General features: G+C 36.7%; 1 protein-coding gene across 3 annotated transcripts; it reads right to left on the bottom strand.

Moving 5' to 3' along the window:
* Positions 1–61,493: 61,493 nt before the first annotated feature.
* On the bottom strand, positions 61,494–140,987 carry CCDC15 (coiled-coil domain containing 15). 3 transcript variants are annotated; one of them, XM_056794560.1, is made up of 25 exons: positions 140,638–140,966; positions 140,227–140,409; positions 137,210–137,359; positions 131,199–131,399; positions 125,373–125,486; positions 110,162–110,314; positions 109,478–109,585; positions 108,939–109,046; positions 108,358–108,465; positions 107,936–108,040; positions 106,655–106,765; positions 106,038–106,145; positions 105,587–105,694; positions 104,993–105,100; positions 104,569–104,676; positions 103,975–104,064; positions 103,345–103,452; positions 102,141–102,248; positions 101,838–101,945; positions 100,989–101,096; positions 98,888–98,980; positions 97,590–97,693; positions 75,483–75,656; positions 64,421–64,569; positions 61,494–62,745 (listed from the first exon to the last, which is right to left on the bottom strand). In XM_056794560.1, the coding sequence occupies exons 1-25, from the start codon at positions 140,785–140,787 to the stop codon at positions 62,624–62,626; spliced, it is 3,087 nt and encodes a 1,028-aa protein (XP_056650538.1). In that variant the 5' UTR covers positions 140,788–140,966; the 3' UTR covers positions 61,494–62,623. The 3 variants fall into 3 exon arrangements, with proteins under 3 accessions (XP_056650538.1, XP_056650539.1, XP_056650540.1); XM_056794561.1 differs by lacking the exon at positions 106,038–106,145 and having other exon boundaries at positions 140,638–140,987; XM_056794562.1 differs by lacking the exons at positions 101,838–101,945; positions 102,141–102,248; positions 103,345–103,452; positions 103,975–104,064 and having other exon boundaries at positions 140,638–140,930.
* Positions 140,988–141,222: the final 235 nt, after the last annotated feature.

Below are 141,222 nucleotides of genomic sequence, written 5' to 3'. Positions count from 1 at the left end.
TGAAAAAATTGAGTTACGCCACTAATTAAAGTGCGATCAGAATGCCCAGCTTTGCTCTAGTCAGATCATATAACTAGAGCTGGAAGGGACCACAGAGACCGTCTGGCACAACTTCATCATTTTACAGATGAGAAAACTGAGGCCCAGACAAATTAGTTTATGCCTCCTCTGGGCTGGTTGATGGATCTTTCCCCAACTATTATTCTCCAATTGAAGGGGTTCAGGAACAGAAGAGGAACCTCTAAGAACCTCATGGATTCCTGGGCAGAAATGAATCTGTAAAATAGATTCTGATGTTGGGGGAAATGTTTATAGCATTTAGACCAGAAGCTGAGTCCCCACACAGGGGAAGTAATGATAGAACAGACTGTCCACACAAATATAGGATGAAGAAGAGAGAAAAAATGTATTACTTTGCCCTTCTATCCCCCATTGCCCTCCCCCTTTCAGGAAATGCTGGAGGAAAGTACATTGAGGTAAAAGAAGTATACCCATTTGCAAGAACTCCACCCTCTCAAGCCCTAAATGATGGGTTTGGCTGATACTAGCCCCATAGAGCCAAGCAGAAAAAAAAATATCCTAAGAATTATAAAACCCAGTGGGTAAACACCAGAAAGGTAGGAACTTGGGCCCAGGGGTAAGAACAAAGGAGATAGTCCAGGAACAGAAGCTAGTAGGTAGATAAGGAAGGAAAGAGTAGATAGAACTGGGACAGGGAGCATTAAGGGAGGGAGGGATCAGCAGGAAAGTAGGAATCGGGACAAAAAAAGAGAGAAAAAGAAAGCAAAAAAGAATTTTCTTTTGAGAGAGGGAAGATTACTACTTTGGGTCAGTAGTACTCAATGCAGCAAAAAAGGTCAAGAGGAAAGTTCATAAAGAAGGGAGGATAAGGAAGATTTGGGAAGGAGGCAGGACACAAATCATTGAATAGAGTAATGGGCACAGACTTTGCATGAAGCAGTTCAGTGTCAACAAAACCAAAGGAAGACTGAAGATGAAATACAAATGGTGGTTCAAGGAGGTTGGAAGCTAAAGCTTTGGAGAACTTGGCCCTTGGGAAAGGAGTATGGAAAGATAACAGCTGGAACAGTAGAATATAGAAATATAACTCAGAAGAACCACCCAGACATAAGGTGAATTTCAGAATATTTTCAACCTGAAAAAGTTTCCATTCCTCCTTTTTTTTTTATGCTTAGGAACCCTCTAAACTCCCCCTGGGACTTGTTTCCCATATGTAAAATGAAGGAATTGGGCTTCCTCTCTCTGCTTCTTTTTTTTTTTTTACTAAAGAATGGCACAACAATATTTCTATCCCCAAAATACAAAGACCCAGATTATCAGCATGTATGAATAAAAACAGAAGTTACATAATCCTTTTAATAATTATTTTATATCTTTAAACTAATTTCTTTAACTGCCACTCCAAGTGGATAGACATTCAGTTCTATTTTTATCTTCAGGACAGTAAAAGGTTCATTGATGGTAGATTGAGAAGGGGAAAGAGAGCATTCATTAATATGCCAGGAACAGTGCTAAGCACTTTACAAATATTATTTCATTTGATCCTGACAACAACCCTGGGAGGTAGGTGCAATAATGATCTCCATTTTACTGTTGAGGAAGCTAAGAAAGACTGAAACTAATAAACAATTGAGGCTAGATTGAACTCAGGTCATCCTGACTCTATGCCCAGCACTCTATCCACCCAGCAGCCTCAAAATATGTTTTAAGTCCCATCCCTGGCCTTACTAGCTGTGTGACCTTGGGCAAATCACTTAATCTCTGAATCAGGCAACTTTCTAAGGCTAAAACTTGCAAAGAAGTTTCTAACCTACTTAGAGTAGAGGGAATTTTCTCACCAACCAGTTCTAGTGAGGACAAGACCAGTCCTCAATTCTATAATGACCGAAATAAAAATAGTCCAGTGGCCAGTGCTAATGGATCTAAAATGATAGCGTAGATAGGGATAAGAGATCGAAAAAGAGTCATGGGGTGGATTTGCTTTTTAGAATTAACTGAATCCATTTCTGGGAGGCAGGAATTTTGTTTCCTTTCACCTTGCTATCTCCAGTGCTTTGCAAGATGCATTGTACTTAATAAGCATCTTAGTCCCATGTCCTGCCCTGGCATTGGAGCGACGCTAGATTCTCAAAGACAGCACCAAATGGCACACACTCTAACACCTATATATTAGTAAATCTGTCATCTGAATTCTGGCCTAAGTTTGGAGAAGAGCTTCTGAATAAAAAGAAGATCTTTTCCTTGACCAGCTACATTACATCTGGGGTTTTCCTTATAAAGTCTTTTGGCCCTGTTTGGTCACCAGGCAATGAAGGGTTTTTTTGTTTATGTTTTGGTTTTGGGCTACAACAACTCATTAAACTGTCTACTAAGGCATGGAGGGGGCTGTTGTCTGCATTGGTAGGAGTATCCACATGGATAAAATTACAGATCCTTGAAGTCATGATGTGAAAGTATGTTCATTCAGATGCTATCAGCATCAAATGATCTCATCTCTTTCTTGCCTCTGAATTCCATCCACCCAGGAAGGTTGACAGCTGAATAGACAAGACAGTCAAGCATCCAAAAGTGGGTTTGATTCAAGTGAGTTCTAAACCTAGGAGAGAAAGGCTTTATGAAGAAAACCTTAGATTATGTGGCTGGTCAAAAGGAGTTTTCTTTTCATTTGGAACTAGAGTGGTGGGTTCTGCAGAATGAACCAGAAGGTTGGGGGTAGGGCAGAACTAGTTATGGGGCAAGCAGTCAACATGATGGGTGTGTATGTGTAGAGAGAGAAAGAGATAGAGACAGAAAGATAAGGACATAGAAAGAAAGAGGGAGGAGAGAGAGAAAGAGGGAGGAGAGAGAGAGAGAGAGAGAGAGAGAGAGAAATAGAGAGAGAGAGAGAGAGAGAGAGAGAGAGAGAGAGAGAGAGAGAGAGAGAGAGCACATTATGTGGCATAGTGTATAGAGTGCCACCTGAGTTCAGATCCAGCTTCAGAAACTTAAAAGCTGTGAAGCCCTGGGCAAGTCACTTAACCTCATTTGCCTCAGTTTCCTCAACTGGAAAATGAGCTGGAGAAGGAAATGGCAAATCACTCCAGTATTTTTCCCAAGAAAATTCCAAATGAATTCAACAAAGAATGGGACAGGGGACTAATTGACTAAACAGTGTGTGTGTGTGTGTGTGTGTGTGTGTGTGTGTGTGTGTGTATTCTCTCGGGGACATCATTGGTAGTCTATGGAAGCACACTAAAATGAATCAATCCTCTTGGAAAGGAGTAGAATAAGGCAATTTATTTCAGCTCACTGAAGGCAGGTTCTGTTTACCCATCTATAAAACAAGAGGACTGGACTAGAGTATCCCTAGAGGCTCTTTCAGCTATAGTTTCTCTTTCTCCTAAATTCTACCATTACATGGCCAAATACTTGTAAGACAGTACTATCTCCATTAGTATCCCAAATGTAGCATACGCAGAAAAGAACATCTACCTACTATCTTCTTCAAATGCAGCCATCCTTTGACTCTTGTCATTCTTTCATCTCCCCTTCCCTCATATTCTTAGATGGAATTATGAGGGGAAAGAATAAAATTTAGTAGTGAAAGAAATAGAGGACTTTGGTCGGGTTGAGGGTAACTTTTGATTTCTCTAGGTAGAATTGAAAGGGGAAATTGTTATTTAGAATCTCTCTGAAGGGTAGAATCAGGGCATCTCAAATCACTTATTCATCAAGTTTGGATTACTGGTTTTGAAAAAGGGAAAACCCTACAGATTATCCATTCCAGCTCCTTGATTTTACTGACTCCAAGAGAGATTGTGACCTGCCCAAAGTTAGTTAAAATAGCTAGGAAGAATCCTGGTCTCTTGAAGCTTAGTACAGTATTCTTCATGATTATGCCACCACCCCCCATCCCACCCCCATTCAGTCAACTCCAATGGTTCCCTATTACCTACAAGATCAAATGTAAAATCCTCTGTATAGATTTTGTAAGTTTTTTAAAACCTGGCCTTTCCCTAAATTTCCAGTCAACTCATACCTTACTTTCTTCCCATTCCCTTCCACTCCCATACCTTGAAATCCTGACATTGACTTCCTAGCTGTTCATTGAACATGACACATTACCCAGCTCTAAGTATTTTCAATAGCTATCTCTCATAACTAGAATTCTCTCCCTCCTCATTTCCACTTCCTAGCTTCCCTGTTTTCCTTCAAGTCTCAACTGAAGTCCCATCTTCTAGGAGAAACCTTTCCCAATACTCCTTAATCTTAGTGCTTTCTCTCTGAGATTGTCTCCAATTTATCCTGTACATATCTTGTTTATACATAGTGGCTTGAATGTTATCTTCTATATTAACCTGTGATCTCCTTGTTTTTTTGTCTTTCTTGGTCTCCTTAGCACTTAGCCCAGTGCCTGGATCATAGAAGGTCCTTAAATTCTTGTTGACTTCACTCCTTCCACTGAGGACCTCTAAAAGTTCTTAGTTTGGTAGTTGTAGAAACACAGGGAAAAAATGGAAATCCTGAAATATGAATGAATATCTTCTTTTGAGAAAGTCTTCTCCATTAGTAATATCTATATTGGTGTTCATAATAATAAGGTTATTAAGTATATACTTCATGAGTTTCTTTCTATCCTTACTTTCCTCTCTTTTAAAAAAAATAACCCTTACCTTCTCTCTTAGAATCATTACTAAGTATCTATATTCCAAGACAGAAGAGCAGTAAGAGCTAGGCAACTGGGTTTAAGTGACTTGTCCAGTGACACACAGGTAAGAAGTATCTGAGGTCATATTTGAACCCACAACCTCCCATCTCTTGGCCAGCTCTCTATCCACAGAGCTACCAAGCTGTCCCTATAAATTTCTTTTTCAGTATCCTCAGTTGAAATATCTTCCCTTCTCTAGAAAGTTATGAGAAAATGGGTCTCTCCATTGCTTAGACAAGGAAAATGAGGTATTGAGAATATTAAACTCAAATCAGAACTTGTTAATCCCTTGCAAACCTACCTTTTCTTGGAATTTCCCTAGTTCCTATCTGGGGCACCACTATACTTCCAATCACCTGGGCTCAAAACTTCAGTGCCATCCTTAATTTCTTATTCTCATTCATCTCATGTATCTAATCTCATTCCTTTCTCCACTTCATCTCTTGGATTATCTCCCTTCTTTCTACTCATGAAGTCACTACTCAGGTTAGGCTTTCATTATTTTCAACTGGAGTAAAGCAACACTCTCCTAATTGGTCTTCTGCCTCAAGGTTTCCCCTACTCTAATGCATATTCCACAAAACTGTCTAAATAATTTTTCTAAAGAACATTATTATGTCTGGCTATATCACTACCCCCTCCTATTTCATAAACTGGTAGCTTTCCTAGGATTAAGTAGAAAACTCTTCGGTTTGGCATTTAAAGTTCTTCTCAACCTTCCCCCTTCCTATATTTATAATATTCTAATACCGTATTTACCTCGTGCACTCTTTAGTACAGACACACTACCCTACTTGCATTTTTCAAACATGACACTCCATCTCTGATCTCTTTTGCCATTGCACAATCTCCCTCCTCACTTCTACCTGGCTTTCTTTAAGACACATGCCAAATCCCATCTTTTGTGGGAGATCCTCCAAATTACAGCTGGCTTCCCAGCTTACGTTATCTTCCATCTAATCTATGCCTTGTATCTATTGTATCTGTTTATGTACCTACTACAATATGCCCTCCTAGAGGACAGTGATTAGTTTATGCACAGTGCCTAGCACCAAGTAAGCACATAATCAATGCTTCTTCATTTATTGATTAAGCAGGGCAGTGGCCTCTCCAGAAACAGATAAAGTTAGCGATAGTATAAGGCTTGGCTCTCTGCTGTCCTGCCAACTTCCTTCCCAATGGCTTCCCCATTCACAAAATGAAATTTCTTCTCAGCACCTTGGCTCATGTGGAAACTCTCTCCTGAGGGCCTCTAGTATTTTGCATCAGCCTTTGAACATCTAAAGGATGCTGGGAGGAACCTCTCTTTCTTATTCAGTCCCTGCCCTAGGTTGACAACTGTGAGGAAAGGAAAAATTATTGGTGTAGCAATCATGGAATCAGAGAGGCAGGACAAGGAAAACTTGTTGGGTGGCCAAAGTCAGAAATGAGGAATTCAGAAATCAAGAGATCTCTATCTTCCAGAGAATCATGAGGCTTCTCACATAAAGCAAGCAAGGTTGACTAGATAAGGGAAGTCAAATTATGGCATGTAAGTATAATGGAATACTGTTGGAGAATAAAAGCAATGAAAAAGCCATTTCAAAGAAACCTTGGGAAGGTGCATAAGAACTGGTGCAGGCTGAAGTGAGCAGAACAGCTGAATAATTTATATAACAACATCAATATTTATAAAATAAATAATTCTGAAAGACTTAAGAACTTCCTGATCAATCACTAGTCCAGAGATAAAGGGATGAAGAATACAATGGACAACAATGAAGAATGAAACATATTTTAGGACATAGACTGTTTGGGAACTTGTTTTCATTGATTATGTTCCCCCCACCACCACCACCATAAAGGTTTTATTTGTCTTCTCCCCTACACACTAACCTATGGGGGATGGAGGGTCAAAAAAATTAAATGCTTGACAATTGAAACAAAAAGCCTTTTTAAAACAAACAAAAAAAAGAAAATGGAAGTCTGAACAAAATCCAGAGGAACTTCTAGATACATAGTTTAATAAGCACTAAAGGAATTCCTGCTGCCCATATATGTGTAAAACCCCAAATGCTGATGATAATAATAGTGGTGGAGACAAGTGAAAAGAATCTCCCAAGGTGGATAAGCATTTTTATCCTTGAATTCCTCTCCCAAATTTCTCACTAATAATGTCTTTAATGTATTTGTTGTTCAGTCATTTAATTGTCTGACTCTTTGTGATCCAAAGACCAATACTGTCCATAGGGTTTATTTTGTTGTTTTGTTTTTTTTTAAAATCCTTACCTTCCACCTTAGAATAAATACTACCTATTGGTTCTAAGGCAGAACAATAAGGGCTAAGCAATGGGGGTTAAGTGACTTGCCTAGAGCCACATAGCTAGGAAGTGTCTGAGATATATTTGAACCTGGCATCTCCTGTCTCTAGGCCTAGCTATCAATCCACTGAGCTACCCAGCTGCCCCCTTCCATAGTGTTTTTGTAGCAAAGATACTAGAGTGGTTTGCCATTTCCTTCTCTAATGGATTAAGGCAGATAGAAGCTAAATGACTTGCCCAGGGTCACACAGCTTGTGTTTGAGGTCAGATTTGAACTCAAGATGAGTTCACTACACCACCTAGCAGCCCTGGACTGTTTACCATTCTTTTAACACATTGTCCATTTCCTACCTTTGTGCTCTGCCCACACCACTCCCTATTTATTGTTGGGAGGAGATGTGGCATCACATCATGAATCCAAGACCAAGTTCAAGTCCTAGCTCTGCCATTTACAAGCTATGGGATCCGGTTTCCTCATTCATTAACAGGGACAATAATGACTGTTGGGGCAGCAAGATGGCTCAATGGATGGCGCACTGGGCCTGGAGTCAGAAAGACAAGTTTAAACCCAACTTCAGACATTTCCTAACTATGGCTCTGGGCAAGTTGCTTAACCTCAGTTTGCCTTAATCTACCAGAGAAGGAAATGGCCAACCAGGCCAGGATCTCTGCCAAGAAAACTCCACAGATAGTCTTGGCGTGCTGTGACCCACACAGTCATGAGGAGTCAGGCATGACCGAACAACAACAAATAGCTGCACTGGCAGCACTGCTGCAATACAGTGTTAGAAGTCTTATGCTGGTGTGTAAATTTGAGTATATTCAAAGGCTAAAGGAAGAGGGGCTGAGTCTGTGATGTCAGTGATACTCAAACCTTCTAGGGGAGGAAACTGCCTCTATCAATGCAAGTTAGCCCCTTCTCTACAATTAAAAAAAATCCTTACTTTCTGTCTTAGTAACAATTCTAAGACAGAAGGGCAAAGGCTAGGCAATTGAGGTGACTTGTACAGGGTCTTATAGCGAGGAAGTATCTGAGGTCAGATTTGAACCCAGGTCCTCCCAACTCCACACCTGGTGCTCTATCCATTGAGCCACCTAGTTCTCCCTAATTTAGAAATTTAGAGAGTTACTTAGATCACTTGCTCAGGCCCATATATATCAGAGATGGGACTTGAACCCAGGTCCTTTTGGTACCAAGGTCAGCTCTCTATCCACTAGGCAAGGCTGTCTCTCTCAAATTTAAGGTTTTTGTTTTTGTTTTTAATCCATCTTCATCCCTAAGCTGTGAAATCCTACCCATCTTTCAAAGCTCAAGTAAAATATCACCAGCTCTATGACCCCTATTTTATCTCCCCAATCCAGGAGTAATCTTAGCTTTTAAACTCCTAGAGGACTTTCTGCTTCCCTCATGCTCTCACCACATTTTATCCTGTAGTTAATAATAATCACTCACACTTTTATAGCACTTTGTGGTTAATATAGCAAATTATTTCATAAGCTCCTTGAGAGCAGGGATCAGACTTTATTCATTTTGGTATTCTTGACAGTGCTTGAACCAGAAGTCACTTGGTGCTTGTTAAAACAAAGAATGAAATAACTTTCCCTAGTTTCTGAAAGGTACTAAATTTCCTCCATAGGAAGGAAAATCGATGCATTCAGGAAACTTTCAAGGAGTGCCAGAACAGAGCTCCAGGTTCTTTCTTCATTAGAAAAGCCGAGGCAGCTGCTCCAGATCCCCCATAGAAACTTTCTAAAATGGCTTCATTGCTCTGGAAATGTCTTGGCACACCTCAAGTTGTAGACCTGAACTATAGTAACAGAAGAGTGGAAAGAATGGAATTCAAAGTAGCACTAATAGGACAGGGAAAAGGAAAAAGATGATTCTGAGTCTGTGAACCTGAGGTACTAGAAAGAAGTTGAAAAGTCTGGGGAAGAGGCAAATGGGTAGTAGTGAGGAAATAAGTTCCATTTTGGATAATATTGGTTAAGTTGAGGTTGAGATTCTAACAAGACATTTGGCAGGCCATCAAGGTCTAGAATTTAGGAGACATATTAAATTTGTGATTTAGGAGTAATCTGTGTAGAGATGATAATGAAACAAATGGGGACACAGGAAATAAATGAGAACACAGATGAAAAGAGCCCAAGATGAATCCTTTTCCTCCCATATAATTCATTAATTTCTCCATAAATCCTCCATAGGATAGAAAGAATCACAAAATGTAAAATAAATAGTTTTGACTACATCAAACTAAAAAGCTTTTGTACAAACAAAACCAATGTAACTAAAATCAGAAGGGAAACAACAAATTGGGGAAAAAATCTGCATACAAACCTCTGACAAAGGTTTAATTACTAAAATTTATAAAGAGCTAAATCAATTGTACAAAAAATCAAGCCATTCTCCAATTGATAAATGGGCAAGGGATATAGATAGGCAGTTTTCAGATAAAGAAATCAAAACTATTAATAAGCACATGAAGAAGTGTTCTAAATCTCTTATAATCAGAGAGATGCAAATCACCTCACACCTAGCAGATTGGCTAACATGATAGCAAAGGAAAGTAATGAATGCTGGAGGGGATGTGGCAAAGTAGGGACATTAATTCATTGCTGGTGGAGTTGTGAATTAATCCAACCATTCTGGAGGGCAATCTGGAACTATGCCCAAAGGGCAATAAAAGACTGTCTACCCTTTGATCCAGCCGTAGCACTGCTGGGTTGTACCCCAAAGAGATAATAAGGAAAAAGACTTGTACAAGAATATTCATAGTTGCGCTCTTTGTGGTGGCCAAAAATTGGAAAACGAGGGGATGCCCTTCAGTTGGGGAATGGCTGAACAAATTGTGGTATATGTTGGTGATGGAATATTATTGTGCTAAAAGGAATAATAAAGTGGAGGAATTCCATGTAGACTGGAACGACCTCCAGGAAGTGATGCAGAGCGAGAGGAGCAGAACTAGGAGAACATTGTACACAGAGACTAATACACTGTGGTATAATCAAACGTAATGGACTTCTCCATTAGTGGTGGTGTAATGTCCCTGAACAATCTGCAGGGATCTAGGAGAAAAAAACACTATTCATAAGCAGAGGATAAACTGTGGGAGTAGAAACACCAATGGAAAGCAACTGCTTGACTACAGGGGTGGAGGGGCCATGACAGAGGAAAGACTCTAAACGAACACTCTAATGCAAATACTAACAACATGGCAATGGGTTCGAATCAAGAACACATGTGATACCCAGTGGAATCACATGTCGGCTATGGGGGAGTTGGGGGAGGAAAAGAAAATGATCTTTGTCTTTAATGAATAATGCTTGGAAATGATCAAATAAATATTATTTTTTTAAAAAAGAATTAATTCTACCACAAATGGAACCTAAAATCCCCCCAAAAAAAATCCTCCATAGGAGAACCATTGAATGTTTTAGAAAGTCTTTCTCTAAGTTTTAGGTTTTTAATCTGGTATTCACATATAGATTTCTTGGGTCTGAGAACATGATTGGGAAAATTACATCTTTATTTCAATAAGTTGGCTTACTTTATATCCTGTGTTTTATTTTATGGATGTAAAAATATTCTAAGAAGTAGTCCATGGCCTTCACCAGCTTGTCAAAGGAGTCCAGGACCAAAAAAAAAAAAGGTTAAAAATTACTGTTCTAGAAAAACTCTGTTATTTTCACATTACATGGATAGTGCAGCACTTGAGCTGTTAAACCTTTCCCTTGTTGCATGACCAACCCATATCCTTTTGAAAACTCTTATACTAGGGGCAGCTAAGTGGCTCAGGTGGAATGAGAGGTAGGCCTAGAGGTAGAAAGTCCTGTGTGGAAGCCTGGCCTCAGATACTACCTAGGTGGGTGACCCTGGGCAAGTCACAACTCCAATTTCCTAGCTCTTATCACCCTTCTGCCTTGGAAACAATACACAATATTATTGTAAGGATGGAAGGTAAAGGGTTAAAAAATGAAAACTCTGATGTCACTATTTCCTATATCTACTGTGTTCAAAATTTTGATTCTTCAGAGAGTGTGGCCTTCTGTGATGAACAGGAATCTTGTACTATTTAAAGAACAATTGTATTAGAAATACGGCTTTTTGTTTCTGGGAAGGAATTTGGGGTTTTTGGAAGCAATACTCAGTTTCTGAAATGAAATCCAGCTTGATCTCTTCCTCCTATATAATTCTGGCCATAAGTTACTGTTCTTAAATAATATCTATCCAAGATTTACATACTGATAATAGTTAATGGTTTGCCCATCATAGCTTGAATAACAGGCATTCTTTTATCTACTTGGTTTTCTTATGTGCTTTGTTAGACAGAAGAGTAATCTCTAATACTCTGGGACTTCATACAATCAGCAAAATGTCATCAACAAAGCATCTAAATGGTGTCACCATCTATAGGAAATGTCTTTTCCATTTGGTCTCTGTATTAGAAATGCATCATAGCAGTGATGAATATCATTTTCACACCCAGTCCTTGTTTATACCTTGATTCAACATTGACAGTCATTGATAAATCATTGAATAGTTATTATCTTTGTTTCTTCTGTCCATGAATCTTAATTAATCTTAAAGTACCTATGGGAGGCACCTTTAAGATACATTTTGCTCTATGCATGTTTTTTTTTTTTAAACCCTTACCTTCTGTCTTGGAGTCAATACTGTGTATTGGCTCCAAGGCAGAAGAGTGGTAAGGGCTGGGCAATGAGGGTCAAGTGACTTTCCCAGGGTCACATAGCTGGGAAGTGTCTGAGGCCAGATTTTGAACCTAGGACCTCCCATCTCTAAACCTGGCTCTCAATCCACGGAGCTACCTAGCTGTACCCTCACATTTTTTTTAAACAAACATCATGGGATTTTATATTTTCTGGACCAAGCACAATCATGAAGATTCCATTAAATTTACCTCAGTCATTCAATCAAAAATCAATAAACATTTATTAAGTACCCACTATGTGCCAAGAGCTACAAAAAGAGGCAAAAGACAGTCACTGCCCTCAAGGAACTCACCATATAATGAGGGAGAGAGCAAGCAAACAAATATGTATAAATAAACCATATATAAGAAGAATAAGAAATAATTGAGAGAAAAGGAGCTAGAATTTAAAAGTGTTTGGATTTCAGTAGGGACTCAAAAGAAATCCTGGGAAGATAGTAGAAAGAGATGATGAGGGAGAGTGTTCTAATATAGAAGAGCCAGAGAAAATGTCTGGAACCAAGAGATAAAGTATCTAACTTGTGAAACAGCCAGAATGCCGGTGTCGCTAGATTTAAGAATACATGTTGGGAGTAGGTGTAAGGCGACTGAAAAGGTAGGAAGAGGCATTTTGTATTTGAGCCTGAAGGTGTCAGGGAACCACTGGAGTTATTGAGTAGGGATGTGACAAAGGACAGCAAAAAATGGAGGGACAGTGAATGAAAATGCCCAGGCACAGGAGATGGGAAATCTAATGCAAAGAATAGCAAGGAGGCCCATGTCATTTGTTTGAAAAAATGCAGGGTGCATGTTAGGGAGAGGGAGCAAAAAAGGATAATAGTTATTATACTACTTCCCTGAAAGTGTTGTTTTAAGGGTCAAACAAGATAATGTACATAAAAGCACTTTGCAATTATAAATTGTTATTTATATTATATATATATATAACTACATAAAATAAAAATATAAAATATTTATCATAATTACCTAAATATCTTTTTCCTATCTCATTTATAGAAATAAGAATGCCCAATTCCATTCACTTTCCCAGGATTATAAAAATTAATCAGTTAAATGTGGCTACCAGTTCTCTTGGGTAGAGACTTTTTAAAAAAAATATTTTTCCATGTTTACATGATTCATTTTCTTTCTTTCCCCTCTTCCCTTCCCCTTTCCCAGAATTGACAAGCAATTCCACTTGGTCGTAGGAATGTTATCATTTGATACCTATTTCCATATTATTCATTTTTGCTATAGAGCAATTTTTAAAAGCCTACCCCAAGTCACACACCCGTATATACATGTGATAAGTGATGTCATATGTTTTTCTTTTGCATTTCTACTCTCATAGTTCCTTCTCTCAATGTGGATAGCATTCTTTCCCGTAAGTCCTGTAGGAGTATCCTGGCTTGTTGCATTGCTACTAATAGCAGAGTCCATTCCACAATGTTTTACTTTCAGTGCACAATGTTCTTCTGGTTCTGCTCATTTCACTCTGCATGGGTTCACTGAGGTTCTCCCAGTTCATATGAAAATCCTCTAGTTCATCAATTCTTAATAGTAGTCCATAACCAACATATACCACAATTTGCCATTACCCCATCAAGGAAAATCCCCTCATTTTCCAATTTTTTACCACCACAAAAGTGCAACTATGAATATTGTTTGTATAAGTATTTTTCCTTATCTCTTTGATGTACAAACCCAGCAGTGGTATGGCTGGATCAAAGGGCATGCATTCTTTTAAAACCCTTTGTACATAATTCCAGATTGTCTTCCAGAATGTCTGGATTAATTCACAATTCCACTAGCAATGCATGTGTCCTGATTTTGCTACAACCCTCCCCCAACATTATTATTTTCTTTCACTAACTGGCCAATCTGCTAGGTGTGAGGTGGTCCCTCAGCATTGAGTACATATTTTTTCATGTAATTCATGATCAAATTTCAATACAATCTGTGATTTTAAAAAATCCCCACCAGCTGTGAATTTTTTAAAATAAATTTACACATTTAAATAAAATCAAAATTTTAAAAACCATAGATGTTTTAAATATCTATATTTTTAGATGTTAAAATCTGAGACACCTCTACCTAAACTCTGCTGTCTTTTTTGGCCTTATTTCTCTCCATGTGTTCTGGCTCCTTTTTGTGGGATATGTGTTTTGGCCCTTTGATAAAGGACAGGCATCACCCAGCAACTCCTATTTCTCTCTTGGTCCTGGGACAAGGACTAAGTTGATTGGTGAATGGACCAGCAAGAAATAGTTACTCAAAAGGGAATAAGGGAATAAGAGAAACTGAGGATAAAGGAGGCCGTGTTTCTCTTTCTTGGACCCTCTTTTTAGTTCATTTGTCTTAGAATTCAGCCACTGCCCCCCCATACCTTGGACTTCTAGATATGAGGGAGAAGGGGTTTCTTTTTCATCTTCCTCCAGTACCAATGGTGGTTCCATGGTATCAGGAAGATATGTGCTTATGTAGGTGAACCTAAAAGTGAACCTCCAATTCCTTGCTGCCTGAACACAGGTAGGTGACCAACAACCCGTAATACAGAGAGTTCCTGGATTTCTGAATAAGCATTAGCTGCCTACTAGTAGTTGTTTTCTGGCAGCACATTAGTAATCAGAGGAGAACAGGAGAGCTCTCAACTTGAAAGGACTACTAAAGAATTTTGCCTGGCTAGCCAGAAGATTTGGACCCTTTGAGTTGCTCAGATGGTACAGATTCAAGGTAAATGTGAAATATTTATTCACCAGGACCACAAAGTTATCTTTACCTTCTGGAAGAGAATAGATTTTATATCTGCATAATCACATATATGTAATAGGTATGATGGATTGTTTTATGTCTTCAGCCTTTGTTAATATGTTTTTGAGTCTTTTTTTAAGCATTTCTTTTGTGGGGATGAAATAAATAACTCTACCCTATACCCAATATCTATTTTATATAATGCTTCCCTTTTCTAGAAGAGACTTACTATTTTTTAAAAAATAAATTGTGTTGGGGGCAGCTGAGTACCTAAGTGGATTAAGAGCCAGACCTAGAGATGGGAAGTCCTAGGTTCAAATGTGACCTCAGACATTTCCTAGCCATGTGACTGTGGACATGCCACTTAAAGCCCATTGCCTAGCCCTTACTGCTCTTCTGCCTTGGACTAATACACAGTATTGATTCTAAAGTAGAAGCTAAGGTTTTTTTTTTTTTTAAAAAGAAAGACATTGTGTTACCTTTTGTTTTTACATCACTTTTTCTCATTGCACATTTCCCACGAGAGTGACCCCTTATTGAGGTTTTTTTTTAAAGGGGAAAAGAAAAAATCAGCAAAATTCATCAATATATTGAAAAACCTAACAATACTTGCAATCTCCATATCTCTGGAATTCTTATCTCTGCAAAAGAATGGGGAACAGTGTCTTTTTATATTTCTTTTGGGGCTAAACTTATTCTTTAATTTTCCAACATTCTTTTTTTGTAGTTCTTTCAACTTACATTCCTGTAGTCATTGTGCATATTGTTTTCTTGGCACTGTATACTTCACTTTGCATCAGTTCATGTAGTCTTTCCATTCTTTTCTGTATCCATTAAATTGTTTCTTACAACATAGTACTATTCCATTACATTCATAAACCATCAATTGTTTAGCCATCCCATAGTTTATGTTTTGAGCTTTTTACTACCATAAAAGTGCTACTATACCTATTTTGGTGGATATGGAGCCTTTTCTTTTTTTAAATCAGTGACCTCTTTGGAGCATATACCTATATTACAATCTCTGGTTCAGAGAATAGACATTTTTGTCACTTTATCTGAATGATTCCAGAGTGGTTGTAATAATCCACAGCTCCACAATGTATAAATATACAACACCTCAAATGTTGATTATTCCCATTTTTGCCAAGTTTCTAAGAGCAAAATGATATTTCATGATTGAATTCTAAACTGTCAAAAAACAATGTCAAAAATGTTTTCTATATATAACTAAAATTGTTTTTAAATGAAAGAAAAAGAAATTTCAATCATTTTGATTTGTTGATCTAATTGTTGATCTGAATATTCATTCAAATGGTTAATAGTTTGAAACTCTTCTTTTGAGAATTATTTGTTTATAATGCTCTGATAACTCATCTATTAGGAAGTTACCTTAGGCCTTGTCTTTTTATTAGTTGTCTATCTTGCAATTTTATACTAAGACTTTTTCCGTCCAGTGCACTGACTCCCTTTTTTTAGATGTATGAATTTTCTTTATGTTGAAGCTTTTCAGATTCATGTGACCAAAATTACTGATTTTGCTTTTTGTAATTGCCTCTTTCCCTTGTTTGGATAAGAAAATACCTTTTATCCATAACTATGAGAAATATTGTTAAACTATTTAAGTCCAGCTATATATGATTAAAGGTTGTCCACACCCAGAATGCTAAATCTGAACTTCTTTTTTTGGGAAAGCTCCTCTCTCACCTGCATCTTGTTCCTTCTGGGGCTACAAGTCATACACATAGCTCATTTTTCCCCTCCAAAATGGACTTTTGGGGGTTTTGTTTTTGTTTTCCCATTACTACATTTCCTACTGTACTAATGTCCATCCCTTTCCCAGAGAGTCATCCCTTAAAATAAAGAATAAAAGAAAAACAAAAAAGTTTTGAAAAACTAATCAATACATCAAAAAGGTCTAAAATTATCTGAAATGTTCCACATCTATAGTCCCTTATCTCTACAAAGAAGTAGAAAGGAAGGTGAAGTCAACGTGCATTTATTAAACACTAAGGGCTAGACACAGTGCTATGTAAACAGGGAGGGAAAATATTTTTAAAAAAACAGAATGGGACAACTGTCATAATCCCTCAAACATTATTCTCAATATTTTGTCATTTTTGCCACTTTTCTGAATATAAAGTAAAAGCTCACAGTTGTTATGGTTTGTATTTTTCTTATTATTAAAGATTTGGCACATTCCTTCACATGACTGCTAATTATTTTCAGTTCTTATTTTGAGAAATGTTTGTTCACAAACTCAGAAGGAATGACTTTAAAAAGAGCATTTTTAACCTGAAATTGAGGTTGGCTCTAGGGCCAGGAAAATACCTTGCTTTCCTAGTGTCCAAGAGAGCAAGAGAAATGAGAGCAAAGAGTAAAGGAAAAGCATGAAGGAATGGTGGCCCAAAGGATAGAATTATAAGAAAAGCCACTTATAGGTCATATAAAGTAAAGGTTTTAGAAGATACTAAATAATACTTTACAAAACTATGATCTAGTAATTTCCCTGAAGATAGCTTGTGTTCTCTGATTCTTTCCTACTCTAATGAAATTGGGTTCTTTAAAATAGCTATTTATTGCCATAGACAGTTAATCTCTCCTGATTATCTCCAATTTATCCTGTATTTATCTTGTTTGTTTTCATGTTGTTTTACCCATTTTACTGTGACCTCTTTAAGAAGTAGGACTGTCTTTTGTTAAGCCTTTATTCAATAAACTCCAATGGCTCCCTATGACTTCTAGGATTAAATACAAAATGCCTGTTTGGAATTCAAAGACCACATAACTTAACCTCCTCCTACCTTTCCAGTCTTCTTACATCTTACTCCCCAACATGTACTCTTAAATTAGTGACACCGATCTTCTTGCTATTCTATAAACAAGACACTCCATCTTTAGGCCCTGGGCGTTTTCTCTGGCTATCTCCCATAAATGGAATGCTCTTCCTCCTCACTTCCACCTACTGGTTTCCCTGGCTTTCTTTCAGTCCCATCTAAAATTTCATCTTCTATAGGAAGCCCTTCCAAATTCTCAAAATTCTAATACCTTCTCTGTCTCTTACTTCTGTCCCCATTTTTCCTGTATATAACTAGTTTGTACATATTTGTTTTACTCGTTGTTTCCTTCATTAGACTGTGAGCTCCTTTTAGGGCAGGCATAGTCTTTTGTTTCTTTTTGTTTCCCTTCTTTTAGTGCAATTCCTGGCACGTAGTTTGTTCAGTCTCAGTCTTGCTAACTCTTTATGACCCTGTGAACCATGATGCCCATAGTGTTTTTTGGCAACGATACTGAAGTAGTTTCCATTTCTTTCTCCAGTGGATTAAGGCAAACAGAGATAAAGTGATTTACCCAAGGTCACACAGGCAGTGAATGTCTAAGCCCCATTTGAACTTGGGTTTTTCCTGATTCCAGACCCTGCACATTATCTACTGAGCTACTGGCTGCCTTGTTCACACATGATAAACACTCATAAATGTTGAGCAACCATGCCCTGCACTTAGTACAGTACCTGGCATATCATAAATGCCTGTGGACCAAACAAGCTCCATTGATGAAGTCTTCAGTTTTGAGACTGTCCTCAGGACCATCACACGAGATACATGCATGACCTGGTGGAGAAATGCCTCATCTTTAGTACTTTTAGGGTGACTCTAAGGTCTATTTTTGACCTGGGTTTATATCCTCAAAAAAAGAATTCCTATACTGAAATTGAGCAGCTTCAGTTTCAGCTTCAGTCACATGTCTTGGTCAGGCCCTATGCGCAGAATGGTGTTTTGTTCCAGATACAGCATGTTCCGTAGGACACTGAGAAGATGGAGAAGACCAGAGGAAAGTGACTGGGGTGTTGATGAGATTGGATATCAGGCCATATGAGGGTCAACTAAAACAGCTAGGTGTAAGAATTAAAATTAATATACAATAACTCAAGTATTATATTTATAAGATTTATTAAAATAAAAAAAACTAGAGTAAAACCTGCCTAACTCAACCACAAGGAAGAAGAGAGAGAGGAAGGAGTCACAGCAGACTTAAATATAATCACGAAACCATGTAACATGGTGGAGAGAGGAGAGGAATTCTGGTAAATACTGAAGGACTTCTGGGGGATAAAGTTCAAGGGTTCAAGATTCTAATTAATACATGGGGATGTAGAGAATAGAAGACTTTTTCAAGGCTGATAGAGAGAGAGAAACTTGGTGAATATGTTCTAGTATTTGAAGAACTGTAATTTGGGAGAGAGATCAGACTTGTTCTTCCTGCCCTGAGGGCAAAATGAGAAGGAAGATGGAAAGTGCAGAAAGGCAGTTTTACTTTTGGTGTAAAGAAAAACCTCCCAGTAATTAGAGCTACCTAAAAATTAATGGTTTGGCACAGTGGATAGATGTCCTGAGTTCAAATGTGGCCCCAGACCCTTCCTAGCTGTGTGATCTTGGGCAAATCACTTAACCCCAATTGACTAGCCCTTACCTCTCATCTGCCTTGGAACTAATATTTAGTATTGATTCTAAAGCAGAAGATAAGGGTTTAAAAAAAATGAATGGGTTGTCTCAACAAGCAGTGGGTTCCATTCATTAGAAGTCCAAAGCTGAAGACTGGACGACCATTTGCTAAGAATGCTTTAGAGGTCATTTCTGTTTGGATGGTGGCTAGACTAGGTGATTTCTAGAATACCTTCCAATTCAGTTTCTTGGATTCTGTAACAATTTCAGGTCTTTTGCCTTAGATAGAAAGTTCAAAACAAGCACTGTGGGATTCATGTAGGAGCAACACCCAGCTAGAGCATCATTCCAGTGAATCACCCAGCTACCTCACCCTGGCCAGGTGCCATCATCCCATGAGCACTGGCCTACCAGCAGGTACAACAGGCTGGAGAACAGAGTCATGAGAGGGGGAGGAGGGAACTGGGATAATTAGCTCATCAATTCAGTGCATCTTGTTTCCAAAAAAGCATGAGTGCCCCACTTCCTGTTCATCAGTTCCAAAGAGCCCATGAATGAGAGACAAAATGCCGGAGTAAAAGGGTGGCCCCAAGCTTGCCCTGCTGCTTCTGCTGGCCAGGACTCAGACATGTGTAAAGTACACCTTTCTCTAATCAAACCAAGTTTTGCCAATTCTGATGAACAACAGATTCAACTATATAGGTCAGTGGCATAGGGCTAGGGAGGTGAGTAAAAGGATGGGATAATAAAATAGATGGAAAAAAATTATTAGCACTATAAATGTTAATGAAGTTTCATAGTAGTTGTATAGAACTATTAACTACTGAGGTCATTTGTTAGATGACACATGGAATTCCCAGCCCAGAAAACTATGTAGTAGTATATATTTAAGGGTAAAACCCCAAAACAAGTGATACCTTTCCCCCTTCCCCACTCTGGTCTCCATGGCCTACTTCTCATCCCTTTCTTGAGCCACATTTTATGGTACTGTCTCTAGGTTTTACTACTGGCCCTGTTATCTCCCTGAGCCCTCTTCTTTTGATCTTTTCTTACTTCAAGTCCCAGACCTACTCTTTCTGTCAATGTTCTTTATTGTACTGAGGGGAGCCCAAATGGAGTGAGAGGTAAGAGCCTGAAATTGGATCATTATATGGGAATGAACATCCTTGATCTGGCCAAGCTTCAATAGATGTGGCACGATACTGCTTACGGACCACAATCCTCAGAGTGCCTCAGAATAACATATAGATTGGTAAAAGGTATAGAAATGCTTCAAACTCACAAGAGAAATAAAGAAAAATGTAGCACTTTACTTGTCTGGAACAACAGGGTAGGGCAATACCTCACGAATCTGTTTGGGCAATGTAGTCAGTGTCATTCTTAAGAATAGATTCCAAAATTTGAAATAATTTTAGATAGTTTTAGAAAGAAATGTTTTAGGTCATTTGAGAGGGGAGAATAAAATGGAAAGGATATGTGGCTCCCTTTTGTGCAGGTTCTGGAAAGTTTATATTAAATGAGATTTTGACAAAGGATTCTCACATGGGAAAGTTAAACAATGGCAAAACTGTTTGGATATCATTTTTCAATTTAAGGGCATGTCTTATAAAAAGGATTCCCCAAAATTATAACTACCTGCTTGCTGTGCTAATACAATATTTTTTGCCTTTTCCCCATTTTTGATTTTGTTTCCATGACCAGGATGAGATAGGAACCAAGATTTTTCTTAAAAACAAAATATTGACAAAAGTTTTCCACACATTTAAGCAATTTTGCTGAAGGCAGCTTGAAAGCAAGGTAGATTGAGATACATATGAGTAACTGAAATTCAAAACAGAAGGATGGGGTAGACTGCTAAGGAATTTGGGCCTGGAGGAATTAGAAATACTTGTAGCCAGCTCTGGCATTACTAGAGAGTTATTGGGGTCTGGCCATTCTGGGTGCAGGCAGGTTTTAATCACACATGTTTGGATTTAAACACTATGATAACTTCCCTTAAAATATAATAAATCATTTTTCCTACAATTTCCTGCTTTGTGGCTTTTTCAAGCCCACCATTCTCATACTGGCGAAGGCACAATTATAGAAGCAGAAAAGAAAAAGAGGGTGTCAAAGGGAGTTCATCAAACTAACATGAATCCATGTAAATATCTTCCTTATTATCCAGCTTGTCTAAAGCTGGATATAATTCATTCAAGGAGGGATAGGGGCCAGATCATAGTCAAAAGGATCAATTTGAGTAAGCATTAATGACAGTAAATTAGGGAATTAAACTTACAACAAGAAACAAGTGTACTGTGGCCAAGAATATCACAGAAATCATTATCCCGTGTGTCCTTCAGTGTAATAGACTTGGTTCCAAAGAGTCATATAGTCTTACACATCCCTTAAGGAGACAAATCTTATGAGAGAGATGCTATAGGTAAACTAAATGAGGTTATAGATTAAACTACTTAGAAGGCTCGACTAATTGGAGAGGAGCAGTTTACACATTACCAAGATAACCAAGAAAACAGTATCAGTCAGGGAAATCTTCTCTCATACAGTTAACTAGAGTAATAACAAAATTATTTTGGGGAGCTTCAAAATTCCCTTTGGGTTCTATCTGAGAAACGTCAAACAGTTGATATTATTACACCATTAGACAAGGTTTGATCAGAAAAGGTTAATACAAAACAGAAAATAGGCTTTCAGTTGACCAAAAATTGAAGGAAGAATGACCCTGACAGCTCAAACAATAAAAAAAAAGAATGTAGGCATATTTCTTTTACACAAATATCATGAGACAAAAAAGACAAAGTAATACAATAATAATCACCAACATTAAATAATACCAAGTCTCTTTGTAATGTACTCCTAAAGTCCATTTAATCAACACATTTTGAGTCCTAGATTTACCATACAATCATCTGGTCCCTGGCAATATCTTTTCTTGAATATTCTGAACAGATTTTGTTCTGCCGTCAGATCTGAAGGAAGCTTATTCTAGAAGATTTGTTTTTCTGGCTCCAGAACATTTGCACATTCCATAGGTAATTTTGTTTAAATCTGCCAGGAACAGGGCTCTATACAATTTAGTACAACCTCTTAAATTTGGTTTTCATGTGTTAAAAACCAGCTCAGACCTTATGGGCAGAATTATATGACAGAATTACAAGAAGAACATCAAATTAGGAACCTACAATTCACTTGGAATTTCAAAGAATTTCCATTTTTTTATATCACTTGCTCTTTCTATCTTTAATTGAACCTTGTACCTGATTTGGACAATGTCATTGATAGGCTGAAAGAAGAAATCTTAAAGAAGGATCTATGAGGGTCTGACATGTTTTCTGTCTATAAATATTATCAGAGAGAGGCTTCAAAATATGGAAAAATAATTTTTAATATTTATAATTATTAATTCAATTTTATATGTAAAATCCTTCATCTAATTTTGACAATTTATTATGAAAACATACTCAAAGCTTGTATTTCTCAATAAAAATATTTGGAAGTGTAAACCTCAAAATTTCTCAGACTTATGAACGTTGGAAATGTCCCCCATTGGGGAATCTTCTACTTAAAAAAAATTCCCTAGCAGATAGTGAGAATTCTACTTGAATGTGAGGGCTCCTTGCCTTGGGAATATCCCTACTCCACCCTACTTAGGACTGCTTTTAGGACAGAGAGCTCCTTGAGAATAATGAAAGTGCTTTGATCCATGCTTATGGAAGGGACAGGAAGTTCTTTGAGTCATGACTATTTTAGAATTGATACAATGGGATACTAAGTACCTATAAAGGTGGGGCAACTTGTAAACTACTTAAACCTAAAAGGGTGATAACTTATTCAGAGGTTTTTTCTTAATGAAATTTGTCGACACAGCAGCATTTTTTTCTGACTTACTAAAGAGATGAAAACTACTCAGCTGTGAATTCAAAATGGGTGGTCCTTTAGAAACATCTACAGTGATTGGTAGATGTGAGGACTTAGGAGAGGTGACATAGGAGATTTTGCCCTTAAAAATAAGAGCTCAGAGAAGAGCTGGATTCGGATTCTGAGGGAGCTCATTTTGAGAAGACTCATTCTGAAGGGATCTCGATTTCTGACTCTCATTCTGAAGGAGAGTTCCTTGAGGAGCTCCTCTGAGGGGCTCTGTCCCTCTGGGGTAGGAGCTCTGGAGGCTCTTGAGAGAGGCCCTTTGAAACAATCTCTGGCTGGAAGACTCTTTGAGGAAGGACGCTGGCCTGGTGTTACTGGAATCCTTGTTTAGTCAGACCTTGTGGTGAGTGTTTAAAAACTGACTGATTTCTCTCTTAAGGCTCAGGTCTAGGCCATATTGGCTTGAGGCCCTTCATACTTATTCTTTTCTTACTCTCTCTCTCTTTCTTTGATTACTCATTGTATTGCTAATTAAAATCTCTATAAAACCCAATTGACTTGGGTATTTGAATAATTGGGAATATTTCCCTGGTGACCACCTTATATTTGATTTTAAACCCAAGACACTGTAGTGAAACCTATTTCTGTGGTCAAACTTACTCACCCTCTCTTATATCTTATCACAATTTATATCTTCCACTATTTTAACCACTACAGTTTAAGACCTCAACCATTTTAAATCTCACAGAAGACAACTGTGTGTGTGTTTATATACATACACATGTGATTGTGTATTTATATATATTATATATATCCTAGTTCTTAGGGAAAAACGTCTAATCTTACTGCTTTCTCAAAATTTACTACTTTATTAAAATTTAAAAACTTTCATATCTTTATCCAATTCTCCTCTTTTGCAGTTTTATATTATCCTCATATCATCCTGAAACAATGAGATACTTTAAGGACTTCATCTTATACATAAACATGCAATTATTAACAAGGGATGGCAAGTCAAAGAAGAAATCACTTCACCTAATTGCTTAGGATAGGAAGTTGACTACAAGTTCAGATTAAAATTAGTAAGATCTTCCATACTTGTGACCTATTCTAGTAACAGATGTTTTAGTATTAATCTAGTAATAGAGTTAGTATTGTGATGACAAAAACTTCTAAAGCTCAACAATCCTTATTATAAAACTTTAATACGAAAGGAGAAATGAGGGACACTTGCTATGAAAGGTCAAAGGAGGATAATAGTGAGTCTGTTCCTTTAAGGACACAGACTAACCTAACATAATCATGAGAAGGGGATAAAAAACTCCCTTATCTCTATTCAGTTCCAGGTAAGAGTCATAGTTAACAGTCAACCATACAGCAAAGTTCCACATTATTTGCAGCACATCATAGCCAGATTCACAATTAACCAGGTGGGGAAATTTCCTGTTCATAAAGGAAATAGCCCAATAGGGAAACTGAGTCAAGAGGCTCATAGCTTCACCTATGGAAAAGCATACCCCCAATTTTCCCAGGCACAGACATCCACCTGTAGCAGTTCTCAAATCACTCTCCCTTTGAGCAGTACATGGCATTCCCTTGAATGACTGTTGGCTTATTGACAATTCAGGCAATCCTACTTCAATTTAAAATTCAGAATAATAATAAACTAGAATCTCAAAGACATTATCCCAAAGAGCAAAATTTTACTAATCCTAGTTTAAGGCTTGGCTATTTTTATTTTTCTCATGTTGCAATAATCATTAACAGTGGACACATAGAAAAATATCTTATTCGTCCTTTGCTTATAAATTTAAATAATCTCCTTCTACAGTTTCACACATACAGTGAATTCATGATAGTTAACTTAAATCCCCAGAAAAATGTGGGCTACTATAGGTTGCCAGTCTAACAAATATCCATATTGCCTATTTACCCCTAAAGCAAAAATGAAAGTTGTGCATCTAAAGTCTATTGTTACTAAGAAGGCTCAAAGATGTAACTCCAATAAATAATATTCACTAATAGGTACAATTTCATAATTTTCAAAAGTGATGGCCAAATTATCTGATAAAACTCATTATTATAGGCAAAGTTGTAAGTTGCCCCAGTTTGATTGGGAATGGTCCTAGTTTCTCAAATACCAATACTTTAGAATTTTACAACATGCTGTCAGGGGCTTCTCTCAGATTTGATAAGACATTGTGAATGACCCTGACCAAATAGAAAGTCTAAAAAATTGATCTATTTTAAAGCATATGTAATTAAATCCATGTTTCCTAGAATTGTGACCATATCCTTTAAAAGTTCAATTTATACAATTTCCATTAAAAAGTTCATTTATTTATTACATATAGTTCCAATTAAGTATAGAAACATTTTTAACAATTGCTTAAAAATATTTTGAGTAGCAAATTCTTTCCCTTCCTCCTGTCCCTCCCATCCTTGAGAAAGCAAGTAAAAAAAAAATTATACATATGAAGTCACACAAACTTATTTCCATATTAGCCTTGAAGGAAAAAAATAGAACCTAAACAAAATAAAATAAAATAAATTTAAAAGTAAAAAAAGAATGTTTCTGTCTTCATTCAGAGTTCATCTGTTCTCTCTCTGGAGGTTGTTAAAAGTATATGTAATTTGGATGGGGAAGGAAAGTAATACAGAGGGGAAAATATATAAATATTGAATTTATTTAACATTAGAAGGGATGAAGGGAAATGGGAAAGGGTGAAATCTGAATTATTTTATTCACTAAATAAACAATATAGCCTTACATTAGACTAAAACCTGTTATCAAGTCCAACAGGGGATCAGTATCTCACAAAGAGTCCTTGGTGAGCCAGAAACAGGAATCCCAGGTGTAATGTCCACAGATGATCTCTTCCAAGTAGATATTCCACTCTTCAATCACTGTCCAGCAGAAGACTAAAGAATGACTCCCCAGCACAGCCAGTAGATATTAAAAAGGCTAGTATCTTGATGGATGGCTTTCAAGATGATTCACACATACACCTGTCTCCTTCCTCTCTCAGGTCCAGAGTGACAGTTAATCAACTGTCCCTAGGAATTCTGACCCAACCAGGCTCAGGAAGATTCTCAAGCCCCTGTCCATCATTCCTTGCAACCTTTATTTTCCATTGCTACAAGGTGGACATTATTTTTAGTCAAGGGCTGTTTGGAATTGTCTTGGATCATTGTCTTGATCGGACTCAGTCTTTCACAGATGATCATCCTCACAATAATATTATTACTGCATACAATTTTTCTGGTTTGGGCCACTTCACTTTGCATGAGTTCATGTAAGTCTTGTCAGATTTTCTAAAACATCTTATTTATCATTTCTTATGGCACACTAATAATCCATCACGATTATGTAACACAAATTGTATAATCATGCCAAAGTTAATAGGTATCCCCTCACTTTCTTATTCTATGGTTATACAAAAGAAGCTACTATAAATATTCTTTTTAATTAATTTATTTAGAATATTTTTCCACAGTTACAAGATTCATGATTTTTTCTACCCCTCTTCCCTTCTCCCTCCCTGAGCTGACACGCAATCCCATTGGGGTATACATGTATCATTGTTCAAAACCTATTTCCATGTTATTCATATGTGCAATAGTACTATAAATATTTTTGTACAAATAGGCCATTTTACATCTTCTGTTATATCTTTAGGATACCGAATAGTAGTGATATTGCTGGGTCAAAGGTATACACAGTTTTATAGTCCTGTGAGCAGTTTCAAATTGTTTTCCAAAATCATATTAATTTACAACTCAACCAACAGTGAATTAGTGTCCCAATTTTTTGAAATGTCCTCCAGCATTTGTCATATCCTTGTTATGTTAATAAATCTAGTAGGTATGACCTGGTATCTCGAGTTCTTTTAATTTGCATTTCTTTAATCAATAGTGATTTAGATAATTTTTTCTTATGACTATAGTTAGCTTTGATTTCTTGTCCTGAGAACTACCTGTTCATATGCTTTGACCATTTATCAACTGGAGAATGGCTCCTATTTTTATAAATTCATTTATTTTTAGAAATTTATTTACAAATTCATTTTGTTTGTGCAAAAGCTTTATAATTTCCAGTAATCAAAATGACCTATTTTTCTTATAATCCTGTCTCTTATTGGGTCATAAACTCTTCCCTTATCTATAGGCCTTATGAATTTTTTCCATGCTTCCCTAAATTCCCTAAATTTACTTAGGATATCACCTTCATGTCTAAATCATTTAACCATTCTGACCTTATTTTGGGGATATAGTGTGAAATGTTGGTCTATGCCTATTTCTGCCAGACTGCTTTCCAGTTTTCCTAGCAATTATTTTGTCCTTTGTTGAGTTCTTTCCCCAAAGTCTTGGATTTGGGGGTTTATCAAACACTAGGTTACTATAACCATTTACTGCTGTATTTGGCATATCTAATCTCTTCACTGATCCACCGCTTTATGTCCAATACCAGATGGTTTTGATGACTACTGCTTAGTAATACAGTGTATAATCTGGTCCTGGTAAGCCACCTTCCTTAATTTTTAAAAAATCCATTTCCTTGATAATCTTGACTTTTTGTTCTTCCAGTTGAATTGTTACTATTTTTGCTACCTCTATAATTCCTTGATAGTTTCATTATTATGGGACTAAATAAGTAAGTTAATCTGGGTAGAATTATCATTTTTATTATATTGGCTTGGCCTACCCATAAGCAATTATTTCTCCAATTTAATATATTGTAGTCTTCATTTGTGTGAAAAATGTTTTATGATTATCTTTGTAGACTTATCTTTGCAGGTAGACTCCAAGTTTTTAATATTATCTGCAGTTATTTTAAATGGAATTTCTTTTTTCCTTGCTGATGGGTTTTGTTAGTAATAATAGTCTCTCGGTAACCGAGAATGACGATTGTCTTTGTGCATTTGCACAAAGACACTTGTGCGTGAAGGAGATTTAAGTGGAAGTGGAAAAGTCAATGCACAGAGACAGTCCCACTCTCTTGGCGTTGGAAGCCTGGGTCCAGTGGCACGAAAAGTCATTACACCTGGAGACTTCCTCAGCTGCATTGGATGGCCGTGTTGTCTTTTGTGCTCCAACACGCCCTAAGAACTCCACAGTGCTTTGCTGCATCGCCATCTCAGCCGTTGAACCTTCTTGTTGGTTTCTTCCGGCTGTTTGGCCGAAGCAGTCTTCACATGCTGGGTGAGCAAAGCCCTAGTTCACCAGGGGTCAACGTCGACCCAATGGCTACCCTCACAAGGTTTAGCCGGCCTGTCGAAGCCATTGCCTGAGGTGTGGCCACTGCCGCATGCTAGTAGCTACTGGGAGCCACAAGTGAGAGCTGGGTGTCAGGTAGGGTTCAGGCTGGAGAGCTGCCCTAGGAGGACATGACAAGCCCTCCATACCAGAGATACTACTCCTCCCTGAGCACCCCATACACCCTGGGTTTTGTTAGTAGTAATACAGAAAAGGTCCTGATTTATGTGGATTTATTTTATATCCTGCAATTTTGCTAAAGTTGCTAATTGTTTCAAATAGTTTTTTAGTTAGTTCTCTAGAGGTCTCTAAGTACATCATCATAACATCTCCAAAGAATGATAGTTTTGTTGCTTCATTGCCTATTTTTATTCTTGATAACTTGTTTTCTTATCTTATTGGTATTAGTATTTCTAATACAATATTAAATAATAATGATGACAATGGACATTTTTGCTTCATTCATGATCTTATTGGGAAGGCTTCAAGTTTATCCTCATTACAGATACATGCTTGCTTGAGGTTTTAGAGGGATACTAATCATTTTAAACAAGGCTCCATTGATTCCTAAACTTTCTGGTATTTTTTATAGGAATGAATGCTGTATTTCATCAAAGGCCTTTTCTGCATCTATTAATATGATTTTTGTTGCTATTGATTGAGTCAATTATTCTTATAGTTTACCTAACATTGAACCAGTTATGCTATTCCTGGTATAAAGGTTATAGGATATGATCTCTGTGAGATATTGCTGTAATCTCATTTCTAGTATTTTATTTATAGTTTTTAGATCGTATTTATTTAGGAAATTGATCTATAGTTTTCTCTATTTTTGCTCTCTTTAGTTAAAGTGTCAAAACCCTATCTGTGTTATAAAAGGAATTGGTAGGATCGCTTCTTCACTGATGTTTTCAGAAAGCTTTTACACACACACACACACACACACACACACACACACACACACATACATATATATGTATGTATTTTTAAACCCTTATCATTTATCAGTTCTGACTTTAGAAGAATTGGCAAGGGCTAGGCAATTGGTATTAAGTGATGTGGCCAGGATCACACAGCTAGGAAGTGTCTCAGGCCAGATTTGAAACCAGGTTCTACTGACTCCTGGCCTGACTTTATCCACTGTGATATCTTTGTCTCCCTCAGTATTAGGATTAACTGTTTCTTAAATGTTTAGTAAAATTCATTTATGAATCTGTATGTACCAGGAGTTTTTTTTAGAGAGTTCTTTGATAACTCACTCTATCCTATTTCCTCTTCTGTTAATCTGCTTAATTTATATTTCATAAATATTCATTCATTTCACTTAGATTGTCCATTTTACTGGTATCTAATTGTGAAAAATAACTCCTAATAATTACTTTGATTTCATCTTCATTGGTGGTATATTCACCCTTTCTAGTTTTAGAAATAGTAATTTGGGTTTCCTCTCTTTTAAAAAAAATCAAATTGGGGGGCAGCTGGATAGTTCAGTGGGTTGAGAGCAAGGTCTAGAGATGGTTGGTTCTGGGTTCAAATTTGATAACAGACACTTCCCAGCTGTGTGACCCTGGGTAAATCACTTATTACTAATTGCCTACTCTTTACCATTCTTCTGTCTTAGAACCTAATACCCAGTATTGATTCTAGGACAGAAGGTTAGGGTTTTTAAAAAATCAAATTAACCAATGATTTATCTATTTTATTGTTTTGTTTTTGTCCTTACTCCTAATTTTATTATTTCAATAGTTTTGCTTTCAATTTTATTAATGTCTCCTTTGACTTTCAGAATTTCTATTTTGATGTTTAATCAGTGATTTAAAATATTTTTCTAGTTTTTTACTTGAATGCTCAATTCATTGCTCTGCTTTTTCTCTTTTATTGATGTATTTATAAAATATGTAATTTCCCCTAGATCCTATTTTGGTTCCAAAACACAAATTTTAGAATTTTGTCTCATTGTTGTAATCCTTATTAATGAAATTATTTCTTTTATTTGTTCTTTTACCCTCTCATTCTTTAGAATTATGTGGTTTCCAGTTAATTTTAATTTATGCTTCCACAGACCTTTATTAAATTTAAATTTTATTGCATTATGGTCTGCACTGAGTGCATTTAAAATGTCTACTTTTCTGCATTTGGTTGTGGTTTTTTTAGCCCTTGATACATGGTCAGTTTTTGTAACAGTGCAATATACAACTGAGAAAAAAATATATACTGTTTTCTATTCCAATTCAGTGGGAGTCTATTATCTCTAATTTTTCTAAGATTCTCTTCACCACTCTGACTTCTTCCTTATTTATTTTATGTTTAGATTAGTCTGTCTCTGAGAATGGAAATTTGAAGTTCTGCACTCATAAAATTTTGCTATTTCCTCCTGTAATTCATTTAACTTTTCCTTTAAGAATTTGGATGCCACTTCATTTGGAGCATATATTTAATATTGTTATTATTTCATTGCCTGTGGCTCTTTTTAGTAATATGTAGCTTTCCTCCAGATTCTTCTCTAAACTGTTATTTTTGTTGTATGTGTTTCTTATAAACAACATATTATTGGATCATGATTTCTATTTTTTTGCAGCTTAATTTTTTGTTTTTAATTTTTCTGGGTTATGTATATTATCATGCAAAGCATATTTCTGTATTGTTCATTTTTATAAGTGAATGATCTTTTGAAAGCAAAACTTCAAAACATATACCCAAATAAACAGGTGAACAATCATATGCTTTCATTTGTGTTCCTACTTCCACTAGTTCTTTCTTTGTCATAAGTTCTTTAGAATTATCTTGGATGATTTTATTGCTGAGAATAGGTAAGGCTATCACAGTTGATCATTCCACTATATTGCTGTTATGGTATACATTATTCTTCTGGTTCTGCTTATTTCACTCTGCATCAATTAAAGTAGATCTTTCTAAAATCATCCTGTTCATCATTCCTTATAACACAATAGTATTTCATCACCATTTCCTACTACAATTTGTTCAGCCATTCCTCTATTGATAGATACCCCTTTAGTATCCAATTCTGTGCCACCACAAAAAGAGCAGTTATATTTTTGTACAAGTAAGTCCTTTCTCATTTTTAAAAATTTCTTTGGGATACAGACCTAGTAGTGGCATTACTGGTTCAAAGGGTATGCATTGTTTTATAGTCCTTATAGCAATTCCAAATTGCCCTTCAGAATGGTTGGATCAGTACATAACTCCACAACAATGCGTTAGTGTCCCAATCTTGCCACATCCACCCCAACATTTATCATTTTCCTTTACTGTCACACTGGAGAATTAGATAGGTGTGAGATTATGCCTCATAGTTGTTTTAATTTTCATTTCTCTAATCAAGAGGGATTTAGTACATTTATTCATATGATTATTGATATCTTTGATTTCTTCATCTGAAAACTGCTTATTCCTATCCTTTGACCATTTGTCAATTGGGAAATGACTTGTATTCCTATAAATTTGACTTATTTCTTTATGTATTTGAGAAATGAAATGTTTATCAGAGAATTTTGTTATAAAAATTTCCCCGTTTGTTGTTTCTAATCTTGGTTGCATTGGTTTTATTTGTACAAAACCTTTTTAATTTAACATAATCAAATTTATTCATTTTACATCTTGTAATGTTCTCTATATTTTGTTTAGTCATGAATTCTTTCCTTATTAATTTACATAGAATATCATCGCCCTTTATGTCTAAATCATTTGGACTTGTTCCTGATTTCTAAAACATTTGGCTCTATGCTTCTGTTTTATACATGAGTTGATCCCATTCACATTCACAGTTATGATTACTAACAGTGCATTTCCCATCATCCTATTTTCTTCTGTTTATCCTTCTCTCTTTTGATCCTGTATCTCCTCTAAAGTCTGTTTTGCTGCTGATCCCTGCCTTCTTTTATCTGTCCTCCTCCTCAGGGCTTCTACTCCCTCTTGATTGAAAATGCTTCTCTCTGCCCTTGAAGTATGATCCTAGAATGGGCATAGGCAATGGAGTTGCCAAAAATCTTCTGGTCCTACATTCAGTGTTAGCACAAGAGTACCTTGTAATCTCTTTGTGACTATGCCAGGTCATTTTATTGTCTGATTTGAGAGTTCCTGAAGCTGTTGCTGCTTCTGTCACTACCATCTAGTCTTACATTTAATATTTTACCCATGTAGACTGCAGGCCAATTTCCCCCCAATGTCACAGATCTCTCTTTCTGACATCCTATTTTGTCACAGGCTAGAAGAATGTCTCATTTTGACCTTTTGATGGCTTTGTCCATCAAGAACTCAATTTGAAGTATTATTTGGAAGTTCTTTGAAGGGGAATATTGGAAGACCTTACAGGTACTTGTTCTATTTGGCCCTCCTGCCTCCACCCCCAGAAGTGCCAGAAGTTATGTTTCAAATGATAACAATTGCCACACTCTCTGAGTCTCATTTCTCAGGTTAACAGCAGGTTTCATGCAAAGAATTTTCCAAATCACAATATAACTGTTTATTGTCTTGATGTGCTAATAAAATACATTTGCCTTTTTTTTGCCCTTCAGTTTGTCTCCTTGACCAGAAGAAGGCCTGAACCAAGGTTTCTTTTAGAATAGGCTTTTGAAAAACCTTTCCTGTATATTAATCACACTTATACCATTCAGTAATTTTGTTGAAAGGACAGCTTGAAAGCAAGGTAGATTGAGATACAGATGAATAATTATAATTCAAAACAGAAGGATAAGGTAGACTGCTAAGGAATTTGGGCCTGGAGGAATTAGAAATACTTGTAGCCAGCTCTGGCATTACTAGAGAGTTATTGGGGTCTGGCCATTCTGGGTGCAGGCAGGTTTTAATCACACATGTTTGGATTTAAACACTATGATAATTTCCCCTAAAATATAATAAATCATTTTTCCTACAATTTCCTGCTTTGTGGCTTTTTCAAGCCCACCATTCTCATACTGGCGAAGGCACAATTACAGAAGCAGAAAAGAAAAAGAGGGTGTCAAAGGGAGTTCATCAAACTAACATGAATCCATGTAAATATCTTCCTTATTATCCAGCTTGTCTAAAGCTGGATATAATTCATTCAAGGAGGGATAGGGGCCAGATCATAGTCAAAAGGATCAATTTGAGTAAGCATTAATGACAGTAAATTAGGGAATTAAACTTACAACAAGAAACAAGTGTACTGTGGCCAAGAATATCACAGAAATCATTATCCCGTGTGTCCTTCAGTGTACTAGAAGTTGAGCAAACTTGGTTCCAAAGAGTCATATAGTCTTACACATCCCTTAAGGAGACAAATCTTATGAAAGAGATGCTATAGGTAAACTAAATGAGGTTATAGATTTAAAACTACTTAGAAGGCTCACAGTGGACTAATTGGAGAGGAGCAGTTTACACATTATCAAGATAACCAAAAAAACCTCAGTGTCAGGTGTTATGGGAGGGTTAAAAGGGTTAAACAAGTCATATATATATATGTGTGTGTGTGTGTGTGTGTGTGTGTGTGTGTGTGTGTGTGTGTGTGTGTGTATAATAAAAGTTTATTTAACTAAAAGGAAGAGGGAAGGGAAAGGAATCAGGGACTGCCTTACTTCTAACCGCACCATAGATATTAAAACTCTAAACTTTCTAAATTATACTAAACTAACTAATTAAAAGAGTAATTAAAATTAGAGAGGGATTTGTAGGGGCAAAGACAACAGGGGCCCAAAGAAATCTCACAACCAAGAGTCCTTCTTTGATCCAGACAGCAGTCTCAGAGAGATGTCACTAGGGCCAGTATAAATCCACTTTCTCTGTAACATCAACAGTAGGAACAGGAAGAAATATCAAGACAGCCAAAGAGAGGGAACCAATGGCTTTTCTGGGTCCACTCCAGAAATACCAAACAGCTACCCTCTGGGTATTTTGATAGCTAGAGCCAAAGCAGCTTCTCTTTCTCATCCAGAGTCCACCAACTGCTAGCCTCTGTGTTCTGTTCCTCCCCTCCTGGGAGCTTTGGAATGTTGGCCCTGTCATTGCCCTGTGGGATCTTTTGCGTCTTACTTTTTGCAACTTGCTTCTTGCTTTTTGCAAAGCTAATCTTTTACAATAGTTACCCCCTTTGCACAAAGCTGAAATCATGCTGAAAATACTATTTTGGCATTTGTGCACTTAACATATTTAAATTTTCTATAAACTAACATTTCTACCCAAAATAATAAACAATCTACACTCAACTATCTTATCCTATATAATACTATCCTATTCTAGGGATTTAATCAAGGAAAGAAAAAAGGTTATTATACAATGAACAGTTACAAAGTTCAAAATACAGATCAAACATATACAAAAGCAAAACAAGCAAATAACATCAAAATCAAAATATAAACACAAATTCATGCAAAACATTAAAATCATAAAATACTACTCTTATCAACTAATACAGAAAATTATACTACTATTGCAATGCATAAGCAGTAAACTTAGACAAATAAATTTTGAAAAATTACAATAAACACAACATTGCATAAGTTTTACAAAAAAAATTAAACCAAACCATCAAACTTACTTATGCAAAATACATTTAACAATAAATAAAATTAAACCTAAGTGATCTATTTATATGTTTTACATGTACTTACATATATACACATATATAACACACACATGTATGCCATATATACCTATATACCTCATATTTATGTTACATATATACATACACTATAATACAATTAATTTTATAATCCTAACTATAATACACACTATTTACATATGTATTTACATTTTTGTGTGACATGTGATGTTATATGTCATATGTGCTATGTAACATATGTTGCTTTGCGTGTTGCAATTTATTTTGTACTGTAAATCAGTATCTTACCTTATCTTATCAATCTTAAACTCTAACTAAAGCCCTATTTTAATAAAATCTCCTATCTACCTATATTCCTATACTAGACTAAGTAGCTAACTACTTTTTTAGTAACTAACTACTTTAAAAATAACTGTAACATTATTATTACCTAGCTATACATTGCTTCACTAATTCAACTAGTGATTCAATGTACCCTAACCATGTTTATGTTTTTGTATATATGTTTTGTTATGCTGTTATTCATGCTGTTACGTTGTTTTGTTAGTGTTATGTTCTTGTTACTGTTGTGTTATTGTTGTGTTACTGTTGCATGCAATATACTTACCAAAACTTCAGATTATTCTTTTTCCTTTCAACTTGTTTGAAGAATTCTTTCTCCCCAAAATTCATGGTAGTAAAATGTATTTATGAATGCTTATGTGAATACATATGTGTTATATTACCCAAATTCCTTAGAAACATTATTTCATCAATCACTTGATTTTCTTCATTAAAAACTCCCTTCAAAGTCTTTATCTGCTTAATAATTATGTCTTTCAGTCTTTTTACAATGTCTTCTGAATCCTCCTCTTTATCTACAATGTCCTCTTCCATCTAATTGTCTGCTTCCACTGGAATGGTCCCCTCCTTAATGATCTCTTTGACTGCAGACTATTTGACTGATGAATCTCAACTTTCCATGAATTATTCTTCTTCATTTTCTTCTTCAACAATTTGTACATTGTCATTATCAATTCCATGAGCTAATTTAATATGTGAGCAATGATACTATGAATCTCTTAATTATACTTCCACTGAAGAAGGTGAAATTAACACAATTGTATAAGGACCTACCCAACTCTCTTGAATTGCTGATGTTTTTGCAAAATTTTTCACATATACCGTATCATCTGATTGAAAATTATGAAGAGAATAATCCAATGGGCCAGATTGGATCCATACTACCATATCATGTAGTTCTCTAAGCCATTGTTGTAATGCATTTAAATATGAAGCAATCTGACAGTCTCCTCCTAAGAGAGATGTATAAAGAGCCTTACAAGTTTTTGCCTGTAATGGAGCATGTCCAAAGAGCATTTCATAAGATGATATATGTAAGTCTGCTCTTGGTCTTGTGCATAGGTAAAGCAAAGCTATGGGAAAAATATCTGGCCATTTTAGATGAGTTTCAGCACAAATTTTCCCCACCATAGTCTTGAGATCCCTATTCACACGCTCCACTTGACCTAAACTTTGTGGATGATAAGGAACATGATATTTAGGTGTTATTCCTAGATTCTCATAGACTCTTTTCAGTATATCTTCTGTGAAATGAGATCCTTTATCAGAATCTATGGTAAGGGGTACACCAAAACTAGGAACAAATACCTTAAGTAACACTTTCACCACAAAGCTAGCTGTATTAATATTAAATGGAAAAGGTGCAGGCCATTTTGTTCATCCATCAACAATTGCAAGACAAAACTTGTATCTTCCAGCTTTTGGCATGCTGATGTAATCAATTTACAAACTCTTGAATGGACAATATGCCAAAGGTCTACCACCCAAACCTTTCTACATCTTGATTGGATTTTTGGCAAACAGAATAACTTGTACAGATCTTATTTGCAACAGTACTTATTCCCAGTGCTACCCATTGCCTTTTTACAGAATCTACTATAGTTTGAGTACCAAAATGACCTTTTGTGTGAATGGCTTGACATAAATAGATATAAATGTTTTGGTAACAGTGGTTTTACAGTGTCTGCAACCCATATTCCATGTTCTTTCCTTGCCCCAAATTTCTCCTTCTACTTCTGAATTTCTGTGTTTACATAAGCTCTTTCCAAATCATCAGACTCAATAGTTGACAAATTCATTACATATACTGGAACATTCCAGGCTGCAAATTTAGCAGTTATATCAGTTCTATGATTTCCTTTAGAGACTGAATCTCTCCCACAAGTATGTCTTCTACAATGGCTAACCACTAGCTGTTTAGGTTTTTGGATAGCATTCAACAACTCAGTTATTATTTCTGCATGTGCAATTGGTTTTCCTGATTCAGTAATAAAAACCTTGTTTCCATATCTTCCCTGGTGCAAGATATACAGAAAATGCATAATGCAAGTCAGTAAAAATATTAGCACTTTTACCATTCGCTAGAAGACATGCTTGCTTCAATGTCACTAACTCTGCTCCTTGAGCACTAAGGTTACTAGGTAATTTATAATTGAAAATCTGTTACCCTAAAAAAGAATTAAATTTCCCAGGAGCCCATTGACTTACTGTAGTTACTTACTTCCTGTAGACAGGGGATATTAGGAGGAGACATGGAAGGTCTTGCCCTCTTTGGCGTCTTGGCTCAATGGTGGTGAGTGGGTTTTTCAACAGGCTGATCAGCCATGGGCACGTGATCTGTATTTTGTATTCTCTTTTTTCCTTGATTTCAAATGATCATTAACAAACCTCCTAAAATATAATATTTTATTATTTGAGATTTAATTTTAATTTTCACATTGATAGCATCCACTTCGAAGTCGAAGAACTTCTCAATTTTTTTTTAAGATAGCCTATATAAATTTTTAAGATACATTTCTCCTGCCAAGGCAAATTTTCATCCACCCCATCCACCACCCACCCTTGCAAACTCCGAGAAAACTCCAAACTCTCTTTGGAACTGCTGTCATTTTCTTTACCTACTTTTTTCCCGAGTGCTCTCCCTACTGGCCAGGATATTTTTACCCAGGGGGATTCTTGGAGAAGAGGAGATAAGCCCCTTTTCTCGCCCATCTGTTTGAGCCCATGTTCCTCAGTTCCTCGATGCTGCCTCTGGTGCTGCTGCTGCAGATACTGCTTGTTCCTGTTCCTGCTCCTCCTCCTGATCTATGGCCCCAACCCCAACTGCTGTTGTTGGTCCTGCTAGGCTGCTGATGTATCTTTGGAACTCACAAACTTGGAGCAGATCTCTGGGCAACTGGTAAAAACTGGGGTGAATTTTCCTTAGGCAATGATTAGCCTCCTAACTCCCTCTCCATGTGGCTGGGGAAACTAGAGTTTTACCTCAGGGGGGAAAGGAAGAAAGAAGTTACTCTTCCAAACAGGGAGTATATTGCAAGCATGGCATACTCTATGAAAGAGCAATACCTTGCCTATTTCAAACAGCTTCTACCATTCATGAGTGCACTATTCCTTTTAATTATCACATCTGAGATTCAGGGGAGAAATTCCTCTCCCTACAAGTCTTTGCCATTTGGGCCTGCCCAGTCTCTAAGATTCATCCAGTTTGGGATTGCTCAAACCTATGTTCTCCCTCACTATGGGAGATCCCAGGAAAGGAACTTTATAGAGATTGGAGGTGAAATTTTTAAGCCTTTTCAGACTCCATTGTTTTATGAAAGTCTCTATATTTTATTGTAGTTTGCTGATTATTTTTGTTTACAATTTTTGTTTTAAGTTCACATATTATCTGATCAAAACTATTCTGTTACACTGAATCATTTTAATCTACTGTGTTTTAACTATTAGATATATTATATTACTTTTCCCCTATAACTATACTGAACAATATATGTGTGTGTGTGTGTGTGTGTGTGTGTGTGTGTGTATACACATATTTGTAAAAGCCCATAAACAGCTTTTTTCCATTTTGCATTTGTTAATTGTCACATAGATGATGGATGGACTCAACCTGGCTAACAACCTTTGAAAAATTTAATGAGCTAAATAACTCAAATTTATTTTAAGGAGTCTTCAAACATGAATTTTAGATTTTTTTTCAACAACTCTGACTGATCATTTTGCCTGCCTCTGAGTTATTTGTAACAAGAGGTAAAGGGTCCATTTTAGTAGCTGAAGTGAAGCACTACTATAATCCCCACCTCCCACATTTTAAAAAATGTGGATGGATGGGACATAATAGTCTCATACCAAAGGAGCTGAGAAGTAGATCCCAGGGCATGGTACCTCTGGATGGCTCCAAAGAGGGAGCATCTCTCATTTGTAACTCTTTGGCTCACTGTAGCATCCCACCAGAATGATCTAGATTCTTGGTGAAATTTTTAGAACCAACATCAACAGTACAGAGGTTTGGTTTTTTCTAGAATCTTCTGCCACATTTTTTTAATGATGGCAGTAATAGATATTTTTAAAAGAATATCTCAGCAAAGGTTGAAAGATTTGCTACATCTGTAAGAAACTGTGACAAATATCCACCAATTCATAGGTTTTTTTAAATTCCATACAGCAGACTCATGTGAATCCTAATGATAGTGGGTTTATTTGCTATTGCCATTAAATGGGTTCTTATAATTTTGGGTTTTTTTTGATACTTCTTGAAAGTGCATTACATGTTGTACAATTGTTCTTTATAAAAGCAGTTACTTTGTAAACAGTGGATCATGGCCAAGTTTGAAAATGAAATGGATTACATTTTTTGGGTGAGAAACCCTTGTATTCTACCTTTTCTTTGGTTTTCTTTTCTTTTTAAAAATCCTTACCTTCCATCTTGGAATCAATACTGTGCATTGGTTCCAAGGCAGAAGAGTGGCAAGGGCTAGGCAATGGGGGTCAAGTGACTTGCCCAGGGTCACACAGCTGGGAAGTGTCTGAGACCAGATTTCAACCTAGGACCTCCCATCTATAGGTCTGGCTCTCAATCCACTGAGCTACACAGCTGCCCCCTAGTCTATGTTTTCTTAATTGATACAGAGTGTTAATGATTGTAAGCTATATATTTTTATTTTTAATACTTTTTTATTATTGTTTTTGCTTGCATGTGCAATATACTATTTCAGTTTTATTTTTTCTCTCCTTTTTGTATTTGAAGCACATGTCACCAGTATTAAGAGGATTTTCTTTAACTTTTGATTTTGCAGTAATATAAATTTAAAATACATTTACCCTGGTGTCAATGTAAACCCAAAAAGCTTTAGACTATACAAAATGATGCCACTGATTGTTAAAAAAAAATATGGGACTTTGCTTAATTATTCTGTCTGATTCCAGGAGGAGGGAATACAAAAAGAGCCATTGCACAAAATAGCACAAAGCTACTTGCATAGTGCCAACAGAGTACAAGGTCAAATAGACCAAAGCAATCCTATGTGGATTGATAGAGCAGAATGTGTGAGACTCGAAGTTGTGGCTGTTTAACATGCATTAAATGCAGGTTTTCCTTGTACAACATACTCTATATAAAATACATACCATCGAGTTTTCTAGCTCCATCCTACCTCCCATTTGCTCCTATAATCTAGTCCCTTTTCTCTCTTACAGTATGGCAACTTCCTGTAGTCTTGGCTGCAAATAGGTAAATGAAATATTACTGCATTTTGTCCTACAGACTTGTGGAAGAGAAACTACTTTAATTGGGCCCTGATTCAAGGATCTGTTAGAGTTTTTATACATAAGACTTTTATATTTCATCCAGAAGTTATCTTTTCTCTTTTATTTGGATTTTTTGATGTTTTTTATTTTCTCTTGCCAATTGATTCACATACCTCACAACTCAGCCATGCATTCCTAAGTGATCCCTGTGTTTTTTCAATCACCCTCTTGGGGGGGGGGGTGTATTATTATTCTAAAATGCAAAGTTTAAATTCTTTTGAGACTAATTTTAGGTTAAGAAACATGCTACCTCTCTGAATTCAGAAAGTGAACTATTTGGAGAAGGCATCATGAAGATGCCTACACAGACAACATGCTGCACTAGAAGATCCAGAGTGAACTTTGGGATGTGGTAATAATATGAACTGTATGGGGTTGAATGCATTTGTTTTTGTATGTATACTCTTATGTCGAAGGGGAATGCCCCCTAACTTGCTTTTTGTCAATGCACCTAGCAATCATTAGTTTTGTTCTCTTTCCCTTTTATACCCAAATTATTGTAATTTAAAAGTTGGTTATGTTTACAAGATTCATTGGAATGACCGGTCTTCCATGGATCTCAGGGGTGGGGTGGGGTGGGGTGGGGGGGTGTATAATTAAAAAGTCTGTTACCCTAAAAAAGAACTATATTTCCCAGGTGCCCACTGACTTCCTATCATTATGTACTTCCTGTAGACAGGGATATTATATGGGGATATGGAGGGTCCCGCCCTCTTTGGTGTCTTTGCTCAATGGTGGAGAGTGGAATTTTCAACAGGCTGATCAATCAGTCATGGGCATGTGGTCTTTATTTTGTATCCTCTTTAATCCTTGATTTCAAATGATCATTAAACCTCCTAAAATATAAGATTTTATTATTTGAAATTTAATTTTCATTTTTACAGTAATGAGCCATACCACAGTGTCTCAAATTCTGTGACCTCTATAGCACCAGTATATTGATTTCCATTACACAAATATGAAGAACCATCTGTGAATAATACCAAGTCTGGATTTTCAATAGGAATGTCTTTCAAATCCATCCTAATCATATCTACTAAATCTACTACTTCCACACACTCATATAATGGTTCAAAATTCTTTGCAAATCAGGAAGAACTGTAGCTGGATTTAATACGCTACACCTCCTCAACTGGATGTTCTCACTATCCAGGAGAATAATTTCATACTTAGAAATTCATTGATTTGAATAAGCTTGAGTACAAAATTTCCTCATTAGTGCTTCTATTTGATGTGAACAATACACAGTCAATGGACATCCCAAAACGAAATCTGATCAATTCTGGACTAACATGGCAGCAGCTGCTACACCCCTTAGACAAGGAACTGTACCTGCAGCTATTGGATCAAGTTGACAACTATAATATCCAATTGGACAATAATTTTGTCCTAAAGTCTGTGTCAGTACCCCAGAAATAATACCTTTGGTCTGATTAACAAATAGTTAAAATTGTCTTGTATAGTCTGGAATACCCAAAGTTGGAGCAGATAAAATGGCTTCTTTAAGCTTACTTAAGGCTTTCAGATGTTCATGATTTAGTTTCAGAGGTTTTGGCTCTGTATTCCTGGTTAAATCTGTTAAACATTTTGTTAATTCACTATATCCAGGTATCCATTCTCTACAGAAACCAGTTGTTCTAAGAACAGCTCTGAGTTTCTTTTTGGTCTTAGGAGCACTCAGTTTCTGGACATCTGCTCTTCTTTTCTGTGTGATACTTCTGGAACCTCTGATAAAAAACCAATATATTGCACTTGAGGCAAAAACCCATTATAATTTTGCTTTGGAGATTTTATGCCCACACATATAATTCAAACAAAAGAATATTGCTATCTCTCAGACACACCTTAGCATCTGGGGATGCAGGAAGAATATCATCCACAAAATGTACCAATTTACATTCTTTGAATGTTATAGTTTTTAGATCTCTTTTCAGAATTTGTGAAAATGGGCTCAGTGAATTGGTAAAACCCAGTGGCAAATGAGTTTAGGTCCACTCTTTTGAAAATCCTCATGAATTGGAATTGAGAAAGAGGCTGAGTATAAATCTACCACCGTGAAATATCTTTCCTGACTTGGGATGGAAGAAATTATAGCAGCTGGACTTGGTACAACAGGATGAGTCTTGATTACCTAGTCATTTACTGCTCTTAAATCATGTATAAAACAATATACAACTTTGCCATTCTGATCTAACTTTGGCTTTTTGGTTGGAAGAATAGGGGTATTACATTCTGAGAAGCAAGATATTATGATCCTTTGTTGGTTTAGGGATTCAGTGATTGGTCTTATACCCTCAATTGCTTCTTTAGTCAAGGGATATTGAGGTACACAAGGAACTGGTCCTTCCTTAGTCCTCACCTTTCCTGGAATAGCTGATTTCAATAGACCTACATCTGTGGAAGACTTTGACCAAAGATCTTCAGGGATATCCTCAGGTATTGGATAGATTGAATCTAAGTCACCCTCTGTACTGACTGAATCTAAGAACAGCAATGGAAAAACTTTCAGAGATTCTTCTGGTATTTGTAATGAGATACCACCAGTAACAGTACATTGGATTGCTGCCCTTAATTTACATAATAACTCTCTACCTAAAAGATTCATTGGATAGTCTGGCATACACAGAAATGCATATTTCACAGATAATGGACCTAAAGTAATCAGTTTTGGTTGCAATTTTGCTACTTTCTGTGTTTTACCAGTAGTAGCTATTAATTCCATTGTATAAACAGCTCTATAATTCTTAGGAAAACTTTGCAAAACTGATTTACTGGCTCCACTATCAACCAGAAGATCATAAATTTGGTCTTCAATAGTTACAGACACAAATGGTTCTGTACTATTAGGTGGTTGAAATATTTCAAACACTGGTGCTAGCACAGTAACATCAGCATAAGGCTCAATCATTTCTTGTCCATCCAAATTTACATTTTCTTGAATTGCATGATATTCCCAGGATTTCACATCTTTAACACTATCATCAGCTTTTTTCTCTACTCTTATTGGTCTTTATAATCTCTATCTTGGTATCATTATTCTCAATTACAATCACATTATCTTTATTCAATTTACATTCTTCACTATTTTCCATTATTTCACAATCAATAGAATTTTCCACTAAATTTATATTACAATATTCATTTTCCTCACAATTATTAACACTAATTACATTATCCTTTGTTTCAATCACATTATTTATAAATTCATTAACCTTATCTCCATTTTCCCTCGATACTTCAAAAACTTTAGAACTCTGGGTACACATTCATAATGAACATGCTCCTTTGTTCTGAGCACCATTATGCCTATTCACTGCTTGACTGTATTTGGGTCTTGCTCCTGATTTAACCCACTCCTGCATAGTGTTCAAATAAGGTGCTTGAGTTCCCTGACAGCAAGCATTTTGGCAATAGTTTACATTATTTCTCCTTTGATAATTATTGTTCCAATTGTTATAATTATTCTGCTTATTATCGTCACCATTCCTATTTAACTGTCTGGAAAAGTGCCCTCTGAACCTACATTCCCTAACAAAATGTCCAACACAATTACACAAGAAACACCTCTGAGGTCCAGATCTCCTTTCTCTTGGCTTATATTGGTTGCTTGTTTGCACAGATATTAGAGCTACCACTGCCTTTATTTCCTCTATTTCACTGTCTCTTGCTTTATTTTCTGCATCCCTCAATTTCTTTTTCAAATCCTCTATTACAGTATCCCTGTCTTCATATTTATCATCATTGTCCATATATACATAAGTTGCTTTTCTCCTCAATTTTTCTAGACCCATCTCTTTGCAATCTGGGCAATTACTTCTAAAGAATCATTTAATCTTAGGACATGCATTTTTAACAAATATCCTCTTAATGTGTGCAATTGTGTCTTCTAAAACATCCAGGCCTAAGAATATTTCAGATGCTTCTGTGATTCTCTCAAGGAAATTTATAGGCATCTCATTTAATTTCTGTTTAATATTCTCAAATTTAGACCAAGAATTAGGGTGTTTAGTGTCTCTTCATCACATCCATAATTGACCTTCTGGTGTATTTCATCATTTCATTGTGAACTTTAGATTAATCCACCATACTTAGTCTAACAAAAATCAGGAAATTGTGAACTTTAGATTATTCCACCCTACTTAGTCTAACAAAATCAGGAATGTCTACACCCATACTTAAGGATTAAGTATTTAGGAGGATGGCCTATGACAGACATGTGCTAGCAAATGACAAATCAGAAACAACTGACAGACCCCTAGGCTGTCCTAAGTCAAGCCTAAGATATCATTGGTACATGTAAGACACAGGAAAGTGATGTAAAACCGTCTATATATTTTGCATCACTTCCTCTCTCCGGCCTCTTTGACGATGGATAGATGGCTGGCGGCAGCTTGCTGAGCGTGTCTTCATCTTGGCATGTTGGCTGCTATTGTCTGGGTTTAGCAGTGAGTTTTCCTTGATACCATCTGGAGGAAGCCTAGTAACCTAGTTCAGTGAGGTTCTTCTCTGAGATCTCTAGGAATTTAGGGTTATTTTTCTCTTCTTTACCTTCCAAACACTATCCTCTTAGAGAAGCCTCTAATCTTCAAGGACCTTGTGGCTCACCTGGCACAGGCCAGGTGGGATAAATCCTATACCTCTTCCCTCTCTTTTCTCCTTGATTTCTTCCCTATATATTGATTAAACCACCATATATTTCCAAACTGACTTGGGTATTTTATTTGAGATATCCCCTGGCGACCAAAAATCAAATCTAGATTGGGTCACAACCCTAAATTATCCTTACATCATAATCATGGGATAAATTCATATCCAAACCTTGAAAAATCTCATGGCCATGGGGTCAATAATGGATCATTCTTTGTTTCTTCTATAAATTTGTTCCTTTTCCTTGTAGTTAATAACTCCTTCATTAATAAATAAAAATCACCATAATCAGGGTCAAAGATATCTATTGCCCTTTGAAATTCTCTCACTACCTTATTAGGTTCTCCTCAGGTTTAAACAATTTATGAGTTTTGACCTTATATATATCTCATCTTGTGTCACAACAGGGACATCTCTTAAAGGGAACAGTGATGCTTGATTTTTATTGCATTCTGCCTCTTCCTGGTCCAATCTAGACAATCTCTTAATTTTCCCATCATTATTTTTCTTATTAATATCATTATCTTTTAAATCATTCTCTCTTTCATATATAATCACAATGCCTCTATTTTTTCTTTCATTATCATAATCATTCGTGTTTCATCTCAGAATCTTTTGTTTTCCATAACACAATAGCTATCGATCTATAGCCAACACCAAAAAAAAACCCCACAAATTTACATTTATACAATACAAACAAACATATTCAAATCAATGGTACATAGGCTAACAAAGATCTTATAGTTAATGCCATCACAGGTTCCATCTACTCATATCCTAAGACCATATAGCAACACTGTGGAAACAGGGTAAAAATTCCATAAGGAATATTTAAAACACAATCCCATAGAAAATACAACACAACATTTGTCATGTCCCCTGACATGACAGTCATGTTTACACACAGTTTACAGTGAACATACGTACTACTTTGGTTGCATCCCATAAATTTTGGAATTTTGTCTTGTAATTCTCATTAATAAAATTGATTGTTTCTTTGATTTGTTCTTTGATCCACTCATTCCTTAGGATTTATTTTCCAGTTAGCTTTTAAACTATGTTTCTATAGTCCTTTATTAAATTTAAAGTTTATTGCATTTGGTTATGAAGTTTTTATGCCCTGAGAAATGGTCAGTTTTTGTGAATGTGCAATGTATTACTGAGAAAAAGGTATAATCCTTCTTATTTCCATTGTTCTTTGGAGTCTATCATCTCTACCTTTTCTAAGATTCTCTTCATCACTTTGACTTCCTATTTATTTTATAGTTAGATTAGCCTATTTCTGAGAAGGGAAATTTGAGGTCCCTCACTAATATAGTTTTGCTATTGCCTTCTGTAATTTATTTAACTTTCAAGAATTGGAATGCTCTGTCATTTGGCATATATATTTAATATTATTTCATTGACTCTGGTTCTTTCTAGTAAGATGTAGTTTTCCTGCTTATCCCTTTTAATTAGGCCTATTTTTGCTTTGTCTTGGATCCTGAATATGTGAATTTCAAAACTATTCCACCCTATTCAGACCATTCTTTAGAAGATTGGATTTAGCTATTTCCTGATCAATAACAATAGAGATACTTGGAATAACAGAATCAGGTCTTGGAAACTACATTCTCCACCCTACTCAGTGTAACAAGATTAGGAAGGGCTGCAGCAAACTAAAAATTTAATTATTTGAGAATATGGCCTTCAACAGACATGTGCAAAAAAGGACAGACCTCTGGGAGGTCCTAAGTCAAGCTTGAGCCAGCATTGGCACATGTGAGATGCAGGAAGTGAGGTAGAGAACAGCCTCTGGAGTTCTCGGGACTTCCTGTGAGGAGGAGTAGAGTCAATTGGAGGTTGGAGCTTGAGGTTGGAGGAGCCCTGCAGACTGCTTTCCTTCAGATTGGTCACGTGAGTGATAAGGACTGATCCCTTTCCCTGCCTTGGCTATCCAAGGCCTTAATGCCCGCTTTGGCTCAGCCTAAGTGGTTCTGAGTTAAACTTCTTTCCTTCTCTCCCTTTTTCCTTCTCTCTCTCTCTTTCTCTCTCTCCCTCTAATACTTTCTTCCTCCTGTTGTAATAAAAACACCGTAAAAATTTGGCAGCTGACTTGAGGGTTTCATTTAGGAATTACATAAGTGAATTCCTTGGTGACCTTAAATTAATATATATCAGTCTTTTAAAGTGATTTCAATATCACAAATGTTACACTTGCATTTTTTTATTTCACCTGAAGCTGAATAGATTCTTATCCTACCCCTTATTTTGTGTCTTGGCTTCAAGTGTGTTTCTTATGAACAAAAAAGGACCTTGTAATCTCTTTATGACTTGTTGCCAGATCATCTTATTGTTTCTGATCTGAGAGTTTCTGAAGCTGCTGCTACTCCTGTCAGCACCATCTAGTCCGACAACTAATGTTTCACTTGTGTGGATTCCAGGCCAATTTCCCCTCTCATGTTACAGATGACATCTTTCTGACATCCCATTTTGTCACAGGCTGGAAGAATGTTCATTCTGACCTTTGGGTGGCTTTGTCACTCTAGAATTTGAATTGAGACATTATTTGGAAGTTGTTTGGAGGGTAATATTGAGAGCTTATGAGTGCTTTTTCTATACTATCTTGCCTCCACCCCCAGAAGTGTCAGAAGTTATGTTTCTAATGATAACAACTGCAACATTCTTTAACGGGAGGTTTTATATTAATTCCCAAATCACAATATAACTGTTTGCTGTCTTGATGGGCTAATATGTTTACCTTTTTTTTTTGCCCATGAGTTTGCCTCATTGATTGGGGTGAGTCTTGAACCAAGATTTCTTTTAACAATATACTTTTGAAAAAGCTTTCCTGTAAAGAGACCACACAAATGCAGTTCAGTAATTTTGCTAAAAGGGCTGCCTGAACATAAGGTAGACAGAGAGAGATATGAGTAATTGTAACCCAAGACAGAAAGTTGGAGTAGATACGGTCAGCCAATACAGGAATGCTTTGGATTGATACAGGGCTTGAGGAAATTGCAAATACCTTTGCTGCCATCTTTGGCTAGAAAGTTACTTGGATACTAAGACATTCTATGTGTTGACAACTTTTAATCACATGTGGTTGAATTTAAACAGTATAATAAATTCTTCCTGAATAGTCTAATAAATAATTTTTTTCTACATCAATTATGGCAGGTATTTGGCCAGATGATGAGGTGGGTGATCCTGTCTGGCAAGAGATTCAACTCTGGGCTAAGAATAATTTGAATGTGAATATTGCCTACTCCTCTGGTTAAGCAATATTGAGGGTGCACTAATTTGCCATATATGTGGCACACCCATTCATTTGGCAACAGGGCAATAGTGTTACCTTCAAAAACAGTGAAGGAACTTTCAGCAAAGATGGAATAAAATCAAATTACTAGACAAACCACAGAATCAAAAGTGGAAGGGAATTTGGAGGTCATTAAGTCCAACCCATTCATGAAAAGGAATCATTCTACATCAACAAGAAGTAGTCATCCACCCTTTCTTTGAATATGTTCAATCTCCTGTGAGGGGGAACCCCCTAAATTGCTGCTAAGTTCTAATTGTTAAAGTTTTGTCTTTAATCAGCCTAAATATGCCAGTTTGCTACTTTCACCCAATATTCTTACTATCTTCCTTAAGGACCAAGCAAAACAAATCTAATCTTTCCTCTATATGATAGTCTTCAAATATTTGCAGATAGCTCTTGTATTTCTCCTTAGTATTTACCTCTCCAGGCTACTGCTAGTTCCTTTTTATTGATTATCTCATGAACTGGTGATAAGTCCCTTCACCAAACCTGGTTTCTAATGTCTTGCCAATTCCATTCCTAAAGCATGGCACTCAGTTTCATTCCAGGTGTGATCTGAATAAGGCAGGGAAGAGAGGGATAATAGAGAGGGATAATTACCTTTCATTTTCTACACAATACTTCTTGATGCAGCCTAAGACCTTATGAGCTTTTTTGGCTATTATGTCATACTGTTGACTCATACTATATTTGAAGTCTAGTAAAAACTTCCAGATATTTTTCACATTAACTATTGTCTAGCAATGCTTTCATTATCTTTTATTTGTGACGTTGATTTTTTTTAACCCAAGTTCAAGACTCTCAATCACTTTTCTAGCTTATTGAGATCTTTTTAGAACCTGATTTTGTCATCCAATGTATCAACTATCCCTCCTAACTTAATGTCATTTACTGACTTATTAAGATACCATGTGTGGCCCCAACTTATTAAAACACTAAGAAACTTAATGAAGATAACATGAGACTGAAGAAGGAGAGAAGAGTATTGTGTTTCTATAAAGTATTTAACAAACATTATAATGCTTTTGTTGCAAACAATGATAGTAAATTAAGTGATTCTGAAATGGTTGCATGAGAGGATTAAGAGGGTAGTCATTAATGGGTTGATGTAGACTTGGAGGGAGATGTCTAATGGGTTAGGCCTAGTGTTCTGTTCTAGTCTAGCTGAAGAAAGTTTTATTATTGATTTGCCTGAAGTCACAGAAGGAATGCCAAATCTGCAGATGATACAAATTGAGGATGACTAATAAGTGATAAGATAGAATCCAGAATGATTTTGATAGGACAGAATAAGAAGTGAAATAAAAGATATAAGTGTAAAGTTAGACACTTTGGTTAGCCGCCCCCACCCCCACCCCAAATAAAAAAAAGCTTTACAAGTGAAGTACTTTTTGGAAGGTAGGGAGGCATAGCTTACACAGTGACTCCTGTGACAAAGACTTGGGAGTTTTAGTGGACTGCAAGGAGTCAAAACTAAGACAAGATACCCCCCCAAAAGCTAATGTTACCACAAATTGCAATGCAAGCGTTAGTGTCCAAAAAAAAAGAGAGATCAGTGAAAGCACTTACTATGTGTCAGGCCCTGTGCTAAGCAATAGGGTTACAAAGAAAGCCAAAACATAGTCCCTGTTTTCAAAGAGTTCATAGTCTAATGGCAATAGTGACATGCCAACAACTATGTGCAAACAAGCTATATAAAGGATAAACTGGAAATAATCAACAAATGGAAGGCACTGGAATTAAAGGAGATCAGGAAAGGCTTCATGTAGAACATGGGATTTTAGATGGTCAGGGTTCAGTTTTGGGTGCTACATTTTAACATTTAGCTGCATTGATAGACTAGAGCATATCTAGAAAAGGTTAATCAAAAACATTGAGGGCACTGGAGAAAATTATATATAATGATCAATTATGAGGGGATAATAGGTATTTCAAGAGTTATAAATGAGGGATTAAATTACTTGTTTGCTTTTAGGTAGTAGAACCAGGCACAATGGGTAGAAGCTGCAATGAAGCAGATTTAGAGAGTAGTGAAGTGGAAAGAGCCCTGGATTTGGAGTCAGGGGACCTATATTCAAATCCTGATTCTGCCATTTATAACTCCTATGACCCACAGCATGTCGTTAAACCTGAGACTTGGTTCTTTCATCTATAAAATAAAGTTGGATTAGATGAAAGTTAAGGTCCTTCTTAGCACTAAATCTATGCTTTTACAATCCTATGATTGAATCCTAAGGAAAAATTTCATTAACTATTAGAGCTGTCTAAAATTGAAATGGGTTGTAATAAGAGGTTTTAGGTTCCCCCTCATTGGATATTTTCAAGCTGAGTGTGGATGACCACTTGTTACTGATATTAATGAGGTAATTCTCAGTCATCTTTGAGGAGGATTATATCATCTCTGAGGTCTGTTACAACTCTTGGATTCTGTAACTTTAATGGACAAAAATGCTAAACAATATTGGGCCAATGACAGACTTCTGGGAACTACAATGAAGTTCCTACAAGTTTATTTGGCATTTATGACTGCTCTCTGGCTACAGACATTCAGAATGTATTTGTTAAATGTATCAGTTATTATTATCATCAAGCCTACATCTTTGAGATTTGTTCACAAAAAGAACAGATGAATTGTTAAAATTCCTTGCTGAACTCTGAGTATTTGAAATTCTCTTGAAAACTAGTCTATTCAAAAAAAGAAAATGAGGTTAGTTTGACTTGACCCATTATTTAAAAAAAAAATTTTGTTTACAACTTTTGTTTTTATGTCTGAAATTTCTGAGAGGGATGGGGAGAATATCTCTTCCACATCTCCCTGAATAATCCGTTATAACAAAGAAAAGCAATTAGACAAAACTACCCAGTGCAATGAACAGTATCTAACAATGGATATAGCATATTGTCTTAGTAATTCATAGACTCTCTGTCATGAGGAAGTATGCTTTATTATCTGTTCTCTGGGATCATCATTCGCTTTTCAGTTATTGAGAGTTGACATAACCTGTCCTTGATTGAAATCGTCATGGTTCTTAGTGATTACTGCTTTTCTTTTTAAATGCTCACAAACCATCCTTAATAATTGTAGAATTTTGCTAGAATTAAAATCAAGATAATTAGACTAGTCTGTGAACACTACCCTCATCTAGTTTTGAAAATCTAGACAGTACTCTTAGTGTGTCCCTGCTCCTCCATTGCTGCCCTTCCTATCCTGATCCTTTATGGACCCCTCTAACACCCAGGAAGTGTTTAGTAATCCTGCCTTGGAAAGCTAGCTCTGAGGCTTCAAGTCCAATCTTCAAAGATTTGGCTGTCACAGGGTTTCTTCCTTATCCAGGCCTGCTTTTACCTTTAGGTAGACTGCTGTACTGAATTAGTCTTTGACTCATTCTGAAGTCTCCATAGAAGAGTCACAGAATCTAAGAAATCCCCAGTTTAGTAATATTCCCTTGGTTATCAGGAACAAGCTTGAGAGATAAGAAATACCCTTTTTCACCTAAGCTACATACAGGTTCTTCCTGCTTACACTTCCTCATGAGCTCACTAGACATATATTTTATATTCCTGCCAGCACAGACTGAGGCCAAAGGTCAGGAAAAGATCTAATGGTATAAACTAAGTGATAGTAAAAAGCCCCTTTCTTGCCTTCTCTTGAGTTTTGTGTCTGGGATAAATGATTATTTTTGCAGCAGTATTATTGGGTTGATGCAAAAAAATGGGGTTAATTTGATTTTTTCCCCCTTAGCCTATCTACTAACCTTGATCAATGATGTTAGGAAGGGCCAGAGAAGGCACTTACTCACTAATACCAGCCAATTCTTTATCAGGACCATAAATAGCAAATGCAAAAAGATCCACGGCTTTTGTTCCAATGGGAAATTTATTTCTATAACTCTTTCAAACTCCTAAATGTTTTTTGAAAGACATGTTGTGTTGCCCAGTATGGAATATGAAACAAATTATGCATTCAATACATTGACTCTTAAAGGAAAAATCTTGTTCCCAGAAAAAAATCAGGGAGCAGGAAGGAAATAAACTTTGCAAACTTCAATCCAAAAAAACAAAACAGAACAAATCTAATGTGTCCTTTCCTTTTTTCATATCCCAAGTAGGAGGCAGTGATGAAAGCACCAACTCTTAGACTCTGCACCCCATGGAAAGATAATGGTTGACAGAATGCCCTGTCCTTTCCAATCAAAAAAGACATAGCAATGAGGTCCAGATAATTAAGTAACAGTAGAATAGTCCCAAGGACAAAGGAATCTTGTCAGATGTAAGTAGTTATTGGTTGAAAGGCAGTGTGGTACAGTGGAAAGCCAGTAGAACGGAATACAGCTTATATGAGATAAAATTTTGCAGGAGGAAGAGCAGGGGAACTTGAGCAAAAGGAAGAAAAAGGCATGACAATGAATTGAAGGATTTTGGAATTGTGATGACTAGAAACTGAAACTGGGGGAGGAAATTTTCAGATTTGAAAAGCTGAAGAAGTTAAGAGACAGGCATAGATAGAGATAGAGACACACAGAGAGGAAGAGAGAGAAAAGGTGAAAGACTTAAAGTGAAATAAAAAACTTGAGTTGGCTGGTAAGATAAAGAAAGAAGGGTGTAAGAAAAACAAAGAAAAGATAGGTTTAGTTGTCAGGTTGCTAACAATTGAGTAGAGTGACGACTTCAGTGGAAGATCATACTATAAGCTGTATGTATACTAAAGTAGTTCCCTTCAGGAGCTTCTAGCAAGAATGACAGACTGAGGCTATCACTTCCAGCAAGCATGGGGAGAATGAGGATATTTCCCAGTCTGAAAGGAAATGTGATATCTGCATTTCTGTTGACTGCTTGCTATGTCCAAGGGCACTGGGACCTCCTTAAAAGAGAAGGTAAAGGATCTTGAATACCAACCTGAAGAGTGAAGAGTTATTAGAGGGAGTGAAAAGTTAAGAAAGAAAAAAGAAGCAAACCCCCAAAATACACAAAACAAAACAATCCTCAAATCAAACAAAAGTTGAAAACCAGAAGAGTTTCAATGTGAAAATAAAGAAGAGAAAACATTTGGAAAGGTGAATGGGAATCTTGATCTGGGGCAGGTCACAAGGTAGAACAACAACATTTCATGGAGAAGGAAGAAGACTACAGTACACCGAGTAGAGTAAAAGAATCAAGCTCTTCCTAAAGAGGAAGGAACTATACACCTTGTCAAAGGAGAAGTAGTTGCTTTTATTTTAAAGATGAAGATGAAGATGTATAAAGATATAGATCCACAGACACTGTGTAAGAGATCATATAGTTGGGGCCAGAGAAAGAGATATAGTGGGGAGATAATGTGGTGCACTACAAGGGAGTACTGGATTTAAAATCAGAAAACCTGGGTTCTGCCACTTATTACCTGTGTGACATCAGGTAAGTGACTTTAACTCTCTGGGTGTAGTCTCCTCATTTGATGGCCTCTGAGTTCCCCTTCAGCTCTAAATCAATGATTCTCTGATTCTAATGAGGAAGGGTATTTAAGCAGTACTTTGTTGACCTGATAACCATTGAGAGAGGTGTGCTGTCTTCCTGAGGTAGGTACCTAGAACTTGAGGGAGAACCTCCCAGAGCTTGTCAAACCAGATGCCAATCCACTATTGAATGCAGAAAACACTGCTAAAGATTACATAGTCCTGGGAAAGAAACTGAAGACTATAAGGGTACAGGGGATGGTTTCATCACTGCTGCTGACTTTATGTGAGAAAGGGATTTGTATTCTGAACCATGGCTTAAAATAAAAAAATGATAAATAGGTGTTTGTCAAAAAATGTATTTGCTTCAATTTTTGGAAATCTAATCAAAAGGGCTTTAAAATGAAAGGGAAGGGAAGACTAATATTCTTGAGTTCAAAACTGGCCTCAGAGTCTTACTTAGCTATGTGACCCTGGGCAAGTTACTTAACCCTGTTGGTCTCAGTTTCCTCATATGTAAAATGAGTTAGAAAAGAAAATGGCAAACTACTCCAGGATCTTTGTTAAGAAAATCCCAAATAGGATCACAAAGAATTGGACATGCCTGGAACAACTAAACAACGATAATAACAAAGTATAGCAATTGACATGACCAAAAGTTTGACAAAGTCAAATTCAAAAAGATGGAAGAACCACTGGGGAAAATCTGTATTCTGATTCTCACAAATGAGAAGGAATTGTTTGCCAAGGTGGAAATGATGGGGCTTTATAAAGAATTATTTCTTCTTAGAATGTGTGATAAATGAGAGGAAGGTTGAGTTTAGTATGACATGCTGCCTAGTTTTACGGACAGACTCCAAGTGGTTCTAGGAAATAAGTAGACTCCTATGAATCAAAATTCTAGAAGGGAATTCAGGACAGCAGACATGGGAAACAAAGTTATTCTGAGGAGGAGGAAAAGGAGTTGTCAAAAGAGTAGACAGGCATTTGGATACAAGGGGGATTCATCAACCAAATTAGGAGTGTTAAAAGACTTGTACAGAATATAGAAAGAGGAACAAGTAACAGAAGATAAATCTAAAGGGATGGCATGCTTCTGTTAAAAAGAGTATCAGGGGTACGAAAGCTTAGAATAAACTGCAGCTGTTGAGAAAAGCTAAAGATAATAGTAAAAATATTTTTAAAGCTGTATTAGGAAAAAAGACAAAAATCAAAGATGGTATAGGACTTATTGTTCTAGGGGGGTGGAAAGGGAAAACAGAGCTACTTAGTTCCATTCTTGCTTCTATTTTCTCTGCCAAGGAATTATAATCTTTAGATTTAGGTACTATTTAGGAAAGAACAGAGAACATATGCCTAATTGAGTACTGAAAGCCAAAAGAAATAAAGAAATGGTAAGACAGTACCTAGCTGTTCTTCCCCCCCACCCCCACCCCCCAGCTATTCTTAAAGTTTAAGCCAACAGGCCCAGGTAACCTAAACCCTCAGATTCAGAAAAACTTATGTGACTGTTGTGCAACAGTGATTTTTCAAAGACTTTGGAATATAGAAGAGATTGGACAGCAAATGTCATTTTTAAGAAAGGAAGAAAATGGAGTTTGCCAACTATAGAGCACTGAAATTGATTTTGATTCCTAAACAAATTTCTAGAATCTGTTGTTAAAGAGATTTGTTAACACTTAGAAAAAGAAAGTAATCACAAAGAACCAGCATAGTTTTTATCAAAAAGAAGTCATGAAAATTGTTTTTGGTTTTAGAAAGTTGGTTTTTTTCCCCTCCTTAACAGTTTTTTTCTTTATAACAAGGTTTTGTTCAGTAGTGGAAGGAGGTGGTGGTAGGAGGTAAGAGGGAAAACTAGATATCCAGAAATAACTGAGATATGAAACACAATCCATCAATAACTTTTTTTTCTCTTTTTAAGAACAGGCCATGGCAAACTAACATGGCTCCCTTTTTTGATAGGTTTACTAGACTGGTAGATCTAGAGAACACCAATTAGTTTCCCCATATTTTAGCCAAGCACTGAACAAAGTTTCTTATACTGATAAAAAATGGTCCTTCTTATCAAGGCCAACCCTTCTGTGCCTACCTTTGATCCTAACCTTTCCTATTTGTTTTTTTTTCCTCCTAACAGATTTTTCCTACAATCATCTTTATCTCGTCTTTCTGTTTCATTTCCTGCTGCCTTCAAACAAATGACTCTCCCATCCTTAAAAAGTCTTACCATCCCCTTGATATATCATCATTATTATTATACCATACTTCTTTTTTTTACTGCCAAATGGCTAGAAAAAGCTGGTTATATATATATATATATACATATATATATATACACATATATATACTCATGGCCTCTATTTTCTCCTCACTTTTCAAACCTTTGCAATCTGACTTCTGAACTATAAAACTGAAACTGCTTTCTATGAAGTCACCAGTGGTTTCCTAACTGCCATATGTGATGGACTTTCCTAATCCTCATTGTTCTTGACTTCTCTGTCACATTTGGCACTATTAACCACCCTCTTCTCCTGGATATTCTTTCTTCTCTTTCTGGGAGTGTTCTCTCTTGGTTTTCTTCCTACTTGCCTTATCCTCCTCAATTTCCTTTGCTAATTCATAATCCATATTATAAAGCTCTGTTCTGCACCCTCTTTCATTATGCTCTCACTTGGTGACCTTATTAATTTCTATGGATTTAATTATCATCTTTTTGCAGATGTTTACCAGTTTCTTTTTTTCCCCTTTGTTTCCCTCCCTCCTTCCTTTCCTCTCCTACTCTTCCCTCCCTTCCCTTTTCCTTCCTTCCTTTCTTCCTGAACAGGGACAGTATATGCCAGACAAATTAAACCATCAGTACAATCATAACCACTATCACTTCTCTGCCCCTGATGGAGACTTCATCATATATCCAGTCTTTGCCTTTCTGCTGAACTCTAGCCTTCCCTTCCTAGCTACCTATTGGATATTTCAAATTGAATGCCACATAGACCTCTCAAGCTCAACACAACCAAAACAGAACTCATTATTTCCCTCCCTCAAATCCACTCTTCTAAAAGCTAAAAAACAAACAAAAAACCCACCCTTCTGAACTTCACCATTTCTGTTAAGAGCACAGCCATCTTCTTTGCCTCCCAGGTCCACAACAATGGCAATATTAAATCTATCCTCACCCTTTCAGCATATTCATTCAATTGCCCAATCTTGTTCCTATGTGTATTTGTCTCTTTTTCTCTACTGATATAGCTACCACCCTAGTTCAGGATGATTCTAATTTGCACTGTTGCATCAGTCTCTCCTCTCATGTGTTTATCTCTTGGACTTCTTTCAGTCCATATTATTGTTTCATTCTGTTTATGTTTTCTTCTGTTTTAGTCACATCTCCCATCTAAATGTCTGGTTTGAGACTTTGTGTTAATGTACTTCCTCCTGTTATTTATCCTTTGTTTTCAAAGAGGCCCAGTGACATCACCAAAGTGATGTCTTAACTTGCACAAGTTGGATTTAAATGAAGCAAAGTTGCACAGTCATCAGAGTCCAGTGGCAAGACAAGTCAGGATAACTGGTGATGACCCAGTATGCAGTAGATGACCGTGGCATCTTCAGTGTCTGACCAAGTTCTAATAGCTCCACAGCACCTACTTCAGCAGCCTTCATAGCTACTAGAACAAAATGTTTTCAATCTGCTCATTTTGGTGGAGGAAGTCTTCACATGTTTGAGGTAGACATCTCCTCAACTTACCAGTAGGTTTGAGGCCTGTCAATTACCCTCAACTTGGTTTTAGCCTGTTTGCCAAAATGGTTTTACTAGGGGTATGACTGATGTGCATGCTATGCCTTCGTGGAACCACAGATGAGAGTTGGGTGAGAGTGGATACCAAAGGTTTATAAGCAGCCCTGAAATGGGCTTGACAAGCCCTCCTGCTAGACAGGCTAGTCCTCCCTGAACACCCTATACACTCCACTTCCTCCTATACTCTAGAATGGGATGGGTGGACCTGGATTCCCAGCTAAGCCCAGCTCTCATCCTGTATAGTTTTTGGCTTAGTCTCAGTGGCTCAATATAGGTTTTGGTTTTGGCCTTTTCTCTGTTTCCTCCTTGTTGTACTGTCCTGAAGCTCAGAGTTGGCTTCATCCTTTGATACAACCCTGATAGGCTCCAGATATGAGTTGTCGCCAGGCTTCCTAAAAAATCTCTGCTGCTGCCTTGGTTCATTTTCTGCTGTGGTTGCAGCAGGCTGCTGCATCACTGGCCCAGCCCTGTCTCTTGGCTTTGGGATGAGTCTCTGGAGTGCTGGGCTTGGCTTGCCTGGACTTTGCATTGCACAGGACTAGCTCTGTTTCTTCCTATAGTTCTTCTGGGTAGTTTAGTTAGGCCTTGATCTAGACCTGTCTCCTAGCTCCAAAAAGCTTGTTGCTGTGTCTTTAACCAACTCCAGTGTGTTTCCACTCATTATCTATATATTTCTGGGGATTTTCTTCTGTAGTTCTAGATTGAGGTGCTTATAGCCATTTCACTTTAGTTTTATCACTGTTTCTTCTGGTGAATTTTTTAGACCTTTATTGAAATGTGAAAGATATAGATCTCTCCTAGAACTTTTCATGCTTTTAACTTGCTCTAGGAATCTGTGCTTGGCCCTGGCCATCTATTTTTATCAGTACCTTTGATTGGGTTTTCCAAACCAAGAGTTGGAAAGGTAGTCTTGTGACAATATGTCCAGTATACTACCATTGTATCTTTAGGTTTGAAACTACTCTTTCCAGAGACTTTATGTGTAATAGAAGAGTGTCCCCACCAAAAGTTTGAGCAGAATTTTTTTTAAACCTTTACCTTTGGTCTTAGAATCAAGTATTGGTTCCAAGGCAGAAGAGTGGTAAAGACTAGGCAATGAGGGTTAAATGACTTGCCTAGGGTCACACAGCTAAGAAGCATCTGATGATAGGTTTGAATCCAGGACCTCCCATCTCTGGGTCTGGTTCTCAATCTACTGAGCTATCTAGATTCTCCCAAGAATGTTTTTTAACTTCTGTTCTTACTATACATTTCCTGGTAAATATTTCTTTTTTTTAAAAAATCAACAGCACAGATGGCATGCTTTTTTAAAAAGAACAAAAAACCCTTACCTCCCATCTTAGAGTCAATACTGGATATTGGTTCTAAGGCAGAAGAGTGGTAAGGGCTAGGCAATGGGGGTTACGTGACTTGTCCAGGGTCACACAGCTAGGAAGTACCTGAGACCAAATTTGAACCCAGGACCTCCCATATCTGGACCTGACTCTCAATCCACTGAGCCACCTAGCTGCCCCTATGCTTATTAAATCTACAAATGACACTGTCATAGGATTGCTAATTTATTAGGTGATGGTAAGTTCCAAAAAAGGTCTTAAAGAATCAGAATGTCGGGTTGAATCTACACTTATCCCTAACAAAGTAAATTTATTAGAATTTTGGGTTAAAAAATAAGTTTTACAAGGAAAAACAGAGTAGAAGTATGATTAGAGAGCATTTCATCTGAAAAACATAAGTTTTAGTGGAAAGCTCAATATATTTACTGGTTATATATAGCAAATGAAAAAAAATCCAATAAGATTTTTAATTTTGTGGAGAAGTGGTATATCCTACACTAGGGTAGTTATCGTCTCAATGGACTCTCCTCTGATCAGAGTACTGTGTTTAGTGTTAGTTACATTTTGAGATGGATACTGATAAGCTAGAGAACATTAAAGGGAAGAGCAACCAGGATTGTGAAGGGCCTTGAGACAATGCCACAAGGACTGATGGAAAGAACTGGGAGTGTTTAGCCTAGAGAAGACATGACTGGGATGTGGGCAGGAATGGATGAGGTCATTTATTTTTAAAAGGGCTATTTAATTTACTAAGAAGATTTAATAAACTTGTTCAGCTTGGTCCCAGAAAGCAGAACTGGAAGAAATAAATAAAAGTTACAATGAGGCAAATTTAGGATCAGTACAAGGAAAAACTCCCTCACAATTAGAACAATCCAAAAAAGGAATGTACTACTTTTGGAGGCAGCTGGATACTCCTCTATGGATTCCTTCAAGATATTTATAGAGGTTTGTCATATTCAGGTAGGGTTGGACTAGATAACCTCAGAGGTTCCTTCCTACTCTAATATTCTATAGCAATAGGAGATTTGTTCAAGTTCTGGCTCTGCCATTAACCAGCTAAAAACATGACTATGGATAAATCACTTAAATTTTCTAACTCAGGGTCACTGTATGAAAAATCGTTATTTAATCCATGCATCCATCTATCTACCCAGTCATTCAATAAGCATTTATTGACTGTGACAAGCACTATGCATCAAGAATGGATAGGAAATTACTTTCTAAATGGAAAAGTACTATCTAAATATGAGCTATTATTGTGATAAGCATCAAAATTGCTCAGGGCTATAGCAGTCATAAAGTGAAACCATTCATGGAAACATGTCACACATAAGACCTAACTTTAATCTTAAAACTGATACTTTATTACCACCTATAATTCTGAATTTCTTTAGTATACATTCAAAGAACTCTAGAACCCTACTTCCTGATATGGATACAAGTTCACGAAAGATCTCCTCTGGATAGAGCTAAGAGGGTTACGATTTCCTAGCTGAGTTTATAATACTTTCCCCACCACTCCTATAGTCCTCTACTTCTCCTCACCAAAATAACTCTATCAGTACTTCAAGATTGTCTTTGCTGGTGAGATTAGAGTGGGGCTATCATACGAGAGTTAAGAATGAAATAGAATTATTTTCTTATCTCACAAGCTGCTATAGACAAACATGTCATGCAGTGAATGAAGTGAAGAGACAGATAAAATTAATATTAAAAAGCATAAAATCACTTTTATTTATTCAATCATAGAATTTTAGAATTATTGGCCAAGAAGGTACAGTATCAAAATAAATTATCCATCTAACACATCTGAGTAACTGAAAGACAGGATCTTGTTCTTGGAAAGAATCAGAGAAGTAACCAAGAACTATATGTGGGAGCCTTCTTTCTGTCCAAGTAAACAATGTTAGAAGTCATCTACTTTAGCTTCCTCATTTTATAGATAAGGAAACTCAGGTTTAGTAAGCTTAAGCCAAGGTCACTTAGTCAGTTAGTAACAAAGCTAGAATTTGAACTGCAGTTTTCTAATCTCCAAGGATTTATAAGTATTTATTCTATATTATCATGCGGTCTCTGATTTAAAAGAATCCAATGGAAAACCTAACAACACCATCTCTAGAGACTTTCAGTGTCAAGTACATTGAACTTAAAAAGCAAGCATATAAACACTCTTTCAAAGTTGCTGGTAACCAACTATATCAGATAATGTGAAGAATTCAAATTCATTCTTATTCAAGATTCTGAATTGAAATGATAGCATACCCTCTCTAATTTCATACAATAGAGCTCAATTCAGTTTTTCTCAAAAGAATAAGAAAACTGATCTGAAAGTCATCAGCTCCGTTTTTTTAAACTATTTTTTATGGAAAAGACCAGGAAATGGTAATCTGTGGCAATCCGGGGAACTGGTAGAATTAATCTTCAAAGTTATTATTTCTATAAACTTAATATTTTAGACTCTCCTACAACTTAATCTGAAAATTTTTTGATGCATGGAACATAGGTTTCTTCCTGGAGGGTAGTTAGGTTCTCCATTATTCTCCAATACCATAAAAGAAAAATGGACTGTAGTAAACCACAACCATTTGGGTGACATGCCAACTAAGGATAATTTGTGCTTAGGTTGAGCCTATATTGGAGAAGAGACTTAGTTGAGGACATAATTCACTAGGCCTAGGTAAAGATCAACCTTCTCTAGTCCCACTACCAACTCAGCAAGTTACCCACAGGCAAATCACAAGACCACACAAGTAATGACTTCTACAGCAACAGGAGATTTTATAGATCACGTAGTTCAGTTATTTGAGTTAAGAAGGAAAGATAATATAGAACATCTCACAATTGGTGCTTTGTACAGATAAGGTGCATAAACATTGTTTAGAAACAAAAGTCAACAGAAAAATTCTTTAAGGTTGGAGCTATGGACATTTTAACAAATGGTTACATAAATGGTGAAGTGAAAGAAGAGCTTGACAGATCTTTTTCTGCCACACATTACTAGTTGTTTCAGCATCTATGAGATACATCAGCTCAAACATTTCATCATTAGGTGCTGACTAGCACCTGCATGGTTAACTTACCTACCAGATGTAAACAGGTCAGGGAGCTGGCGTGACAAACCAAACTCATTTCATGGATGGGAACGTTTATTTTATCTGCTCAGCAAGGAAACTTATTTCATTAATTGATTCAAAATGGGGACAGAAGAATAGGCTTGATTTATTTCAAGTTTAGTTTCATTTTCCTAAATATTATTTCTTTCGCACAAGGATTCTCAGTACACAGAGGAACTACTTACTTTTTCTTAAGCCTTCTAAAGGGGAAAAGATGAAAATAAAGACTCTCCAAGGTCATGGAATTGGAGAAGTAATATTTTAAGCTGCTTTTCATTGTGTAGAAGATATTTGAGGTGATAATGTATTTCAAAATCCAGTATCTCCCATCTCAGATTCTTATGCACAAGTAGAAAAGAAAATAATAAAGATGACTATTGATACTTGGAGATTCATTTGAATATCTGTCCCATTCAGCTACTTTTATCTTTGGTCAAAATAATGAAACAAAGCCACTTCTGAACAGATGATAATTGAAAATTATCTTCTGAGAGAGAAGTCCTCACAAAACCTCTTCTTGATCAGCAGCAGAGCAGTCAGGTACCATCTCAGTGTGATTGCTGATCTTTTAAAAAAAACAGTAACCATGTGATTCACACATACAAGAAAATTTGACCCTAAGGCACAGTATAATTCATGAGTCAAGGTCTAACTTCCAAGAGAGTTGGTAGATACCTGGGGCAATCCCACTTCCTAAAATCATACACCTGATCGGCTGAATCCAAATACCCTCTGAAGAACTGAATGAAGTCTGATGCCAACTTCTTACTGCTACTGAATCTTCCAATTCCGTCTGCGTGCAGATGCAAAATTGTGGATGGCAAGTCGCATCGATGAGTTATTTTCAGAAATTTCACAAGATGAGATGACAGAATGTAGTGCTTGAGTATAGGCTGTAAATAAGTTTTCACAGTGATCAATAAAAATCAACCACTAAAATAATCTCCACAACCCAATCCTATTCCTACTAGTTGTTTTCCTGATCTAGAAACATATGATGATGATGATGATAACTAATTATCATCCCTTAACCACTCACTCAGTGGTTATCTCTAGTCAACTGTCTTAAGATTTTAAGTTGCAAAACAGGTACAAATCTGCATTGGTAAAGGGAATTTTCTTGCAGTGAATTTTCTTTGCCAATGAAATAAGTTTCTCCTTATACCTCCAAGAGTCCAGTGCCTGACCTTTAGCATTTATGTAGCACTTTCAAGTTTGCAAAAGTACATCCATTATTTAATAGCAATCTTTTTTTTTTTAATCCTTACTTTCTGTCTTAGTAACAACTCTAGGACAGAAGGGCAAGAGCTTGGCAAACAAGGTTAACTGACTTGTCTAAGATCACACAGATAGGAAGCATCTAAGGTCACATTTGAACTCAGGTTCTCTTCACTCCAGGTTTTGTGTTCTATCCATGGTACTACCTAGCTGCCCCATCTCACTACAATTTCATAACAACTGATAGAAGTAGGTATTGCAGGGGGCAGTTGGGTAGCTCAGTGGATTGAGAGCCAGGCCTAGAGATGTGTGTGACCCTGGGCAAGTCACTTGACCCCCATTGACTAGCCCTTACCACTCTTCTGCCTTGGAGCCAATACACAGTATTGACTCCAAGATGGAAGGTAAGGGTTTTTTTTTTTAAAAAGTAGGTATTACAGATACTATTTCCATCTTATGGATAAGGAAACAGGTTCAGAGCGACTACACAAATAGCTTATAGTTACATACAAATTACTATGGACATCAACTAATATTAACTTTTCAGAGGGATTAATTAGAATGACAGTCAAATAATTTAGGTCACTTAAATGAAAAATATCATCAGTATCTCACTAAAAGAATCTCACATATACACTATTTGTGAATCTAGAAATGAGTGCCTTTGTTGTTGAACAGGACACAGGTACTGAGTGATGATTTATCTTCTTTCCCAACATCAGCAGGAAGTGCTTCTAGACAGAAAGGGTTCTTAGCAATGGAGTTGGTACTTTGTGAAGTCATCTCAATATCCCAACAAAATGGACAATGTAAAACTTCCATGACCCCAGGAAGGAGGCACAGGCTTATGGGAGAATATTGACTATGCCATGTTAAACAGGTTTTACCCAGTTAGTTTTTTGTTTCAATGGAGGATTTAAAAATGGTGGTGATAATACAGGGAAATGACTTTTTTTAAAAAGCAGTTCTTATTGCATAAATTATAATATGAATTTATTATTTAATTAAAAATTACCTTTTTTAACATGAAAAGGTTAATATAATATGAATGTAATGAATGATCAATAAATGGTAGCAATGAACATCTGGATACCCCATAGATTGGGAATTGTTAAAGAGTTCTGCTCTATATGGCTAGGTAAACATTTATTCTGCCTTCCTTCTATCTCACAGATGGACCTTGTTCATAATTTCAATAATAAGGACAGAATTTGAAAATAGTTTTCTAGTATGAAAGGGTAAGTGAAAATATAGAATCTAATGTCAGATGAGAAACAGGAATCATTTTCAACAACCTTAATATGTCTTAGCTTTTTGCCATTTAGATCTCTCATCTTCCTAAAAACGTACCTTGATGGTTTTTATAGAAGATACAATTATTAGCACAGGTATCAGGATGAGCATCCCAGAAATCAGGACCACAGCAGCACAATGGAGGTAAATCAATATTATACAACCGCATTTTCTCCTGTATCTGGGCTCTTAAAGCTTCTATGTATCTGTTAAAACATAGCAGGATTGTTTAATCAGCAAAAACTTTTTAAGCACTTACTATGTGCCAGGTCATGACACATAGCAAGGATAGGCAAAGTAAGCCAGTAGGCAGAAAGAACTGGTATCAGAATTAGAAGGCATGAGCCGGTTCTCTGGTCTACTTTAGGAAATCTTCCTGAGTGAATGCTTTGATGCTTTTATACCTTAATTCTTTCTCAAATTACAATATAGTGTAAGGGTTAATCGTTAGGAGTTTGACAAAAGTGCAGAGAGCAGTTTGATAAAACACTTAGCTTAATTTGAGAAGTACAGATAGAAAATAGAAAGGAGGAAAGAGAGATTATTACTCTAATACCTTGACTACACCTAAATTCCTAATCCTAAGTAAAATTTTTTAAAAACTCTACTCTGTCTTCAAGGAAAAGTTCTTTTGCCTGGCCAGAGCAGGCCTAATCTAACCTACTTTACCTAGAAATTCATTCATTACTTACCTACCTATACTAATAAATAAATATTTATTATCTATATACTCCTTAAATATGCTTCTCTATCTCAACTTTCAGTAGTAGCTCTTGACTAAGAGACCAAGACTGACCTCCTGTTCCCTCTAGGTCCAGAGGTATAAAACCCAACTGTCAACTGATTCTTTCATTATATATCTTCCTCATCTCCTAGGTAATGAAATCTTCAGCCCTTTCCCACAGACACATGTAAGTTCCTACTTAGAAATCCTTCTGTTCTTGCCTCTTAAAGAAACAAAAGGAGAGATTAAGAACAATAGGAAAAATATTTCCATGGGTCTTCAGGAATATTTATGAAGTACCATATTCTTTATGATTGACTCTAGTCAAGACAAGTCAAGAAACCTTAAGACCATATTGATTAGAAAACATTGGAATAAATGGAACATTCCTCAAAATGCTAAATGCCATCTATCTAAAACCATCAGAAAACATTATCTATAAAAAGAATAAACTAAAACCCTTCCTAATAAGAACAAGGGTAAAGCAAGGATGTCCATTATCACCACTATTATTTAATATTGTATTAGAGATGCTAGCTATAGCAATAAGAACAGAAAAAGAAATTGAATAAATTAGAATAGGCAATGAGAAAACAAAGTTATCATTCCTTGCAGATGATATGATGGAATACCTAAAGAATCAAACAAAAAAACTAAAAAAAATGAACAACTTTATTAAAGTTGCAGGATATAAAATAAACCCATATTAAGTCATTAGCATTTCTATTTATCACCAACAAAGTCCAACAACATATCAAAAGAAATTCCATTCAAAATAAAATATCTATAGATATCTCTGCCAAAACAAACCTAGAAACTATATGGACACAACTATATGAAAATATTCTTCACACAAATAAAATCAGATCTAAACAATCAGAAAAAACAGTAATTACTCATGGATATTCTAAGTAATATAATAAAAATGACAATCCTATCTAAATTAATTTACCTATTTAGCACCATACCAATCAAACTACCCCAAAATTATTTCATAGAACTAGAAAAATCACAATAATATTCATCTGGAAGAACAAAATGCTATATCAAGGGAACTGATGAAAAAAAAATACGAAGAAAGGAGGCCTAGACATACCACATTTCAAACTATATTATAAAGTAGTAATCATTAAGCAATCTGGTACTGGCTAAGAAATAGAGTAGTAGATCAATGATTAGGTAATCAATACATGGAAATTAAAGTCCATAGCAAATTAGTGTTTGTTAAACCCAAAGATTTAAGCTTTTGGGGAAAGAACTCAATATTTGACAAAAACTTCTAGGAAAACAAAATAGCAAAAACTAGGCACAGACCATCATCATACTTCATACACCAGGATAAAGTCAATATGAATATTTGATCTAGACATAAAGGATGATACCATAAACAAATTTCCATTACTGGGTCTGTATCCCAAAGAAATCAGAGATAAGGAAAAAGGCCCTACAGGCAAAGGTCCATCACTTGTGAAATAGATGAGCAAGTTGTGGTATATGAATGTAATGGAATGCTATTGAGCAATATGAAATGATGAACAGGATGAGTAGAGAAAAACCTGGAAAGACTTTCTGAATTGATGCAAAGTGAAGTGAGCAGAACCAGGAGAAAAATGTAGACAACAACAGAAATATTATAAGATGATCATCTGTGAAGGATTAAACCATTATCAGCAAAGCAAGTTTCTAAGATAATCACAAAATACTCATGATGAAAAATGCTATCCATAGCAAGGAACTGTTGGAGTTTGACTGTAGATGAGAAAGGAAGCCATCTTCCACTTTATTTCCTTTATGAGTTTTTATTTTGTGTGTAATAGATGTCTTCTATCACAACATGATTATTGTGAAAATATGTATTGCATGAAAGTACTGGTACAACCTATACCAGACTATTAACTACTATAGGGGAAAGAAGGGAGAAAAATCTGAATCCCAAAATGCCAGAAACCAATTGTCAATATTTCTATGTGTAACTGAAAAAAATATATATTTTTAAAAACATATTAAGAAACCAAATGTCAAAAATTATTTCTATGTATAACTGAAAAAATAAAGAAATTTAAAAAAAATTAAAAAAAAAGAAATATATATTTGTTTAAACCCTTACCTTCCATCTTGGAATCCACCCAGATGTTCCCAGAAATATTTTTTTTAAAAACACAGGTAGCTCAGTGGATTGAGAGCCAGGCCTAGAGACTGCAGGTCATGGGTTCAAATCTGGCCTCAGATACTTCCTAGTTGTGTGACCCTTGACAAGTCACTTAACCCCAATTGCCTAGCCCTTATCACTCTTCTGCCTTTAAACTAATATTTAGCATTAATTCTAAGACACAGGTAGGGGTTTATAAAAAAAAACAAAAAAAGAACATATTGAGTGCAAGGCACCATGCTCATTTCTAGGGACAAAAAGAGAGAAAAAAAAGTCTCTGCTCTCAAGGAGTTTAAATTCTAGTGGGGGAGATACTATGTAAACTACTAGGTAAAAAAAAAAAGATATCTACAGAGCAGGAAGAAAGTACTCTAAAAGGAGGCATTAGCATCTGGGGACAAACAAAAAGCTCCTAAAGTAGACAAGATTTAAGCTGAGGCCTGAAGGAAGTTGGGGAAACTAAGAGGTAGAAGGGATATGAGAGAACGTTCCAGATGTAGGAAACATTTGGTACAAATGATGGGAGATGAAGTCTCCTATTCCAGGAGCTGCAAGGAAGCCAGTGTTGCTAGAACATGGAATGCTTAGAGGAGAGTAAAACATAAAAAGGCAGGAACTATAGAAAGGGGTTAGGCCATGAATAACTCTAAATGCCAAACAAAGGAGTTTTTATTTATTAAAGTAACAGGAAGCCACTGGCCCTCAATTGGGAGGAAGAGATATGGTCATACCTATGCATTAGAAAAACCATCTTGAGGGGGAGTCAAGATGGTAGCCTAGAAGGAGCAGAAGTTCAGACCTCTGAATACCCTTCCTTACTGATCACAAACTGAAGGCTCCTAGGGGACTGAAAATCAAACCTAACAACAAGACAAAGCGAAGGAACTCTCCTGCTGGACTAAATTCAAAAGGTAAGCTCCCCCCAAAAGCCAGAATCCAAGAACACGCGGGCTTAAGGGGAAGGCAGAAGGAAGGTCGCAGGACTCCTCCCCCCCGCCCACCTAGAGGGCTGAAACTCCAGCAGCAGCAGGAACTTCTGGGCAGGCAAAGGTGCTGGTCTGGAGGGTGTACCTTGTGGGCAGGGCTGTGCCAAGTTCAGAGCGTCCAACACAGATGGCGGGGAAGGAGCTAGAGAGGGAGCATAGACCTGGCAGCCTGGCCAGAGCTGTGGCAATCCTCCATATTTGCTCCAGTCTTCCAGGAGGTGCTGGACTCAGAGCACACCCAAGCTGAACTTAATTCCATCAAAAGTCTTCAGAACTCAGGGAAGGCCAGGCTCCACACCCCTCCTCACTGACTGCTGAACATTAATCCAATCAAAAGCCTCCACAGGACAGGGAAGCTCAAAGCCCCAATAACCCTCCCCTAGAGACTGCACCGAGAGATCTTCTATCAAAGCTCCAAGAGGGGAGACTGACAGAAGCCCCAAAAACCAAAAAAATGAGAGGAGCAAGAGCACAGACTAATACGGGGAGCAAAGAAGGGGTGAATATGAGCAAACAACAGAAAAAGAAGTAAGAAATTACAATAGACAGCTTGTATTCAACGGAATACAGAGGGGGAACGGAACGGAACAGAGGGGGACAGATCAGCAAATGATGAATCAGAATTCTCAGTGAATTGGATACAGACTGTGGAAGAACTCAAAACGCAATTCAAAACACAATTAAGAGAAGCTGAAGACAATTGGGAAAAGAACTTAAAAACTAAGATAAGTCATCTGGAAACAGAGACACTTGAACTAAAATGAGAAAATAGTGTCTTGAAAGCCAAAATCAACCAGCTTGAAAATGAAGCAAAGGAGATGAAAGATGAGGCAAAAAAGATGAAAGAAGAGACAAAGGAGATGAAAGATGAGGTAAAGAGGATGAAAGATGACTTTCAAAAAAAATCAGACCAGAAGGAAAAGGATGACCAAAAAGCCAGGGATGAAATCCAGTCTTTAAGAACCAGAATATAACAACTGGAATAAAGTAACCTCACAAGGCAGCAGGACACTATAAAACAAAATCAAAAGAATGAAAAAATTGAGGAAAATACGAAGTATCTCATTCACAAAACAGAGGATTTAGAAAATCGTTCGAGGAGAGACAATTTAAGAATCATTGGTCTACCAGAAGACCATGACAAAAGAAAAAGCCTGGACATAATACTACAGGAAATTATTCAAGAAAACTGCCCCAATATCCTAGAACAAGAGGGAAAAGTGGAGACTGAAAGAATCCACAGATCACCTCCTGTACTTAATCCCCAACTGACAACACCCAGGAATGTTATAGCCAAATTCAAGAACTATCAGACCAAAGAAAAGATATTACAAGCTGCCAAGAAGAAGTTATTCAGATATCATGGAACCACATTGAGGATAACGCAGGATCTGGCTGCATCCACACTGAAGGACCAAAAGACATGGAATATGATATTCCGGAAAGCAAGGGAACTAGGTTTACAACCAAGAATCAACTACCCAGCAAAACTGACTACAGTCTTACAGTATGGTCATTCCAAAAAAAAAATAGAAGAATTACAAGAATTTTTAAAGAGACTAGACCTGAACAGAAAATTTGATGTCCAAGCACAGAACTCAAGAGAATCATCAAAAGGTAATTTAAAAAGAGGGGAAAAAGAAAAACAAAATAAAACAACCAAAAAAAATTTTTAAGAGACTCAATAAGTTAAAATGATAAGAAAAGAGGTCATTGGTAATTCTTAAAAACTGTTGATAAGGTGATAACCTGGGCAGCTAGAAGAATTACACTTAGAGGGAACAGTAACAAACTGTATAGGATGAAAGGATAAGACAAATAGGTATATAGATATATGCATACATAAATATATATATATATATACGTGTGTGTATATATATACATATACACACAACTAGAGCTAAAAAAAGAGGTTAATACTAAAAGAAATGGGAAAAGAAACAAAAGAGGGTTATATGTCACACAAAGAAGCTCATGGCGGGAGGAGGGAGAACATCAATACACTGCAATGGTAAAGAGGTTGGAGATAGGAAATACTCAACTCATGCTTCGAAATTGACCCAAAGAGGGAACAACAATCCAATCCATTGGGGCAGAGTATAGATTTGCACCCCATAGGGGAGTAGAAGGGTAACAAACAGACTGGTGGGGAGGGAAGTAGTACAAGGGAGGGAGAGTGGGGGGGGGGGGTAGAAAGACTACAAGGAAAATAAGGGGGAGGGAATAAGAAGGGATGGGGGAAGAAAGGGGAGTAAAATAAGGGTGGGAACTAGAGGGACTGATTAAAAATAAACATTGGCGTAGAAGGAAATAGTGAAAGAAGAAAAGGCAGGAACAGGAGCAGAAATCAAAATGCTGGGAAATACACAGCTAGTAATCATAACTCTGAATGTGAATGGAATGAACTCACCCATAAAATGCAAGCAAATAGCAGAGTGGATTAGAATCCAAAACCTTACCATATGCTGTTTACAAGAAACACACATGAGGAAGGTAGATACACATAAGGTGAAAGTAAGAGGATGGAGCCAAATCTATTGGGCATCAACTGATAAAAAGAAGGCAGGAGTTGCAATCATGATATCTGACAAAACCACAGTAAAACTAAATCTAGGTAAAAGAGATAGGGAAGGTAACTACATCCTGATAAAAGACAGTATAGACAATGAGGAAATATCTGTACTCAACATGTATGCACCAAATGGCATAGCATCTAAATTTCTAAAGGAGAAACTAGTGGAACTCAAGGATGAAATACATAGAAAAACTATACTAGTGGGAGACCTGAATCTTCCTCTATCCAAACTAGATAAATCAAACGAAAAAATTAATAAGAAAGAAGAGAAGTGAATGGAATCTTAGAAAAATTAGAGTTAGTAGACATGTGGAGAAAAATAAATAGGGTCAAAAAGGAATATACCTTCTTCTCAGCAGCACATGGTACATTCACAAAAATTGACCATGTATTAGGGCATAAAAACATTGCAAAAGAGCAGAAATAATAAATGCAAACTTCTCAGATTACAATGCAATTAAAATAATAATTAGTAAGAGTATATGGAGAGGTAAATAAAAAATTAATTGGAAATGAAACAATACGATTCTCCAAAACCGGTTAAAGAACAAATCATAGAAACAATAATTCATTGAAGAAAATGACAATGGTGAGACATCCTTTCAAAACCTAAGGGATGCAGCCAAAGCAGTATTCAGGGGGAAATTTATATCCTTGAGTTCATATATTAACAAATTAAGAAGGGCAGAGGTCAATGAATTGGGCATACAAATTAAAAAACTAGAAAGTGAACAAATTAAAAATCCTCAGATGAAGACTAAATTAGAGATCCTAAAAATCAAAGGAGAAATTAATAAAATTGAAAGTCAAAGAACTACTGATATAATAAATAAGACTAGAAGCTGGTACTTTGAAGAAAACAAATAAAATAGACAAAGTACTTGTCAGTCTAATTAAAAAAAGGAAAAAAAAACAAATTGACAGTATCCAAGATGAAAAGGGAGATCTGACCTCTAATGATGAGGAAATTAAGGCAATCATTAAAAACTACTATTCCCAATTACATGGCAACAAATATGGAAATCTAGGTGAAATGAAAGAATACTTACAAAAATATAAATTGTCTAGACTAACAGAGGAAGAAATAAATTACCTAAACAACCCCATATCAGAAAAAGAAATTGAACAAGACATCAAAGAACTCCCTAAGAAAAAATCCCCAGGTCCAGATGGATTCACAAATGAACTCTATCAAACATTCAAAGAACAACTAATCCCAATATTTATACAAACTATTTGACAGAATAAGCCAAGAAGGAGTACTACCAAATTCATTTTACAACACAAACATGGTACTGATCCCAAAGCCAGGCAGGCCAAAATCAGAGAAAGAAAACTATAGACCAATCTCCCTAATGAATATAGATGTAAAATCTTAAATAGAATACTAGCAAAAAGACTCCAGCAAGTCATCACAAGGGTTATTCACTATGACTAGGTGGGATTGATACCAGGAATGCAAGGATGGTTCAATATTAGGAAAACCAACCACATAATTGACCATATTAACAAGCAAACTGACAAAAATCACATGATTATCTCAATAGATGCAGAAAAAGCCTTTGATAAAATACAACACCCATTCCTATTGGAAACACTAGAAAGTATAGGAATAGAAGGGTCTTTCCTAAAAATAATAAACAGTATATATATCTGAAACCATCAGCAAACATCATCTGCAATGGGGATAAACTAGAAGCCTTCCCAATAAGATCAGGAGTGAAACAAGGATGCCCATTATCACCTCTTTTATTTAACATTGTACTAGAAACACTAGCAGTAGCAATTAGAGAAGAAAAAGAAATTGAAGGTATTAAAATTGGCAATGAGGAGACCAAGCTATCATTCTTTGCAGATGATATGATGGTTTACTTAAAGAATTCTAGAGAATCAACCAAAAAGCTAGTCTAAATAATCAACATCTTTAGCAAAGTTGCAGGATACAAAATAAACCCACATAAGTCATCAGCATTTCTATATATCTCCAATCCATCTCAGCAGCAAGAATTAGAAAGAGAAATTCCATTTAAAATCACCCTAGACAATATAAAATACTTAGGAATCTATCTGCCGAGACAAACACAGGAACTATATGAACACAACTACAAAATACTCTCCACACAATTAAAACTAGATCTAAACAATTGGAAAAACATTGATTGCTCATGGGTGGGATGAGCTAACAATAAAAATGACAATCCTACCCAAATTAATTTACTTATTTAGTGCCATATCCATTGAACTACCAAAAAACTTCTTTACAGAATTAGAAAAAAACATAATAAAGTTCATTTGGAAGAACAAAAGATCAAGGATATCCAGGGAAATCATGAAAAAAATGCAAAGGAAGGAGGACTTGCAGTCCCATATCTCAAACTATACTATAAAACAGTGGTTATCAAAATAATTTGGTACTGGCTAAGAGACAGAAAGGAGGATCAGTGTAATAGACTTGGGGTAAATGACTTCAGCAGGACAGTCTATGATAAACCCAAAGATCCCAGTTTGGGGGACCAAAACCCACTTTTTGATAACTGCTGGGAAAATTGGAAGACAGTATGGGAGAGATTAAGTTTGGATCAATATCTCAAACCCTACACCAAGATAAACTCAGAATGGGTGAATGACCTGAATATAAAGAAGGAAACCATAAGCAAATTAGGTGAACACCGAATAGAATACTTGTCAGATCTTTGGGAAAGGAAAGACTTTAAAACCAAGCAAGAGCTAGAAAAAAATCACCAAATGTAAAATCAATAATTTTGATTACATCAAATTAAAAAGGTTTTGTACAAACAAAACTAATGCAGCCAAAATTAGAAGGGAAGCAACAAATTGGGAAACAATCCTCATAAAAACCTCAGACAAAGGTTTAATTACTCAAATTTACAAAGAGCTAAATCAATTGTACAAAAAAATCAAGCCATTCTCCAATTGATAAATGGACAAGGGACATGAATAGGCAATTTACAGTTAAAGAAATCAAAAGTATTAATAAACACATCAAAAAGTGTTCTCAATCTCTTATAATCAGAGAGATGCAAATCAAAACAACTCTGAGATATCACCTCACAGCTAGCAGATTGGCTAACATGACAGCAAAGGAAAGTAATGGATGTTGGAGAGGATGTGGCAAAGTTGGGACATTAATTCATTGCTGGTGGAGCTGTCAATTGATCCAACCATTCTGGAGGGCAATTTGGAACTATGCCCAAAGGGCGATAAAAGACTTTCTGCCTTTTGAACCAGCCATAGCACTGCTGGGTTTGTACCCCAAAGAGATAATAAGGAAAAAGACATGTACAAAAATATTCATAGCTGCACTCTTTGTGGTGGCCAAAAATTGGAAAATGAGGGGATGCCCTTCATTTGGGGAATGGCTGAACAAATTGTGGTATATGTTGGTGATGGAATACTATTGTGCTAAAAGGAATAAAGTGGAGGAATTCTATGAGGACTGGAACAACCTCCAAGAATTGATGCAGAGCGAGAGGAGCAGAACCAGGAGAACATTGTACACAGAGACTAATACACTGTGGTACAATCGAATGTAATGGACTTCTCCATTAGTGGTAATGCAATGACCCTGAACAAATTGGAGGAACCTACAAGAAAAACCACTATCCACATCTAGAGGAAACACTGTGGGAGTAAAAACACCGAAGAAAAACTGTTTGATTACATGGGTCAAAGGGATATGGTTGGGGATGTAGACTCTAAATCAGTGGTTCTCAATCTTTCTAATGCCGTAACCCTGCAATACAGTTCCTCATCTTGCAGTGACCCCAAACCAAAAAATTATTTTGGTGGCTACTTCAAAACTGTAATTTTGCTACAGTTATGATTCAGAATGTAAATACCTGATATGCATTATGTATTCTTATTGCTACAAATTGAGAGGTTGAGAACCAATGCTCTAAATGAACATCCTAGTGTAAACAACAACATGGAAATAGGTTCTGATCAAGGACACAAGTAATACCCAATAAAATTGCGTTTTGGCTGCAGGAAGAGTGGGTGGAGGGGAGGGAGGGAAATAATGTGATTATTGTAACCAAGGAATAATGTTCTAAATTGACTCAATAAACTTATTCAAATGGGAAAAAAAAAAGAAAAATCATCTTGACAGGTAAGTGGACAATGGATTATAAATGTGGAGAGACACCAATAAGAAACCTTCTGCAACAGTTCCAGTAAGAGGTGATGAGGATTTGAAGTAGGATTGTGGCTATGTGAGTAGAAAGAAGCGGATGTTTATGAGAGATGTAGTAAAGGGTAGGAACAAGATGATTTGGCAAAGGGTATGTGGATGAATGATAATGAATGGTTAAAGATGACACTGAGGTTGTGAGCCTGGGTGAGTTGTGAGTTGCCCTCTATTATAATGGGGAACTTGGGAAGAGGGGAAGAGTTTCAGAAGAAAGATAATGAGTTTCTGGTTTGGACAAGCCAAATTTGAGATGTCAACAAGACAACCAATTCAAGATGTCCAAAAGACATTTGGTGATGTGGGACTGGTACTCAGGAGACTAGAGCTAGATATACAGATGTGGACTAATATGCATAGAAATTATAACTGAATTCATGGGAAATGATGAGATCATCAAGAAACTAAAGTATTAGGGAAACATAGGTAGTGCTTCTTTTAAGTTTGCAGTAAGCTTTGAACATTTCTCCCAAGGTACCTGATACATTCTCTGCTTCTCTGATGTTTTTTAATAGCTCCTTTCTTATCCTCCAGTTTTGAATCAGCTGATATCTCACATGTCTTCACCCCAGAATCCAGGTCTTCCTGGCAGGTCTTTCTCAGGATCTTTTGCTCCTCAATGCAACGCTGTTGCTCTTTCCATTTCTTAACTCTGGGAACAAAATTCAAAATTCAACACATTTGAATAATTTAGTCAAATGCTTTTTTGGAATCAATGTTCTGGAACTATTTCCTCCCTGCATCCCTCCCAAAGAAAAACATACACAAAGATTGATACTTAGTTCTTGTTTACAGGAAAGCAATTTTGGTTTCTCTTTTCTTGCCATACACAAAGTCAAATCTCCAGAGGGAAATGAGTAGTGATTATAATGTAACAGGCTTTTTAATAAAGATTTTTGTATAAGTAATTTCTCAGTCCAAGACTTATAATAAATGTCACTGGCTTGTTAAGCACAAGCTTTACAAACTTCATTTCATGTGAGTTTCATAACAATCCTGTGAGGTAAATACAATTGGTATTATTATCCTAATTTTACATGTAAGGAAACTAAATCTGAATTTGCTTATAGTCACACAACTATCAGTCAGGGTCAGGGTCAGTACTTAAGAATAGGTCTCTTCTAACTACAAACCTAACATGGTCTTCATTCCACCAGTTAATCTGTCACTCACTCAGTCAACAAGTATTTAGTAAGCACTTACTATATTCTAGACAGTGTGCTAAGAGGTGGGGATATGAAGGAAGACAAAAATAGTCTCTTTCTAATGGGAAAAACATTCAAACAATTAGGTACATTAGGTATATATATATATGGAGGCAGAGGAAAAGTAATCTTGGCGGGGAAAAGACAGTGTTGAATACTACTGAGGTATCTAGAAAGAAAAAGATTGGGAAAAGATAATTAGATAATTAAGAAGTCTTTGATAATAAAACACTAGACAAGAATAATTTTAGTTGAATGATGAAGTCAAAAACAAAACTGAACAGGGTTTAGAAGAGAGTGAGAGGAGAAGAAATAGAGGCACTGAGTGTAGATGGTTTTCTGAAGCAATTTAGTCAAGTGTATAATTTGAATTCTCTCCCCAGGACTCTAAATCACAGCTTCCCACGTTCCTTCTCATGTTACATCCTTAAGTTTTGGAGATAAAGTTTGCGTGTGACCCTGTCCCGCGCTCTCTTTTTTTTTTTTTAAACCCTTACCTTCCGTCTTGGAGTCAATACTGTGTATTAGCTCCAAGGCAGAAGAGTGGTAAGGGTTAGGCAATGGGGGTCAAGTGACTTGCCCAAGGTCACACAGCTGGGAAGTGTCTGAGGCCAGATTTGAACCTAGGACCTCCCGTCTCTAGGCCTGACTCTCAATCCACTGAGCTACCCAGCTGCCCCACCACGCTTTTTCGGCAAACGCATTCAGGAAAGTTTTCTTTACTCAGGTTTTAATTTTTGTTCTTTTTTTCTTCTATTTCAAGTGATTATTAATAAATCTTATAAAATATAATACTTGGGAGTTATGGGATATTAATTTTAATCTTACATTTGTTGTCAACCATGAAGGGTCTGATTTTTTTTTTTGTCAGTGCTATAAGGGAATTTAGTGATTTCCCCATAGCAAAGGATCTATTGCCTACAAAATCCTGTTGCTCCAAGAATTTCCCTCAACTGTTTCTTAGTGGAGGGGACAGTCAATTTCTGAATATCTTCAATGAGCTTAGGGGAAATGAAGTGGGCACCAGAAGTTAAAATAAACTAAATATTTCACTTTGGGGAGATACCACTAAACCTTTACCTTTGAGACTTTGTGGCGTCTCTTATGCTGCTCTAAAAGGAGATATTTGCTACCTTCCTGGCATACTGTGGCATTTGGTGAGGCCAAGAGCAAATTATCTACAAAGTGTATCAAACAGCTCTCCTTAAACTTAGTATTTTCTAAATCTTGTGTTAAAATCAATGAGAACAACATTAAATTGTCAATGTACTCTTGTGGCAACTGACACCAGGTCCACTGGGAACCTTTCCTTTCCAGGTGAAGGCAAATATATCCCTGGAATTCTCATGAATAGGGATTTAGAAGAAAGCTGAACACAAATCCACCACAGTAAAATATTTGGCTATGCTGGGAATACAGATAACAACTGTGGCTGTGTTTGGAACCACAGGATGCCTCTTTATGACATGATGATTTACTGCCCTTAAATCCCAGACAAATCTATAGTTTTTCCATTTGTATCTAATTTTGTTTTTTTTTACAGGTAGGATGGATATATTATATTCAGATTTCAATGGAATTATTATTCCTTGCTCAATTAATGAATCAATCCTCTTTGGCAGAGGATATTGAGGAATGGAAGGAGGTGGACCACCTTTTGTTTTGAACAGGCACAACTGATGTAAGCAGCCCAACATTGGAAGATGATGTGGCCCAGAAACACACAGGTACATCAGCAGGGATTTCAAAGGTGGGAGGCTCTTTTATCTCCTGACTGTGAAAGAAGCACAGGGAGCAAATTTAAGGATTCCTCAGGCTATTCCAGTACCATAAAGCTGTCTGAAGAGCAAGTTATTGTGGCTCTAAGCTTGCATAAAAGATCTCTCCCTAGCAAATTTAATGGGGAGCTTGGCATTAGAAGGAAAGAATGTTCTACTGATAGGGATCCCACAGACACCATTTGAGGGGAAAGCTTTGGGACCTTTAGGGGTGGCCCTGAAACCCCCACTACATTTAGTGAGCCAATGTAATCACAATTAGAATCAAGTGTACTCATCAATACCGATCTGGAGGCTCAAGTGTCTCAGAGGAAATCATAATACATATTTCCAACTTTCAGGGTTACATGAGGTTCATACCTATAGGGGGTAAGGGGGAGATGGATAGGGATAATTGGCATTAAAACATCAGGGTTGGGGGCAGCTGGGTAGCTTGGATTGAGAGCCAGGCCTAGAGAAGGAAGGTCCTAGGTTCAAATCTGCCCTCAGAAACTTCCTAGCTGTGTGACCCTGGGCAAGTCACTTGACTCCCATTGCCTAGCCCTTATCACTCTTCTGCCTTGGAACCAATACACAATATTGATTCCAAGACAGAAGGTAAAAGTTTAAAAAAAAACCCAAAAACTTCAGGGTCTGAGAAATCAAAGGTTTCACTCTCTGATTCTAGCGCCCTTCCCCCAACCCTCCCCCCCACACACACACACCTTCATAAAGATCCTTGGGTATTTCCCTGGAATCCCCCATGCTGAGGGGCATTTCCATCCTGATTCTAGAATGGACGAGCCCCACTTTGGAAATTTTGTTGTTGGGTATTTTGGTGTGAGTTATCATTTGCCTCATTTGGATTATTATTTCTATAATTGTTATTATTTCTAATCACCTGATTCCACTTACAGTTCATCATTATGTAACCCCTTTTTGCATAGAAGTGACATGTTAATGATTGATTTTTGGATTCCTGCAAAGGGGCAATGGTCACTGCTTGACCTGCTTTTTCTTTTTCAAATCTTTCAGTTAAAGCTTTTATTTCCTTCCTTAATGTCTCTACTAATTCATTGGTCTCATTTTTTCTGTTCGTGGCCTTTAAGTACATAAACTGCAGCTCTCCTCAATTTCTCAAGGTCCATATTAGGCCAGTTTGGGCAGTATGCCTTAAAATAATCTTTGAGCACTTTGCAACAGTTATTTACAAACTGTCTCCTAATTTGCCTGACATCTCAATCTATGTATCTACTTCCCAGCTCAATACATCTATCCATAAACTGGGAGGGAATTTCCTCCTCTGATTGCTTATGACTCTCAGACTTGGTCCATGTACCCGGCCTATCAAAACAATCTCTAATTGCTTTTAGTAATGCCTCTCTAATCTGGCATAGTTGTAAATAACCTTCCTCATCATTAACATCCCATCTATGGTCTTTCTCCGGCCAGTAAACCACACTCTTTACCTGGAACTTATTGATAAGAGAAATAATTTTATTTTCCTCTCTTTCTGTCAAAAAAGCGTGGTGCAAATTTTCCATGTCCTGATATACAGAATCATACATAGAAAAAATGTGGTCACACTTCTTAATAATTATAATAGGCTCATCTTCAAAAGAAGGGATATTTTGCTTGAATCTCTTAATATCTTAGTGGGGGAGTAAAAGGTATGTGGTGCCTTAGTGAAACAATATATCCATACTTATTTAAGGTGGGCATGTCCTTTAAGGGGAATAGGAATTTAACTGAATTATTTGCAGTTCTTGTCTCTTGGCTGGATGTCTGTGTTGCTATGGAATAAGTAAGGGGAGGAGTAGGGGAAGGAGTGGATGAGCTGAGAGGGAGGGGTTGGTTTGGGGATAGGAAGACAGGGCGAGAGGAAAGAGGGTGGGAAGAAGGGACAGGGGTGAGTGGGGTGGGGTCACATATGAACTTTATCTCCAAAACATAAGGACATAATGTGAGAAGGAACATGGGAAGATGGGATTTAGAGATCTGGGGAGAGAATGCAAATTATACAAAAGGGAGAAGCCAGAAAGGATTATAGCTATATTGTCTGAAATAACTGTGGAAATATTGACCAAATGAGGGCTTTTTAAGGATGGCGGAGACATGGATGTGTTTGTGAAAAATATGTAGAGCCAGTAGGTTTACCAGAAAGAGCTTAAAGATGAGAAATTAGAGATGATAGCAGGAGTAATCTGCTGGAGAATATGGGAGGAGATGGGATCGAGGGTACATGGGGGGACACTTGCCTTGTCAAGGAGAAGGGCTAATTCTTCATGAGATCCAAGGGTGAAGAGGAAGATAATAGGGGAAGATGTTTGAGTAAAGAAAAGGGGGGAAACAGGAGGTTCTCAGCAAACAGCCTCAGTTTTTTTTCCAGAGAAGTCCTCAGCTGAGGGGGTAGAGTTACAGTGGAAAGCTTGAGAGATGAGAAAGTTTGGAATAGTTGCTATGGTGAGTGGGATAAAAACTCAATCAGAAAGATATAAAAGGATTGCCTTGATGAAATGAGAATGCAGTTGCTGAATTTATGGTATATATGTGTAATGGACCTAATCAGCAAGGTTTCATGATTTTCTCTTCAATGTTTAGCAGCAGGTGAATTAGGAATGAAAAAAGTAGGAACAATCCAGGCTTGGGGTTTGGAAAGGAGTGTTTGGAAATCAGACAAGGAAGCAAATAATTTGAGTTAGAAGAGAATATATTACCAAAGAGTCAAGAAAGGAAGGTGAAGTCAGTGCAGGGGTGATAATCTGTAGAATAAATGAAGGGTAAAGGGGATTGAGGTTATAAGATTCAATAACAGTTTTAAAGGTTGTAAAACATAGGGAAAGATTGGATGATAGAAGATTATGATCATTATTATTGTTCATTCGTTTCAGTTGTGACTGCCCCTTTTGGGATTTTCTTGAGAAAGATGCTGAAGTGGTGAGTGGTTTACCCTTTCCTTCTCCAGTTCATTTTACAGATGAGCAAACTAAGACAAATAAGGTTAAGTGAATTGCCCAGGGTCATATAGCTAGTGTCTGAAGCTGAATTTGAACTCAGGTCTTCCCAACTCCAGACCTAGTGCTCTATCCACTGTGCCACCTAGCTTCTGATTATGATCAAATTTAAAAAAATTGAGTTCCTAAACAAGGAAGGGAATTACCATGTGTGGATAGATGGACTGGAGGAGCAGGTCATGGGAACTGATGAGACCAAGGAACTAGGAAGTTAATTAAGAGTGTTTAAAGGATTATCAATATGACACTTCCTACCCCATTCTTCATCATATTTAATTAGTTTCTAAGCTCTCTCAATGCTGTCTCTAAAATATTTCTTCTACCTATCTTCTCCCCTTTTCACTTCTATTACTATCATAACAATAGAGTTTAGTAACTCTGATGCACTTACGCCATATTATATGGAATTGGAGGAATTAGGAAGGACCTTTTAAAGGAGCTGACACTTGAGCCTTGAAAGGATCTAGGGGTTCTAAGAAACAAAGATGAGGAGGGAGAACATTCCCAACATGGGGGTTAAGCCTGTACAAAAGCACTGAGGCAGGAGATAGAATGTTATATACAGAGAGCAACAAATAGGCTATATTGGCTAAAGAATGAAGAAATAACGTGTAACCATACTGGAAAGACAAGGTGGAGCTAAATTGTAAAGGGCTTTAAATAAAAAACAGAGAAGTTTTTATGTTATCCTAGTGGTAAAGAGGAGCCACTGAAATGTCTTAGAGAGTGGCATGTTCAGATCTACATGTCAGGAACATTAGTTTGGCAGCTGTGTATAGGCTGGATTGTGGAGGGGTGAGATCAGCACAGTGAAACTACTAAAGAGGCTACTTCAATAGTTCAGGTAAGAAGTGATGAGAGCCTGGATTAATATGGTTGAGGCCTTCATCACTTTTTACTTAGAGTACCAGGTAAAATAGCCTTCCAAACTTATTTTCCTCCAATCTCACTGATAGTCAACTTATTTCAGCCTTATTCAAAGTAAAAAAAGCTTAAGTGAATCCTTTAAATTGGTCCACTTATAAGAAAAAATTCAAACTCTTTAGTTTGACATTTAAGACCCTCTGACCATCCTTATATTTGACTCCATACTATATTTCTAGCCTTATTTCAAAGTGCATCCTTTTATACATTCTAAATCCTAATAGAACTGGACTACTTACTTGTCCCTGATCTCACTGTATTCTTTCTATCCCTATAGTCTATTTCAAACCTTTTATACTGTTCTTCTCTATCAATACTCAACTTGGGGTGTCATCTCCTACTCAAAGCCATCATTTATCCCTCCAGCTAGAAGTGATACCTCACCTCCTTTGAATCTCTTATGGCCATTCTATTTAACTGCCTATTTCTTCAATTATTTTAAACTTTTAATATAGCTATTTGTGTACATGACTAGAAAGGACACAATATATAAGCTCTCTGAGAACAGAAATTATGTAGCTTTTCATCCTCCTATTCTTCCCACTTAGCACAGTGCCTTGGCACCTAATAAGTGTTTGCTGTTTTTAGTTGGAGGGAGATGAACACATAGGAGAAAGGTTACCTCATTTAAAACTTCTTTTCAATTATAGTAATGTTCAATGACTGCTTTGTATCCACCTAATTCTTTTCCAGCTAAATCTAAGAATGCTTTTTATGAAGCTCAAATTGGCATATAGAGAAAAGGGACTACCAGTTTAAAAGCCAATCCTTTATCACAAAACTAACCCTCAAATTGATAAAGACAGGTATTACCAGTTATTCTGGGGCAAATCAGTTGCTATTTTTTGATCTGCAATTATCCAGCCTGCTCACAGTTCACACCACTTGATAGAAGAGCTCTGGTAGAAATTCTGGCCATATGTCCATTGATCCATGTTATTCATTTTAGTTTAAGTTCAAGGGGAAGAATATATTTTCTTTTCTGAGATTAACATATCCACCTGTAGGAAGTCTATTCTATTTGCTATAAAGACCAGACTTTAGAAAGATCAGATAAATATGGAAATCATTTTGGATGTGTATTTAAGACATTCAAGGTACTGTTGCAGATCACTGTTCATAGCTACTTATTTATTAAGGTGACAAGGAAACTTTAAGCTTATAATTATCTTCTACATGCTTTTCTATCCTCTCTTGATTTAGTAACCTCTGCTAAGCAACAATGATAAACAAGATCTGGGCAGTCTTCAAAAAATGGAAAGGATGGGGGACAAAAAGATAATTTTGTACACAGATCTACAGCTTAATGAGTCTTTTTTATAAAGTGGTCCAAAATAGACACCAGCAACAATCCAATAAACTGAGCCCAATAACCAGGAACAAAAGGTCAGGGGAGAAAAGAAGCTCATTGTTGCTACTTAGGCAAAAGGAACTGTGCTTTATACAAGTCAAGGACAATATTTGTATGTCAGGAAAATAAAAGATAGAAAAGCTGTGAGGGAAAATACACAAGGAGGAAATCTGAGAGATGCCAAAAAGGACACAGAGAAGGAACAAATACAAATGCTGAATTATTTTAAATTATGTAGTACTTTCTCTTATGTAGCACAATACTTACAAGAATAAGCTAGAAAACAGAAAGGAGAGAATGAAAGAATACAGACTTTAAAGATCAACCCAAGATCCTAGGTGGTGGGAACTTCACAGTTTATATCGTTAAGTAATAGAGCAGATGATGAGAATCTGCTATATAAAGGGTTGGAGGTTATAGTGAAAACAAATAATAGGGTTAGGGATTGTAAGGAATAGGGAACTGTTAAATGATTAGTTATGATCACTTAAAGGATTTCAAGGTTTATGAAGATGGAAGTAGAAAACCTGTAGACAATGACAAAATCAAGTTCAAAACCAAACTCATTATCTTTCTCCCATAAGCCTTATTCTTCTCCTGATTTCATTATTTTTAAGTATGGTACCATCATTCATTGATTTACTACATTTATACCCTTAGATATTACCTTTGACTCTTCACTCTTTCTTATCTCTTATACATACAAAAGTTATAGGTAAAGTTGATTCCAGCTCTTCAACACTTCTTTATTTATCCACTCCTATCTATTTCCATTGCCACCACCATCAGGACTATGGTAACAGCCTAACAATTATTTCCCACTTTCTCTCTCTCTGCTCCAATTCATGTATCATTCCTTTGCTTCTATAGATAGAATAATATCTTGCACACATATATTACTTTTTCAAATAAACATAAACAGTGTTGAGATTAAAGTTAAATTTAAAAGTATTACTGAATTCTTGCACTACGTTCTCTTAAATCTTAAAACAACTACTATCACTTGCAAGTCTATAAAATCTGACATTAAAACGTGCACTAGAGGGAAGAAACAAAATGGTGGAATAATGGAAAGAAGTAGATAGCTCCCCAGAAAACGTTCTCCAAACACATTTAGAATACATACCAGACTGAATCTTAATGGGTAAATGTAAGAAGTCACAGTGAATTATTATTCCAGCCCACCTCAATATAGAGAAACAGATGAAGAGATCTATGGACACTGGAGACCAGATTTCTCTAGAAGACCTGTGCATTCTTGGGCAGGGAGAGGATGTGTACCAGGTTAATCCCAAATCCAAATAGAACATTTTGATAGAAACAAGTGCAAAATCATAGTTTTGTCATCCAATATCAAGTTCTGGATCACAGTTTCAGAAAGGACTGAGAAAGAAATCTGGACCTCTTCTCAAACCCCAGGGCAATTCCCGAACAAATTTAGAAGCAAAACAGGAATGATATGGTTAATATCCTAGATGTCAAAGTATGGTTTCAGTTCCAGCATCTAACCCAGTCTAAAGCCTCCAAAAGCAATAACTAGGGCAGGAATCACAAAACAGGAGGCAAGGGGATCTACATTTCTGTCACTCTGAAACAGCAGAGGAGTAGTTTGCTGTTGCTCAGAACTAAACATAGGTCAGGAACTTGGAGAGCTCAGACCTGGGTGGATACCAATCAGACTTTGCCCTTACTTAGACCACTTGGGGAGCAGTGAAAACTCACAAGTCCCCATTTGAGCTGTTACTGAGATCCTGGAACAATGCATCATGCAATAGTCCAAGAAAGCAGCAACAGGAAAAGCCCAGACCTTCCTTTCAGAAATTTGCAGAGTTTGGCCCTAACATCAGGTCTCAAATTAGGAAGTAGGCTGAAAGAATGAGCAAACAAAAAAAATCCTACCATAAAAAGTTATAATAGTGGCAAAGATGCTTAAGTTACAACCCAGAAAAAAAAATGGCTCCAAAACATCTATAAGCAAAGCCTCAAAGGAATCACTGTGTAAGCGAAAATTCTACTAGAATTCCTGGAAGAGATGAATCAGAAGTTAAGAAAAAATAAAATTGGAAAACAAATGAGAATTACGGAAAAAAAAGAATTGGATAGGGAATTAAAATTCTGGTAAGGAAGTACAAAACCTTGCTCAAGCAACAAACTGCCTGATAATTAGAAAGGACCAAACAGAAGCCCATGATTCCATGAGAAAACAAATATTAAAACGAAGTCAAAAGACTGAAAAAAAAGAAGAAAACAAAATATTTACAGGAAAAACAAATGATATAGAAAAGAAATCAAGATAGCACTTTGTTAAGCTAGCTGTATGACCCTGGGCAAGTCACTTAACCCTGATTGCCCATCACTTGCCACTTTTCTGTCTTAGAATTGATAATAAGACAGAAGGTAAGGATTTTAAAAAAGAAAACTGAAAACAGAGGGCAGAAAAAATTTTGAGAATTTTTAAATTTAGACTGCATAACAAAAACTAGATCTTAAGTCATATTTTAAGAAATATTTTTTAAAATTGCAAATCTCTTAGGAATAGGAGACAAAGTAGAAACAGAAAGGATCCACTAGTCACCTATGAAGGGAACTTTCATCTTCTGAAAGAAATTTTCAAATCAAAACTTCTAGGAGCATTACAGCCAAAATCCAGAGCTTCCAAGTCAAAGGGGAAAAAACAGGGCAAGCAGCTAGACAAAGGAGGAGTACCAAGGAAGAAGTCAGAACTGTATATGTTTTATCAGCCACTACCTTAAGAGTGGAGAGTTTAGAATATAATATTTAGAAGGTAAAGGAAAAAGAAGAATGCTACAGGGATAAAATAAACTTTTAAAGAAATAAAGAACTTCTAATGTCTTGAAGCATTCATAACAAAAAGACCATAGATGTATAGAAACTGAAGATCAAACATAAGAGATAAGAGAAATATAAAAAGGTAAATACAAATGAATAATAAGCTAAACAAGGATACATGGCTTATACTCCAATATGGGGACAAAATATCTATGTCTCTTCAGAATCATTATCATCAGGGATCTGAGAGGGCATCTAATTAGACAGAAGGCCTGGGAGTAGTTGTTGTGTTTTGAGGATTTTAAGACTGGGAAGAAAAAGAAAAAGGAATATAGACTGAGGGTAGTGGTGGGAGGAGAGGAAGTTTAGAGAAAATTCTCTCATAATCATGGTGCTCAAGGAGACATCTATATAAACAAGAAGGAGAGACAGGAGGTGGGGGTGGGGCGGAATAGCTGACACTCATTTGAATTTGTCAAAGGAGGGGAGACTATACACACACACATATGCCTAGTTGGGTACAAGTAATATCTCACTCAAGGAAACGGGAGAGCAAGGTGAGAAGGAGTAATGGAGAATTAGTGGAAGATAAATTAAAAGAGGGATTAGTCCTAAGTAAAACAAACTAAGAATGCAATAAAATATTTATAGTTCTTTAAGAGATAGGAATATAACAGAGTGCCATCGACTGAGGACTGACTGAACAAGCTACAGTATATAAATACCATGAAATACTATAGGAAATGATGAAAGAGATAGTTTCAGAGAAACCTAGGGAATTTTTCATTAATAGGAGAATGATTTATACAGTGAAAAGAGAAACAACTCTGAAAGACTTAGGAACTTGGTAGCCACTATTCCAGAGGACTAATGATGAAATTATACTTTCTACCTCATAATTAATAATGTAAAGTTTTCAGAATGCAGAAGGAGACATTTGGGGGGGGGTGTGATCTGTGGGGGAAATCTCTTTTACTTGACTATACATGTTCATAATAGGGATTTAGTTTTTCTTTCAGGTCTTAATGGGAAAAGGATTTTAAGGGAGAGAAGATAGATTTTGAATGATTAAAAAAATAAAATTTAATTAAAAATAAATAAGTGTTCTCATACTCAAAAAAGGTTTGGAAACATACTTCTAAATCCTGACTCAAATGCCACCTCCTTCATGAAGCACTCTAAAATTGTTTTTTCTCAGACATCATAAACAGCACTTTGATTAGTAATTCTGATGCATTTACTATGCCATATTGCATATATACAACAGAAGGGCTTCTTGAAGGAATTGATACTTCTTTTGAATTTTGAAAGGATCTAGGGGTTCTAAGAAGCAAAGGTGAGGAGGGAGAACATTTAGAGCATGGTGGACAATTCTATACAAAGGCATAAAGGCAGGGGATCAAATGTTATGGAGACAGAGTAGCAAGTAGGTTATCCTGGCAATGTAAGATATATAAAGAGTAATATGTAATCAGATTGAGGTTAAGAAAAGGGGAATGAAAATAGCATTTATATAGAACCTACTAGGCACTATGCCAAGTGCTTAAAACCATTTGATCCTTACAACATCTTTGCCAGGTAGGTTATGGTGTCATCACCATTTTGTAGTTGAGGAGACTGAGGCAAACAGAAATTAAGTGATTTGCCCAGTCTGAAGCTGGATTTGAACTTAATTCTAGGCCCAGTTATTCTAGCTTCGGTGCCACCTTGTTGAAAAGACAAGATGGAGGTAGGTAGTAAGTTAGGGTTATATGACAAACAGAGCAGTTTTTATGTTATTCTAGGGGCAATAGGGAGCTACTGAAGCTTCAGGGACACATGTCAGAGCCACTGGCATATTCAGGCCTACACTTCAGCAATACTAATTTGACAGCTGTATATAGGAAAGATTAGAAACTGATTAAGAGGTTAGTGCAACAGTATAGGTAAGAAGTGATGATGCCAGGACTAAGGTGATTACAGTGAGTAGAGCAAAGGAGAGGGATACAGGAACTGTTGAGAAAGTGGAATAGATAGAGCTTGATAACTATAATGATTTGGGAGTTGAGGGACAGCAAAGAGTTGAGGGTGACTCCAAGACTATCAGAGTGACTAGAAGAGTAGCTGTATCCACCACAGAAATAAAGAAGTTGGGAAGAAAAGTGAATTTAGAAGAAAAGACAATGAGCTCTGATTTGGGTATGTTGACTTTGACATGCCTATGGGAACATCTAAGGAGAGCTGTCCAATAGGGAGATGGAGATGCAAGCCTGGCACTTAAGAAATAGATATAGGTAGGATATATAGATTTGGCATTCATTTGCAGAGCTAAATCCTAGGGAGCTAATAAGACCACCAAGAAAGAGTACAGAGAGAGCGTAAAAATTTTTATAAACATATAAAAAAAGTATACTTATCATTTAAAAAATGGGAGGAAAATGAGAAGAATCATGAAAGATATACAGAATTCTATAGAGACAAAGAAGGAGTGCATTTCAGGAATGTAGGATGCTTGGTGCCAAAGTATAGATAAAAAATAGAGAGCCACATGTGAGGAACAGAAAGAAGACCAATTTGATGAACCATAGTGACCAGAGTACAGGAAGTAATGCATGTGGGAGGTTGAGACCAGACTATGAGGGCTTTAAAAGCCAAACAGAGAAGTGTTTATCCTGGAGGCCTCAGGGAGCAGTTTGGAGTTAGTCAGTCAATCTTAGTCATCTAACATTTATTAAGTGCCTACCATGTGCCAGCCATTGTACTAAGAGATAGGGATACAAAAGCAAAAAACAGTGTTTCTGCTCTGAAGGAGATCATAGTCCAACTGAGAAATAAAATGCAAATAACTATGTACAAAAAAAAAAGATAGCTATAGGATAAATTGGGAGGCGATATCAAAGGGAAAGCACTAAAATTAAGGAGGCCTGGGAAAGGCTTCTTATAGAAGAGAGAACTTTAGCTGAGGCTGAGGGAAGCCAGGAGAGGGGAAGAGTGCTAGTATTGGGGATAGACAGCAAAAAGGCCCAGAGTTAAGAAATGGAGTGTTATGTATAAGGGATAGCAAGGAGGCCAATGTCACTGGATTATAAGTGAAGGGGATAAGTTATAAAACTGGAAAGGCAGGAAGGGGCCAGGTAATGAAGGGCTTTGAAAGCCAAACAGAGGATTTTATATTTGATCCTGGAGGTAATAAGGAGTCACTAAAGCTTATTAAATGGGTGTGTGTATAGGGGTGGTGGTAGTGGTGATATAGTTAGATTTGTGCTTTAGGAAGATCCATTTGACAGCTAAATGGAGGGTGGACTAAAGTGGAGAGAGACTTGTGGCAGAGTAAACAACAAACAAGTTATTGCAATAGTTCAGGTGTGAGGTAAAGAGGATCTGCACCAGGGTGGTAGCTGTGTCAGAGAAGAAAAAGAGGAATATGAGAAATATTACAAAGGTACAAATGACAACACTGAAAATAGATTGGATATGAGGGAAAGAGGGAGACAGAGTGGAAAGTTGAGGATAACACCAGAGTTTAGGGAAAAAGATAATGAATTTAGTTTTAGACATGCTGACTTTAAAGATCTAGTTTGAGATGTCTAAAAGAGAGTTGGGGATATGAGAATGGAGGTCACGAGAGGGTTAGAGCTAGACAAATACATCTGAGAGCTATCTGTATAGGAATGGCAACTGAAACTACAAATGCTGATGAAATCAAGTTAAATACTACATAGAGAGAAGGAGGGCACAATTTAGAGCCCTGTAGGATACCCTCATTTATCAGGCATCTTCTGGGTAAATATCCAATAAAGGAGACAGATAAATAGTGGTCAGACAAGCAGGAAGAGAATCAAGAGAAAAAATACCACAAAAATCCATAGAAGAGACTACAAAGGAAAAGACGGTGATTGAAGGTCAAAAGTTGCAGAGATTACTGAAAGGACTGAGAAAAGATCATTAGATCTGGCAATTAAGAGATCATTAATAAGTTTGGAAAGAGCAGTTTTGGTTGAATGATGAAGTCAGAAGTCAGACCGAAAGAAGAGAAGAGAGGAAAGGAAGTTGAAATATCTATTGCAAACAGCTTTCTCAAGGAGTTAGTTCTGCCATAAAAGAAGAAGGGATATGGGACAATAGATGGCAGGGATGAAATGATCAAGTGAAGGCTGGGATAGATATAGGTTTTTTGTAGGCAGTAGGAAAGTAGCCAAGAAAAAGGGAGCAATTGAATTTTAGTGCAAAAGTGGAGATAATGGAGGGGATAATATACCAGAGAAGAAGGAACAGAATGGGATCATATAAGCATGCAGAAGGAGTTAGCTTTGGCAAGAAGGTTCTCTCTCCATATAAACAGGAGTGAAACAGAAGATAGTGGCAGGAGTCATCTTGGTGTAAGATGAACAGGGTAGAAGAGGCCAATGGTTTCAATTTTTTCAATGAAATATTGGCCAAGGTTCTCAGCTGAGAGGGTGGGGAAGGAGAAATAGGAGATTTGAGGAGGGATGAAAAGGTTTAGAAGAATCACTGCAATGAGTGAGATAAATTGATTAGGGAGGTATAAAAGGATTGCATTGCAGCTGTGGAAGCCCAGCTAAGATGATGCAACATAACCAGTCTGCATGGTTGTGTGATTTCCTTCAGCTTCATTCAGCAACACATGAGTAGGAACAAAGGCAGCAAACAGTGGGAATCATTCAGGGGTGGGATTTGGAAGGAAAAAATATTTAGTATGAAAAAGGGGCAAAGGATTCAAGAGAAGAGTACAGTTTAGAGATGAAGTGGTTCACCAAGAGGTCAAGATGGGTAAGAGAAGAGAGTAGTAATAGCCTAAACAGGAGAAATGGCCTGGGAAAGAATAAAGGAGTCAAGAGACAGGTGACAATAATGAAAGTGAAGATCAAAATCTGGAGTTGTAAAGCAAAGTGGAGAGATGAAATAACAATAGATATTCATCAAGTAAATGCATTTAAGAGTTCATGAACATGGATGAGGTATGCTTGTGGTTGATAGGGTCGGGCGAATGAGTTGACTGAGGAAAAAAAAAGCCACAGTGTTTGAGGGAGTATCAATTTATGTGTTCAAGTCCCCTGGTACAAGGGCAAGAATTAGGCAAGAGAGAAAGAGTGAGAGCCAATCACTAAATTCACTGAAGAAAGGAGATTATTCTGGAGGTCTGAATATAAAGTTACCAGAATCTTAAGTGGGTGTTGACTGAGAAGAATGGTAGACAGTTAGATCAGTGCTTAAAGAAAATCACTTTGTCAGCTATATTAAGGACTGGAGGGGAAAGAATAACAATAATATAAACAAAAACATGGCAGAAAGGCAACTAAACTTGGAATAAATTCAACAATCAATACTGAAATGAGAAGTTAGAGGACTATGGATGCTAACTATGGCAGACTAAACACAGTTACTATAGGGGTTACTTTTGCTTAACTGTTCATTTGTTTCAAAGAAAGTTAAGGGGGGAGAAAAAAAAATACCCTACTGAAGAAGGGCATATAGGGAAAGAATTATGCTGTAAAAATACACTGATAAAAAAGCTTTTAGATGGAAAAAAATTAAAGTTGAGGGTTATCCAAAGGATAATACAACATCGATGAAGAATTCTCATAAGTGCTGTAAAAGTTGTCATCATTGAGATGTATGCCCAGAAAAGGAGTGGAGGAAGTCATGCAGCAAGAATAAGGAATAACTGATGAATACTTTATTGATATCCATGCAATGTCAAGAGATCTAAAAGAAAGCCCTCCATAATTAGGTGGACTCCAGTGGAGAATTTATGGGTATACATGCAAAGGGAAGGGAATAAGCATTTACACAGAACCTACTATGAGCTGGACATTTAAGCACTTTCACAACTATTATTTCACTTAAGCCTTACAACAACTCTGAGAGATAGGTGTTTTATTTATCTCTATTTTACAGTTGAGGAAAATGAGGCAAACGAGGGTTAAGTGACTTGCTCAGGATCATACATCTATTAAGTGCTTGCAGCCAAATTTGAACTCAGGTCTTCCTAATTCCAGGCCCAGGTCTCTAACCATTGCACCTCTAATGGACAAGAGTTGTACAATATGGGCAGACATAGACTTGTCATGATCATTGTTAAAGTAATAATTACACTAAAGTGAACATAAATTCATCAGCAGCTAAGTATGGTCTTAATCTAGGTTAAAAGTTTTTGGTGCCAAAGTCTGAATCAGTGATTCCTAGCTCCTATTTTGAAATATACTAAATTATTTTCAATTATTTCAAGAACCTTAGTATATCACAAAATCAAAACCTGGTAATACTAACCCCTAAAATATTGGTAGTTACAAATATAAATAATTATTCTATAGAAAAATCTTTGCTCATTCTTCCCAAAATTTCAGTTGAAAGCTATCTCAGGGGTCATTTAATACAACCTGTACCTGAATAGAACCTCATTTACAATAATAGCTCTACTTGAAGATCTTCAGTGAAGCAAACCAGATACTTTCAAAAGCAGAATAATTTACTTTTGGACAGACTTAATTATTAAGAAATTTTTCCTTAAATCAAATTTGAATCTACCTCTCTGTAAGTACAAAACACTCTTCTGCCTGTCTAAGGTCAAAGAGAATGAATCTAATGTCTCTTGCATCTGAAAATTCTTAAAATTCTTTGGATAATAATTTTAGAGCTAAAAAGGGTTATAGTAGTCATCCAGTCCTTCTTATTTTATGAAAGACCAAATGAAGAACTAGATAAAGAGACCTGTCCAAGGTCACATTCATGGTAAATGGCAGAACTAGGATTTGAACCCAGGACCTCTGACTAAATTGAACACTTTCCACTTGAATGATAAGATTATGTCCACTTGTAAAATAAGATTTTTCTCTTGAGTCTATTATAAATACTGAAAGTATAAGAGATTCAGATTGTCTACAAGTTTTAGGCAAATATACTTCTAGCCTATTAAAATATGCCCTGAATTCATCATAAAAGAAATTGTACTAAGGCAGATGCTTATATTTTAAAACATGATTTTTTTACAATGCTCAATGTGAATACAGGTAGAGATATAATGCTCCTTTTCCCTCAAATAATTCATAAATCAAAATCAAGAGCTGTAAGTGAATAGGTTAAAGTTAAAATGCCTTCAAAAAGCCTGCAAATCTGGTATGTGGGGTATTTGCACAATCATACAACAAATAGGTTCGATTTTATTAAAAATTTCAGTCTTTAGAAAGAAGTGCTAATGTTGGTAAATTCTAAATCCCTAATATAGCTTCATGATGATCCCAACATAAAAATAAGCTTTTGTCACTGCTCTTGGTCTTCTTCCATATGACTATGCCAAAGAGTTGGTAAATTTAATAAATATGTATTGCAAAGTTGAAAACTGAAAATCCTTCCTTTTGGCTTCAGTTCCTGTCTGCCCTTTAACTCCAAGGATTTCTTCCTGTTGTACAGATACAAAGATTAGCATTGTTTCTATTTTTTTTATATATATTAATTAGCTTCCTTTTAACACAAGAACAGAAGTTTTCTAAGATGATACAGATGGAAAAAGTTTCAGAGACTTTAAAAAAAGAGGTAATTTTACTTCTGTGTTTAAGAAGATTCTTTAGGATCATAAGCTTTAAGAAGTATAGTGTAGGAGGAGTCTGGTGCTCCGTTGAAAAAGTAACTATTTGAAGATTAAAAAGAAACCATTTTGGTCTACAAGTCAAAGCCAAAGTCAAGAGCTCTGACTGAACAAAAATGTTATAAGATTTAGAGCCATAGAGATTTTAGAAACTATCTATAATCCAACACGCCCTACCCCCATTTTTTAAATGAAAAGGCTGAAATTCAAAAGTTGCCTGAGGTTACAAAGGCCATAAGTACCAAATTTTGAGTTGAACTCAGGCCCTCTTAATGATAAATCCAGGGTTCTAGCTACAATATCATCCTGCCACATACTGTTGATATTTTAAAATTCATTCTCTGCACATATGTTCCTTTCTCAATATCCTTTGAATTTGAACAACATCCTTCCTGAGAGACAGTTCCTTGCTTAGATGTGCTTGGAAACTATTAAAAAAAAACTTCAAAGGAAGCAGCAGCTCTGGACTCTACATTCTGACATTTCAAAAGAAAGTAAAAAGCAATTTGAAAATTGTTGTCTCCTAGCACTAAGGTGGACTTAATGAGAGATGATACATACACAGAAGATAACTATATTGCTATAGGTATATATGACCTAAATCCTGTGGATTTGGCTGTCCTTGTTGGCCTTATCTTAAATTAATTGCATATACATCCAGGGTTCCTTAGTGGCTTGGAATAAAATGAGTGTAATGTTTTCAAAATTTAAATTAGAGCATGTACCAAAACTTCCAAACAATTATGAAGAATACATTCTCTACAACAGCAGAAATCTCAGCAGAGATCAGGTTGAAAGGATAGGAGCCCTCCACACCGTTCCCAAATTATTAGAACCTTAAAATAGTACCTGGGGGCTCCAATCCTAATTCAGGATCTAGATTAGATATGATCACTTCAGGGTGCTGCCAAAGTTGTCGTATGAAGTCATTAAGCTATGTTACCTGCATCCAGAACCTAAAAAGGACTTTGGGTTTCATCATGAAAAGGTAAAAAATGATTTAAAAAAAAACTTTCAACTATGTGTCAGTAAAAGGAAGTTTTCTAATGCCACCTCGAAGATAATAGGACTTCCCAATTTACTTGTGGACAGGAAAGCCCACTATAAAGAGAAAAGGAAATATATCACTGATAGAACAATAACAAAACAAAAGCTTTAAGCAGAAATGCTGTCACAGAATTTGAAAGTGTTCCTTACAGGTCCAGCAAACAATTCTTTCTGAAAAAGAATTACCATTATGTTCTTAGTAGATTTAGACTGGACATAAAACACCCAACTCTCCTGTTTCCATTTCAGTTAAATGGAATGAATTAAATTCGGCTACTTTTTTCTTTCTCTGTTGATGTATAAAAAAATGTTTATTTATACTCTGGACACTATAGAATTGAAAGGTTCTTTGCTTCTGACAACACCACAACAATGGCAAGATTCAGACTTCACTAAGAAAGATCTTTAATTTGACAAAACAAAGTATTTCCTAGAAACTGAAGTGATCAGAACTAGATTACCGAAGGATGTTGTAGGTTCACTATTCTTAAAGATCATTAGGAAGAAGGAAGGTCTCTTAGTGTTTAAGTATGGTCCTGCCTGAAGGACAAACTAGATAACATTTTGAAGACCTTCCTAATTCTAGGAAAACTTTATGAGAATGTTTTTATACCACAGCAAATCTAAGCAAGTGGCTCACAGGCACAATAGTCAACTTACCTTTTGAAAAAGACAAAGGCTAAAAACACCTAAAGTGATTGGTTAAATTAATTAAAAATAATTCTTTTTTTGTGGCCCCTAGTGTTTCTGATCTCCAGCCCTAAAACCAAAATTTTGGAGACTGAAGAGAGTATGAAGAGCAGTATCTTTCCCTTCTTTTATCTATCCAAATATAATCTATTTATTCAGAACTCATGTGAAGAAGGGCAATTTTTTTTTCATGGAAGATGGCTTGTCATAATGGATAGAGTACTAGATTTGGAATCAAGAATATTTAATCAAATCTTGCCTATGACATTTACTAGTCTGGTGACTAAAGATGTATCAAGTGATACAGTGTATATAAAATGCTTTATACTTCACCTTTAAAAACTATTAAAATGCCCAATATTAATTTTCATTCATAACAGGAAAGTTATTTGATACTAATGAAAGAGTATTACACAATACCATATCTTTTTGCTAGACAAGCAAAATAGAATACAAATGAACCTTCACAAGCAGTAAGTTCTTCGAAGAAAGGGAGAGATCCACCTTATTCAGTTTTACATCTCTCACAAGGTATTCTGTACCTTGCACTAAGATAGAATTCAATACATTGTTGCTGATTTGGAGGTAGTAATACATTAATAAAACTATGAAAATCCAATGCTGTGATAACTTCCCATTCACTTAATAGTTTAAGGTATACTCTACTGATATTTCTTATAAATTAGAGTCTAAACATGGTTTATATCCATTGATGGATGATTAACAGTGGTTCCTACCACATTAGAAAGTTTTTCTACCTGTCCCCCTCAAAAAAAAGTAATGCACCAGGAGATGCGCTTTTAAAAGATACCTCAAAAGTAAACGTCCTTCTATTAAGTGGGGGAAAAAAAAGCCACTATGAAGTCTATCTGTTTTATAAATTTATAGCAACATGCCTATATCAATCTCTTCTCAGACAATGCCTCCCAATCTTATTAATGAGGCTAGAATAGGCAAGGATTATTCTCTTATAATTAAATAACCTGCTATTTCACAATGAATCAGTAAAAGATAGAGATCCATAGAACCTAAATATTTGAAGGGACTTCAGAGTTTATCCAATTAAACATATACCTGACCAAGAGACCCTTCCTACAACATCAAATTTCCAAATACCTTCAGTAATAAGAAAGCCAGTTTCCTAAGCCAATTGACTAACATTTTGAACAACTTTGTTTTTTCTTACATAAAATCCAAATGTCTCTCTGCAACTTCTGACAATTAGAGGGTCTATTTTTGCCCTCTAAAAACACACAAAACAAATCTAACACCTTAGAATTCTTGGAAGATTGATAATAAGACCTCTTCCCTACCCCAACCTCTCTCTTTTCCAGTTCTATCCTTATTGCAGCCAATTATTTCAAATGATACTCATATGGTATGTTCTTCATTCCTGTTATTGTGCTACTCACCCTCTTTTGCACATGCTTCAGTTTGCCTATGTCACTAGGTATAAATGAAATAATATAGGTAAAGCATCTTTCAAACTTATAAGCCCTGAATGGGAACTATCATCATTATGATCTTCCTTAAATGTATCTCTCAAAACTGAACACAGTACTACAGATGTGATTTGACCACAGCAGAATTCTGGACATCAAGCCTCTCTGAATGTAACCTAGGATAGCATTAACTTTGTGGTGCCACATGACCCAAAATATTGATTCATGTTGAAATTACAGGTGATCAAAAGCCATAGATCTATTTCATAGGAATGGGCATCTTAATAACTTTCCCAAATAATACCTATAAAATTGACTTTTAAACAAAGTGCAGACCTTTGTTCTAATTGAATTCATGTTGATAATTTATAGCCATTGTTTCAACCTGAGGATAATCTTTTGGATTCTATTTTCTAACATATTAGCATCCCTCTCAGCTTCATGCTCTCTGTAAATATGAAAAGTATACCTCCTACTACTTCAAGTCGGTAAGAAAAATATTCCAAAAGCAGAAGGCTGATGATCAATCCTTGGGGCACTCTACTAGATACTTCCCTTCAAAGCTGACATTGAATCATTAGTAGTTTTCCATCAGTTCAATTATTCAACAATTCTGAATCCATATACTCATACTAATATGTATCTACTTCTATCTAATATGTATTCTATAAGAAACTCTGTCAAATGCTTAGCTGGAATAAAACAAAATTTCATATCTCTGCTTTCCTAGAGAAACTAAAATAATCATCTTATGATTCCACTGGAATCCAGGAGGCTTACCTTTCAATTTTCTTCCTAAATTTTCTTTGTCTTTCTAGTTCTTTTACTTGTTGCCTCTCAATATCCATGAAAAGTCGTCTGTATCTTAAGTATTGCTTTTGACGCTAAAAGAAAAGAGTGATAAATTTGCTAATAGCCAGCAATCAGAGGACTTTCAAATAGCAATATATCTGCTTCACATATGAGGAAACTGAAATAGGACCTTGAAAAGATCCTAATTTCCATTCCACCTATTCATTAGAAGTAATGCTTAAAACTGCCATTCTGTGACACCCTATATAACATATATTGGGAGAAGAAACATAGAACAATTAATTTAGTTTGTCTTCCTAAGTAAATTAGGGCTACTTTTTTGTTCCTGGGTGAAAACAAAAAAGCCAGAGAGAAGGGTACCCAACACTAAAGTAGATAGCAAAATATGAATCAATTTAAGTTTCTATTATGAGAACCTCATTAGATGAAGATAATTTTACATCTGAGACACAAGTTAGTCAATTATTTGTCCAACAAGTTAAGTAACACGAAGTCAAATGCTGTTGTAGCTGACTTATCTAAACACTGTGTTTTAGGATACCTTCTAGAAAATAGCTAGGTGGTACAGTGAAAAGAGAACTGGGCCTGGAGTCAGGAAGATCTGAGTTCGAAACTAATCTCAGACACTTCCTAGCTGTATGACCCTGGACAAGTCTTTTAACCTATCTCCTTCCCCATTTGTAAAATGTAAATAAGAATAGCATCTACTTTCAGGATTTTTATGTGAATAAAATGAGCTAATATTTGTACAGTACTTACTGTAGTATATAGTCCTTATAAAGTGCTATATAAATGTTAGCTACTATTATTGTTGTTATTATTAACAGGCACAGGGTTTGTGTGTATCATGTTGGTATAATATACAGTTCTTGAGTAAAATAACACTAGATTAAACTAAGTTTAGGTCCTAACAAGGTGATAAAATTAACACAGAAAAGCCAACTGATCAAAAGTACATATTTAAGTTACTGAAGCAAATCAAAATTATATGCATCATGAAGTCTAACCTAGAATCTAGATTTTGCTGTAAATACACTTGTTGGTAATTAAATTGCTGAAATCTTGAGATAATTTGCAAATAATGAAGATTTTTATTATTGTTGTAATTACTCAACTCACTTCATGGTCACTACAATAATTACTTCAAAGTTTTTGGATTCTGTTGTTCCAGTTCTTGGCTTTTTAGCTATATGCTAATTCAGGTACATCAGGAACGCATAAAATCAATGACTAGCAGTGTATTTAAGTTAGTACATTTCGCATACCGCTTTCTTATCTTCTTCTTGGTCTATTCCACATTCAAATAAAGGCAAATTTTGGAATTCACTTCTTGATCCTGACTGAGGACCACCATAAACCTGCAAAACAGTCCAAATGCATTTAAACCACAAATTATGGAAAGTTAACCAGAGTATTTTTTTAACTAGAGTTCTTTTTTGATACTTTATTTTTTAAAAATTTTGTTTTCAACATTGAGCTAAGTTTTACAAAGAACCTAAACCTAAAACAAACTACACATAAAAGAATAAAGCATAAAAGAATGAAAGAGACCAACTTCAGAGGAAATCAGTCAACCAAGACCACAGAGAAGAGAACAATGGATAGTTCAGTAAGGGAGATGAACAATAATATTTTAAAGTTAACATTAATCTTGGTGTTTTGTGCATGCCATGAGTTTATATAGGGTTGAATCTAATGCAAATAAAGACCTGGGTTCCAGAATCTCAGGGTCTGATATCTATAATTTATATATACACTTCCCATCATGAGCATGCAACAAAATCAGGCACTTGAATGTGTCCTTAGTGATCACAGCAAAGAAGGACATGAAACTTAATTTTTCCATTAGAATAGAATTCAATAATAAATTTATTATTATGGAATATTAAAAAGATGGATCAAATCACACCCCAGAGATAAACAAAAAGTCCAATATGAAATGGGTGATAAAAGTGGGGCCTAGCCCTGTCATCCACTACTAGTGCCATAAAAGCTCCACAGAAACAAAGCTCTGATCTGATTTCACACAAATTCTCAAGCTGAGAATTCATTTGTTCATCACCTCTTTTTTAATTTTTAAAAATTCATCTTAAAAAATAGATTCTTCCCCACCTAAATAACTCCAGAAGGATAACTCTGATAAGGATTCCTCTATCATGAAATAACAGGAATGGTAATCCAAGGACACTTCAGTACAGTGCCTTGTACACAACTGTCACTCAATAAACTCAATACATGCTGTGACTAAATGACAAATAAAAGGACACAAATCACTAGTAGAGTAAAAGAAAGAAAACAACAAAACAACATGAGTTGGAAGGAAAAGCTATTGGTGTGTATGCTAAAAAGCACAAAGACTAATTTTCAACAGAATGAGATAGTTCCTACAATCACACTAAAAAGACAATATCTTTTTTCTATGTATAAATTATAATATAGTCTATAAGACTACATTAAAAAGACTATCATATCTCCCTCTACCCACTATTTCCTCTTTAATTGTGTGAATAGACATTAGTTAACACTAATATTTCCTTACCCTCCTCTTCAGGGGGGAGAATAAAATCAAATTATGCACCATCACACAGCACTAACACCTAGACAATGGCAGGGGTCATGAGCTTAGCAAGACATTTTTGTAAGGCTCCAAACACTTATTCTTTGCCAATAGCTCTTATGAAGAAGTTTCTTGGGGCACCACATAAGTCTCCTTTTATAAACTCCAACTGACCAGAAAATAGTAACTCCCAGACAGGGGTGAAGGGAACAAAAAACACTCAGCTGGCTTAAAACACACAATTCAATCACTGTTTTCAGGGCCTAGGCATTGTGCCACAATGCAGCTGGTGGCACTTTTGAACCATGCCAGTGGTCTGTGTCACCATGATCCCAATAACTTGGAGTCTAAAAAAGATTAAATTACCTAAGGGGAAGACACTGAAATAAATCAGTGAAAGAAGGCATTCCTAACTAGCTGTGTTGATAATAATGATAATAATTCTACTTTCAGTGGGATTAATCTCCTACCCTAGGAGTCATAAAATTTGTGTTTATAGCATACCATCCTAGTGCCAATCCTAGTGTAGAGTTCAATGGCCCAGAAAGAGGATTCCTAGCTCCAAGGTTACCAGTTCTAGAACCTCTTACCAACAGGCAAAATTGAAGAAAAAGGTGAAGAAGCTTCAAACGGTGTTCCTATCTCTTACTTTTTACCCAACATCTGTTCCAGTCTAATGCTAGGAAGCTCCAATCCAAGTTCCTTCTATTTGTTTTCTCTCTTCTTTTTTCTGCTTTATGGGATCTTTGCTAAAGATCTCAGAATAAAGAATAGGTATAGTTCCTGTTCACCTTTAAGAAGCAACTTACCTCTGCAGTTTCCTGGGCCTGTATCTTGCCTTGAATATGGTAGGAAAGGGGCTTTTCTGTCCCTTTACCATCTGCACCAACAGCTGATAGCTGCCCAAAATGTGGTTTCTGAAAAGAATAAACAAAATATCAATAGTTGGATGAGGGTAAAACACTAGAAATAATACTCTAAGTTTCATCAAGGATCTTGGGATCACTCTTAGTAGGCTAGGTTTGTCTATTATGTAATGGGATAGATGAAGGCAAAAACCTTGGCTTAACTTCTAAGAACCTAACTTATAGTGTTTTCTTTAGGTTAACCAATAAAGCCCATGGTGAATATGTGAAAAGTGGCTGGTTTTTTTTTTTGTTTTTCATTTAAAAAAATACAGGGGGCAGCTAGGCAGCTCAGTGGATTGAGAGCCAGGCCTAGAGACAGGAGATCCTAGGTTCAAATCTGGCTTCAGACACTTCCCAGCTGTGTGACCTTAGGCAAGTCACTTAACCCCCATTGCCTAGCCCTTACCAATGTTCTTCTGCCTCGGAACCAATACACAGTATTAATCCCAAGACAGAAAGTAAGGGTTTAAAAATATATATGTGTGTGTGTGTGTGTGTGTGTGTGTGTGTGTGTGTGTGTGAATGATATAAATTGCTTCAACCTTATTATGATAGTGAAAATATACCAAAGCTTCAATGAAAGCTATTGGGTAATTTTAACAGAGTAATCTAGGGAAAATGCAGGATTTTAATATGGATACTTTAAATTCCATCTCCTGACATCTAATGCTATAGCCAAAACCAGGTGTAGCACAGTCTTAGCAAGTTCTGTCTCAAATCCCAAAGAATTATTTCCCATAGTTCACTTACCTCTGCAGTCTCCTGGGCCTGAATCTTGCCTGAAATATGGTAAGGAAGGGGCTTTTCTGTCCCTTTACCATCTGCATCAGCAGCTGATAGCTGACCAAAATATGGTTTCTGAACAGGATAAACAAAATATCAATAGCCTGGGTAAGGACAAAACAATAGAAATAATTTCTCTAGGTTTCATCAAAAGTTTTGGGATCACTCTTATCAGGGTGGATTTGTCTGGTACTTGGTATTTCGGATTTGTCTGAGATAATCTAAGATAAGAACCTTGGCCTAAGGAGTTATTTCCCATAGTTTACTTACCTCTGCAGTTTCCCAGGCCTGCACCTTGCCTGGAATATGGGAAGGAAGGGGCTTTTTTGTCCCTTTACTATTTGTACCAACAGTCAATAGCTGACCAAAATATGGTTTCTGAAAAGGACAAACAAAATATCAATAGTCTGGGTAAGGGCAATACAATAGAAATAATTCTCTAGGTTTCAGCAAAAGTCTTGGGATCAGATAATAAGGAAAAAGACTTCTACAAAAATATTTATAGCCCCACTCTTTGTGGTGGCAAAAGATGCCCTTCAATTGGGGAATGGCTGAACAAATTGTGGTATCTGTTGTTGATGGAATACTGTTTTGCTAAAAGAAATAATGAACTGGAGGAATTCCATTTGAACTGGAACAACCTCCAGAAATTGATTCAGAGTGAAAGGAGCAGAACCAGGAGAACATTGTACATAGATATGGATACACTGTCAGAATCTAATATAATGGACTTCTCTACTAGCAGCAATGCAATACTCCAGGACAATTCTGAGAGATCTATGAGAAGAAGTGCTATCCATACCCAGAGAAAGAACTGTGGGAGCAGAAACAGAGAAGAAAAACAACTGCTTGATTACATGGGTCAAGGGAGATATGATTAGGGATGTAAATTCTTAAACAATCACCCTAGTATAAATATTAATACTTTGGAAATAGGTCTTGATCAAGGACACATGTAAAACCCAATGGAACTGCTCTTTGGCAACAGGAGGGAGGTGGGAGGTAAGGAGGGAAAGAACATGAATCATGTAACCATGGGAAAATAGTCTAAATCAAGTAATTAAATAAAATTTTTTGAAAAAAAAAAGTTTTGGGATCATTCTTAGTAGAGTGGATTTGTCTGGTACAATATGGGATAATTCAAGATAAAAAAACTTGGCCTAACTTCCTAGAACCTAATGCTATATAAAGTGTTTTGTTTAATTAAATTCACCAGTAAAGACCATGGTGAATATCTGAAAGTTTTAATTTAAAAATATGTATATACAGAAATATAATGTAAAATACCTCAATGCACTATGATAGTGAAAATATGCCAAGGCTTCAATGAAAGTTATTGGGTAATTTTAATAGAGTAATCTAGGGAAAATTTACAGGATTTTAATGTGGATATTTTAAGCCCTATCTCCTGACTCCTAATGCTATGGCCCCAAACCAGTTGCCACACAGTCTCGGCAAATTCTATCCCATTTACCTCTGCAGTTTCCTGGACTTGAACCTTGCCTGGAATATGGTAAGGAAGGGGCTTTTCTGTCCCTTTAACATCTGCACTAACAGCTGATGGCTGCCCAAAATTTGTATTCTGAAAAGAACAAACAAAATATTGTTTGGGTTAAGGGGAATACACTAGAAAAAATATTCTAGGCTTCATTCAAAAGTCTAGGCTTCATTCGAAAGTCTTGGGATCACTCTTAGTAGGGTGGATTTGTGGGGTACATTATGGGATAATTCAAGATAAAAACCTTGGCCTAACTTCCTAGAACCTAACACTATAAAGTGTTTTCTTTAATTCACCAGTAAAGTCCATGGTGACTATCTGAAAAGTGTTTTAAATAAAAAAATCTATCTCTCTCTCCATATATATATATATATACATATAATGTAAAATATCTCAACTCACTATTATAATGAAAATATACCAAGGCTTCAATGAAAGCTATTGGGTAATCTTGAGAGGGTACTCTAGGGAAAATGCAAGGTTTTAATATGGATACTTTAAATTCCATCTCCTGACTCCTAATGCTATAGCCTGAAACCAGTTGCGGCACAGTCTTGGCAAATTCTATCTCAAATCTAAAGAACTTATTTCCCATAGTTCACTTACCTCTATAGTTTCCTGGGCCTGTATGTTGCCTGGAATATAGTAAGGAAGGGACTTTTTGGTCCCTTTACTATTTGCACCAACAGTCGATAGCTGCCCAAAATATGGTTTTTGAAAAGGACAAACAAAATATCAATAGTCTATTTAAGGGCAATACAACAGAAAAAATTCTCTAGGTTTCATGAAAAGTCTTGGGATCACTCTTAGTAGGGTAGATTTTTCTGGTATATTATGTGATAATTCAAGATAAAAACCTTAACCTAACTTCCTAGAGCCTAATGCTATAATTCTTTAATTAAATTCACCAGTAAAGTCCATGGTGAATATTAGAAAAGTGTTTTCTTTGTAAAAAATATATACATAAATACATATAAAATGTAAATTACTTCAATTCAATATGATAGTAAAAATATGCAAAGACTTCAATGAAAGCTACTGGGAAATTTTAATAGAGTAATCTAGGGAAAATGCAGGATTTTAATATGGATCCTTTCAAAGTTCCATCTCCTGACTCCTAATGCTATGGCCCCAAACCAGGTGCAGCACAATCTTGGCAAATTCTATCTCAAATCCAAAGATTTCCCATGGTTCATTTACCTCTGCAGTTTCCTGGGCCTGCACCTTGCCTGGAATATGGTAAGGAAATGGCTTTTCTGTCCCTTTACCATCTGCACCAACAGTAGATAGCTGCCCAAAATATGGTTTCTGAAAAGGACAAACAAAATATCAATAGTCTGGGTATAGGCATTACAATAGAAATAATTTTCTAGGTCTCATCAAAAATGTTGGGATCACTTTTAGTATGGTGGATTTGTCTGGTATGTTATGAGATTATTCAAGATAAAAACCTTGGCCTAACTTCCTAGAACCTAATGCTACAAAGTATTCTGTTTAATTAAATTCACCAGTAAAATCTGCAGGATTTTAATATGGATACTTTAGTGCTATGGCCCCAAACCAGGTGCAGCACAATCTTGGTAAATTCTATCTCAAATCCCAAGATTTCCCATGGTTCATTTACCTCTGCAGTTTCCTGGGCCTGCACCTTGCCTGGAATATGGTAAGGAAATGGCTTTTCTGTCCCTTTACCATCTGCACCAACAATAGATAGCTGCCCAAAATATGGTTTCTGAAAAGGACAAACAAAATATCAGTAGTCTGGGTAAAAGCAATACAACAGAAATAATTCTCTAAGTTTCATAAAAGCCTTGGGATCACTCTTAGTAAGGTGGATTTATCTAGCATATTATGGGATTATTCAAGATAAAAACCTTAGCCTAACTTCCTAGAACCTAATGCTATATACAGTGTTTTGTTTAATTAAATTCACCAGTAAAGTTCATGGTGAATATCTGAAAAGTGTTTTATTTAAAAAAAAAAAATATATATATATAATGTAAAATATCTCAGCTCACTATGATAGTGAAAATATATGAAGGCTTCAATAAAAGCAAATTGGGTCATTTTAATAGGGTAATCTAAGGAAAATGTAAGATTTTAATATGGATACTTTAAGCTCCATCTCCTGACTCCTAATGCTATGGCCCCAAAGCAGTTGTGGCACAGTCTTGAGAAATTCTATCTCAAATCCCAAGATTTTCCATAGTTCCTTTACCTCTGCAGTTTCCTGAAACTGCACCTTGCCTGGAATGTGGTAAGGAAATGGCTTTTCTGTCCCTTTACCATCTGCACCAACAGTCGATAGCTGCCCAAAAAATGGTTTCTGAAAAGGACAAATAAAATATCAATAGTCTGGGTAACAGCAATACAATAGAAATAATTCTCTAAGTTTCATAAAAGTCTTGGGATCACTCTTAGTAGGGTAGATTTGTTTGGCATGTTATGGGATTATTCAAGATAAAAATTTCAGCTTAACTTCCTAGAACCTAATGCTATAAAATGTTTTGTTTAATTAAATTCACCAGTAAAATCTGCAGGATTTTAATATGGATACTTTAAGTTCCATCTCCTGACTCCTAAAAGCTATGGCCCCAAACCAGGTGCAGCACAGTCCTGGCAAGTTCTATCTCAAACCTCAAGGAGTTATTTCCCCATGGTTCATTTACCTCTTCAGTTTCCTGGGTCTGTACCTTGCCTGGAATATGGTAAGGAAGAGGCTTCTCTGACCTTTTACCATTTGTACCAACAGTCAATGGCTGCCCAAAATATGATTTCTGAAGAGGACAAACAAAATATCAATAGTCTATTTAGGGGCAATACCACAGAAATAATTCTCTGGGTTTCATCAAAAGTCTTGGGATCACTTAGTAGAGTGGATTTGTCTGGTACATTATGGGATAATTCAAGATAAAAGCCTTGACCTAACTTCCTAGAACCTAACACTATAAAGTGTTTTGTTTAATTAAATTCACCAATAAAGTCCATCGTAAATATCTGAAAAGTGTTTTCTTTATATAATATATATGTTTGCATATATATATACACATATATATATAAATAAAATGTAAATTACTTTAATCCACTATGATAGTGAAAACATACCAAGGTTTCAATGAAAGCTATTGTGTAATTTAAAAAGGGTAATCTAGGGAAAATGCAGGGTTTTAATATGGATATTTAAGTTCCATTTCCTGATTCCTAATGCTATGGCCCCAAACCAGTTGCAGCAGTCTTGGCAAATTCTATCTCAAACCTCAAGGTGTATTTTCCCTAGTTCACTTACTTCTGCAGTTTCCTGGGACTGTATGTTGCCTGGAATATAGTAAGGAAGGGGTCTTTCTGTCTCTTTACCATCTGCACCAACAGCCGATAGCTCTAGCCCAAAATGTGGTTTCTGAAAGAAAAAGAAAAACAAAAATGAAATATAAGAAGTCTGGGTAAGGGCAATACAATAGAAATAATTCTCTAGGTTTCATCAAAAGTCTTGAGATCACTCTTAGACTCTTAGTAGGGTGGATTTGTCTGGTACATTATGGGATAATTCAAGACATAAACCTTAGCCTAACTTCTCATCACCTAACACTATACTGTCAAAGCAATTGTATTATAGTCCTGGAAAGCCCCAGTCCTAACTTGAAGGAGTTTTACTTTCTGCTGCTCCCTCTCCTCTCCTTTCTTCTCTGTCTGATCTCTGCTAAAGGCTTGGCCACAAAGTCTAGGTGAGAGGCAGTAGGTGGCTCAGTGGACAGAGAGCCAGGCCTGGAGACAAGAGGTCTTGGGTTCAAATCTGGCCTCACAGACTTCCTAGGTGTGTGACCCCTGGGCAAGTTACTTAACCCTAATTGCCTAGCCCTTACCACTCTTCTACCTTGGAACTTATGCCTAGTTTTGATTCTAACAAAGGCAGCAAGGGTTTTTAAAAAAATACTAGGTACAAGTTCCTCGTGGCCTTTAAGAGACAACCTCTGTCTCCTTCCCTCACTGCTGTGTTGATATCTGAGGGAGATACTGGTAGCCAATAAAATGTTTTCTATAAAGCCATAAACACCACATGTAAATGGGCCATGTGGAGATTTTTCTAGGAAATATACTTTTAGCTGTAGTGAGGAGGTATGGAGTAATTTTAATAGGGTAGGGAACTCTTGATACATAATAGAATAAAATAGGACATTATTCTCTTAACTCCATTCCTAGAAGAGTATTAATTGTATATTGCCAAACCAGTTACAGTAACAGTTCTAGTAAAGCCTAGTCCTAAACCTGAGATTACTCTTTGTGGTTCCCCTTCTTCTTCAGTCAGTTCTTTAGGCTCCCCAGTGATACCATTTTTTATACCAGATGATGTCTTCTAAAAACAAAATAATCAAAATATACATTTTGGCCCACAAATGGAGGAAATACACTAATGATTCTCCTTTATGCATTTGTGAGAACTTTAGAGTAATTTACATTTTATGGCACACATAAGACACTAAGTCCTTGGCCCAACTCCATAAACACTGTCCACACACCATATATGATACAGTTCTAATAAGTCCCAACCCAAACTTTAAGAAGTCATTACTTTTTTCTCCTCTCTAACATCAGCATAGGGTACCCCTTGTTCTCTGTAGGATTCCACAGGGAATGTTTTACTCCTTCCTTCACTAGTAGTATCCACAGTGAATATCTGAAATAAAGTAAATATAAATATATTTATATAAATAATAATACATAGTATAATAATTATATAAAACAAAATAAATATTCATATCATATCATATAAAATATAATTACCACTACCTCAATTTGATAGTGAAAATATACCAAGGCTTCAATGAAAGCTATTGGGTAATTTTAATAATCTAGACAAATGCAAGACTTTAATATGGATACTTTAAGTTCTAACTCCTGACTCCTAATGCTATAGCCCCAAACCATTTACAACATAGTCTTGGAAAGTTCTATCTCAAATCCTAAGGAGTTATTTCCCATGCATTATATTACCTCTGCAGTTTCCTGGGCCTGTATGTTGCCTAGAATATGATAAGGAAGGGACTTTTCTGTCTCTTCGTCATCTGAACCAGCAGCTAATAGCTGCCCAAAATATGGTTTCTAGGGGGGGAAAAAAGAAATATCAATAGTCTAGATAAAGGCAATACACTAGAAATAATACTCTAGGTTTCATCAAAAGTCTTGGGCTCAGTCTTGGTAGGCTGGGTTTGTCTGGTACATTATGGGATAATTCAAGATAAAATCATTGGCCTAATTTCCTCTTATAGTGTTTTCTTTAATTAAAAAATATGTATATATACATATATACATATATATATATATATATATATATATATATATATATATAAAACATAAATTACTTCTACCTCAATATAACAGTGAAAATATGCCAGTTTCAACAAAAGCTATTGGGTAATTTTAATAGGGTAATCAAGGGAAAATGCAGGATTTTAAGATGGATACTTTAAACTCCATTCCCTAAGTCTTAATGCTAAAGCATCAAACCAGTTGCAGTATAATCTTGGCAAGTTCTATCTCTAATTGCAAGGAGTTATTTCCCATGGTTCAGTTACCTCTGCAGTCTCCTGGGCCTGTACCTTGTCTGGAAGATGATAAGGAAGAAGCTTTTCTGTCTCCTTACCATCTGCACTAACAGTCACCAGCTGCCCAAAATTTGTATTCTGAAAAGCACAAACAAAATATTGTCTGGGTTAAGGAGAATACACTAGAAATAATATGCTAGGCTTCATCAAAAGTCTTGGGATCACTCTTAGTAGGCTGGTTTGTCTGGTATATTATGGGATGATTCAAGACATAAACCTTGGCCTAAGTTCCCAGAACCTAATTTATAAAGTGTTTTCTTTTAAAAAAAGGATATATGCATATATGTAGATATACATATATTATATAAATTATATCTACCTCAATATGATAGTGAAAATATGTCAAAGTTTCAATTAAAGCTATTGAGTAATTTTAATAGGGCAATTTAGACTAAAATGCAGGATTTTAATATAGATACTCCTAATACTATAGCCCCAAATTAGTTGCAGCATAATCTTGGAAAGTTCAATCTCAAATCCCAAGGGGTTATTTCCCATGGTTCACTTACCTCTGCAGTCTCCTGGGCCTGTATCTTGCCTGAAATATGGTAAGGAAGGGGTTTTTCTATCCTCTTACCATTTGCACTAACAGCTGATAGTTGTCTAATGCATGTTTTCTGACAAGGACAAACAAAATATCAATAGTCTTGGTAAGGATAACATACTAGAAACAATTCTCTAGGTTTCATCAGAAGTCTTGGGATCACTGAACAACTCAGAGGGATCTATGAGAAAGAACACTATCCACATTCAGAGGAAAAACTGTGGGAGCAGAAACACAGAAGAAAAACAACTGCTTGATTACATGGGTCAAGGGAGATATGATTGGGGATGTAGACCCTAAATGATCACCCTACTGCAAACATCAACAACATGAAAATAGGTTTTGATCAAGGACACATGTAAAACCCAGTGGAATTGCCCATCAGTTATGGGAAGGGGTTGGGGGAAGGGAAGGAAAGAATATGATTCTTGTAACCAAGGAATAATGTTCTAAATTGACTAATTAAATAAAATTTTCAAAAAAAAAAATTCTTGGGATCACTCTTAGTAGGCTGGGTTTGTCTGGTACATTATGGGACAATTCAAAATACAAACCTTAGCCTAACTTCTAAGAACCTAACTATACTGACAAAGCAATTGTAGTGTGTATAGTCCTGGCAAGCCCCTACCCTAACCCAAGAGGAATTTACTTTCTGCTGCTCCCTCTCTTCTTCTTTCTGCTCTGCCTGATCTCTGATGGAGGCCTGGGCTGGAAGTAGCTGATCTGGATGGTCTTTTAGAGGAGAGTCCTTTCTTCCTCTCTCGCCTGTCCTAAGAGATGTTGGCTGCCTGAGGAGTGCAATCTAAAAGAAATGACACAAAATGAAAATTCTTCAAATAAGGGCAATATGTGAGTGGTCATACTCTAGGTGTTGATGAGAACACTCCATGAGGCTCTCACTTACCTTAAAAGGCCAGGTCTGATACATTATGGAATAAAACAGGATGAATGATATATACCAACAAATATCTATCACACCTCCTCAGTCTGATTGTCAAAAACATCAGCTTTACTTTTTGAACTGGTAACAATTCCAGGAGGTTTATGGTTTTATAATCTGGCAAGAAGAAGGCAAGCAAGGATATTTTTGGTTTCTATCTTCAGGGTTGAGATAACATTTACAACTAGAGTAATTCTGATGTGACTAAAGATAATCCCAACAAGAAAACAGATTGAAGCAATTGGAATTATAGATCCTCCTCCTTTCCCGAGTGGCAGATTACCACCCCTTGTAATTAAGGGGGTGAAAGCAGTCTAGGCTTGAGAAGGAAGGGTAATAAACTTGATTTCACTTACAAAATAAAGTGTTAACTCCATTTCTAGTCACTGTTCACATGGAGTGGATTTTTTTTCTGATCCTTTACCCAGGAAACAAATAGTCTTGAGGAGGAAACACACAGTCTGATTTCAATGTAAAAATAAGACTTTAAACTAAGTGGCGCCTTTGACAGTATGTCTGGTTTATACAACAATGATATATCTGATTTAATCCTCCCTTCTTGTAGATAATGATTCAAGATCAAGTCAAGTTTGTGGATAGCATTCTTTCTGGAAAAACATCAGTCAAATCATTGAAGCATGCTTTACACAATGCCCTGTGTCAGACCATAGGATCTGATAATACTGATCTATCTGGATTACCAAGCAAGGTTCAATCACCTCCCCCTCTACTAGCATCCTGGAGCCAACCTAACAACTCTAAAACACAGTGCTGCTAAATACTCTGTTTATAAAGGCCTTAGAAACTACGTCACCAGGGAGTGCTTACGCAGAAAAGCAGCTGCCTTGCCAGGTTCCTGACAAAAAATGAGTTCTACAATTAACCACAATAGTTCCACGTAGAGGCACTACTACTTCTAATAATAATAATAATAAGTGACCTTTATATGCTGCTTTAACATTATCTCATTTGAGTTTTACAATAGTACAAACCACTGGAGGATCATAAAGGGTTTGGGAGAATTGGTGGTGCCCTTTAACGTTATGGGGGGAAAGGTTATAGGAAATTTAATATTGTTTTTGGGCACACTGAATTTGATCTATCTATGGAACCTCTAGTTTGAAATTTCTAAGAGGCAATTAGAGATGCATGACTAGAACTCAGCAGAGATCAGAAATAGAAATATGGCATTCAAGGTCTACCCCTCCACCACAAAATAGCATCACTTTATCTTTCCCAAATCATCTCATATTACAGAATTACTAAACTGGAAGGGACTTCAAAAGTCATCTAGTCCAACTCATACTTAAATAACAGATCTGACAAGAGGTCACAGAACTTCAACCTCTAGTGAGAAGGGGATCCTTTACTTTTTTTGGTCAAACTAGATTACTCACCCCCACACCCAAATATTGAATTCTTTCCTACCTACATGGATTTAATGTTGCTCTATTTCCCAGTAAATCAATCAATAAACATTTACTAAGTATCTACTGTGTAAGATGTTGGGGATACAAAAAAGGCAAAAGACAATCCTTGCCCTTAAGGAGTTTACAATCTAATGGGGGAGACAACATACAAATAAATATATACAGAGCAAGCCACATACAGATTTTAAAAGGAAACAACTAACAGAGAAAAGGTAGAGAAATTACGGGGAGTAGGCAAAGGCTTCCTATAGAAGGTGATACTTTAGTTGGGACTTAAAGGTAAGGGGGTTAGTAGTCAGAGCAGAGAAGGAAAAGTATTCCAGGCATGAGGGGCAGCCAAAAAAATGCCCAGAGTAAATTCTAGTTAATCCTTAGAAATCAATGTAATTCCTTCTTTCTCCAAAAAACTGAGGTTCAAATCTTGTCTTATTACCTAAGTGAGATTTTCATCGTTAGAAAGCTATTAAGGATTCTTGATTCTAAATCTAGAATCCTATCCATTATGTTATCTCTAATGATTGGGCAAGAAGTTGTTCTGAAGTTGTTTTAAGTGAGTCTACAAAAGATGACTTACATCACAATACTCATTTGATCAGAAAACAAGCAGTCATTTTAGCCACCTGAGTGATGTTCTGCAGAACATTAAATATACACGAAAAATAACAAGAATTTGGATTGTTTTCATCTTAACCCCATTTAAAAAAAGGTGATTAACAATATACCAACAACAATAACACACCTGGGGAGAGCTTTAAAAAATCTACAAAACACTTTATATCTAACATCTAATTTGATCTTCATTATAATCTTACAAGGTAGGTGTTATAATTATCTCCATATTACAGGAAAAAAGATATTAAGAAAAGAAGTTATGCTATTTAATCAAAGTTCCTTGTTATAAATGCCTGGACCAGGATTTGAACTTTGGTTTTCTTGATTTTAGGTCTAGAGGTCACATACCCCTATCCAAACATTTACTAATTGAAAATATATTAATGAATAGCTATGGAGGTAATATGCACCTAGTACAGAGCAAAGAAGTACTACATAAATTTTTTGAGAAATTGGAAAAAAAAAGAAAGTAAATTTTTTGGACTTAACCTATAAGATATTCACAGTGCAAGGTATATAGTAGGCACAATAAAAATGTTTATTCCCTTTCTCCCTTCCCACCATATACCCACACAATATTTCCTAAAATTCTGGCTCTGAAGCTTCATCAGAGTATCTGATATGGAGGTATCTCAGGCTCTATCAACAGAGGACAAACAAGTTCTACCAAGCTGGGAAGAATATGTGTGTGGTCTGAAAACCAACATATTTAAGTCCAGAAAGGTCACAACCAGTAGAGTAGCTTGGCTACTAAGTAAATAATTCTTTGGCCAAAGATATAAAAATACAAAAAAAGCCTCAGATCTGATATACCCCCTTTCTCCTTCTATAGTAATGGGGTTAGTAGCAGAAGAGGTTAGAAGATGCTAAGAATCAAATCATTTGTAGACTTTTCATAAACACGAAATTTAATTGTCAAGTATTCTATATGTGAGATCTTTATCCAAAAAATGAGGTTTAATACTATAAAAATATAAGAACTGAACAATTTCAATACAGATATACTCAATATACAAAGCAAGAAGACAGAAGAAAATTTCAAATAAACAGAAGGATAAGATAAATATAGAAGTTGAGAGAGTTGGTTTATATTAAATGCTTAAAGGCAACAAGCAACATCATTACATGAGACACTTGATCATGTTGCTTCAAAATGCAATAATAAATCAATATATGGTAATCTGTAATATACAATAGATGAGTATAAGCAAAAAAAAAATCACCTTGGAGATGACAACCTATATACCAAAATTTGATTCAGAGGAAAAGAAAAGTAAATAAAGTCTATGAAACACTTGATAAGATTCTCCAAATGAAGTCAATACATGCTCAGTTATATTCAGAAACTTCTATGTAAATGTGGGCACAAGAAAGAATTATGAAAAATGTTAGAAGATATGGTTTAAGATTAAGAAATTTAAAGTTGAAAATTTGTAATAAAAGTTCTTACACAGCATTTTAAGATTTATGAAGCATACTATGCATAATATCAAATTCAATTCTTAAAACAATTTCCTTGAAGTAGGTGCTACAGTTATGGCCATTTTATAGATGAAGAGATTGAGGCTGAAAAAGTTAAGTAATTTACTCTATGCCAAACACCTAGTTAAATGCCTGAGGAAGAATTTAAACACAAGTGTTCCTGACAAGTCCAATATTCTATCCAATAAGCCATCCTGTTTTTCCATTTATATCTGCAAAGCTGAAATGGCACTCACATTTGAAATGATTATAATGATAAACACTACACAGATGTCTCATATCCATAAATCATTTTTCCAAGAAGAGATTCTGGAGATGCTAACATGGTGTGTCATGAACAACAACAGCCAGGAAACTATTAGTTACTAATGTGGAAATCATTCCTGAATCAATGGATTTTAACAGACTATCAAATAGCAAAAAGGTCAAAAAATCAATACCAAATTAGAAAGGTCTAGCAAAATGATGGAGTAGCAATAACTACCAATCCAGTAAGTCTACTTTCACATCTTTATAAAATCTCTTTGAGAATGATCTAATTACCTACTGAAGGAATTCTTGATGAAAATATGTGAAAGGAATAGGTAGGCTTCTACAATTTCCTACAATTGAGAACATTTTCTTAGTCAGACCATTAATTTAAAAGTACAGGAATTAAAAGATTTTGTTCTGATTGTTGATTATAGAATATCATTTGACTTAGCAGCAAAAAATAGAACCTTAATTTAAGGTTTTCCTATGGCAGAAGTGTCTCCTATGCATATATTAAGATTCCTTTATATATGCAACCAGAAGTAACTTTGTTCAATGATATCACTATCAATATGAGGCATAAAATAGAGGGATTATTGTCAGTGTTGACCACTAGCATGAGGAATGTCTTGCAGAGAATTCAAATGAAGGGATTTCCTAGAGATGGTAAAATTCTCCAGAAGGTTTGGAGCTGACATGGTGCTGATTGCATCAAGCCACAAGATTACTAAAGAGACTCCTCAAAAGATACAAGACCACTCAAGAGAAGGGGCAACATATGAAAAGTGGATTAAAACTGCCTATTGTCCTAACTGTAAAACCTGATGGGTACAGCCCAGGACCCTGAATAGGAAGAAATGTAGATGGATGATGAGGTGGGTCAAGAATTAAATAGACAGATCAGATCAGAATGGATTTTAAAAACCATGAAGTGCTTTCAAGCTGTTCTCTGAAACCAATACCCATTTAAAAGATAACATTTTTTATTGATGTTATATGGCTGCTAATTGTAATACATCTCAATTCCCATGGAAATCAAAACTACAAATAAACCAGTGGGAATAGAAAGATACATTAATGAACACAAGTAGACTAAAATATATTGCCAACATTTACTTACATGCAAAAAGTGGAATAAAAAATATCACCCAGGAAATCTAGAATTAGAAAAAGAAGGTGAGGTAATCATATAATTAGTGAGGGATATCAGATGAACAGCCTGAAGACCATACTAACACCCAGAAAACATGAGGGAAAAAAATCTATCAGAAGAAAACCCTCAAAACTCTGGTTAGGTATTTTATGAAAACATTGAGGAAAGGACCTGGATGGGAATAGCAAAGAATGAGTAGGTGTGGACTGATCATCATTAGAGGGAGTAATCACAGATCCACTAAAATATTCAAATATAATATGTTTAATAAGAAGCTAGTTTAAGCAATAGTACAGAACTTAACAACCATTTTATATTCACTTATGTATAAAGGAACTGTGTTAAACCATAGAGGTATAAGAAAAAAAAAAGTAAGGGTCCTTTCCCTTTAAAAGTTTAAAATCTGGAGGATCTGAATATAGATAGTGTCAGATATGGAAAAAACTGAGAAGAGAAAAAAGGAATGCTGTACAGATAGTTTTCAATTTGGGCTAACTGGCATGGAAATTCAACTTTACATAAATAATTCTCAAAAGCATGAGAAGATGTAACAAAAACATGTATAGAGAGGGTTTGGAAAAAAGTGCCCACAACTACCAATTTTCATGGATTTAACAAAGATGAAATGTTGGAAGAAGTGAATAACGAGATTATAAACTTAGCACAAGATTTAGATGTAGAAATGGCTAAGAATGATGTGGAGTTGATTGAGTATCATGGAGAAGAAATATTGAATGAGCTAGCTACAAAGATTGCATTAGAAAGCAAAGCTTTAGAAGAGAGGTCAAATCAAAAATGATTCACAACAAAACAACTGGGGAAGCATTTCATCATTTGAGTGAATTCTTGTATTGAAAAAATGAATCCAGATACTTTTTGAAATTCCAGAGACTTGTTGAAGATTGTTATCATCAAACTCCAGAGGAAAAACAGATTGCTACTGTTCAAAATAATAAAAAAGTTGTACAGCCAACCACCAGTGATAAAGACAAGGGGCAGTGAGTGGGGAAGGGGCAACATAGTGCACACTTATGTTAACCTTACATGCTTTTATCATTAACTTTACTTTTTATAATTGTTATATCATGGTACAGTATTTAATGTGTCTACATTTTAGTATATTTTATGTCACATAAAGGTATTTTATGTATGCCTTTGTTATATAGGCTGAGTGAAGTGAGTGGATAGGGGCAAATTCTCATTATATAAAAATTGATTTATGCAAAATGGTCCCCTTACATAAAGCAAGAACTGTATGTACTTCAATCATATTAAAAAGATTTTATAGCATGAAGTTGAAGAAGCCTTCACATATGCTACCAAGCTCATCACAAGCCCTTGAAAGGGCTGGCTTTTGTATGTACTGTTTCGAGCTACATCACTGGCATGCAAATTTAATCGAAATATCAGTGAATAAATTTACAAGTTGGTGAACATGTGTAAATGTATGCAATTTTAAAAATTAAGTATGAGTAATAAAATACTTTAGAATGTCTGTTTTTCCATAATATTGGGTAATTTCTAATTGATTAAGTGATAGGTAACAATAGTGTTTTTGTGATTTCATTAAACTTGATTTGTGAAATTAAAAAAAAAGTTTAAAATCTGTTGGGATGGAAAGAGATATAAGTATAGAGTAGTTTCAGAAGGGAGAGGATGCTAAAAACTAAGGGGGAATGGAATAGAAGTGAATTTTTAAAAGGCTTCTGTTAGAAGGTGATGATTGATCTCAGTCTAGAAAGAAATCTAAGGATTCTAAGAGGTAGATGTGAAAAGGGAATGTATTTCAGGCATGGAGGCCAGTAATCATGAAGGTAGATAGAATATTGATTGCAAGGGGGAGACAGGGACAGTTTGTAGCCTATTTAAATAGACTTCAGAATGCATGAAGAGTAATAATATGAAATAAGTCTTGGGAGTCAGATTGTGGAGGGTCTTAAAAGGCAATCTGAAGAGTTTGTATTTCATCCTCAAGGTAAAAGGAGGCTACTGTAGATTTTTGACCTGGGAGACAACAAAGTTAGACTTCTGACTTAGGAAGATTATTTTAAGAGACTAGATTAAGAGTCTAATGCAAAAGTGCAGCTGATGGGACATAAAGACAATATTGACCATATGAGCAATGAAAAGGGTAATGAAGAAAGGTGTTACAGAGGTAGAATCAACAAATTTTGGCAATTTGTTGAAATTGGGAGTAAAAGAAAAGGGAGAAGTTTAAGATCACTCTAAGGTTGTGAACTTGAGCAACTGAAAAAAGAGTAGTGCCATCAATAAATCTCAAGAAGTAGAAGAGTTTTAGAGGGGAAAAGGAACATTAAACTTTTGTCAGGGAATTTTGTTATAAAAATGTTTCCCCAGTTTGTTGCTTTCCTTCTAATTTTGGTTGCATTGGTTTTGTTTGTATAAAATCTCTTTATTTTAATATAATCAAAATCACTCATTTTACATTTTGTAATGATCTCTATCTCTTGCTTGGTCTTAAATTACTTCTCATCTGACAGGTATACTATTCTATGTTCACCTAATTTATTTATGATTTTCCTCTTTATATTTATAAGTCATTTACCCAATTTGAAATTATCTTGGTATAAGGTATGAGATATTGATCTAAGCCTAATTTTTCCTATACTGTTTTACAATTTTCCCACCAGTTTTGGTCAAATAGTGAGTTCTTGTCCCAAAAGCTGGAATCTTTGCATTCACTGAACACTAACTTGCTGAGATCATTTACCCCTAGTCTACTACACTGATCTACCCTTCTGTCTCTTAGCCAGTACCATATTGTTTTGATAATCACTGCTTTCTAGTACAGTTTAAGATCTGGTACCATTAGGCCATCATCTTTCACGTTGTTTTTCATTATTTCCCTTGACATTCTTGATCTTTTGTTTAGAGGGGAAAAGAAAAGACAATAAATTGGGTTTTAGATGTACTGAGTTTGACAAGCTGATAGAACATTTAGGAAATTATATCCAGTAGGCAACTGGAAATGCAGGAAGTACAGATACTGTTCAAAGAATATAAAGGAGAAACTTTATAAATACCTCTCATCAAGAATTCAAAGGTGAGGCAGAGTCAAGATGATGGTATAGAGGCAGCGAAAGTTCAGACCGCTAAAAACCTGTCCTCACTGGATTAAAAACAAAATGCTTCTAGGGGACTGAAAACCAAATTTAACAACAGGACAGAGCTAAAGAACCCTCCTGCTGGACTCAACTTAAAAGGTATGCCTCCAAAAAGCCTGAATTCCAGAACCCTCAGGTTTAAGGGGAAGGAAGGAGGAAGGTCCTAGGATCCCTCCTCCACCTATAGTACTGAGCCTCCAGCAGTAGCTGGAATCTCTGGGCCTTCAAGGACGCTGGGCCAGAGGGAGTACCTTGTGGGCACGGCTGTGCCTGACTCAGTGCTTTGAAAATAGGAGGCAGAGAGGCAGCTGGAGGAGAAGCACAGAGAAGGCAGTCCAATAGCAGACACTCCATATTGTAAAAATTAAATTAGTTTCTCATAATAAAAGTATTATATTTTATAAGGTTTATTAAAGATTATTAGAAATCAAGGACACAAAATAATAAACCACGTGCCTAGGGCTGATTAGCCCATTCACAGCCTACTTACTACATGTTGCAATATCCGAGTAGAGGAAGAGGGCTCTTAAGAGGCAGAGAGCCCGTTAAATACTACTTGTGATCTCATCCAGGCGGAGACTCAGGTGAGATTATAGGGAATTCTGGGAAGTACCAAGGACTCCTGGGGATTGAAGTCTGGGGTTCAAATCTCCATTTTTAAAATATTTCCCCCTCACCCTGAGGTTTTGGCCTCAGAGCACATCCAACTCTGCAAGATCAACTCCGCCCTGGCTTAATCTTATCAATAGGGCAGAAAAGAAGCCTTCAAAGGGCAGGGAAGCTCAAGCTCCAATACTCCTCCCCACTGATTCCACTGAGAGCCTGCTGACTAAACACCAAGGGTGAAGGCTGCAATTACTACAGAATACCTTAATAACAAGGTGGGAAGCCCAGCTCCTTTTCAGCTTCTGCTGACAGCTGGGGAATATCTGGCATTAGGGCTCAACCTGATCAATCAGCAGAGCAGAGAAGAAGTCCCTTCAAGACAGAAGAGCCCAAACTCACAGATCCAGCACATGAGAGGAGCAAGACTACAGTAGGCAACTACACAGGGAAAAGAAGGAGGAAATATGAACAAACAAAAGAAAAAGAAAAAAGAAATCACAATTGATAGCGTCTATCCATGTAATGAACAAAGAGCAAATGAAACAGAGGAAAGATCAAGGAACACCAAGCAAAAACACAGAAACTCCAGCGTTTGGATATAGGTTTTGGAAGAACTCAAAATATAATTAAAAAAAACAATCAAGAGAGGCTGAAGACAACTGGAAAAAGAACTTAAAAAGCAAGATAAGTCGTTTAGAAACTGAGGCACTTGAACTAAAATGAGAAAATAGTGTCTTAAAGCCAAAATTAACCACCTTGAAAACAAGGCAAAGAAGATGAAAAATAACCTCCAAAGAAAATAAGACCAGAAGGAGAAGAATGACCAAAAATCCAGGGATGAAATTCAGTCTTTAAAAACTAGAATATAACAACTAGAAGCAAATGACTTCAAAAGGAAGCAGGAAACTATAAAACAAAATCAAAAGAATGAAAAAATTGAGGACAATATGAAACACCTCATACATGAAACAGAAGATATAGAAAACAGGTCCAGGAGAGACAACTTGAGAATCATTATTGGTCTACCGGAAGATCATGACAAAAGAAAAAGCCTGGACATTATACTACAGGAAATTATCCAAGAAAACTGCTCCGACATTCTAGAGCAAGAGGAAAAAGTGGAGATGGAAAGAATCCACAGATCACCTCCTGTACTCAATCCCCAACTGACAACAACCAGAAATGTTATAGCCAAATTCAAGAACTACCAGACATAGGAAAAAATATTACAAGCTGCTAAGAAGTCATTCAGATACCATAGAACATAGGATAACACAGAATCTGGCTGCATCTACACTGAAGGACCAAAAGGCATGGAATATGATATTCCAGAAAGCAAGGGTACTAGATCTAAAACCAAGAATCAACTACCCAGAAAAATTGATTATATTCTTACAGGGGAAAGTATGATCATTTAATAAAATAGAAGACTTCCAAGCATTTGTAAAGAAAAGACCAGACCTGAACAGAAAATTTGAGGCCCAAACACAGAACTCAAGAGAATCATCAAAAGGTAATTAAGAAAGGGGAAAAAACAAAAACAAACAAACAAAAATAAAACTAAAAACTTTTTTTAAGGGACCCAATAAGTCAAAATGATATGTATTCCTACAAGAAAAGAGGATATTGGTAACTCTTAAAAATTGTTATTATCAACTGCGTAGCTAGCAGTGACAAATTATATAGGATGAAATGCCAAGACATAAATATGCATATAGATATATACATACATATATATAAATATATATATGAAACTAGAGGTAAAAAAGAGGTTAATACTAAAAGAAATGGGAAAAGAAACAAAATGGGGTAAATTGATATGTCATAATAAAGTGCATGGCAGGAGTGGGGGAGAACACCAATACACTGGAAGAGTAAAAACGTTGGAGATAGGAAATACTCAATTCTTACCTGCATTGAAATTGACTCAAAGATGGAACAACAATCAAATCCATTGGGGCAGAGAATTGATTTGCACCCTATAGAGAAGTAGAAAGGTAACAAACGGTCTGGTGGGAGGGGAAGCAATACAAGGGAGGGAGATGGTGGAGAGGTAGTTTAGAAAGACCATAAAGAAAATGAGAGGGGAATAAGAAGGGGGGGTGGGGGTTACGGGGGTAGAAAGGGAAGTAAAATAAGGGTAGGATTTAGGGGGGCTGATTAAAAACAAAACACTGGTGTAGAAGAAGAAATAGTGAAAGAAGAAAGGGCAGGACTAGGAGTAGAATTCAAAATGTTGAGAAATACACAGCTGGTAATCATAACTCTGTATATAAATGGAATGAACTCACCCATGAAATGCAAGCAAATAGCAAAATGGATTAAAAACCAAAATCTTAAGAAACACACATGAAGAAGGTAGACACACATAAGGTAAAAGAAAGAGGATGGAGCAAAATCTATTGGGCATCAACTGAGAAAAAGAAGGCAGGAGACTCAATCATGATATCTGACAAAACCAAAGTAAAAATAGATCTAGTCAAAAGAGACAAGGAAGGTAAAGAAGTGAATGAAATATTAGAAAAATTAGAGTTAGTAGATATATGGGAAAAAAAATAGGGACAAAAAGAAATACATCTTTTCAGCAGCACATGGTACATTCACAAAGATTGACCAGGCACTAGAGCATAAAAACATTGCAAACAAGTACAAAAGAGCAGAAATAATAAATGCAACCTTTTCAGATCACAATGCAATGAAAATAATAATTAATAAGGGTACATGGAGAGGCAAATCAAAAATTAAATGGAAATGAAATTAATACGATTCTCCAAAATTGGTTAAAGAACAAATCATAGAAACAATTAATAATTTTATTGAAGAAAATTACAATGATGAGACATCCTTTCAAAATCTATGGCATGCAGCCAAAGCAGTACTTAGGGGTAAATTTATATCCTTGAGTTCATAGAGAAATTAACAAAATTGAAAGTCAAAGAACTATTGATTTAATAAATAAGACTAGAATCTGGTACTTTGAAGAAACAAATAAAATAGACAAAGTACTGGTCAATCTAACTTAAAAAAGGAAAGAAGAAAAGCAAATTGACAGCATCCAAGATGAAAAGGGAGACCTCACCTCTAATGAAGAGGAAATTAAGGCAATCATTAAAAACTATTTTGCCCAATTATATGGCAATCTAGCTGATATGGATGAATATTTACAAAAATATAAATTGCCTAGATTAATAGAAGAAATAGAATACTTAAATAACCCCATATCAGAAAAAGAAATTGAACAAGCCATCAAAGAACTTGCTAGGAAAAAAATACCCAGAACCACATGCATTCACAAATGAATTCTACCAAACATTCAAAGAACAACTAATCCCAATATTATACAAACTATTTGACAGAATAAGCAAAGAAGGAGTTCTACCAAATTCCTTTTAGGACACAAATATAGAACTGATTCCAAAGCCAGGCAGGTCAAAAACAGAGAAGGAAAACTACAGACCAATCTCCTTAATGAGCATAGATGCAAAAATCTTAAATAGAATACTAGCAAAAGACTCTAGCAAGTGATCATCAGGATTATTCATTATGACTAGGTGGGATTGATACCAGGAATGCAAGGATGGTTCAATATTAGGAAAACCATCCACATAATTGACCATATCAACAAGAAAACCAACAAACATCACAATTATCTCAATAGATGCAAGAAAAGCCTTTGACAAAATGTAACATTCATTCCTATTGAAAACACTAGGAAGTATAGGAATAGGACCTTTCCTAAAAATAATAAACAGTATATACCTAAAACCATCATCAAACATCATCTGCGATGGGCATAAACTAGACGCCTTACCAGTAAGATCAGGAGTGAAATAAGGATGCCCATTATCACCTCTATTATTTAACATTGTACTAGAAACATTAGCAGTAGCAATTAGAGAAGAAAAAGGAATTGAAGGTATTAAAATAGGCAATGAGGAGACCAAGCTATCACTCTTTGCAGATGATATAATGGTCTACTTACAGAATCCTAGAGAATCAACCAAAAAGCTAGTGGAAATAATCAACAACTTTAGCAAAGTTGCAGGATACAAAATAAACCCACATAAATCATCAGCATTTCTATATATTTCCAACACATCTTGGCAGCAAGAATTAGAAAGAGAACTTCCATATTTCCTCAAAATCACCTTAGACAATATAAAATACTTAGGAATCTATCTGCCAAGACAAACACAGGAACTATATGAACACAACTACAAAACACTCTTCACACAATTAAAACTAGATCTAAACAATTGGAAAAACATGAATTGTTCATTGGTAGGATGAGCTAACATAATAAAAATGACAATCCTACCCAAATTAATTACTTATTTAGTGCCATACCCATTGAACTACCAAAGAACTTTACTGAATTAGAAAAAAACATAACAAAGTTCATTTGGAAGAACAAAAGATCAAAGATATCCACGGAAATCATGAAAAAAATGCAAAGGAAGGAGGACTTGCAGTCTCAGATCTCAAATTATACTACAAAGCAGTGGTCATCAAAACAATTTGTTACTGGCTAAGAGACAGAAAAGAGAATCAATGGAATAGATTTGGGGTAAGTGACCTCAGCAAGACAGTCTATGATAAGCCCAAAGATCCCAGCTTTTGAGACCAAAATCCATTATTTGATAAAAACTGCTAGGAAAATTGGAAGACAGTATGGGAGAGATTAGGTTTGGATCAACATCTCATACCCTACACCAAGATAAACTCAGAATGGGTGAATGACCTAAATATAAAGAAGGAAACTATAAGCAAATTGGGTGAACACAGAATAGTATACATGTCAGATCTTTGGGAAAGGAAAGACTTTAAAACCAAGCAAGAACTAGAAAAAAATCACCAAATGTAAAATCAATAATTTTGATTACATCAAATTAAAAAGGTTTTGTGCAAACAAAACTAATGCAGCCAAAATTAGAAGGGAAGCAACAAATTGGGAAACAATTTTCATAACAAAAACCTCTGACAAAGGTCTAATTACTCAAATGTATAAAGAACTAAACCAATTGTACAAAAAATCAAGCCATTCTCCAATTTATAAATGGACAAGGGACATGAATAGGCAATTTACAGTTAAGGAAATCAAAAGTATTAATAAACACATGAAAAAGTGTTCTAAATCTCTGATAATCAGAGAAATGCAAATCAAAACAACTCTGAGATATCACCTCACACCTAGCAGATTGGCTAACATGACAGCAAAGGAAAGTAATGAATGCTGGAGGGGATGTGACAAAGTTGGGACAGTAATGCATTGCTCATGGAGTTGTGAATTGATCCAACCATTCTGGAGGGCAATTTGGAACTATGCCCAAAGGGTGCTAAAAGACTGTCTGTCCTTTGATCCAGCCATAGTCCTTCTGGGTTTGTACCCCAAAGAGATAATAAGGAAAAAGCCTTGTACAAAAATATTCATAGCTAAGCTCTTTGTGATGGCAAAAATTTGGAAAATTAGGGGATGCCCTTCAATTGGGGAATGGCTGAACAAATTGTGGTATATGTTGGTGATGGAATACTATTGTGCTCAAAGGAATAATAAAGTGGAGGAATTCCATGGGAACTGGAACAACCTCCAGGAAGTGATACAGAGTGAGAGGAGCAGAACCAGGAGAACATTGTACACTGATACACTATGGTACAATCAAATGTAATAGACTTCTCCATTAGTGGCAATGCAGTGATCCTGAACAACCCAGAGGGATCTATGAGAAAAAACACTATCCACATTCAGAGGAAAAACTGTGGGAGTAGAAACACAGAAGAAAAACAACTGCTTGATCACATGGGTCGAGGGGGATATGATTGGGGACATAGACTCTAAATGAACATCCTAGTGCAAACATCAACAACATGGAAATAGGTTCTGATCAAGGACACATCTAAAACCCAGTGGAATTGCCGGTCAGCTATGGGAAGGAGTGTGGGGAGGGGAGGGAAAGAATGTGATTCTTGTAACCGAGGAATAATGTTCTAAAATGACTAGAGTTAAATAAAATTAAAAAAAAAATTCAAAAGAAACTCTAAGTGAAGATATCATAAGGTTAATGGAGGTAAGTAAGTTCAGCATCTAGTCCTACGAACTTTGAAGGAAATATGAAAGAAACCAGAGAATCGAATTTTAATCTATAGGTTTGTCAGTTTCATTATACTCTCTAAACTTAGATCTTTTACATTCAAAGTCTCTTTATAAGTGCACTACAAACTGTTACTTTGTTTCAGTGGAGTCTCTAAGCAAACTAATTTACCTCTTGGGTAGGGCTGCTCTCCATGCTATCTTCTGAAAATCCTAATGGCTTCTCTCCATCTATGGTTTTTCTGGAAGCCAGTTGTTGACGGGCTTGCTTCAAAGTTTGGCTGAGCTGCCAGAGAAAGCAAGGGAAAAAAAAAACAAAAAACCAAGTGTTAATAGCAACAAGCATTCTAACAGGAAATGGACTCCTGCTATTAAAAACATGCCAAACAAGAGGATTATATTCACTAGCGATTTTCATCTAGTAATAATATTTTTGTATAACAACTTTATTTTCATTTCAACTAGCAATTTTTATTTCATCACTAGATCTATTAGTCAAGGAAGTTTTTGATGTCTATTTTTATTTTAAACGTGAGCACAAAAATACCCAAAGCTAAACTCAGCAGACACTCCTCACCCTTAACATCCTACTTAGAAGTCAGGAGATCTATGCTTAAATACTGCCTTAGCTACCTACTATGTGACCATGCACAACTTAACAACCACTTAAAGACATTCAACTCCTCATCTGTAAGATGGAAATACTTTCCTTGAACTACTGACTTCACAGTGTTCTGAAGAAAACATTAAAGTTCTGTATAAATGTGTTATTATTACTTTAGGGGGCAGCTGGGTAGCTCAGTAGATTGAGAACCAGCCCTAGAGACGGGATGTCCTAAATTCAAATCTGGCCCTCAGACACTTCCCAGCTGTGTGACCCTGGGCAAGTCACTTGACCCCCATTGCCTAGCCCTTACCACGCTTCTGCCTTGGAGCCAATACACAGTATTGACTCCAAGAAGGAAGGTAAGGGTTTAAAAAAAAAATTATTACTTTAATCATCTTTCCAAATGGCAAACCTCTGACCATGAATCCTTCTATCAGCTATTTCTTGCCAACCTAACTGCTTTTGTTATTTCTTATTCATACCTTTCAATTCTAGAAAGCTTTTCCTCAAAAAAAGTTTTGCTAGCCTCTGTATATATTCTTTTCTCCCATTTTGGGCTACCCTTGCCCAATTTTTAGACAATAATCCCATTTTCCTTTAAAATCTTTATTCTAACTTCCCTTCCTCAAGGCTATAAGCAGATTTTAAGCTCATTTTTAATACTATATTCAGCAAAAGTGCTATTGTGTGAGCCTTTATTAATTTTTATGTTGCCCACGGATTCATTTTCTCTTTATCTGTCATGTGAGTATTTATCTTTTTTATTACTTTTGATTAATGTACAGTCTGTCTTAAATAAGACTATAAGATAATAGATTTAGAATTGGAATCTCATGAGTCTATATAAAATATCCCAGCAGGGAGAAAATGATTATAAACTATTCCCTTTTATAAACTGCTAAAGACAGCAGCAAATAAGAGTAGATTCTTCTCATGGTGTACATTTTAGTTGTGGGAAAGTCATGACCAGTTCAACCATCCTGCTAGAATTTTGAAGAGACCAGTTTTTCTAAAAATGAGAAAAACTGGTCTATATAAATTCCTTGCAAAGGTCTATATGCAAAAATTAAAAAATTCCAGATGATTACTAAACAATAATCTAGGTTCAAGCTCCTTCTCTCATTACTATTCTTGTCTCATGCAATATACAACCTCTTACTAGAATCTAATTGTTTTAAAAGAATGTGTATCTCCTTGCAGAGAGATTAACTTTGAAAAGTGGCATTTGTCTTTCTTCTAAAAAGAGTCACATTTCAATGAGCTAGTTTCAGAGTGGCTAAACAAGCCAAGATGAAGCTATTCACAATACATAATGAGGCATATGGGTAGCTAAGGTTATAAAAAAACACAGTATCATGAATTATTCCTATTCTTATTATTTGCCAAGTGGTAGGTGACACTGTCCTATGCCAGGTGGCCATGGAATCAAAGTCTCCTTTGTAAAAGACCTGTAGTAAGAAGTAAAATAAAGTTCAAATTTTTATCACAATCATCCACCACAATGCCTGAAAAAGTATTCTCCAAATTGATCCAGCAAAAATTTCTGGAAGATAGTAATATTTGTAGTCTTTCCTTTCTCCATCAATATTGGTAATGTGAGCCAATGACATAGTGAATAAAAGAGTTTTTATCTAAATGGCAGTTTTACTTATTAAATCATTAAAATATATTGTATGAAAGGGATTAATTTATTTATGACAGTGATCACTATCTTTGTTTATGTATGACTAAAAGAAGCTAGTATGTGACCCAAAGTCCTTTTCACATGAAATGTGGTTGCAATTTATAAAGCCTAGCAATGATGGACACTACTTCAGGCTCACTTATCCCCACTGTGATGCTTTGGCTTAAAAGTCAACCTTTACATGGCTAATATAGGCCATTAAATTATATACAAATGAATATTTGGTCATTTTCTTAATATCCTTAGATGTGGTCCTCAGGAAAATCTTAAGAGGAAATTACTAATTTAATAAATAAAATTAATGCCAACAAATCTAATCTTCCTAACAGTCCACGAATGGCTACCTTCCAGATGACACATCAAAATGCAATCTACTTCTACTTCATTCCCAGAGTCAGGGGCACAGAGTATAATAGGGACATCCTTAAAAGTACTGATTTTAGTTTAGAGTTCAAGGACTGAATTTAATTTCCAGACTTTGGGAAGATCTGAGAAATTCAAATCAATTCTTTGTAATTCATTCCATATTGTATTGATTTCATATTGTGACTGATTCTGTACCTGCTCAGAATTTTGCTCTTTCCCTTAAAAGATGTTCTCTCTCATACTGGTAACCCTTTTATACTTCCAGGACATCTTAAGTCCTTCAAGCTAACTTGGAACCATCACCAAAAGATCTATCTGTCCTTGTACAATTGGAGGAGTTATTATCTCTTCCAAGGAGATAGCAAGTCTGGTAGTTTCATTTCCCTAGCAAAAATTATAAAATGTAGATGGGTCCTATAAAACAATTAACATTCCTTAACTATCAGAGAAGGGTGGTGATTAGCCTCACCTGAATGCCAAGCCCTCTTTCTTAGTATAGACAATCATAACATTCTTGCCCTGATGCTATAACCTATCACTTTTTCTCCAAATCTACCAAGACTCCTTCCTAGTTGTATATCAATAAAGACCTCTTCACTGGGGTGGCTTTACTGAGGTTGCAAGACTGACCCAATTTGTTAATAGGTGTACATAGCACTGTTAATAAACTGATTTTGCTCAGAGCCAGGTACCTCAGTTTGCCTTTATTAACTTTATGGATCACAGGGTGTGAAAAAATCTATAATGCATAGAGAAAAACAACCTATGTATGTAACAAAAAGAAGAAAAGGTTAGAAAAGCTGATAAAATTTTTCCTGGAAAAGAAATAGTTGAAGTAGGGGCTTACTAGCCTACAAATACAAAAAGTTATGTAGGGAGAAGCAAACAATCTTGATCATATGATCTCACTATCCATAAAGAAATAAAGCTGACCAATGGACACTGGGAAAATTCCATCCACAGCGATTACTATCACCTGACTAGAGTTGACTACAAGACAAGAGCCTAGATAGGTAACATCTTGAAGTCTCTTCTGATTTTGTGGTTATTCTTTAGGCAATTAGTCATATATGACTCTTCATGACCGCTTTTGAAGTTTTCTTAGCAAAGATATTGGAATGATTTGCCTTTTCTTTCAAGAGTTCATTTTACAGATGAGAAGTTTTACATTTTATATTCAAAAGGATGGTGAGGGATCTGGAAATAGTGTCATATGAGGGCTTATGGGGGCATATGAAGACTTAGATGGGGGCTATTTAAAGGAATTATTTCCAAATTATTTCTAGCATTAGAATAAAATGTCACACAAAGAAATTAGTTCTTTGTGACCAGCAATGATCAAACTGAGGCTGCATAAACTGTATGTTATAAATGCTATAAATAGGATTCCTTATTGTATAGAAGGTTGTTGGATATTTGACCTTAAAGGTCTCTCTAGCTTCAAAATTCTATGATTCTATGACTCTAAATCATGACAGAACTGATAACTTCACCATATCCAAATAGGGTGATCCCTTTCACTATTCACTAAATTTCAGGCTCTTTAATCAGTTCTTGTCCCATATAGGCCATGCTCATTCCTGATTCTGGGTCTTTTTTCATTCTATTTCCTAATCTCAGTCAGCAACTTAAATATGCTCTGATTATTCAAATACTACACATCAATTAAAAGTACATCTCAATCTCCAACTCTTCCATGAGTCCTTTCATGATTTCTCAAACCCACATTTTGCTGTCTCATATTGTTCTGTTTCATCTGAGTTAATCTTATCTTCTGAGGTAAACTATAATCTCACATTGGTCATTTCTTTTGTATATAAGCAGCTAAATAGTGAAATGAACAGGGTTAGATTTGGGAGTGAAGAAGATTTGAGTTCAAACCCTACCTCAGACATTTATAAGCTTTCTGACCTAGGGCAAGTCACCTAATCACTGTTAGCTTCAGTATCCTCTTCTGTAAAATGGGAATAATATCACTTAATTCACAGGATTGCTGTAACAATTAATTCAAATGATGAAATAATATACTTAAAGCACTTTGCAGATTTTAAAATACTATATAAATGTGAGTTATTATTTACTATTATTATGCCTTAAAATGCTCACTATATAGAAGTGATGGCAAACCTTTTAGAGATGAGAGTGCCAGGCCCAACCCCCTCAGCTCTCCTTATCCCACACAGGGGAAGGAAAAAGCTCTCCTATTGGTCTACTGGGCAGAGGAGTGGGGGATGTGAAGAAAATGTCATCAGACATGGTGGAGAGGAGGGAGAGGAGCAGCTCCACCTGAGTCCCTCTGCCTTTCTAGTAACAAACTCTGGGAGGGGGAAATGGGGGCAGGATGGCTGCATGCCCACAGATAGTGCTCTGCATGCCATCTTTGGCACCCATGCCATGGATTTGCCATCACTGCTATATAGTATACCATCTTCACTAAATACTTATTGATTCTAATTATCTAGTTATGTTACAAAGTGATAAAAATAACTATGATAACAAATTGATTTTTTAAAAAGTTTACCATAATTTGAAAGTTCAATGTGAAAAATAGAGTTATGTTCTCAAGGAAAAAAATGAACATTATGATGGGGGAAAATGTATATATTTCTGATCTCTAATATGCTTTCTTTTCTGCCCTTTTCCTAATGATAAAAAAGGTAAATTTAGTCACATTCATACCTCATGTTTCAGTTTCATATCATACCATGTAAGTTATGTATATGCATGTCTTACACATACACATAATGTGAAGGTAGAAAGAATATCTTATTCTATTTCATAAGCCAAACATAATGCCTTGCACAAAGTAGGTACTTTATTTATTGAAAAAAATGCCAATAGTATGTTGATTTAAGTACTAAGATCTAGTACCTTTGTTTTCTTAACTAAATAAATCATTTTGCATTTCTCCTAGGTGATATGATAAATGACAATGTTCACAGTGTGTGTTACAACAAACAGATCAACAAAAAGCCCAAGCACACAATGTGCAAAAGGCTCTGCATGAATAAAAACATGTAGTCTGACTATAAAGTGTCATGTTATTTGACTTGTCCAGGTATACAATTTTAAAATACCAAGAGCACAAAATAATAAAATCACCAAAAGAATATTGTTTTCATAAAAACATTTTAAAATATAAGTGTGGTATCTAAGGTTTTGTTATCACCTATTTGTAATCAAATACACACATAAAGCACTCTATAATTATACCACAAAGTAACCTAATCATAATACTTGTATAATGCTTTAAGATATAAAAAGCAATGTCTAAACAAAGGAGTTTTAGTAGTTTAGGATTGAGATACACTGGACATATTAAGTGTAGGGAATGTACTTACAGCCAGGGCCTGCTGTTGAAATGCTCCATTTTCATCTTCTTCCTTCTTTTCAATATCACCAAGAGTCTGGATAGGTAAGTTGGAATCAAAACTTCGGATGGCACTTTTCAAATTGCTTTGAAAAATGTTTGCCCTTCCTTTAGGAGTCAAGTGTGGAGCTAAACTGGAAGACTGCATGGCTACAGTGCTTTCTTTTTCTACCTATTCATGGAAGAAAGGATGCATTGAATCTCCAACTTAAGTGTCACAGATACCACTTTTATTCAGCAAATTCCTGTAAGCTCAAAAGTACTGTAGAGATTTTTTGGCTACCCAGTAAAATTTCAAAAAGATAAATAGCTTTATTATGTCATGACAATGATGGGGTTCCTCAGAGCTATCCTAGGCCTCTTCTCTTCTCCCTCTACTACTTTGCTTGGTGATCTCATTGGCTCCCACAGATTTAACTGCCTTTTCTATGCTTCTCAAATTCTACCAATACTGTCCCAGATTCTCTGCTGGCCTATAGTCAGAAGTCTTGTATCTCCAAATGCATTTCAAGTATCTTGAACTGGAAGTCCAGTAAACATTTTATTGTTTTTTATTTTAAAACCTTTACCTTCTGTCTTGGAATCAATACTATGTATTGGTTCAAAGGCAGAAGAGTGGTAAAGGCTAGGAATAGGGGTTAAGTAACTTGCCAACGGTCACACAGCTGGGAAGTATCTGAGGCCATACTTGAACCTAGGACCTCCTGTCTCTAGGCCTGGCTCTCAATCCACTGAGCAATCCAGCTGCACCCCCAGTAGACACTTTAAATTCAGTAAGTCCAAAATTGAACTCATTATCTTTCCCCTAAACCCCCCCATCCCTCCACACACACACACCCCTCACTCCCTGTTACCATAAGGGCAACACAATCCTTCCAGTCCTTCAGGCTTACAATTTATATGTAACCCTGAATTCTTCACTATCTCTTCATACCCTATATCCAATCTATTGTCATGGCCCACTAATTTCACCTTTGAATCCCTTGAATATGCCCCTTCTCTCCTCTGATACTGTCACAGCCACAGTGCAAGCCCTCATTACCTTATTACTAACTTATTATGGGGTATATGGGGTGCTCAGGGAGGGGTAGTATCTCTGGTATGGAGGGCCTGTCGTGCCCTCCAAGGGCAGCTCTCCAGCCTCTGACCCTCACCTGACACCCAGCTCTCACTTGTGGCTCCCAGTAGCTGCTAGCATGTGGCAGCGGCCACACCCCAAGCAACGGCTTCGACAGGCCGGCTAAACCTTGTGAGGGTAGCCATCGGGTCGTCGACCCCTGTTGAACCAGGGCTTTGCTCACCCAGTATGTGAAGACCACTTCGGCTGAAGAGACGGAAGAAACCAATAAGAAGGTTCAACGGCTAAGAGGGCAACACAGCGAAGCACTGTGGAGTGCTTAGGGCGTGTTGGGGCACAAAAGATAACACGGCCATCCAATGCAGCTGAGGAAGTCTCCAGGTGTAACGACTTTTCGTACCACTGGACCCAGGCTTCTAAGGCCGAGAAAGTGGGACTGTCTCTGTGCATCGGCTTTTCCACTTAAATCTCCTTCATGCACAAGTATCTTTGTGCACACTCAACTATCCTAACCCCGTCCACCCTCTTCAAGACCTGCGGCAATGGAGGAGTGACGACGCAACAAGTGGAGGTGACCACTGGCAGTTGTAGTCAGGATCCTGCACTTAGGCGGCCCACGGACCAGTGGTCGCTCGGCCCTGTGGGCAGCAGGGACATTCGGCAGCATCCTGGGCGACTGAGCAGCCCTCTCTTGGACAGCACTGCTTACCCTAATCAAGGGAGGGGACTAGAAAAGGCGTCCCAAACATTGCCTGCCCTACAAACACCCGGTCAGCACACCACGGCTGGCGGGTCATCCCCTTTAAGCGGTCTAAATAAAAGAAAAAATACAAAGAAATTCCTACTAGGAGCATGGAACATCAGAACATTACTTGACAGAGAGAATACCCCAAGACCTGAGAGAAGAACAGCTCTAATCAGTAAAGAACTGGCACGATATAACATCGACATCGCATTCTTAAGCGAAACACACTTACCAGAAGAGGGATCACTCAGTGAACCCACCACTGGATACACCTTCTTCTGGAAAGGTAGAGCCACAAATGAAGACAGAATTCACAGTGTTGGCCTGGCCATCAAGACCAGTTTGCTCAAACAGCTGCCAGACTTGCCTGTGGGCATCAGCGAGAGGCTCATGAAGATTCGTTTGCCTCTCAGCAAAGACCGGTATGCCACAATCATCAGCGCATATGCCCCTACAATGACCAGCACAGAGGAGACCATCGAGCAGTTCTACTCTGACCTGAGTGCCGTCCTGCACTCAGTGTCCACAAATGACAAGCTGATACTACTGGGAGACTTCAACGCCCGCGTTGGCCAGGACCATGAAAGATGGAAAGGAGTGCTCGGCAAACACGGCGTGGGCAAAATGAACAACAACGGCCTACTGCTACTCAGCAAATGCTCAGAGTTCGAACTCACCATCACGAACACTGTATTCAGAATGGTGAACAAATATAAAACAACGTGGATGCACCCAAGATCAAAACAGTGGCATCTCATTGACTACATCATTGTACGCCGGCGAGACATCCAGGATGTAAAGATCACCAGAGCCATGAGAGGAGCTGAATGCTGGACAGACCACCGATTGGTTAGAGCAACTCTTCAAATGCGCATTCCGCCTCGCCATCCAAAACGCGCCCTGACAGTTCGCGCATTTTACAACATGAGTCTTCTTAGAGATCCATCTTATTTGCAAACATTCCAGTCCTGCCTGGACAACAAGCTGTCTGCCAAGGGACCACTCACTGGAAGCTCATCCGAGAAATGGAACCAGTTCAGAGACGCAGTGAAGGAAACATCAAAGGCAGTCCTAGGCCCAAAACAACGCAACCACCAGGACTGGTTTGACGAGAACAACACTGCTATTGAAGACCTATTGAGCAAGAAGAACAAAGCCTTTATGGAGTGGCAAAATAACCCAAACTCTGCTCCTAAAAAGGACAGATTCAAGTCTCTCCAAGCCACGGCGCAGTGTGAGATCAGGAAGATGCAAGACCGATGGTGGGAAAAAAAAGGCAGAAGAAATCCAGCAGTTTGCTGATATGAAAAACTACAAACAATTTTTCAATGCCCTCAAGACTGTCTATGGGCCATCAAAACCCACCACCACTCCCTTGCTATCCTCTGATGGTGACACTCTCATAAAAGATAAAAAAGGCATCAGCAACAAGTGGAAAGAACACTTCAGTCAGCTTCTCAACTGACCCTCTTCAGTCGACCAAAGCACCCTTGACCAGATCCCCCAAAACCACTCCATTGAACAACTTGATGTCCCTCCTTCAATAGAGGAAGTCCAAAAAGCCATCAAACAAATGAGTGCAGGCAAGGCACCCGGTAAAGAAGGGATCCCAACCGAGGTGTACAAGGCCTTAAAGGGAAAGGCGCTCCAAGCATTCCACATAGTGCTGACCAGCATATGGGAAGAGGAAGACATGCCCCCAGAACTCAGAGATGCCTCCATCGTAGCCCTGTACAAGAACAAAGGCTCACAAGCAGCCTGTGACAACTACAGAGGCATCTCACTACTCTCCACTGCTGGAAAGATCCTCGCCTGTGTTATACTCAACAGACTCCTGTCATCTGTTTCAGAGCAGAACCTGCCTGAATCACAATGTGGCTTCCGACCAGATCGCAGCACCATCAACATGGTCTTCACGGTGAGGCAAATGCAGGAAAAATGCCTTGAGCAGAACCTGAGTCTCTACATTGTCTTCATTGACCTGACAAAGGCGTTCGACGCAGTGAACAGGGACACATTGTGGGTGATCCTTAGCAAGCTTGGTTGCCCAGCAAAATTTGTCAAACTGATCCAACTCTTTCATGTCGACATGACAGGGGAAGTCCTATCTGGTGGAGAGACTTCCGATCGCTTCAACATCTCCAATGGCGTGAAACAAGGCTGTGTCCTTGCTCCAGTACTATTCAACCTATTTTTCACCCAAGTATTATGACATGCTGTGATGGATCTAGACCTGGGCGTCTACATCAAATACCGACTGGATGGCTCACTATTCGACCTTCGCCACCTGACTGCAAAAACAAAGACAACAGAGAGACTCATCCTGGAAGCTCTCTTCGCAGATGACTGTGCTCTCATGGCCCACCAAGAAAATCATCTCCAAGCCATTGTGGACAGGTTCTCCACCGCAACAAAACTGTTTGGCCTGACTATCAGCCTCAGCAAAACAGAGGTGCTGTTCCAACCTGCACCAGGGAGGCCAACGAACCAGCCATGCATTACAATCGACAGCACGCAGCTTTCTAACGTCAACACTTTCAAGTACCTGGGCAGCACCATCGCCAACGACAGGTCCCTAGACCACGAGATTAATGCCAGGATCCAAAAGGCCAGCCAGGCACTTGGGCAGCTGCGCTGCAAAGTCCTCCAACACAGAGGTGTAAGCACTGCGACGAAGCTCAAAGTGTACAACGCAGTGGTCCTCAGCTCGCTCCTGTACGGTTGTGAGACATGGACACTGTACTGGAAGCACATGAAACAGCTGGAGCAATTCCACCAACGCTCCCTCCGGTCAATCATGAGGATCTGATGGCAGGACCAAATCACCAATCAGGAAGTCCTCGACAGAGCCAACTCCACCAGCATCGAAGTCATGGTCCTCAAAACCCAGCTACGATGGTCTGGACACGTCATCTGCATGGACCCACAGCGAATACCAAGACAGGTATTCTATGGTGAACTGTCAGCTGGACTCAGCAAACAAGGCCGACCAAAGAAAAGATTCAAGGATCAGCTAAAGTCCAACTTGAAGTGGGCTGGCATTACACCAAAGCAACTAGAACTCGCTGCCTCTGACAGAAGCAGCTGGCGAACCCACATTCACCATGCCGCCGCCACCTTTGAAGATGAGCGACGTCAACGTCTTGCCGCTGTGCGTGAACGCCGACACCAGGCCACAACTGCACCTCCCGTAACATCTGGAGTCCCATGCCCCATGTGCCACAAACTCTGCGCCTCAGCCTTTGGACTCCAAAGCCACATGAGGGTACACCGTAGATGAAACTGCACAAAGACAATAGTCATACTCGATCACCGAGAGACTACTATTGTATTGTTGCTGATGAGTTTGCCTGCCTCAAATTCTTCCCCACTTCAATCCATCCTCCATTCAGAGTCATCAAAGTGATTTCCCAAAAGCAAAGGCCTGATCATATCATTCTCCTACTCAATAAATTCCAATGATTCCCTAATGCTTCTAGGATCAAATATAAAATTCTCTGCTTAGCATTCAAAACCCTTTACAAACCTATGCCCCTCCTAACCTTTCTACTTTCTCACACCTTACTACTTGCTATGTACTCTTCAATCCAGTGACACCAGCTACTCTTTGTTTGGCTCTAGGCATTTTCTCTGGCTGTCCTCTAGGCCTGGAAAGCCCTTCCTCCTTAACCCCACCTACTCACTTCCTTGCCTTCCTTTGTCTCAACTAAAATCCCATCTTCTACAGGAAGATTGCCTTTTCCAACTCTAATTCTAATTCCTTCCCTTCCAAAATTATTTCCTATTTCCTGTATATAACTTATTTGTACTAATTTGTTTTGTTTGTCTCCCCTATTAGACTGTGAGCTTCTTAAGGGAAGACTTGTCTTTTGCTTCTTTTTGATTTTCCAGCATTTCACAATGTAGTAAATACTTAATAAATGTTTATAGATTGATTTTTTAAGACAGAAATTGTAGTACAATTAGGACCCTATAATGAGTCCATGATATATTAGTAATAGATCAGAGATTCACTAATTAGTGGATTTCTGTTCCATGTACTAAATTCAAAGTTATACCAAATAGGTCTCCAAAGCAAGGTGTACAATAAAATCTCAATCTTTGTTTTTTCTTCTCTATTCCTTAACAAACCCATATTGAGATCAACTCCTGAACTTACTGCTTCAAAGGATTTCTGAAGCTGCTGCTTTTTTCTTAGTCTCACTTGCTGATTAACTCTGTTCTTCACTTGTTCCTGAAAGCGTTTCAGAGCTTCTTCTTTTAATCTTTGTTGTTCCTTAAATTCTTCTTCTAACTGAGATGCTGAAACCTTAGGAGACAAAAAGAATTAAATGAGCTTCATTTCCCAGGCAGTTTTGCATATCTCACCTCTCCTGTTAAAACCTGAAAAGAAAATTAGAATAAAATTCTGAAAAAAAAATCCAAGTGTACAGATGAACATCTTCAAGTTTCCCAGATCAAAATTCCTTTGAGGCAAGGACATGGATAGGACTCAAAACTGTAGATTTTTTAGCACTTTTTTAGTAGCATCAGGTACCAATGACCTAAAAACTTAAATGACAATAATTAGCTAAATTATGAACCAAGTAATTTTTTAAATTGTTATTTTCTTAAAAACAAAAAATGAATCAATTTTATCTAGAACTCAACATATACATTTATTAAAACTATAGGACAGATCAAAATATTCTCAAGAACATGAACCAAACCATGTTTCATTAGGATTGTGTCTCTGATTAACAATTCCTCTTTTATAGCATGATTATCATTATTCATTTTCTCAATTCAATACAAATATTCCCTACATGCTGTATCAATTAATCAATAAACATTTGTTACAAATGCTTATATCATGTGCTTGTCCCAGTGGATACAAATACAAAGGGTATCTTCCCTCAGAGAATTTCAATATTATAAGAGATAGCATGTGCATATACAACTATATATAGTCTATATACACACCCCATAAATATAAGAAATATACATGTACACAAAGAATACAAGAAAAAATACAAGGTAATTAGGGTTAGAAGGAGGGCCCTAGCAAATGGAAGGCTAGGAAAGACTTTTTATAGAAATAGTGTTTGAGCTGAGTTTTGAGAAAGAAAGTCTATGAGGTAAAGGTGAGATGGAAATGTAATATATGTAAGGAGAGGCAGAACAAAAGCATGGTGATTGGTGATGAAACGCCATTTGTAAGGAACAACTTAGCACCAATGTATCTTTCCAATTTCATATTAGTCCCCTTTCCACACTCTCAAAAACAAATTAGTTTTGATTCACCTCATAAAATACATGCCATTAAGGAATATGTATGCAAATGGGAATGAGCAGGAAGTGGGGAGGAACATAAATGTCACCAGGATTTATATCACAAAAAATAAAAGATGAGGTGCCAATTCCAAAAAATTGTCACTCAGTCTGGAACCCCCCCTTGTCATTTTTAGCTCCTTATTTTCCTACCACATCTAACAATTCAATAAGTTCTATTAATTCTTCTTAAATAATCCAAATTTATAAGATCACAGAATCAAGAACTGATAGGGACCTTAAAGATTTCATTTAACCCACTCATTTTGCATGATCTAGAGAAATAAGGGACTTGCCTAATAAGATCACATGTATAATACAAAATCTCAGATTTATAAAGAAATTTGGAGACCGTCTAGTCCAAACCTAAACAAGAATTCTCTCAAACCCAGACAAATGGTCATTCAAATGTCTTTAAAGACCTCTCATGAGGGGAAATCCACTACTACACTATGTCCTAATGGCAGCCCATTCCACTTTTGGATTGCTCTAATTGTTATTTTTTTTCCTTCTTACATGCTTCTCTCCGACTTTCAACTATTGACAGTTCTTTTATTTTTTTTTTAAACCTTTACTTTCCATCTTGGAATCAATACTGTGCATTGGTTCCAAGAGAGAAGAATGGTAAGACCTAGGCAATGGGGATTAAGTGACTTGCCCAGGGTCACACAGCTAGGAAGTATCTGAGGCCATATTTGAACCTAGGACCTCCTGTCCCTAGGCCTGGCTCTCAATCCATTGAGGTACCTAGTCAACTATTGATAGTTCTGCCCTTTCTGGGGCCAAGGTTTTCCCCTGAACTTTAGAGCTTACTGATTCTATCACATAGGATAGAGCCATTAGAGATCTTTGAGATTTCAGCACCTTCATTGTATAAATGAAAAAAATGAGACTTAGAAAGGTTGAGTAATTTCCCTAAGGTCACAAAGGTAATTATTAGCAGACCCTGGGTTTACAGATAGGTCTTTTTAGATTCTCCTCCTCTTCCCATCTTAGTGTTATTTAAAGCTTTATATATCTTGTCCATTGGTGAGATTATAAATTGAAATAAGCAAGCTCAGTATTTTTCAAATAACAGTTGATCATTTGTTGCAGAACCCTTCTCAAGTAGCATATAAATGTGAATTGCATTTACCCGAGTTAAAAACACAAGAATATATCCTAAAATTTTCAGAGCAACATTTTTTTTGTCATAGCAAAGAAATGGAAACAAAGTAAATGTCCACTAACTGAGGAATAGCTAAACAAATTGTGGCCCATAAATGTGATGTTCTATTACTGTGTTGTCAAAACAACCTGAAGAATATAGTCAAGGGAAAATTGCAAAATGAAGAAAAGTAGTCAGGAAAAGAATGTATATAATTACAATGAAAATACTAACAACAAAAATAGAAACTGAATATTGTGTGATTATGATAATCGTGAACTTGTAAAGAAGCTGCTAGTGTGGTTTCACGGTATTTACATGGTGATTCAAGCTTCAGGTGGCTTCTGAGGTTCTTCACTGTTTTAAGATCCTTTGATTTTATGTGTAAACATTATTCAGCTTATTGACTGTGCTTGTTTCCTCAAGTTTATTATTTGAGGGGCAGGAATGATATTGTCTTAAGTGTGGCTTGGGCTCATTCTAGAAAGTGGTCCACTGCCTTGCATTCAGGAGGTGCTCAATAACGGCTGACATTTCGCAAATGATACAGTTCAGTATGAACATTATGAAGAAGTTCAGGACTCCTTCTACAAAAACATCCTTATTTACATAAACCTGAGAGCAGCCCACACTGTTCAATCGGTGGCTTAGCATAGGTTTAAAGAAGGTAAAAGGGGATACCCTCCCCCATGCCCATTCTGGATAAAAGTGGCACTCACAGATGCTGGGGCTTCCTCACCACACGGTGAAGGACACTCCACCCAAGCCCCAATAGGCGCCACTGCCTCACTTCTCTCAGCCAGTACTGCCAGCAGGGCCCGATTCTTCTCAAAAGTTTGTTCCACCCAGGGGGCACATCGAGACTTTCTGGTCGGTGCAGGCTTTTGAGCCATCCGTGGTTCCTGCTCAGGAGGAAAACATCAGCATCTTCAAGAGGCTACTTCAAACCCTCCACCTACAAAACCACGCGAGGGCTGGACCCCTGTGGGGAAAAGGGGCACGGTCCCGGGGGTCGGAGAAAGAGTGGGAGAAGCTGGGCTGGGAATGGAGGGCCCAGGGACTCCGAAGTGGGAGGGGGAAGGGACAAGTAATGGAGGTAGAGCCGCCGGGGGCCGGAAATTTAAGAGAACCTGGACGCGGGCAAAGACAGCAGAGTGTTGAGTTAAGACAGGAGGATGGCGGCATCCGGAAGGCCGGGGACATAAGACAGCCCGACCAGGCGGCGGCGCCTGAATCCCGCTTTTGGTCAGGGAACGCTGCTGCAGGCCCGGAACCGCCATCGGGATCCCAGACCCAAAAGTAAAACAGAGTTAAGTAACAACGGCTAAACCGCCACTTTCTATTTCGGCGCTCCGCCCACCCCACATTTTTCCACTACCGCCCCTTCCGGGCCCCACCCTCCCTTTGGGTATCCGAGGCCGAATGTAGAAGAAACTAGAACTCTGCCTCCGGTTGCATTGTTTCCGGTTCCTGCAGCCCCGGAATCTATGCTTCCCGAGGGGGTGGGGCGGTTTCTAGTTCTTTGTCTATAGTTGCGTGCGTTGGGGGGCGCTGCTGTCTGATCTCGCCGGTGGTGGACTTTACCCTCAGGAGTCTTTGTCTCTGAAATGTTCTTTTCTTCTCTAACGAGAGAAGAATCCTTCATTAAGAAGGAACCGAACTCTTCGCTTTAGAACCACCTGCCTTTTAGGAAAAGTACCCCGATAAATTAGGAA

Source organism: Monodelphis domestica, chromosome 4 (assembly GCF_027887165.1).
Source record: "Monodelphis domestica isolate mMonDom1 chromosome 4, mMonDom1.pri, whole genome shotgun sequence".
Classification (NCBI taxonomy): domain Eukaryota; kingdom Metazoa; phylum Chordata; class Mammalia; order Didelphimorphia; family Didelphidae; genus Monodelphis; species Monodelphis domestica.
The sequence above is the reverse complement of the archived record's forward strand: the minus strand, read 5'-3'. Positions and strand labels throughout refer to the sequence as shown.

What these genes read in the sequence shown, in the direction of transcription:
- CCDC15 (XM_056794560.1), bottom strand. Translation starts at nt 140,787, where the DNA reads ATGGCGGTTCCGGGCCTGCAGCAGCGTTCCCTGACCAAAAGCGGGATT. An exon ending in TTTAGGAAGAAAATTGAAAG is followed by an intron (nt 75,657 to 97,589) that starts GTAAGCCTCCTG and finishes TTTTGTTCCCAG; the next exon opens with AGTTAAGAAATGGAAAGAGC. An exon ending in CTTCTATAAAAACCATCAAG is followed by an intron (nt 62,746 to 64,420) that starts GTACGTTTTTAG and finishes ACTTATTTACAG; the next exon opens with CCTATACTCAAGCACTACAT.